General features: G+C 39.6%; 8 protein-coding genes across 19 annotated transcripts in view; 4 read left to right on the top strand and 4 right to left on the bottom strand.

The window, feature by feature from the left end:
- Positions 1–936, top strand: part of itsn2a (intersectin 2a) — a 45,324-nt gene extending 44,388 nt beyond the window's left edge. For all 3 annotated transcript variants that reach the window (XM_059355928.1, XM_059355929.1, XM_059355927.1), the window contains one exon: positions 172–936. In XM_059355928.1, the coding sequence (XP_059211911.1) occupies positions 172–323 (152 nt within the window). In that variant the 3' untranslated portion in view covers positions 324–936. The remainder of the gene's footprint in view (positions 1–171) is intronic.
- An 88-nt stretch (positions 937–1,024) lies between these two features.
- fam228a (family with sequence similarity 228 member A) lies at positions 1,025–5,667 on the bottom strand. The gene is made up of 9 exons (XM_059355930.1): positions 5,387–5,667; positions 4,871–4,953; positions 3,949–4,131; positions 3,796–3,873; positions 3,130–3,324; positions 2,588–2,656; positions 2,418–2,505; positions 1,960–2,128; positions 1,025–1,184 (listed from the first exon to the last, which is right to left on the bottom strand). The coding sequence occupies exons 2-9, from the start codon at positions 4,949–4,951 to the stop codon at positions 1,040–1,042; spliced, it is 1,008 nt and encodes a 335-aa protein (XP_059211913.1). The 5' UTR covers positions 4,952–4,953; positions 5,387–5,667; the 3' UTR covers positions 1,025–1,039.
- Positions 5,668–8,483: 2,816 nt separating this feature from the next.
- Positions 8,484–19,233, bottom strand: gnpat2 (glyceronephosphate O-acyltransferase 2). Its single transcript, XM_059356947.1, has 16 exons — positions 19,160–19,233; positions 17,986–18,186; positions 17,707–17,883; positions 16,703–16,832; positions 16,432–16,559; positions 16,247–16,322; positions 15,189–15,340; positions 14,772–14,902; positions 13,502–13,743; positions 12,751–13,008; positions 12,594–12,673; positions 12,130–12,270; positions 10,220–10,319; positions 10,045–10,138; positions 9,853–9,914; positions 8,484–9,709 (listed from the first exon to the last, which is right to left on the bottom strand). Exons 1-16 carry the CDS (start codon positions 19,169–19,171, stop codon positions 9,657–9,659), a joined length of 2,037 nt encoding a protein of 678 aa, XP_059212930.1. The 5' UTR covers positions 19,172–19,233; the 3' UTR covers positions 8,484–9,656.
- Positions 19,234–20,654: 1,421 nt separating this feature from the next.
- LOC131991466 (phosphatidate phosphatase LPIN1-like) lies at positions 20,655–35,518 on the bottom strand. The gene is made up of 20 exons (XM_059356922.1): positions 35,311–35,518; positions 31,771–31,974; positions 31,571–31,666; positions 29,419–29,705; positions 27,691–27,801; positions 27,475–27,598; positions 27,107–27,380; positions 26,412–26,505; positions 25,951–26,135; positions 25,714–25,807; positions 25,416–25,485; positions 24,458–24,550; positions 24,313–24,374; positions 24,082–24,217; positions 23,833–23,981; positions 23,125–23,211; positions 22,800–22,952; positions 22,566–22,680; positions 22,000–22,103; positions 20,655–21,904 (listed from the first exon to the last, which is right to left on the bottom strand). The coding sequence occupies exons 2-20, from the start codon at positions 31,960–31,962 to the stop codon at positions 21,730–21,732; spliced, it is 2,601 nt and encodes an 866-aa protein (XP_059212905.1). The 5' UTR covers positions 31,963–31,974; positions 35,311–35,518; the 3' UTR covers positions 20,655–21,729.
- A 7,022-nt stretch (positions 35,519–42,540) lies between these two features.
- gpatch2 (G patch domain containing 2) lies at positions 42,541–53,103 on the top strand. Of its 3 annotated transcripts, none has more exons than XR_009396135.1 (10): positions 42,541–42,734; positions 44,031–44,274; positions 45,287–45,837; positions 46,351–46,415; positions 47,129–47,332; positions 47,640–47,760; positions 49,621–49,654; positions 49,826–49,890; positions 49,982–50,205; positions 52,205–52,264. XR_009396135.1 is itself a non-coding variant. In XM_059356717.1 (10 exons), the coding sequence occupies exons 1-10, from the start codon at positions 42,685–42,687 to the stop codon at positions 52,372–52,374; spliced, it is 1,590 nt and encodes a 529-aa protein (XP_059212700.1). In that variant the 5' UTR covers positions 42,541–42,684; the 3' UTR covers positions 52,375–53,103. The 3 variants fall into 3 exon arrangements, 2 of the variants coding, with proteins under 2 accessions (XP_059212700.1, XP_059212699.1); XM_059356717.1 differs by having other exon boundaries at positions 45,287–45,834; positions 50,117–50,205; positions 52,205–53,103; XM_059356716.1 differs by having other exon boundaries at positions 50,117–50,205; positions 52,205–53,103.
- Positions 53,104–66,289: 13,186 nt separating this feature from the next.
- Positions 66,290–90,423, top strand: LOC131991427 (estrogen-related receptor gamma-like). Of its 2 annotated transcripts, none has more exons than XM_059356885.1 (8): positions 66,290–66,611; positions 73,197–73,448; positions 73,572–73,729; positions 75,403–75,519; positions 82,186–82,296; positions 82,608–82,790; positions 87,833–88,102; positions 88,570–90,423. In XM_059356885.1, exons 1-8 carry the CDS (start codon positions 66,556–66,558, stop codon positions 88,812–88,814), a joined length of 1,392 nt encoding a protein of 463 aa, XP_059212868.1. In that variant the 5' UTR covers positions 66,290–66,555; the 3' UTR covers positions 88,815–90,423. The 2 variants fall into 2 exon arrangements, with proteins under 2 accessions (XP_059212868.1, XP_059212867.1); XM_059356884.1 differs by having other exon boundaries at positions 73,197–73,454.
- Positions 90,424–102,073: 11,650 nt separating this feature from the next.
- fez2b (fasciculation and elongation protein zeta 2b) lies at positions 102,074–118,145 on the bottom strand. Of its 4 annotated transcripts, XM_059356188.1 has the most exons (11): positions 117,786–118,144; positions 112,810–112,918; positions 112,403–112,519; positions 110,764–110,905; positions 109,232–109,359; positions 108,728–108,877; positions 108,365–108,445; positions 107,296–107,371; positions 107,037–107,102; positions 105,735–105,762; positions 102,074–105,292 (listed from the first exon to the last, which is right to left on the bottom strand). In XM_059356188.1, exons 1-10 carry the CDS (start codon positions 118,091–118,093, stop codon positions 105,752–105,754), a joined length of 1,188 nt encoding a protein of 395 aa, XP_059212171.1. In that variant the 5' UTR covers positions 118,094–118,144; the 3' UTR covers positions 102,074–105,292; positions 105,735–105,751. The 4 variants fall into 4 exon arrangements, with proteins under 4 accessions (XP_059212171.1, XP_059212170.1, XP_059212172.1 ...); XM_059356187.1 differs by lacking the exon at positions 105,735–105,762 and having other exon boundaries at positions 117,786–118,145; XM_059356189.1 differs by lacking the exons at positions 105,735–105,762; positions 107,037–107,102.
- A 2,149-nt stretch (positions 118,146–120,294) lies between these two features.
- Positions 120,295–139,909, top strand: LOC131990613 (uncharacterized). Of its 4 annotated transcripts, XR_009396066.1 has the most exons (6): positions 120,295–120,538; positions 122,750–122,875; positions 123,073–123,344; positions 123,487–124,222; positions 139,113–139,374; positions 139,438–139,909. XR_009396066.1 is itself a non-coding variant. In XM_059355686.1 (4 exons), exons 1-4 carry the CDS (start codon positions 120,530–120,532, stop codon positions 123,713–123,715), a joined length of 636 nt encoding a protein of 211 aa, XP_059211669.1. In that variant the 5' UTR covers positions 120,295–120,529; the 3' UTR covers positions 123,716–124,589. The 4 variants fall into 4 exon arrangements, 1 of the variants encoding a protein (XP_059211669.1); XR_009396065.1 differs by having other exon boundaries at positions 139,165–139,909; XR_009396064.1 differs by having other exon boundaries at positions 139,113–139,909.
- The last annotated feature ends 4,270 nt before the right edge of the window (positions 139,910–144,179 follow it).

Here is a 144,179-nt window from a genome sequence, read left to right as displayed (position 1 = left end):
GCACAGAGATGCTCATACAAACAGAGTGGATTGTTAAGCTTTATGTCTAATTTGTCCTGACTGCTTTTTGGAAGTCTGACATTATTATAAGCTTTAAAAAAAATCCAGATTTTATAAGATTTTTTTAAAATCAGATTTACTGAATGACTTGAATGTTTTCTGCCTCTTCAGATTTCCTGGGTCGTACCGAGGTTCCTGTGGCAACTATAAAGAAAGAGATGGAGAGCAAAGGTGCTGCAAACCGTCGCCTACTACTGCATGAAGTCCCTACTGGAGAAGTTTGGGTCAAACTAGACCTGCAGCTTTATGAGCCGACCAAATGAGGAACATGCGCAGCTAAAAACACCCTCAGGCACACACACACACACACACTCACACACACCACTTGATTTTATATAATGAAGAGAATATGTTTTGCATAAGCAGCCACTCACACCTGGAAGTGCCTATTTGTAGTGATACAAGTTACCTTGAAAAACAGAAAACATTTTTACTGTCAGTGCCTTGTTCTGCCCTGAGCCTCTCAGACCCATTCAAGTGACCTTTAACAGAAAAGAGAACAAGACCTCAGCAAATGAGAACCGATGAAGTAGTAATAAATTTTCGGAAAAGGCGTCCTTGTTCACAACAAACCAGCTAATATATGACTATGATTGGTCACAGTTACATTTGCTTAATAGTTGAGTTTTATCATGCTCGTATTTACAAATTTGTACTATTTTACTCTTAATGGAGGAATACATCCTGTCCAACATGTCTTCTTTTGTTTATATAAAGACATGCAGCCTGTTATACACTGCCACACGTTCTTGTTATGCTATGCTTACAAATGTTGCACACTACTGTACAATGTAATATCAAAGGTTAACTCTAAGTATGCCATTAAATCCTGAAAATGGCAAGAATAAAATGTACATACAGTAATTATTTTGTTGTTGTGGGTGAATGTTTTGCTACTTACTCAACATGTATAGTATCTGGGGGAAATGTGAGGTAGCTAGAAGGGGGCAGAGACAAAGATTCATGCTGAAAATGGATTTTATTTGGATGTAAACGAGGACTGAAGTTGTTGTAAACTTGCTGGTTGTTGCCAGCGTCCACATCTGGGGAGCCAGCAGCCGGTCTGATGGCACCTTCCAAATGGTGTGGCAGTTGCACTGATGTGGTATGATGTGGTGTCGAGCCTGGATGAGACACGTGCACAATGTTACTTTTCACATTATTTTAACTTAATAACTTATGGAAGACCTGAGAGCAAGTGATCCATTTCTCTTTCTGATCTAATTCTGATCTGATCGCATTATCAATCAATCAGACTTTATTTGTATAGCACTTTTCATACAAGCGAGATGCAACACAAAGCGCTTTACATAAAAAAGAAAGGAGAAAATAATGATAATAAAAAGATAACAAAACATAGAAACAAACACCCTCCACCCCACCCACCTTCATCCCACCCATCCTATTAAAAACAAAGCACAAACTGAATAAATAAATAAATATATATATATATGTATATATGTATAAATATAAAATAAAAATAAAATAAATATAATAAAATAAAAAGTTAGATAAAAAAAGAAAACAATAAATAAATAATTAAGATAACTAGAGCATGATAATATATATATAGAGAGAGAGACTAATAAATAGTAGCAAATAAATAAATAAAAGAGAAGATGTAATAACACTAAGATGCATGAGCAGAAAAATCTCTAAAAATGGTTCAGGTAAAAGCCAAGTTAAAAGAATAAGTCTTAAGTTTGCTCTTAAAAATATGAGCATTATGTTTTTATTTTCACTGTTTATGACTAAGAATAAGTGGGGGAAAAAGTTATTGGGTTATTTTTCTAAGTTCCTTTAAACAATATGAGAAACAGGTCAGAAAAAAGTTTTGACAGGTGAACTTTTTTTATAGAAAATCTGGTTTAAAATTCTCATAATACTGTATATTTGTACCTGCTGGACTTGCTTCCTTCACTCTTATCATCTGAAGTGTTTCTGGATGCAGAGGCCCAATGAAGAGATGAGGCCTGTAGCAGCTTGTTAGCCTGAGACGTCACTGTCTCACTGAGAGGACGACTGACCTGAGGTATCTTCTCTTCTTTTCTCCTTGTGTATTTATAACCTGAAAAGAAGGAAATTTGGTTGTCTGACATTCATCACCATAAGCCACTAGCCATACCCTAACAAGTAATGCTATAGAAGCAAAACTCCTGCGTGAATTGAGCTGAGCAATGGTGCTTTTTATTGCTCATGAACACAGCTTTTCATTCTGACAGGAAGAATATGTTATTTCTTCTTTTAAGAGTTAGTCTCACTGTAATTCCCCCCAGATTAAATGAAAACACTTAACTCAAAGCATTCATATAAATTTCCTTTTGGTTAAAAAAGAAAAAAAAAAACTCATTAGATACCTGCTTCACAGGAACGGGCCGTTCCCCTTGCCTTCTCTCTTTCATGTAACTGACAGTACAATGGGTCCTTTAAGTCCGCTTTACTGAGCTACGGATAAAGCATGAATATATTGTCACATTCAGAATACTTAACTGTTTTTTTAAGTGAAATATATATCGCAAAAGATTACCTTGAAGTTGCTGGGGAGACTAAACGGATTGTATTCCCTTGGATCATAGTGGTCTAGAAACACAAAGCCCTGAAGATGAAAGACATTACAGCAGTTAGATTATTACACATCTCTTTTATGTGTATTTTGTTTGTTGTCGTAGTGATAAGAGTGTAAGACCAGTGCAAGTCCAGAACAAGGTCTTTCCATTTCAAAAGGTACAGGTGGAACAAAAGTGGAAATAAGACATTATATAGATCCATTACACACAGAATGAAACATTTCATGTCTTAATTTATTTAATTTCTTCTAAGTATTATGATTATGGCTTACATTTAAGAAGATCTAAAATCAGTCTAAAAAAATTTGAATATTACAAAAGTTATCAATTTTAAAAAGTATGTTTAATATGGAAATGTCGGCCTCTGAAAAGTATGTCCATCTATATGCACTCAATACTTGCTTGGTGCTATTTGACTTGACCTACTGGGAATTGACTTCCATGATATTCTAATGTATTGAGATGCACCTGTAAGTAATGTGAATGGTGAGCTTAGTGTCACCTTGGTTGTGCAGTGCTGGAGGTAGGCACTGTATAAGTTCTGGCGCCTTTTGACTGCCACAGGGCTGCAGCTGGACACGTGTTCCTCCACTTTCCTCTGGAGGGGAAACCATACACGCTCAGTCCAGCGCTTGTGCAGCAGCTCCTTCCTCCTCAGCTCACACACATCCCGCTCCCTCAGAAACCTATCCAACTCCTTGATGAAGACATATTTTGACCATCATGGGAGGTATAGACACAAAGTTACGGATTCAAAACCTCTTTTCGTTACACAATGACTAGTTGGGGGAAAATGCTGAGTTTTACTGCTGTAGATGTTTAAGGTTTTACTGATTTCACCTTCTTCATATACGTTTGGGTAGTTTAATTTACAGGAATGTATTATATTCTATAAAATCATCATATGTTTGTAGCGTCGCTGTGAGAACCACGTATCTCTAAAAAGTCAACTTTCCATAAGAAAAACGGACTGTTTTCAGCTTTGTGTCAATGCTTTTTCCAGCATATCCAAGAGGTTTTTAAGGAGTTTATTAATTTTAAGAAGTAGACTTTTCAACACATAAAGGAACACTTGATTTTTAATTTGTAAGTAACTAAATCTGTCAGACTTAATTAAAGAACATACAAAACTACAAATATTTTCAGTTTCAGTTTTCCAGCATCTTACCTTCATAAAGCCATTTTGTGTGTCCAGTAAAGGTTGGATTATTTCTTGCACCTGATGATTTTCAGCCTCCATCTTTGCCTAAATAGTAAAACTGTAACAGTGAGAAAATTCACCATCTTTTTGTGCAGGTTTGAGTTTAGCTGAGTGCAATACCTGCAGTTGTCTGACGGAGGTGTGAGAGAGCCAGTCCTGTTTGGCTGGAGACTGTGGCCCACAGGGTGAGGCCTCCTCTCTTTTCTCTGCTCGTACACATTCTCTGGGGCTCCTCGTCTTTGCACTCGGCTGTGACGAGTTCTTTCTGCTCTCTGTAGTGTCCTTCACATCTGATCTGCACTCCTGAAACACCAGTAGAGTAAATTCTGTGGTCACTCACTACTTTTTTTCTGCAACTATATCATTGTTAAACACAAAATGCTGCTACAGCTTGCAATGCACCATTTAATTTAATGACATTGAATCTGCAGAGCTTTATTTGGACTATAAAATCCCAGCTGCATTTCACAGACAGAGCAGACACAACCATGTAGGTTAACAAAAGGCAAGAGAGGTCAACAAAACAGCCACTGACAGATCATGTCACTACCTGGAAACCTGAGCTGCATCCAGACAAACACACATGGTGGGTCAGGTATGTCAGTGCACTATGGGGATTTTTCTTATTTTACACAATATAGCAGCTTTAACATCAGTACAAAAATGTTAGCTTGCTTTTTTTTTTTTGTCAAATGTTTGGATGCTCAACTGGTTTATTCACCTGCATGTCATGTGATCCCTCACCGGACATTTTCACCTTTTGTCCTGAGTTAAGAGAGGATAACAGTGGCTACCGTACGTGTCTGTCAATAACCTGAAACCTTTCCATTCATCTTTCCAAGGACACTGAGATTCCTGCATTGTTCGTTTAAACATGACACTGTACAGACAGGGGAGAGAGGGGCAGCAAGGCATTCAGAGGAGCATTGTACCCCCTGTCTGTTTGAGGTGGTCAGAGTACACATACTGTACACAGACAGCCTGCCTGACATTTAAACACCAGTGATAAATTATTAGTTGGCAAGTATGTTTGGTTTTGTACCTCTGATTTGAACATGCTGGCAGAAAATGGTGTGTGGAAGGTGATCACACCACTGGCAGTGTTTCTCTTCTTATGGCTCATCCCTTAAAAAATATGGAAAAAAATATTTGAGACATTAATGATTAATTTGCTTATAGGCTAGTGGCCAACTGCCCCCCAAAAACCTGAGTCTAGTATTCTTAAAGGGGAACTACAACCATTTCCAAAAGTCATACACATTATTCTTATGAAGTAGTAAAAAATAAAATTAGTAAACTCTTAAAAATCCACAAACGTGAATGCTTAAAGTCACTTTTGTACAGTCAGAAAATGCTCCATAGAAAATGACTGGAAAGATGTTCTATAGCCAATGACTTAACGTTAGGTGCATTTTATGCTAACGCTGCATGCTAAATACATCGTTTTACTCAAGGGGTATTACTTGACATATAAAACAACTGAATGTCAGATACATGACATTGTGTCTTCTAATATAAAATTGACCCGTGTCACCATAGCAGTGTGGTGGTTTCTTACCTGTGTTGACCTGAGGACGGTTGGGTCTGACGTTTGTGGTGAAAACGGCAACAAATTAACTAAAACTCCTTTGGTGGCTTGTGGTCAGCTCATCACATAAAACACACGTCGTGGCATTTTAAAGGTGCGGCCTCCTCCAGGACACCTGTCCTGCAGGCTGAGGGTGTTATGTTGCCATGACACCGGCTCACAAGAGAGCAGGGACGCACGCGGCGTTCACCGCGAGACAAGATCTAAACACCATACACTAGGCTGTTATACCACACCCACATTACCTCCATTCACTGTCATATTGTTCACAATAATTTGTACAGCAAAAAAAGCTGAACAGAATCAAATATATGGCAATAAAAACAAAGTTTATTATTATTATTAATAATAATAATAATAATAATATTTATAATAATAATTATACATTTTATTTATAGCCTATTGCGCTTTTAAAGGTGTCAAATACAGAAATTACATACATAGCTTATGTGTGAATCGGTGTGCATAAGTCTTGAAATTATAAACGTAATTACTTTGTCTAATTTTATTTATTTGTGTGTCGTTACAAGTATTATTGTTTTAGGCTACTTTTTTTCATCAGTATCTTCCTATTATTTGTGTGTGTATTGTGATAGATAGATAGATAGATAGATAGATAGATAGATAGATAGATAGATAGATAGATAGATAGATAGATAGATAGATAGATAGATAGATAGATGGATGGATAGATTTTCATAATATTAATATCATTATTGTTATAAGGCCTGTTTTTTCATCAGTATCTTCCTATAATGTATATGTGAATCACATACGATGGGTGGAAAGATGTAAAGATTTTTCATCCTCTCACTGTTATTTCTGTATTTTATAACTATATTACTATCATTATATTTACATTTCCCCTAATTATTTATTTCTCACTCCCATAATTCCCCAATTAATTTCCTACATTTTAGAATCGTTCTTTTTTTGCCACAATATCTATTTTTAGGCAAGGTGACACATCGTCTGGCACTCACGTGTGTCTAGACAAACTTGGTGGCAGACTGAGTTTATCCAGCCTTGGTAGTTAAACCCATGATGGCTTTATTTGTACTCACCAATGTTTCCTGTCTGTTCCTGGCGTGAGAAAACGAACAGTTCTATTCAAATATATATGTGTATATATGTGAGACAAAATGAGACTCTGATTGGCCTCTAATCATTTCAGTAAAAAGAGATCAGGAGTAAGCAGACATATAGCCCATGGTGTAAAACTATACAGGAGGAAAATAATCCATGCTTTTTTTTTTCTTTTTACATTTCAATTTTTGTTTGAATGAATGAGTTAAATCATTGATTGCAGCTATTCGGTTCTGAAGCAGACTCACTTTATGAGATGCAGTAGGTGAAACAGTTGGGCTGTGTTGGTCCTAATGCACCTGTTGACACCTCAGGTGCACTCTCAAGGTGTTGCGCATAGGCTGCAGCGCTCCGACACCTGCGGAGCATGAGACTACTTAATGTTCGGGAATTAACTGCGTAAAGGCAGGGCAGGGCTTGGCCACACATAACTTGGGTGTTTTCACTGCTTTCTTTCTTTTCGGTGCCGAGTCCAGGACAGGGGGGAGACCACATGGATTGGTGGACTTGGTTGGCAGCGATCATTGCCCTGCTATGGATTTTCTGTTTTATAGACGGTAAGTGAAAATGTAGTTAGTGGAGATTTGAAGGCTTTTCAAGAATGATATGGCAGAAACAGCTCTTGTAAATTCCTAGTAAAAATAAGACATTGTATGTCTCTGTATCAAACATAAAGAAGGTTATACACTGTATATTTTTCTGCGTGAAAACATGAATTATCTTACCTTTCAGTTTAGCTTACAATGAATCACCAAATGCACCAAAGAGAGTTGAGCTTGACTAGAATAAACGCTGCAGCAGGTATAGCACCCACTACAACTTTTAGGTGTTATATTGTGTAGAGTAATACATAATAAGAAGGCTTGCGTGGAGTTGTAAAATCTATTTTTTTTCTCAAAAAAGATATTTTAAGTTTTTCTTCTTTTGCGTTTTTGAGATTATGCTAATGTTCTTATTCTACCTTGTTTCAATACATTCATTTGTCAAAAGCGAAACTGTTAAAGACGCACATATGACTTCAAGATTTTATTGTAGACCATAAGATTTGTTATGGGTCCCGTGCGCGCGTAATGACGCCCCAGGCCACGCGCCTCGCGTGCTCAGGTGACACCCGCCGCCCACATGGTTGGTGAACACTTTAATCCAGTGGCAGACGCTGTTTGTAATGGTTGCTGACATTAGCCGGGGTGTTAAATTAGACTCCATCTGACCCCGTTACCCTCTTATCTCCAGGCAACGCGGTGCTTGAGCTGCGGCTGGTCTTCCATGCTCTGACCAAAGCAGCATGCCACCTGTACCTGGCGCTCCTCCCGCTGCGCCGGGCTGCCACTCACTTCGCCGACGGCGCGAGATACCTGATGAACCATTTCCAGCAGACCCCCTCTCCCCACGGCGGCTACCTGCACCACGGCCAGCAGGCGGGCAAGAAGGGCACGCTGCACTTCCTGGAGGGGATGTGTGTGGTGTGTGAGACGGTGCCCAACCTGATGGGCGCGGCGCTCAGCGTGGGCGCCGCCTTCTGCCACATGATGCAGGGAGGTTTCTACATCCTGGCGGCCACGCTGCGCACCATCCAGGTCAACCTGTTCTCACAAATGAACGGAGAAAGGGATAGATGGGACAAAGAGCGGCACAGAGCCAAAGAGGGCGAGAAAAAGCTAAACTCCAAAGTGTTGGAATACATCTCGGTGTTTTGTCAAGACCCAGTCAGCGCTTTACGCATTAAAGTTGACGTACCACCTGTGTATAGATAATGTTGGTCCATGTAAAACAATATCCTGGTTAACTGGCACATAAGAGGCCTTCTAACTGCTGAAGGGTTACAGGTTCAGGCAGTGTGCTGATTGGTTTGCAGAGATGATCAGGTTGAACTTTGACCTCTGGTTTCACTGGAAGCAATAGTACAAACAAATTCAATTTAAGTATGAAAATCAAGACTCTATGGTGCATTTTGTTACATTCGTTTTACATTTATTAAGATGTAAAAAAGTTCAAATAAATGTCTTAAACAAATCTTTGATTGGTTATGGTATTTGACATTGTTATGGTGCTTATCATTTCTACATTACATTAATGTAAATACAATCAACTGTCATAATTCAGTGTTTCCTATCTAATTGCACTTACTATGTCAGCAATCAAGTTTATTTTAAAGTGCTCTATTGCATGGACTGATTACTGAATGGGCCTACCGGGCACAGGCACTGGAGCCCTAATAGTCAGGGGGCCTCTGTGGCCTTTACCTGCAAAATGTCACTCAAAGTGACATGTACCAACCGGGAAGAGACTCAAAATGACCACAAAGAAACATAAAATGACTACAAAGTGACACAAACGGACTCCAAAGACTCCAAAACAACTACAAAAAGATGCAAAATAGCTACAAGGAGACACAACAAAGAGAATCAATTTGAGTCCAAACAGACAAAAAATAGCTGCAAAGAGACGTGACGAGGGTAAAACAACTAAAAAGGAATAAACTAAAAAAAAAACAGCAAAACAACTACAAAGAGCCACAAAAAAAAGAAAAGAAAAAAAGGCCAAAGAACTATAAAGTCTGTGTGTCTTGGTGCTATGTAGGAGGGGTGGTGGGGCATTTTGCTCGTCTGTGCCCATGGACCCATTGTCTCATAATCCGTCAATGCTCTATTGGTAATTCTCTCAATAATACATGCTAGCCCTGTCAATCAACTCTATAACTCTAATACATAATACCACAATGCAGCTGATTAAAATACAGTTATATATAAGTAAATTGATCCAGAGGCATCACTAGTGCATCAGTATATATATACAGTATATACGTCTTTCTTAATCGACTAATACTGATTATAGCCGTCAAATAGAATCAACAATACTGTCACCCTTGGGTCACCATATCAGGCCTTTGTAACTTTATCTCAGCCCTGTTAGATCTGTAAGGGAGGAGAACAAGGATTCAGAGGGGGCAGGTAGAAAAGAGTGGACAGCTGCAAGGTTAAGTCTGGCATCCAAGAGTTTTTGTCTGAATGCTCAAAGTGCAGAAATTTAGCCAGCCACTGCATAAAGGCACAGAGAGAAGAAGATGAGGAAGAAGAAGTGTAAAGGAGAAAAGGGTCAAGTAGAGGTAAACAGGGCTGAGCTGATACTGGAGATGGATCTGTTCCAATGGAGGCTAAAGTTTTGCGTCAGGTGTAGTCTGGAGCATCTGGGGAGGGATTTTCCCAGCTACAGTGAGAGAGGAACAGAAAAATCCCTCAGGTCTTAAACACCAAATCTTAAATACATGATAAGGACATTTAAGGTAGCAAGATGAACAAATTCAACATCTTTAATCACAGATGAGTTGTATTTGAAGGCAGCTGACTCACAAAGTATGTCACTGATTCTTCTGACAGCTGTTTTATTCACTCTGTATTCATTTTGCTCAGACCTGTGATGAGAAAACAGACAGAAGTGTAACAGGTATAACTTTGGGATCAGAAACGCAGACAGCTTCTCACCCACTACAGAAAATGAGCTTAAAACCAAACAGATTTGCCCGGGCTAATCTCGTTACTTACGCCCTCAACTTTGTCACAGCCTCCAGTCGCCGCAGGGCTGACAAAACGTTCTTCTGCATGTCGGATGAAAGCGCTTCAAAGGTGTGAAGCTCACCTGAAACACACAGACACATGACGGGTTAATTTGATGATGATGGGACTGATTCTCGAGGTCAGAGGTCACTTTCTATTTCACCTGAGAGGATGAGCTTTGTAGAGAGGTTTCGCACAGCAGGTAGGAACTGTTTCTCAGTGAACACGTGAACTCCGTCTTCATAGAAGTACCTGAACACCACCTGGACATAAAAACACACCCAGTGAAACACAAGGACATAAACTGCCTATTTTTCCTGTTTAAACTAAAATTTTAGTTGTAGTTTACCTAAAATAGTTTCATTTCATGCTCTACTAAAACAGAGATTGTCAAAGTTGTGTGTAAGCCTCCCATACATAATCATAGACTGACCAATCACATTCAAAACCTCAGATTTAGGCTTTAAAAAATATTATTACTTTTGACAACCTTATTGATACTTTTTTGATACCTCGTGTTAGGATGATAGGATGTCTGAATCCGATAGTATTGAAAATACCAAAGCTATAAATCCCCAATCAGATTTTCAGATGAAACACACAAATAAAAAGATGTTGGTTTGGGTTCTGTGACTTTTTTTGTTAAAAGAAAAAATGTTGTCTGTCCAGAAATAGTTTTTGTTTTGCTGTAGTTTTGAAAGAGGTATCAAGTATGATTATTTCATACTAGATTTGTATTCAAGTTTAAAATTCTGGTGTCGTGACAACCCTAATACAGACATTAACAACATTGATTCAACATTTTTTTTTCTTTTAAAGATTTTTTTGTTGTTGCATTTTTCATGCTTTTTATTGAAAGTGATAGATAGAAAGGGGGACTCAGCCTTAATGGTACGCGCTCTTCCAGTGTGAGCCACCGGGACGCATTAATTCAACATTTAATGAAGTATAAACATTACAAATGCCAGATTTAAAATGCACCAGGAAGGAGAAAAATCCATCATTTCCATCATTAGTTGGTATTCTTACATTTTACTCATCGGGTTTTAGCAGATCAATTATTCATCATCCTTAACCGATAATCAGAGCTCGGGTGGCGGGGTGCTGGAGCCGATCCCAGCTGACATTGGGCTAGTGGCGGGAACACCCTGGACCGGTTGCCAGACTATCACAGGGCTGACACATAGAGACAAACAACCATTCATGCTCTCATTCACTCCTACGGGCATTTAAAGTCACCAGTTAAAGCTAAGCTGCATGTGTTTGGACTGTGGGAGAAAGCCAGAGAATCCAGGAGAGAACCCACGCTGACACATGGAGAACATTCAAACTCCACACAGAAGAGCCGCAGGCTGATCAATTATATTTTCTGCTAACTGAATGTAAAAAGAGAAGTCAACAACTGCTAAACCAAACTGATTTTTTTTACTGGTGTTTACTAATTAATTCTTTAGATGTTTTTTAGGCCAAAACAACAACATTCCCAGAACAAACAAAGAGGTTATGACCTCAGTCAGTGCGTTTAGAAGCACAGTTTAATCGAGCTATGCTTAAAATTTGATTTTGACGTCTAATCGGACTTCTGTCTTTGTCCCAGTTTTAATGCAACTGAGAAAATCTAATAACTGACAGGAATGTGTCCTCCTCCTAAACACTGGGTGGCGATATGTGTCATTTCAGCGGTTTAATACGGCCCCCTTTCCGGTTGACCTATTACATCATAATAAACAAGTGGAGAAAGGCGTGAAACTGACATTTTCGAACAACAAGAACAACAAGATGGGTGGTGATTTTGAGGGGCAGACAAGAACGCTGGATGCTTCGGTTAAACACTTTGTGCTGTCAAACTAATGGCCATCACTACGAACCCCGACATCAGTTGGACTAACACGTTTACATGCACAGTCGTCCAGTTATAATCAGATTTAGGCAATAATTTGTTTTTTTTTCAAGTGTCATGTAAATGTACTGAATATCCTCAGTGGCAGCTACAGCCCCATCTGCAACAGAGTGAGTGTGCACAGTGCACAGTGAGTGTGTTATCTGGACCAGAGGAGGCAAAAGTCAAAGGACCTGATAAGAGTCTATGAAGGGTTGTAGAAGTGCCTGCAGGAAGGAGAACACCTCCAGCCCCGTGTCTGACACCTTCACTTCCTGTTCACTCATGTGAGCTGCTCCACATTTCTTCAGGAGGAAGCACGCCTCCTCAAAGTCCTGATTAAAGCAAAGACAGACATCAACGGGCAGGTAAACACCAAGTCTTGACTCTTTAGACTTAAAATTTTCTGGATCAGTGATTGGTTTTGTGTTGTTGTGTGATGATAAAGAGTAGTTTTAGTCATTATGTAGCCTTTGGATAGTTGAAAGGAGAACCAGATTACGCCCCGCTATGGGGGCTTGAACATGCTTAGTTTGTTAGAAGCACAGGTGTCAACATGTTTGCACTAAACATTTAATAACCAGGGTTTAACAGGACAATAATCCTCTTTGCCATCTTCGTCCTGAGATGCCCGAAAGGAAGCTGATGAGGTTGTTACCTGAGATGACTTTCCAGGGATGAAGATGAATTCGTTGGAGAAGACGTCCCGTAAGAAGCAGAAGAAGTCAAAGAGCTCATCTGTGATTGGCAAGAGGTAAATATATTAGAAAATGTCATGTTTTTAATTTGAGAAATGCATTGCGTTCAACTTTTACCTCTCTGTGCAGTCTTTGTTATAAGCATGGATGTTGCGAGCATGGCGGGACGCAAGAAAAGGTGCAGAGACTGATTCCTGTAGGACGCCAGCATCAGCACCGGCGCCGCTGTCCTGATCATGTCCTCCTCTGGGCTGATTGGACATCTCCTCTTGCGCTCTTCCTCCTGAACCAGGTAGACACGCCCTGATTTACGGTGAACTACAGAGTGATGAAGGGCCACGGTGGATGACATCACATCTAGGTCGGGGACTTTTCCTGCAGAAAACAGTGTCCACATGATCATTGCTCAAACGGTATCAGCCTCAGAATAGTCTGTAATGTATTTGTTCATATGTGTGTGTTTGTGTCTGCATGTGTGTATTTTCACACATGAGACCTGTAAGTGAGACAGTTCAGTAGGGTCTTCTTAGGATAAGTTACTTAAAGTGCATTAATCCATCCAACACCTCCTAAGTGAATCTGAACGCTTGTGCCAACTCACATTCATCTAATCTGTCTGATCTACCTCAGACCAGGTCCAAGGAGCCTTTAGTGTCTCTGTTACTTTTCAGCATTAACTTTGTCTGGTTCACTTGGAATGCAATATGCACACGCCACCTGCTGGTCATTCAAGGGAAATGAGAATAAACCTCCTCTAAAGGCTCACTGAAAGAAGAGCTCTTATCCTTATCATGCACTCATGCTTGTTGCAGCTGCATTTCAAACAAACATATAATATTATGAAAATCCATCTATCTTCTCCACCCACCAGGCCAGTTCAAGCGAGCCCCAAAGTCCAGCACCAGCTTCCTGAGCCAGAGGGTTTTTTCTGTAAGCTGATGCCACAGCAGGCCCTCTTCTGTTAAGACTGTGGTAGGAGCCTGGAGCAACAGGCTCGCCATCAGAGACCAGGGGCTGATCAGAGAGCCCTCTTCTTGGACTCGCACCATCAGATGAGCCAGCCAACTAACACAGGCCTGAGTCTCTGCACTGGGCTTCTGGGGGAGATCTCTGTGAATAGATGTAAAGGGAGAGAAAGGGAAGAGAGGGAGGGAGGGAGCAGGAAGAATGGAGGGGGCACAGCCAAACAGGGTATGTTGCAGTCAGATAGGAAAATACATGACTACAGGGCTGTAGCTGTTCTTCAATAATATTTCTGGAAATTTGGAGGGTATATAAAGACGGTTGTTTTGTATTTTAAAGGCAGATTCAAATGTTTATAAAACTAAATTTTATGGGTGAGAATAGTCGAATAGTCCAGAATAGTCGACAATGCGATCCAAGGAGCCTAATTTCACTATTCTCACAGTCGAATTGTTGCACTGGCGGGAAAATGTGTTAATTTGTGCTTTCCAGATCATACATTTCTCAAAAATCACGACATATGGTATATTTTGAAGTAGATGTCAAAGTAAGCTTCAATAGACATATCTGCAGGACTGTTGTAGGTTCAGAAAGGCTAAATAACAACAGCTAAATAATAAATGTATTAATACTTATAATAATGGTATTCTGCACTAGTGCTAAATACTTTTTACATTTATAAACGATTCTATTTTTTAACCACAAAAAGTAAGTGAGCTTCGAGCGAGGTGTGTTCTTTGTTTCAGCCGATAATATTGTTGTTTCTCTATTTTTCTTTATATATATAAAGCTTAAACAGAGGGCGATCATTGAGCAAAAAACCCCAAATAAAACTAAATAAAAAATAACACGTTTTGACGATCAGTCTACTAGACACTTGACGAATCAGATTGCACTATGCACCTCTACTAAATTTGATTGTGGGATGACCAAAAAAACATCAAAAAGACCTTTATTATCTTGACCAGGATGACATATCTGGCCCTTATGTAGGGAGATTCAGTGACATTTAACAAGTCAGTAGAATGGAGAAAAAAACTTTAGTTGGTGGCTATTAAAAAAACTAAAGTGGGTTTTCTTGGGGGGATTTGAACCCATGACCTCACTATTTCTGGAATCCAGACTACAGCCCTTCAGTGATTATAGTACTAATGTTTAAAAAAAAGTGTATCTACCTGGGAATGAGGTTGTACTGGCAGCGGTTTATCTTGCCCTGACACAAATGTCGGACTGACATGGGGCGGCCAAAGTTCACATGCATGCTGCCGTAATCTTCTTTGAGCACTTTGCTAGCCTTCAGCAGACCCTGCAGAGAAAGAGCCGGGCTGGGAGTGAATCACGAGCAAGAAATAATCAGCTTTATTCATGCGTGAACCCTTCTGACCTGCAGTAAGGAGTTAGTGAGGTTGGAGACAAAATTCTTTTTTTTTTGCCAATACTTTTTTTTCTGTATTTCAACATGTGTATCAAACAAATTGCCATGTTGGACATCTGAACCTGATTAACCTTCACCATGAACAGTTTACATGTCAGTGAATGCTGGAAGGTGGAAAGGCTTCTTGGTTGAAGTGTGTAACCTGACCAGGACGTACTATGGTGCTTTCTTTGGGTTTTGGGATACCCAGTAACTCGTGGGCGAGCAGCGACTCCTCCAGCACTCGGTCGTAGCTGATAGTGATGGGGACCAATGTGATGTCATACACCTCGCCTTTAAAATAGGGCTCCAGCACCATGTGCATCATACCTGCAGACACATGCAGATACTGTAGAATTCCTTCCAAATGACAATGCATGCACCTGTTTTTTACTGTTGTTGGTAACTACTACAGGAAGATATGGCCAACTGGATAAGACAAATACAGACTTTTTAACATTTTAAACAAACTTTAACACACAGCTGCAGTGGCAGAAAAAATCTCCTCCTGTAAGTGTTTTAAACCTTCATTTTGTCTAATGGCCAGCAGGGAGCAACTCTACTTGTAGCAAAAAGAAGCCAAACTTTTCTACAATTCTACAATGTAATTTAGCAGATGCTTTTATCCAAAGAGATGTACAACAACAGTTAATACAACACAAGCAAAGATGAAACTTCTGTATGGAAGTCTATGAAAAAACAACCTTACTTCTTCAAAACAGCATAATGCTAATGTGAGACAGATATATAGACATGAAGCTGGGTATGCTTTACGGCACAGCTACCTAGTAATTAACAAGTCACTATCATGGCAACCTGTTAGTTAGGATGTACATTAACTTAGCCATGATTTTGTATTTGGATATTGTCCATGTTTTTGCCTTAGAACTTTGACCCTTCTTTGAGTTAATTTGTAATATTTTGGCCTCCTAAAACAATTTTTTTTCAGCGTTTAGTTTTCTTTTGCTAGCCAAAATTAGCATCTTAATTAATATGTTGACGTAAATTACAGATTCGCCTTGCTAACCAGCTAGCTAGCACTAGCGCTCCTTCCCAACTCTACCCTAATATGGTCACTTCTGGCTCCAAAGAACGGAGACAGCAATGCCTAAAATGCTAAACTAAAAGCTAAAAGCCTTCAAAACAATAGTCCACATACTGGTGGTTGAAATCACTGTAGCTTCATTTATACAGTCTATACCTGGGACATACACAAAATACTAACATGATACTTACCTAACTTGGGTGGCAGTGACTTCAGTGTGCGACTCCGCAGGCCCTCCACATAAAACTCCATAGGAGCAATTCCTTTCTACAGAAAACGGTTGAAAACACTCTTTACAGAAACAGCTTGTTGAAGCCTTTTCCAAAAGGGGTATGGCAGTTTGGTACGGCTGATGTAGCAGATTATTATGTTTTACCTTGACAATGGTTCTGACATATTCTGACAGCACGGCCCAGTACAGTTTGTCAGAGCCAATGGCACGTCGGATAAAGAAAGCTCCACAGCGACGCATTATCTCTCCGACCATCTTCATCCGTGCAAGAGCTTTACAGTGGGGAGAAGAAAAAAGAGAGAGAGAAGTTAGTGTCCGCAAGTAAAGACATGAGAAATGTTCTACACACATCAGCTACAGATGTTGTAACTGTTTTATCTAACATTCTGTTGTTTTAATTCAAGTAGATACTTGCCAATTCCTGAAGCAATAACAGGTAGTGGGATGTCGTAGGTGAACAGGAGGTAGGAGATGATGATGAAGTCCACATAACTCCGGTGATTGGGCATTAGGATCACAGGACTCTCCTGAATGGCTTGTTGGAGCTACAAGGTAACAGAAAGCAGAGAAATCACAATACGGTATCAGTAGCACTTTCTTTGTATAGTCGTCTTTGAAACAACACTTGTTTTGTTGCAATAAAAGAAAAGCCACTATTTCATTAATTTCCATCCGGTGAAACACTGTATTGTTAAAATTAGCTTCACATGGAAATTTTGTAAAAACTGTGGTAAATTTGGCAGTTATTCACTTTCTTCCAGAGAGTTAAAAAAAAGACTGATAACAGTCAAATTTTTGTATGGTGAACATGAAGCTTCAGCCAGCACCTGGTTAGCTCAGCTTAAAATAATTACGCAGATAACCCCTTGTGAAAACCCTAAACTTCCACTTTCAAACTTGAGATACAACATGCTAATTAATGAGCACAAAGGTGTTCGTAGGCAGATTTTGTCACTTGTTTCCTCGTTTTCTTTGTGCCAAGCTAAGATAACATGTAAGCTACCAAAGCTGGCTAAAGCTTCATATTTAGCCTAAGAGTGGCAACAATGTTCTCATCGAACTCTCTATTAAGTCTCTAGTCGAAGTTGTCAAAAATTCACCTTTAAAATGTGATTATAAGTTGAGATAGTGGTTATATTTGAGACATTTATAAAATACAGGGGACAAGATTATTATAAAAATATTACTGAATTGAATTTATGAGTCATTAACCAATAACTCATTCAGCATATTTGATCACTTTTTTATTTGACCTTTTTTTAAAATAATTTGGATGAAGTATTTTAAGAGCCACTGTATATGTATATGGAATCGGCTAACAGTAACTCATTGCTGTACATTGTAGTGGACAAAGGACACTATCCATCACTTGCTATGTGCTGTTATTCTGACAGTATTGATTAGTAATTTGTTTCTGACCATGTTTAGTCCTTCCATGTTGACATAGATGCTGGTGAAGACTCTCTTGAACACCTTGGTCATTGTGTAGCCCACCAGCCTGACGAACCCCAGCTGCAGGTTTTGAGACATTTCCTCAATAATTTCAAGAGCCTCCTCTCTCACCTCCTCCACTGATGATCCTGTCTCCACAGAAATCTGGGGAGCAATGAAGGAAAAGGCTGACTCCATATTGATGATGCAACAGTGTAAAATGTCTTTCTTTCATCTTTTCACATCACACACATCACACCATCCCACCTCCTTGGCCATGTAGCGTAGATACTGGGACTCCAGCACGGCTTTGTCTAGGTCAGCTGTGGAGAAGGATGGGGCTCCTTTGTAAGGGTTGGGGCTAAAGGTCCTGAAGGCATGGCCAAGATCACTGCTTTGCCTCCTCTCCTCCAATATATCCACAAACTCCTCCTCATTTTGCAGTCCTGCTCTGCCTGAATCCCTATACTGGAGGACGAAGACACATCAATGTAAAAAAACATTATAGTTAAAGGTCCCATATTGTAAAAAGTGAGATCTACACGTCTTATTTTTTATAACGCAGGTCTGGGTGCTATATAAATATTGTGAAAGTATCAAAATGCTCAATCAATGGAAAAATCCACACAAACAGTACTCAGAAACTGTGTCTGTTTAAGAGCCAAGACACCTGTAAGGTTGTGACGTCACAACTTAACTATATAAAGTGCTACTACGATGCCGTTACAGTTATTCCCGGCTGCAATCACGTTAATATGTTCGTTATTCATTAGGTTCATTATTTTAGCTATTTGTTTATTTATTTAGGTTAGCTCCTGCTATACAGTATGCAGCAAATACTTGTCAAACCCTGCAACTCTTATTTTGAAGAGGAGTGGTTCCTGTTTCAGGCTCTGGACTTCCTTTTTTCATTTTTCATTATATGACTTATAATAGAAAATGAAACTGAAGCTTTGAGTGACGTGCTTTTAGTGTTTTCAAACAGACAATGAAAAAACATATATGCATATTTGTGATTACGGTCTGAAAAGACAGCACTGGCCGAGATCTTATAGGTACAAGAGTCCATTAAGATCTTTATCTAGTAATGAACATCGCACTAATTCCTTATCTGCAGACTTTCATGTTTTGTACTATGACCCGCTAATGCCGGTTAATAGCAACCTACAAAGCAATATTAGCATTAAAATATGTTTTTGAAGGGCCAAAGTTTCAGCAGTTTATATACTCAGCTCTATTGGACAGATCTATTTAGAGCAGCATTATGGCCTCAACTTGACAGCAAACACATCAAATGTTTATAACTTGCTCAGTCACAATACTTTATAACTTTTAAAGCGTGCATAAGCTCGTACTGTGTACAAAATGACAAGACAGCTGACAGGATCCAACACGTTTTCTGCATGAAAACAAAGTCTACAGGTGTTGCCGGCTGTCTTACCGTGTCCGTCATCCTGCACAGGAACAAACAGCCCTCGCAGGTGGCTGTCCTCGCCGACTTTAGTTTTCCATACTTGAAAGCTCCCTTCGATACACCCTGCGTGAAGCGCAGCACCCCGCGGGGCTCAGCCAATGGCGACGCTGGGTTTAGGAAACTCCTCCCGCCCATTGTAATGTGCAGCCCGTTGCTCTTGAATAACCCCTGCACACTGTTGTGGAGGACAGTGTGTGTGGCAAAGTAAAACTAGTGTTGCTTGCAGAAATCTGAACATGTACGTATCAGATTCCTGAGTGTGCTAAAAAATTGATCTTTCTCTCTTTTCCCCCAAGAATTCATGGAGGCTGGAAAGATGAAGCCTGCTCAGGTAAAGCTGCACCCTGTCAGCCTCCATCCCTCTCTCTGTATCTATGATCAGCCTAATGCATCACACTGATGACAGATAAGTAAAGAGGCTAAAGATGGCTGGAGTGGAAAAGACCTATACTCAGTATGTAAAGGATCTTCTCTAGGCGAATGGCCGAAGAGTGAATGAGTCAAGTCAAATAAAACAAACGTATCAGCATCAAAATGTACTTAAAGGATAAAAAATAAAAACACTAGTTATGCAGAATGGCCCCACTCAGATTTTTTTTCATATATTCCAAATACATTATTATTTTTGATGCATTTATGTCAGCAGCTTTTTATTGTTGTCCAGGTAGGGCTAATTTTAACTACTTAATATACTTAGAAACTTATGAGGTTTAAATGGTAAATGGACTGTACTTATATAGCGCTTTTATCCAAAGGTTTAGTTTATAAACATCTGTTATCATTTCAAATTGATTGTATTTTTCATGTTAGATCTTCACCTGAAAAGTAACTAAAGCTGGCAGCTAAATGTAGTGGAGTAAAAAGTACATTTGCCCCTAAAATGTACTGAAGTAGAAGTATAAAGTTACATATGTGGAAATACTCAAGTAAAGTACCTCAAATTGTACTTAAGTACATTACTTGAGTAAATGTACTTAGTTACATTCCACCACTGATGAGTTGTCATGCTGAACTTTAATACACAGGATCAGTGAATATTGACACAAACACACACACACACACACACACACACACACACACTGCTGTACCAAGGCATTTTTTTATTGAGTTTGATTACATCATTCTAACAGTGAACTGGTCAAGAGGGTGGAGGGACTAAATGAACAAATTATAAATCACATTGTTCACAGTTAAGGCAAAGATAATACGCTTTCAGGCTATTTTAGCTCTTTCATGGAAAGAATAATGAAGCATTATATACACATCCTATTTCATAAACGACACGCTTACTAAATATGACGACACCGGTTATGCAGGCACCTTGATAGCAGCTCCTGCTCATATATGACCTCACACTAACTGTTATATTGTAAGAAATGAAGATGACTTTTCAAGTGTCAGGTACTTAGAAAATAAAGGTCAAACATTCCTTTTAATACTGTGGCCTACTGTCCCCTCTAAGTTGTCTGAGTTTTTAGGATTTTTAGACGTAGGTTTTGCTTTAATATATAACAAGAGAATGGCAGTAACACTACAGTAAATTAACCAATGGATAATGTAAGCTACATTTGATATCTGTCAGTATTATAATCAGATAAATAAATAAAATACACTTAATGGCATTTATGGAAACATGCGTGGAACATATTGTATGAAGTGAATTAAAAGGCGTTTCATGAAGGCCACCACATATATGACATTTTTATCACAACACATACACACTGTGTGATTTAGTAGAAAAATAAACATTTGTAAATAATAATTCAGCAATTCATCTCACATATAGTCTTGATTTTTTGGGAGAAAACCAATAGTTATTTTTGACCATTAAAATGTTGTGCTTTCTTTTTTTTTGTCTCAACAATAAATATTCATTCTAAACCGTCTTTATAATGTACCTTCTGTCAGGATCATGTCAAACTGCATAGACGTTCAGTCACTGTGCTCTCTAATACACTATATCCATGTCACTAATTTCTTTCAAAGAGAATAATAGATTCCAAACATATATGTTACTATAAAGTAAAATGAGTCCACATGTATTCGCATTGAGGATCGTTAACAGTCTCGAAAAAGTTCAGAGTAAGAAAATAAATTCTACATTGAGTATTTGGCACAAGTTTCAGTAACTTGCTCTGTGATGTGTGCACAGTGTGATTGTGTGACGCACTTCTGAACAGATGCTATATTGTCTGTTAAACACACTTTGCAACTGTCTGCATCAATAGCAGAGAAGGTCTAGCTACAGAAATAATGTCAACACTCACTCAAAAATAATATATGTGCTAAGCTGCCTCAATAAATTACTATAGTTTCTCATATACATACATCTAGTCAGAAGGCTACACAGGCCATCTTTTCATAAAAGTGCACTTACATCCATCTTGTGCGTTATAAGAGTCCTCACAGCAGGTTAAGTAGCTCTCTGCTGTGCACTCAAAGTGCTCCATCTTCTATAAAAGTCTACAAATTCATACCACACATGTAACCACCACACCATCAGTCAGTCAGTCAGTCGCTCAGCAGGCCACGGGCAGTCAGCTGCTGGGATGGGGACTCCGTGGAGGTGTAGTGCCTGGATGATCCACCCGGGGGAGCTGCTGCCTCCAGTAGGTGAAGTGGCTGTAGGTGTCCGAGCAGGGAAAGTCTGAGGAGGAGGCTCGTATCTTCAGAGGAAACACGTGGTCTACCACCTCACCCAGTCGGACGTAACTGATGAGAGGTAAGCGATAAATTAGCCTTTTATTCTGAAGTCATAATTATGTTTCCTCCTGGAATATATCATGTAAACTGGATGCAGGACTTACGATGAAATGTTGGTCTTGGCGTGCTCCTGCACCAGCTCGCCTTTAGGGTTTACTGTAAAAATCCTGTTCAGTGGCACCCCGACTTCTTTATAGGAAAATACATCCTGCAAAAATAAATAAGAATTGAGTGTTAGAAGTGATTTACATCAAAAATAAAATTAGAAAAATAACATGCATTCATGCAAGAAACTGCAGCACAAATGGCTTTAATTTTCAAACAAAAAAATCTAGATTAATTTTATGCAAGTGATAATGTACAGAGAGCCAGTCATTATTGGTAAAATAAACCCCAACAGAATGATGACCTGCTTACTGTATATTATACAACTTATTACATGGCTACTTACTAAAAAAACATTTGACACAAAACTTTGATTTAAAAATGATGTTGTTTCCACTATAGATAGGTCTATTGTAGCAATGGCCAGTTGCTAGAGCAGCAGTCCACTACAGTGCCATAAATGACCAATTAGAATCAAGCATTCAACAAAGTTATGTAATAAACACAAGTATTAACCTTTAAATGAGCTAGTGTACCATAAATTGCTTATATAACGTGTGTGTACCGTTGGTCTGTTGCCAAATGCTGCATAGAACGGCTGAGTGTTTGGGTAGAAGAGGTTCCTGATATCATTGAGACACTCCACCTTGAATTTCTCTGGTTTCTTCTCAATCACTTCCCTGTCAAACACACATATACCACAGAGATGTAACCAACAACCACCACAGTTCATCAAGTCTTCTGCATCATCTTGCACATTATTAAATGACTAATGAGAATATTCGTGTGGGTCAGAGACCTGTGCAGAGCTGAAAACAGGCTGCTGGGGCTGAGAAGGACAGGGCCCATAGGGAGCATGGTGCCTCTCTCGTTGACCCAGTGGAGGTAACCTCTGGTCATGTCAGCCATGCCGATAGCCCGAGCTGAACAGTACAGGAACTTGTAGCCGTTTCTGATGGAGAGAGAGAAGAAAGAAAGAGCATGTGTATTAATAATCATTAATAATCCTGGTGTACAGGATTCTCAAGCACTGTGTGCCTGCCTGTGTTTGTGCTTTGCTTTAACAAAAACTATTCAAAACACTTCACATTTGACAGTATAAGTCTTATTTAATAAGTGCTTACTGGCTGACTTTGTGGTAGAGGTGTGCAATGCCCTGGTGGGTCCAGTCTTTCCCCAGTGTGGGCAGGATGTGACCCAATGTGTCCGACCTGGACACAAACACACGTAAATGACATTGTTCCTTATTACATACATACATTTTTATGACAAACATTGCCTGCATTCATCAGATTAAAAAATAAATAAATAGTGACAAGAAAAGTTAATGAGGGCACCCCACCAAGTAGGAACCACAAATCAGAAAGTCTGCCAATTTTGGAACATGACTTGCTGAGTTGATGTCATATTATACAGAAACATGGCGAACAAAAATGAATGATGGCTCAGTTGTAAAAACATATTAATTGAAATATTGCATATACATTTTCTCACATTAATTTGTAATATAGCATTAGGCTGCTATCCAAGTAGATTGACCTTGATTTTATTTAGAAAAGTAGTTATATATTAGTATTAACCCAGATAATAAGTCAGTTAAAACAATAAATTAATGGTTTTAGGGAATTGACGTGCTGGTTAATCTGCTTTTTAGCTGCCTTTTTTCCACATTAGGACCTAAAGCTTATGAACACACTGAAGAAGGACGAATGACTTCTGAAATTGGGAAATTTGACAATCCAAGGAGCGTGTAAATGCACATTTAGTTAAACTATGACTTTAAGGTAGCTGTAAAACTATGTGTATACTGTATATTCACATGTATCACACACCTGGTGATGGTTCCATCTATGTCGGAGATAATTATCTTGTCGTCCCAGTTCCAGAGGTAGATGGTGCCCTGACAGCGACAGGTTCCCTGGTACTGAGTGGTCACACTGAACACAGCATCATTAGGACCGTCCTGCAGCTGGAGAGACAGCTGCGTGTGTGTGTGAGAGAGGGAGAGAGAGAGTGTGATATAATATGACGCTAAAAATAATGACTAATTATACATAAGAAATGTCAAAATCTGCACCCACCAGCTGCTCTGATGTGAGTCGGAGTGTTTTCTTATAAGACACGCCTCCTGTTGAGAGCCCGGGCTCTGATTGGCCGCTGGCTGAGCTCTGCATGGCTGCTCTGTGGTCTTCATCACTAGAGGATGACTCTTCTTGTCTGGCATCAGACAGATTGACAGGGTAATAAAGTGTGTTCAGTTCTGTCAGTTAGAGGATATTTTCAGGCCATTAATGTTTTTTAGAGTTCCTCACCTGCTTGACATTTTCCCAGCCTGCTCAGCAAAACCACAGGCACCACACTCGGAGACAGAATCCTGCAAGAGAATAAACGCTGTTAATTTGCGTTATTCACTCATTTAGAGAGAATCAACTTTATGAAATGATGAGAGGAAATTACAGATTTGGTGCTGCTGTTTCTGCCTCTCCAGGAGAACCACCACCTCCCTCCTTTCTTGGGCATCTTCTCCTTCATGATGTTCTCCACAGCAGCCTGGAGCGGAGCACACACAACCCCAAAGAACCACAACACAACACCGTAAAAAAACACACTTAAAAAACAAAAGCCAAATTAACAAACAACTGTAAAATCAACAAACAGTAACACAGAAGCAATAATGTGTCTGTGGTTGGAATGGGGAAAATGAAGCATGTTTGGCTGGTTGATAGGGAAAAAATAGGAGGAAGAATGAGAAAGAGTAGAAAACAGGAGAAAAAGGAGCAAAAGGGTGTCTCTGACGTACAGAGCTGTAGCCCAGCACACCAGTCAGACAACAGAGAAGGAACTCTAAGGCTGAGTTAATGTAACTGAGGCAAGAGGACTAATGAATAGATGCAATGGGAGGGAAGGAAGGGGAACAGAGAGGAAGACAAGGTTTAAGGAGAACAGAATCAGTGGATGTTTGTAACACAACATAAAGTCTTTTTGAAGCTGCAATAACAGAACATTGCTGTGAGTTGTAGGTTTTATATTATGCAACATAATGACGGATAGAAGCATGCATCAAGCAGAGCAGCTTTCTTTGACATAAATAAAGACATTTCTACCATAAATTGATGCACACAGAATGCAGTTAAAAGTGTTTGACGGCAAACATTTTCTGGACTTTCAGGACCCTATGCCCCCCCTCAACATGTGTAAAAAAGACTAAATGATTATTTTACATTCATACTGCCCCTTGCCTGTCACTAATCTTGCACCTCAGCTCAAATAAGGCTCTCAAGAATATCAGTATTAAATGTATAGGGATGCAAACATACAAGTTGCAGTACCAATTTTGGTCAAAAGGGGGAGTAGTATTCATGTAACACAACCACTATTGAGCCATTAGTATCTATGCTGTGTATCAATTTCTTACCTTTGGCAGCGGTTTCTGAAAGGCTTGCATAGCCAGCATAAGTGGAGCCGCAGAGCTCCAATTATAGTATCTGAAGGAGAAAACAAATTATATTTTTATCAATTACATAACTGCAGCGTAGAAAAACACTTTGTCAGCTACATTTCTTTACTTTAAACAATCCTGCATACACTGCAGTTTGGGCTGCAATGTGTTAAATCCATACAAGATACAGTGGATTGTAAACTGCTTATAGCCTGCTGTTTTACTATACTTAGACATAAAAATGTTCTCACTCCATCAAGTGCAAGTTTCTTACTTTGAGCCAATTTTCACAACCAAGTTGGGGTCGTCAATGATGGAGGGATTTTCTGCAAACTGCTGGTAAGAGATGATCTTCTCGTGGAACTGCTCTGTAAGGACACACACACACACACACACACACACACACACACACACACACACACACACACACAAACACACTTTATGTTGTAGTTTCCCTTTTTCTACAGTGTACAACACAGTGTATGAAGCACACAGTCGTGCTGTGTCTCACCTTTAGTGATTTCCCTGTTGTCATTGAGTCCTCCACACAAAGAGATGGCGATAGCTGGCATGTCACCCATGAGGTCGCAGTAGCTGTCCACTCCGCTGTCTCCTCCAGAGCTGACTGACTGTGGGGACAGACTGCTGCTGTGGAGGCCTGGGTCTGAGATGCTCCTCACTGCTGCACCACTGTCACTAGAAACAAAAGGTATTTATAAGAATGGACCCCTCAGCTATTGTAAAGCTCAGCTATATTAGTGTGTTTCATTACATATAAATGTTCCTTAAGTTTTTTTTTTGTTTTTGTTTTAATTGTTAATACTTTTTATATTACCTCTGTTATATTTCTAGTTTATACTAATGATTGATGGGTTTTTTTGCTATCCACTTTGCTGCTGTAACTCTTGAAATGTCCCCTTAATCTTAAATCTTAATCTTAATCTTATGTTACGACCGTGTGCTTACACGTACCTTTTAGGGAAATAAAGGGCCGCCACTTCAGGCTCAAGCTCTGTGATGTCATCCAGGTAAATTCCATCAGAACCAAGATGTCGACTTCTCTTATCTGGAACAGAGATGACTCCATTGAAATATACTGCTTTAATGTTAAAAAAAACACATTATTTTTCTCATTCTGTCCGTCTGAATATACCTTTATTCACTGTCTGTCTGAAACTCTCTTTTTAGTGCCTGTCTCTTTAAGCCCCACTCTTGAAAGAAAAATATGGTGCACCTCTGCAAAGGCAAACTGCCTTCCACATCACATCATTTTCTTTTTCTTCTTAATATGTACTCCAGCTTCCCTTTCAAAGTGCATATTGTTCTTGGTAACGTATTATTTTACCCCTAAAACACAATAAAGCTTGGATTCCTTCTAGGAATCCTGAATCCTTCCTGTTTTCTTGGCTGTAACTCACCCTAATGCAATGCAAGAAATGATATTTGGTTCGTGGTAAACCAGAAAAGAATTTAATAAAAACTAAACAGCAGATTTCGGGTTGGATTATTTTGATTAACTGTCATATTTAGAGAGATTTTCCAGATGTATTTTGGGTGATTTTAGCACCACAAATGAAAGGCCATTGAGCCATTAAGCACAAAAGAGAACTAAAGCTGACAGCTTAAAACCTCAGTAAATGAAATGACTTGTGAATTGAATGAACTACCTTTCCTCTTGGAGGGAGAGTCAGTCTTTCCTGGTGGACGATGCGTTGCCTCCTCCATGTCAGACATCACACGAGTCACCACACCTCCAGCCCCAATTGTTTCCTCGCATGTCTCCTCAGACATTAACAGTCTAAGTGAGGATATTTCAGAGCAGGGTCCACATTGTTCAGAAGACGTCTCATGAGATATCACTCGGAAGTGTGTGCTTTCAGTCACAGGGATGGACACTGGGCAAACTGGTGGAGGGTCAGGTTTCACTGGGAGGAAGGATGGCTAGACAAGCAGGAAAGAGGATGAAAGAAAATGAATATATATAGAGAGAGATGTTATCTCTGTGTATGTATGCTCAGTGGGCACTTTTGTTTACCGTGGCAGCCTGTGGCAGCTCCCCCCAGGCCCAGTGCATGGCTGGATTCTGATTGTCTGCGTCTGATGGCTTCATCATTAGTTCAGAGTCGCTCTTGGGAGAAGTGGGACGAGAGTTTCCAGGGCTGAGAGAGGAATAGAGTATAAACAACAATTACAGAGCTGCTTCTTCTGAATGGAAACATGTAGATCTTCATCATATGAGTGAATGAAGCACCTCTGAATAGGACTCCACTCTCCATCTGAACGAGTGTAGATACCAGTCTGTTTGAAAGAGCCGCTGGTCGAACCGACTGTCTCATCTCTTAAGGCGTCCCGAGATGAAGTCCTAAAACACACACACATACTGTATATTTGATAACATGTCATTGAATATCATTCATCTTTAGTTTTTTTCATAATGTAGAATGTGTTTTGTTTTGTAACAGTCTGGAATTGACTTTTCACTTTTCATCCATTTGAGACAAACAGAGACCATGCCTGAACTTGTTGCACTCTGCCTGAACTCATCACATGTCCTGTAGCTACAGTACTGTATTATGGTTGAACATAATACATTGCTGTTACTAATAGTCATAGGTGGATTATGAGACAATGGGACCCTGGGCAGAGACATGCTCTTCTTTTATGTCTCTTTGTAGCTGTTATGCATCTATCTGTGGTTTTGTGCCTCGTCTTCTTATGTCTCCATATAGTTCCTTTGTGCCTCTTTATAGTTGTTGTTTTCTGTAGTTGTTTTGCCCTGTTCTGCATTTTGTCTCTCTTTGTGATTGTTTTGTGTGTCCTTGTAGTCAATTTGAGTCTCTTTCTTATCATTTTGAGTCTCCTTGAAGTTTTCATGCATCTCTTTGTTGTCATTTTGAGTCTCTTTATAGTTGTTTTGTGTCTCTTTGTTGTCAGATTGAGTCTTTTTGTTGTTTTTTTGTGTCTTTTACGGTTACTTTGGCCCTTTTCAAAGCCATTGTAAGTCTCTTTGTGTCCCTTTGCAGTTGTTTTGCTTTTCTTCGTGGTTGTTTTGGCTTCTTTGTAGTATTTTTGTTTATTTGTGGTCATTTTGAGTCTCTTCCTGGTTGGTATGTGTCTCTGAGTGACATTTAATAGTTCAAGGCCAGGGGGTCACTGACACTTTGAGTCCATGGACCTATGATTGTTAGGCCCATTCAGTAATTTATCCATGCAAATACTGGTTTTAGTTTATTATAAATTCTTCCCTTTTATAACAAACCATGATAACAATGTGTTTACACTCTATATATAAAACAATCTTTGTAATAACAATATGCACTATAAGCTTGGTGTTGTTTTATAGTCATGTACAGTAGAGATTAGACAGAGACTAGATGTAATGTATACCCTACACACGTGCAGAGATGAAAATAAATCTGTCATGTGGCAGCTATTTACAACGGCTGCTGTATTCATTCTTGATAAATGGACTTAAACACTTATAGGAAGTCAGAGCCATGGCTCCTACAGCTGCATGCCTGACCCACATGCACATGCTTTTCTCATTTAGACCTGCCAAGTCACATGTTGGTAGTTGCATGCACTTCATGCATGTATGGAACATGCAACAAACACGCAGATAGTGAAGATAGTTCCTCTTGTCACATGTAAAGCTTCTTCTTTTCTAGCCAGTAAAACCCACACAGCTGAAGTTATGGTTTCCATATGGTCTTGAGAGTTATCAGTGTGTTTGCCAATACCACAGCCGGAGTCCTCTCCACTACAGACACTGGTCTGTTTATTCTCTGGTTCTATTACAGCTGCTGTCAAAGCTCATTTCAGTGATGTATTATACTTTTTATCACACTGCCTCACTGTCCCCCCTTTCTCCCCTCCCTTCTTCTGTCACGTGTACTGCTTTTTCTCTTTGCTTCCTTCTTTTTGCTTTCTTTTTCCTCTTCTCTTCCATCTCAGCTTCACTCTTTCCACATTTTCTCACCTGTTGCTCTCCATCTCCGTCATGTCATCCGAGCTGATGTCTATGGTGAACATGTCTTCGTCCTCCGTGTACTCCCCGCTCTCCTCCCTCCTCACGCTGTCCGCCCGAGCCTTCCTCCTCCTCTTCCTCCTCTTCTTCATCATCACACCGCCACTCTCTCCCATGCTTCCAGCAGAGCCCAGGGTCTGTATGGGCGGCCCAGAGTTCTTCCCCAGCAGGGAGGAGCTCATCAGAATGGCCCCATCCGACAAGATTGGAGACGTGGCCAGGTAAGACGGAACCACTTCCTGTTTAGATAAGAGACACAAGTGAGATGTGGGCTGATGGTTTCTCAACAACACATTTGTAAGGAAGTAAAACATTTTTTTAAAACGTTTTAAAGGTCCCATATTGTAAGAGTCAGCTTTTTAGGAGGGGGCTCTTAAAGAGACAGGCACTAAAACTGAGCATTTCAGACAGAGGGTGAACACGGGTATATTCAAAAAGACGGTATGAGAAAAATAGTGCAATTTTTTAACATTAAAGCATGTAAATATGTTCTAATACAAAGGGAAAATACAAGTATGAATCTGAAAAAGAGGACAACATGTCCTCTTTTAAACCAGCATTAAATAAAAACAAATCTGAGCATGAATGCATTAATAAAGTGCCTTTGGGAAATATAAGACATATCTCACTCAACATCAACAAGATCTTCAGTCTTGCCATTAAAATTGCATCTGTTTTGCATCCATTTTGCTGTTTTTGCATAGTTTATGGTGTGAAACAGGTCAGGACAAAAAAAATGTGATTGCGCAAAGTACACTGTTACCTCTAGAATTGACATTATACACTGCAAAACAAATACTCCATCCAAAATATTCTCTCTGGCATCCACCCTGACAAGCAGGTTAAAACTAGATTTTGAAATTTGGAATAACTCCAAGTAGGACATGACTTCTGGCACTGTTTTGCACATTTTTTGCTCTGAGGCATATGTGTGCAATCATTGCCAAACAGTTTGTAGCCAGTTCTGCAGTGAGGAGACCCTCCAATCCAAAACAGGTTTTTTTCCTCATTTCTGTGAAAAGAGGGTTTTTTTTCTCCTTCTAGGAAACGAAAAGGCTTTCCTGGAGGTCTTCTGTTGTCGGCGTGGGGGAGCGAAAATGTGTATTTGTGTGTGCAGACATATGGAGAGAGAGAGGGAGAGAAGAGGAGGAGGAGGAGGAGGAGAGGAAAAAGTGAGGTATAACTGTATAATTTGTGGTCTGACAATCCTCGCTCACGTTTTTCCTCTCTGTGCCAAGAGCTCCCTGTCTCACTGCTCCCCCTCTTTCTCTTCGAGGCCTGGGAATCTGACACCACTCTGGGGAAAATAAATCACCCACTTCCCTTGTTGGTGCCGGCTTCTCCGTCCTCAGTCATTTACCGCTTGTTTGTGTCTTTTAGCTGCACTCATTCTCATGTGCATACAATAGTGAAGAAACATTTTACAATGACAGAACATGTGACTTGGCAGTTTAAACTGCAGTTTCAAAATCTTGGAAAACCAAATGAAAACACTTGGTGTTGCAAAAGTCAGCTTTCCAAGAATGGTGGAAAAACAGCTGCTTTTTTATCGTTTTGCATGGATTTTGAAGTTTGAATGGCTCTCATGGGCTTCATAAACATAAAAACAACAAAAGAGGAGGGTATTTCTTACTACATCTATTCAACGAGTCAAACTTGAACTACTTTTCTAAAATCACATTTCTTTGCTTGGAAACTCAAGTCTAGGTTTATCCTCAGTCATTAAGCCACAGTATTAAATATAGGTCAGGAAGCTTGAGCTAGCAAATGTTGCATTGAGGACTTATTCACTCACTGATGAACAGAGGAATGCTGTTCAGCCAAAAAGAAAAAAGGAAAGGAAAAAATTCCTGACAGCCGCGCCAACTCTGCACACAGCGTGACCTTGTTGAAGCTACTACAGTATGACTGCATATAAGGAGGAAGATAGTTTGGATAGCACTTCTCGCTTGTAAACATGGGTGTGTCTGTATTTCAGGGACGTCAGCGGGGCGGAGACTGGTGTTTGAAAATGAGTGTTTTTATTTGAATCAATGTCTCCCCTTTAATGGTTGTCAGAGCTAGAGCATTGTACAAAGCCAGTTACAGTTAAAGTCATGCATACCTGATCATTTTCTGTTTCTTGCACAAAGAAAGCTTCTCCATTGTCCCCAAGCTTCATATGTAGATCCACTGGTTCTCCATTGATCTCAATGTCCACCTGGAGGAGAAAGGGGCAAAACAGAGGGGAAACAAAACCTCAATCATCAAGCATCTGAAAGGTTACAGCTCTCTCAACGTGACAACAAAGGCGGTTGCCCTCACCACTTTCTCTCGGGACCGGAGGACTCCCATCTTGCCGAAGCGTACGTGGAAAGGTGAGCACTGCAGGGATCCATCGGGCTGCCTCACTACGATGACGTCAATGCAGCCGGAAAGTGTGGCGGGATTGAGGCCTCGGTACAGCTCTTTGACCTGGACGAACACCTGGCCTGCCAACTGGCCCACGTAGTTCATGGTCTGACGGGTCTAGTTGTGGGAACAGTGAAAGAGGGACAAGACAAAGACGGGACAGAAGAAATCATTAGTATTAGTATTAAAAACTATTAACTACATCCATACCATACAATAAGTCTTCTAGTTTATATTAGGGTGGTAAGAAACTATTATCTCCAGTGTTGTTCATGTTCCATTGGAAGTCTATTCCGTTTGGAACCTTAACCAAGTAGTTTTGGTGTCTAACCCAACCAGATAATTCCATTACACAGCTTTAACAACATCTAGTATTATTTCTAGATTCTTGCTAATACACAGCCCTACTTCATAGACATGATCACTAGGCCCCACACAACTCGAACTGTCTCTGACTCAGTCATCCTCCAGAAAAGGAGGTGTTTATGAACCAGCATCTACTGTGCCATTCTTCAGTCAGTCAATCAAACCGGCGATGACGTATAACTCTCCCTCAGGGGCATGAGGTGAAGCTATTCTAATACTCTGATCTGAAGTCAGTTTTTGAGCTGCACTATGACTGGTATGGCTAGTGAAAGAGGCCTTGGTGGCTGGTTCCTGTTCAGCACTCTTGCAGGTTCTCCCAGAACAGTCTGTGACTGAGAGAGAACCTGTTGCCACTTTGACTTTCCCATCCTCTCGTCCCCTACCCGATAAGTCTGGAAATCCGATCCAACTGTTTTCCATTCAGCAGCACCAGACAACTGAGGTCAAAGGACAACGCATCTGTACTGCGGTAGGCGATGTCTTAACCTTCCGTGGGGTTTACTGGTTGAGCTGGGGCGTCATGGGAACTACAGCACAACACCTTCAGAGACATGTGAGACGGACTGTGACAATGTCTTTTGAAGGTAAAGTACAAGGTGACAAAAGAACTAGACTGAACGCACGAGTCTGAGAATGCTGATCATGTTCTTCAACAGCTACAGCCCTCTTAGTCACACACTGTACACTCTAAATATGGTCCTGGTTTAAAGACAATAACATAAGTAAAATCCGAAAATATATCAAAAATATATTCTTTATTTCTGTAAATTATCCAAGTGTTTCTCACTATTTCCAAACATATATAAATCTGTTATTTCAATCAAGGTACTGGTTGGTTTCATTTGGTCAATGGCTTCATATTCCCTTTGCATGCATCAGCATTATGGCTTTCTGAGAGAAGATTCACATAATTTACTTTTTATCCAGTTTCAAGCCACATTTTTATGATACACTTATTAGATCTCTGTAATTTTAACTATATCTTTTATAGGATTTTAGTCACTGGCTGTCTGGATCTTAAGTTATCATAGAAAAAAGCTGAGCAAATGTCCTTTGTCCACCAAACAGCATTGGAAAAACACAGATTTTTACAGGTCGAAATCACATGGTCCTTGTTTTGAAGAGGAAGATACCTCTGTTATTAAAAAATGAACGAGGAACACTCTAGGAATCCTAACCAGGAGATGCCGAATGCAATAACATCAATGTTTGTTATTGTTTTTATTGGCAGATTCATAGTGACAGAGAACATCATAATATGTTTAAAGTCCCTGAAAAGTTATTTCCTCAGTCAGCTTCTAAGTGAAGGTATTCCACAGATACATGCACTTTTCTGCCAAACATCTAGGACTAACAGTTTTATTTGTTTCAAATTACAGATCTCTGTAATTGTTTAATGTGATCAAATTAAACCCTCACAGTCCCGATGAAGCAGATTATCTTAGTTTTGAGAGCAGCCATTGAGAAATACTCAAGTTTGAAGCCAGATTTTCAGGGGGTTTGAACCTCACATACACACTTCCCCTAAGTGGTAACATTTAGTCCTGTCACTTGTTGCATAATTATTCCTCATACGACAAATTTCTGTTAAATCATTTGTGAAAAAATGTTGAATGGCCAAATGCTTTCAAATTTAACATTCAAAAAGACCTTTAAAGGAATATGACATTTTGTTTTATCTTTGACAACATCATTATCCTCTGTGTCCGCACAAAAATTCTTAACATCTCTATTGTAGTATTGATCATCTGTTCGGTAACTCTGTTTCTGTCTGTGTCCTCTCAATTAATCATATTTTTCATACTAATTTTGACAGCTCAACTCTACAAAAAACAATTAGGTCATAAGGTGAGTTAAAGAAGGTAAGAAAAAAACATTTCAAGAATATGTAATCAACCTTATCCATGCTGGCGCCATCGAATTACTAAATTATTAACTATGATGCAAACCCAAATGGCCACACGTGATGAATCCCATTTGTATAGTTCAAGACTCCTCAGGGTTTTGCAGCTGTCAAATAACAGGGATGTGGGTCTGACCTTGTCTCAGTTGGCAGTGGGCCCCCTAAAATGATTGCAGCAACAGTGAAGATTTGGAACAATGCCAACATATCCCCCTTTTTGAGCATGTGACCATGCGAACAGGCCCCTTACATATGAACAGGAATCCTAATTTTAGAGCAGCAGACAAATCCATAACGAGCCATAACAATGTCTGAGTCTGAAAAACCTCTTATAGATAACCTCAACCATCTTTAATTATTAATTTCACCTTTCACTGAGGCATTGAGTTACAGAGCTGCTAGAAAGCCAAGCTGATTTTCAAAGCAAAGGAATTTTTATGTGAACACTGCTACATGCAGCAGAGCAGCTTCATCCAAAAATAGATTGTGCTACAGATGAGACAGAAAGAGGAACAAATGTCTCAAAGAACCGACAGAACTGCTGTCTACTACTACTGTTTTCAAATATGAGTGGTAGTGGATAAAAAACATAAAGGAGCCTTTGAGAAATGCTATTTTTAAAAGCCACAGACTTGTATGTTCATTAGTTTAATGGGTTTACAAGCTGCAGTTATGCAGATTTCCTTGTCCTTCTGGCTGTACCACTCAGCAAATAATGTGTTTTATAGTATACTTACTAATACTTATAGTAAACTTTCACTTTCATCAAGTCTCATAACATATTACTACACAGACATATTCCATAAGCATAACAAAATGTCACGTCTCCTGGTCATTTAAGAAAATAAAAGCCTCAGATGTAAAGTATAAGTGATTAATTATTAGTTGAATTAAAAAGACACATATATACAATATATAGGCCTATGCTTCACCAAAACAGCTAGTGTTCCCTACTACACATTTAAACAGACAGAAATGTAAAAATCTGGGTAAATAAGCTGACTCATAACATCCAGCTATGAGTGTATGACAGTGCAGGTGGAAATGTTGGTAGTAATAAATTATCGATACAGCATATAATGAGTATAAGGACACAGTAATGGTGATCATCTGTCATTAGACTGGCATCATCTATGATGAGACAGGCAGGTGCAGTCAAATACATGATAAAAACAGGCTCCTACCTTCTGTATCTGAATATGCTGACAGTCTTTACCAACACGCAGACTGGCGTTTCCTCGGCGGTGAATGACAACTCAACAACACCTTATGGAAGCAGCATTTCCCGGTAGAGGTGATGTCTGAGTGTTTGATAGAGCCTTCACTTGCTGTCACCGACTTGTAGCAACAAAAACGGACTATTTAAGTCAACGCGATACTCATTTCTCCCTCTGACCGCTTGTGTTTCTCTCCCTCTGCCTCGCTCTCTCTCTCCGCGAGCTTCGTCAAGCGGGTGACATCATGTGCAGCAAACCCGCCCGCTGACCAATCAGCTTCGAGCTGTTGAGTTGCAAAAGTAATCGTTTTTAGCTGCCACTGTGGCAACGAAATTACAGCTGCTTGCTTACATTGTTGACTGCTTGCGTAAAAAAACGTGTTTCGTGCCACATATTTGTTTTTATTTTACGTGACAAGAGCCACCAACTCTACACTGCTTATAGGTCACATTCAACATGTCACTGGATATATAAAAGTGAATCAATTAGGGTAATACATTTTCTTAAAACGATACAATATTGATGTGTAATTCGCTTTTTCGTGTGAGTACTGTATGTGACATTTTAAATGATACATTATAGCGTAACTTCAGCTCAGTTTAAGCAATGGAGGAAACTGTATCTGCTGTGACGGCGGGAAGTGTCGGTGATACGTCAGCGTTTGAAGTCACCCAGTCAGTCTGATGCAGTGAGGTGATCTTTCCGGCCAATCACAGCCCAGCATGAGAGCACATGCGATGTTGGCAGTCTAGCCTGAGACCCTGGAGTGTAACTGTGTGTCAGGAGGATGTGGTTGGCTGGGGTAGTCATTACTGTAGTAAAATGTATGGAGAGCAAGACATTTCTTAAGCACAATTACAAATTAACATAGACTTAGATAGGGGTAATAACACTTTGGCCGAGAGCTAGTCTTCCCCTACTTATACATTCAAATTAATAACTTCAACTAAGCTTTACTTTTACTTAAGTAAGGGATCTGGAAACATTTTCCACTGCTATTATTGCAAAATTTACTGTGTGTGTGTGTGTGTTTGTGTATGTGTGTGTGTGTGTGTGTGTGTTTGTTTGTTTATCTAAGTGGGAAGTGGGAACACTGAAAAAGTACTGACATATCTTTCTTTATGGAAAACCTCCCTGCGGCAGCCCAAATATTTGATAGGCTACATGCTCCAACAGCCTCACGTGCTGCTCTTCTACAACAAGAGCCAGTTTGGGGTGTGTGTGTGTGTAGTTCGGAGTGTGTGTGTGTGCATGGGACCTAATTGTTTTTCCAGACCGTGAAGTACCAGACTTTCTGGGCTAAACCAGAAAAGGAAGAATGCATGTCTTTGTGAGCATTTTTTCCACCACAGCAGACTAACTCTGAGCCCTGCGTGTTGTTATTTTGTGGGGCTGTTGTGTACTTTTGAAATGTTCATATTGTCAAGATGACACCGTTGTGAAACTAAGTAAACAAAATTAGAGATCCACTCATAATACTGAACTAGCAGTGCATGTCACACTGTACTGTACAATGTCAGACGTGCAGTCTCATCCTGCATGGCTCTGGCTCAGTGTGTGTGTGTGTGTGTGTGTGTGTGTGTGCGTGCATGTGGTTTACAACCTTGCAGGTTCAGCATGTCTTTCAGAACCAGTTAGTTGTCTGACAACTTTGTCTTAAACTGCTGATGTTGCACCAACCTGCAGCCTCAGGTTACATTATAAGCAGTTTTATGAATGAATAGATTGGTGGTTCCTTTTATTGCACAATGATGTAAAATGTACAATCATGTGGTTTACACTGTTGTCCATCAACCTTGTTTAAATTGAGGCATTTCTCCTCCAATCTGAGGTTTGGTCTTGAAATGTGTCCCTATTACTGAACTTTTTTCAAATTTGTGAAGAAGCTCTTCTTCCTGTACAGCTACAGCTCTTTCGTCACAGTACAAGTCACTGCTCGTATAATTGATACTTTGGTCAGACACTGCATGTACCATCACATTGTAGCGAGTACTCAGTGCTCAGACTTAAGTAAAAGTAGCAATACTACAGTGGAAAAGTAAAAGTCCTGCATTCATATAATCATTCTCAGTAGAGCTCATACTATTAAGGATAAGTCCTTGCAAAGTAGCCGGCCCGGGTTCGAATCTGGCTCAGAGCCCTTTTCCTGCATGTCTTCCCCTCTGTCGCCCTCTTTCACTCTGTGTACCACTATCAAATAAAACAGAAAAAGTCCAAGAAAGATAAATCAACTTTAAGCACCAAAGGTAAAAGTACTCATTCAGAATGGGCTATTTCCCAGTATACATTAGGGATGCAATCATATGATTCTTTTATTGGACATTGAGCCGATACTGATTTAAATAGCTGGAACAGATATCAGTGACAATGGGGCCAATCTATTAATTTAATGTCAATATATTGTACACATTATATACTGAAATTTTAATTCTTGGTTAAGTTTTTTTCATTGTTTGCTATAGCAAAAACATTAATAAATGTATACATTTAAAAGGTTCACATGACCAAGTTGCATTGCACAATTTATTGTTTTAGTCATATAAAAAATCAGTAAATTTATGTATAGTTAAGAAAGCAGTGTTTTAATCCTGTTGCCTTAAACTTCAAAGAATGATGCCAGCCACTTCCACACAGTAATACATAGTTTAGTTTAGTTGTTTATTCACTACGCTACGTATTGGCTGAAAGCCCAGGTATTGGTATCAGTATCAGTATCAGTATCAGGATTAAAAAAGGTGGCTCCATGTTTCCCCAGTGTGTATGCTGGGTAGTTTAACTAATAATAATCCATCATAATTCATTAGTTGATTTATATTTTGTTTTAATAATCTCAATCTGAACAGTAATTTGTAATTTATCTTATCAAATAAATGTAGTGCATTAAAAGGTACGATATTTGCCTCCAAATCAAAGTGGAGTAGAAGTATAAAGTAGCATAAAATGGTATTTCTTACAGTTCAGTACATTTTATGTCAAAATCATACTTAAAAATGTATTTTTCAACACTAGCAATCCTACAAGATTCACTGACATAACATATTAACACGTTGTACTTTCTTGCACATTTACTTGTAAAAAAAGAGTACATTAAATGTCTCCATCCTGATTAAAAAGTACAGTAATAATCCTGCAATATGACTAGGTGACACATTCTGTCATAACTCAACACCAGCAGTGGTCAGCCTGTACTGGCACGGCAACATATACAGACATCCATCTTTATGTCAATGTGGCTGAAGTTCTCCGAGGATATATGAGCCCCACAGCTGCCCTCAGACATGCTTCTAAGAACGAGCTGCTTTGCCAGGAAGAGCTGAACTCAGCCGATGTACTCTGGACACCAAAACAGAACATGATAGCAATTTCATTTTTAACATGTATGGTCAGTGCTGTGACTGGTATCAGGCTACGACAAACAAGTTGACATATGACTCTGTCACTAAACCACTCAGCGACATATATCAGCAGAGTGAAAACATCCAGGGTTTTATTTGCCTTCAGACACTTTAAATTTGACCTATTTACACACATTCACACAGACTTACAGTCCTAGTTTAGTACCTGTAGGCTGACCTTATTTAGCTTTGGCACCAAGAAACTCACCCCCTCTGTGCTCAGAGGAGTGTCTTGGCTGGTGTGGTCTCACACAGCCAATCACAACGTTGGATATACACATTTGTAGCTATGAGCTGACTGCTTCCTTTGCACCAATCCCACTTTTGATATCTTTTGTTTACTCTACATTCATTTACCTGCCAATAATAGTTTAGTAGTGATTTTTTTAGGATGTTTTTTTTAATCTGTGAGAGAAAAAACATCAGCTTTTGTGCGCAACCACACTGTCAAACCAGCCAACAACTCCCACATTTTTTATTTATAACCGCCACTTCTGTGCAGGTTAAATGTCTTCACTCCAAACCAAACTTATAACACATATTTATGCATTTAACAACGGCATGACTCATTTAAAATAACTGATTCCACCCCAAACAAACTTCAGATTTTTTCCTTAGCAACACGTACACATAGTCATTCTGTTTGGATGTCGTTTCAGTTGACTCAGCGAGGGCACAGGGCTTTAACAAATGTATTGCATAATCTTACTCACTTGTTTGATATTAAGGCCTGTGATTGGCTCAGGCTGTTCTGGCCTGAGAGTCATGAGACTCTTTGACAGACACATTAACTGGAAATGACAAACTCTGATATGGTGATTACCAGAGAAAAACTCTTTCTTCATAACTAGTGTGATTATGAGTGTTGAGTCACCTCTGTAGACTGTGAAAAGGAGGAGAAAATGAGATGGACGTTTGTTTTTAAAAAAAATAATAAATTCACTGTTTTGCTCACAACAAAAAGACCAAATGATTAAGAACTTTCTTAATCAATACCCCTTGAAATCAAGATTGTGTGATAGGTCACACAATTTTACAAAAAGAAAGTAAATATTAGGCCTATATTTATGAATGAATATCCCAAATCTGTGTGTGTGCCACACACACACAAATACAACACTTTCCATAAATATCGAAATAACTTTTATCCAGGGTGCCGACACATTCTAACTCCAATTCAAGCACTTTTCAAGCATTTTCAAGGTACATTTTCAAGCTATTCCAGCAGCTTACAGCTGTAGTAAATATACAGTACATACATACTTATAGTACACTGATTATCTCAATTCTTCAACAAATTAAAAAAGATGTTATTGTGCTATAAACAACCAAGAAGTATGTTTCAGGACAGCATTCTACAGAAGCGTCATGTTTCAAAATGTGTCACCTGTTTGTTAGTAGACTTGGCATCCCATATAAGCTTAAAATTTAAGCATTTTATTCAAAATCAAACTTTTTAAACCTTGAAAACACCAGAAATTAAAGTCTTTTCCAGGGTCTGTAGCAACCCTAGAAACACTGTTTACCTCACCACATAAGTCTGAGTTGCAAGCTATCATTTTTTATGTCACATGTTGTTTTTGTTCAAAGGTAGAACCCCTTCTTACCAAAGTCAGAAGACCTGAGAATGGAGTGATAAGTTCACATGATACATCAGGCTATCCCCCCACCCCAGTTCCCCCATGTCCCCTCACGTCCCCTGTTTCACACCCGTCTTCTCCCTCCCAAATTTCAGTCAGAACAGATCGCCTTACAGGGGGATTACTGAAACACACGTCACTGGTTTCACTGTCTGTGCTGTCCTAAGAACCAGCAACAGGAGTCATTCCTTTAAAATGCTGTTGATGATTTCAGTCTGATATTTAATTCATGTTCAGATTGGATAAAAACAGAACATGATTTTTAGTAGGGCTGCAAATTTATTGAAATTTTATCTTAATCGCAATATTCAAATCGCAGGAGGTGCAATCTGAATTCAGTATTGTGGTGTAGCAAGATTCCCAGACATACAAATTGCAATAAACAGATTTAAGAAAAGAAAAAAACCTTTGTTGGTACAGATCCTGCAAAAAAATCATACCATTATTATTGTAATATATTTTCAATGAAATTAAGAATAATGACCCTTCAATATCGTGAATCATATATAATATATATTTTTTAACTGTGCAGCCCTAATTGTAAATGAAGTAATTATATGTCTTTAGTCCTGCTCTGTTGTGATACAAAAACACATATATCTGGACACTATTTTTCCTCTGTGCATTTCTCTTCATTCGTGCTGTTAACTAGATGCAAAAAAAAGCACAATCCATCATCCATTGAATGTGTTCGTCATGATCTCTGATCTCTTTTACCCATAATTAATGTATTTTTCCTCCCAGACATGCATATGATTTACAAACTACTTTACCCAGCTCCAAGTGGTGTAAGTCCCATACTGCTCAACAGCCTCATCAAACTCTTCTTCATCCTCTGCTGATATCATGATTCCATAATGTGCTTTAGTCCAGCTGCAGGTCTCTGATCTTTGCTGCCTCTTAACAGATGTGTAAGTACGAAACTCCACCAGTCTGGTACAGTCTTGTGTCTTCACTCTGTGAGCAAGTCAAGTGTCTGACTGCCGTGTGCAAGTGGACAGCTTCTTACTAATTTTACCTGGGCCCCATGGTCAGAAACCTGACACGGTCCTGGAGTGGTCATCGTCCACCGGACCCTCTGACTTCTTAGGCATTTGAGGAAGGGGGGTCACCTGTTAGGATTGTTTGTCAGAATGTTAGTCTGAGGACTGCACAAACACACATTATCACACAACAAGCAGACCCTAAATGACTTTGGCACAGAGCCCCCCCTCCTAATGCATGCTTCACAGTTTTTCAATGTGTAAATTTCTCATTAGTTAACACATGGACTGCGGCACCTGTTGTTGCTGTTGACCCGTACTGACCATAGCAGAGCCGTCACTGACATTTCAGACAAGATCACAACACCTGTCACATGGGGTGAAGTCCAAGTCTCCCTGGTACCCAGTGACTCTTCCAGTGACCACTGTAATTAATCTGGCACTGATGTGTTTGAACCAACAACCTTTGATATATATTTGATAGGACAGCTGACTGCTTGCAACCATGGCACCCACCTCTGAGGTGAAGCTTTTTCAATAAAGGCCTACAGTGCCCCGCAGTGGTCAAAAAATGTGAATACATGCGGATTTAGAAATAAGGGCCAAGAGTTGCATTCACTTGCTACACATAGACTTGGATTTATAAAGACATAATCATGTTGTTTGACCCTACGTGTCTATGGAAGTAAATAACAACTAAATATATACAGAAACAAAATTAATAATTGTATTCATGAAAAACAACGGTCTACGTAGTACAAATTACAGGTAGAGGAGTTTTATAGTTTTGTACTTTTAATGTATTTGTAGGCCTATTTTGTTAGTTTTAGTTTTTTCCAAAGGTTATTTTTTTATTTTAATTTCTTTGAGCTATAATGTTTGTTACACCAAGTACACTAAGTTCCATATAGTTTTAGTTAGCTATAATAACCTTGATACGGACTAAATCATGTTGATGTTTTATTTTGTTGCCACTGTTTGTTTTTGTTTTTGTTTTGTTTTTAATTTATGTTTTGTTGTTTGTATAGTGTCCTTGGGTGTTTTGAAAGGCGCTTATAAATATAATGCATTATTATTATTATTATTATTAACTTTTTGCCTATGCTGCTGTGCTGTTGTGTCACAATTCCTGGCAGCACCTGAATGCACCATAATACCTCTGGTTGCTCTCACCGTGTCCTCCTCATAGACATCTATGGTCCTCCTCTTGTCGCATATTGATCCAGCTAGCCGATCGTTAGCTTTGTGTCAGGATGGTGTCTGTGGCGTGTCACTGTTTGTCCGTAGTTTCTGGCTAAAGGTATCTGGCATTTGGTGGCTTTAATGTTCCGTGCAGCTAATTTAAAAACCATCGGCAAAGCGGGAACCGGCTGGTAGGTGGTCTTTGAAATCACTGAGACGTAACATATTGTTCACGTCCTCTCAACTCTCGTGAATCAGCCAGCTAGACAGCTAAAGCTAGCTATGCTAACTGGCTAGCAGCACAGCTCGTCTGACCAGCTAAGGGTTTCTTTGTTGTTTATTTTCAGGCGACAGTCGTTAAAATAACCACAATGCAAGGCTGTGACTCTTCACTTGTTCCTTGTAGTAGTTAGTTGATTATCTTCAGTGTTAGTTGGACGTTTGTTGTAATTCATTTCGCTAGCTAGCGAGATAACGTTAGCTCATGAAGCTAACAACATCCAAAACAAGCTAAATAAAGAAGAGTAATGTCAGTGCCAATACCAGGGGAGTTTGCAATCGACATCGCAGGCTCTTTAATCAGACCTCAGAATATTTGTTAACGTAAGTATGACGCAGGGAACTCATCGAGTGTTGTATTGAAGTTTACTCGACGATAAGATATGAAAAATATGTCATATCGCTACATTGTTAAAGTAATCGCCTAAGTCATTTTTTTGTTTAAATTGTTTGTTTTTTTTGCCTAAATCATCTCCTCATGACGCCGGACACCTATGGTAAAATCGCCTACATCCTCAGTTGATCAGATCATGTGATTTTACCCCTTTAAGATAATGGCCTATGTCAAAAGTGTGACTTAAGTGGATTTATTATGCCTAAGTCAAAAATAAAATGTGACTTAGGCAATTTTTTGAACATGCCTTTGTGACTTAAGCAAGATATGGTAACACTTAATTTTGAAGGTGTTAACGTATGTTGCTTAAGTCACAAAGGAAAATTGCCTAAGTCATTTATTTCTCTTAAGTTACATCATTTACACACTGTTATTACTATGCCAATAGCTATCCTTTGTTACATCCTTTTTAGGTGAAATGATCAATAAATGTCATATGTTACACTTTTGGTGAAGTTTTTTGTGTTTCCTGCAAATCATGAAAAAATTAGTTAGGCGATTATTTTAACAGGGTGACGATATACGACTAACTACAGCTAGCTATCTGTCTGCTTTTCGGTTAATGTGAGTTATATGGCTGCCTGTAAACTAACGTTGCTAATGTCAGTGAGAATCTGCAAATCATTCCTACATACACACACGCACTTCGACTTTTTTTATGGCTTGTTGTGCCAGTGAGTAACAGCACCCGTGGGTGTCTTGCACATACAGCTGATAGCTGCAATAAAACATAAGTTGCCTTCTTAAATGCTTTTAGATGTCCAGGCTTGCATCGAAATGTGCTAAATAGTATCTTTTTTTCCCTCCACCTCAGGCACTTTCGCCGGACGATGGACGAGCTGGTCCATGACCTGGTGTCAGCATTGGAGGAGAGCTCCGAGCAGGCTGCCCGTGGTGGCTTTGGTGATGGAGGGGACCATGCACTCGCTGTGGGCTGTTTGCTGAAGAGGCAGGCTCGGAAGCGGAGGGGCAGAAAACGACGCTCAGATAACCCACACCCGCCTTGGGAGACGGGCCACCTCAGTGAGGGATCAGAGTCCAGTGTGGAAGAACACAAGGTACAATCTGATGGTTTCTTCACTCAGGAACCTCCCAAAATAAACCCATGTAAACAAATCAACTGAAAGGGCATTGAGAAAAGTTAAGACATCCAATAATGTTGTCTTTCTCATCCTCTTCTTTTGGAAAGTGCAAAAATTGGTAAACATGCTAAAAAGTATGTATATTGAGGATATGGAAAAAATTGTTTTAAGCCTCTGGTGCTTTTTACATCACATTTATTAAGCTGATGCCAAAGCCACTTACAATGAGTGCATTCAGCCATGTGGGTTCAACCCCAAAAATGCAAGAATCATGCAAATACGCAGTGCTGTAGTACGCGAGTCTGATCTTTTTCAAAGTCTTGTACTTGTCTCTTCTGGTACTGGTCTCGGGCTCTGCTATTGAGAACAAATCAAGTTGTTCCTGGCTGCTGATTGGGAATCAGTTGTACTGTTACAGTTGTGTGTTTCTTGATGGATAATTCTACCAACATGATGTGTTAGATTAGTTTGATGTTAGAAGATCAGTCATGTTCAGAGATTATTTCTGTCCATCCTAACTCCTTTGTCACTATAGTAGCATTTTGAAAGACACTATTGCCTATAATAGTCTGGAGTCTGTTTGCTCTGGATTAGGTCTTGGCTTGGTTTTGACTGCCTTTGGGCTTTAGGAAACTGATATCTATAACCACACTAATCTGTCGATACTCTCTTCATGTTCCTGATATCCAAGAGCAGAGAACCATTAATCCTTTTGCAACTTGAGTATGCTGGTCTCCACATGAAGTTGGAATTGCCCATTTAGTCCAGATTGCCTGCAGTTTAAGTGCCAGTTGTCTGATATTATGAGTTTCGGATCTTAACTTCCTCAAGTTTCCTCAATAACAACCTGTTTTAAATGGCTCAGTTTTACATTTCGCCTCACTCAAATATCGCTTTGGCCCCGTTAAGATCCTCAGGTTTTTTTTGTCTTTCTTAATTTAGCATCAGAATCAGCGTTTGGTATTTACCACATTGATGTTTGTTGCAGGACTACCGTGCCAGTACCGGGGGTGTCTCTGCTGCCAACAGCCATGCACGTGACAACAGCGACTCGGATGAACAACTTGGCCCCAAACGGCGCACCCTCCTAACAGCTGACACAGGCCGAAGCAAGCGGCCGCTTTGGCCAGACGACTTGGGTGTCCTGGGGTCCGCAGAGGGGACTCGCAGCCTTCGACGGAGACGTAAGGTCAAACGGATGGCTGTGGACCCACCTGCGGAACCAGAACCCCCCTCCTGCACCATGTTGGGGCCCCCACCTGTCCCCAAAGCCCGGGTTGGCGCCAGGCCGCATAGACTGGGTGTTAGCGAGGGCAGGGGTGCCATGGAGCTCTGCGGAGGTGGACTGATGGGGCCAGGGGGAGGGAAGAACAGGGTGAAGAAGAGGAAACTGGCTCCCAACAGGCTTGGGATGGAGGCTACAGATGAAGGGGTGGTGGTGGAGAGTGAGGACCCCATTTCTTCTCCAACTGAGGGGTCCAAGGACAAGATGGAGTTGGAGGAGCAGAAGGGCTCAGATGAGGACATGAGTGACAGGTGGTTAGTGTTTTGACTTTTCCTTTATTTCATTCCACGTGTTCCCAGGAGTTGCATCTTGCCTCTGTATGTATGAGTGTGTGATACTGTAGGCCAACAGGTAAGGACACTGTGTTCTGAGTAGGGCATGGTCAGTTTTATCATCTTATTTCCTTACTGGTCAGTAAGTTCCTGATTTTAAATTAAAATTTTCCAGATGTACTTTTACTGCTGCTTTTGTTTATACAACATATAACATTTAAAAACATTGGCTTCTTTTATTAAATTAAGTTAAAGGGGGTGTGTAGGAAAACGTATTTAGGAGGTATCAAAAAATATCTTTCTGATATAAGATACCTGAGCTTGTATTTGAAGCTCATTGGTGCGAATATAAAAGAAAACTTCAGTAAACCCCGCAGTGTGTTTGAGCAAGCCAGATTTCCTTTCAGTATTAGACAGCAATTGATTTCTTTTTGACAATCTTTTCGCAGGAAAACTATGTTAATCTTTTTCTATTTTCAAATATTTCTTTTTCAGTGAAACCAGCAGTGTCAGTAACAGCAGTGATGGAGGGCTCTACACCAATGATGAGGGGAGGCAAGGTAGGTTTTTATTGGTCAACCCTACAGGACGTATACAAATTATGAATCTCAGCCAATGTGGTCGTCAATATGGTTCTTGCAAACCTAAAAATTTTTGCAACATTTTTTGATGAATTATGACTATTTTTTAAATCTTTTAGATTTAAACATTTTTTTTTACAGAAGCATTTGTCACATGTGATACATTCGAGGGCTGTCGGAAATGTAAAAATCAGACTATGGTTTCTGTTTTTACAGACTCTGGCTATGATAAATGGTGTAATTTCGATTATTTTTTAAAAAGAAAACATGGCTTTCAACTCTATAGTGGGTCATAAGCTTAAGATGTTCAAGTATTTTATACATTTGGTGGAAAATCCACACATGTCACAGAAACAGTGGCTGCTATCAAACTCTGAGACCTAATTCCAGAGCTTGATTGCTCATGGCGTCTCTGTGTTTGGCCTGATAATGGCTGTTATGGCTGTGGTTTGAATTTTTTGTCTGCTGTCTCAAAAGCCTGCAGATGTCACTGTAAATCTGCATGAGCACATTTTCAGAAGTTAAACAGAGTTTTAGAGCCACAGAAGAGCTCCCTTTATCAGCCCTGACCACCGCAGTTTTCAAAAAAAATTCAACAGTGTTGCAAGCATAGAAAAATGTGGATTTGCACAATTAATGCAATGCTCATTATCCCGAGGTCACATTTCCTGCCTCTGTCATTTCTCTCCCAGCTGATGACGAGCAGAGCGACTGGTTCTATGAGGGCGACCCGGGCTCCAGCTCAGCGCCAGGTGGTGCATGTGCGATAGCAGGAGTGGTTCCTTGGTGGGAGAGGGAGACCGGGTCAGAGGAGCTGGACCTGGCTGTAGCTGACCCCGTCTTCAACAGCATCCTCACTGGATCCTTCCCCCTCATGACTCCTGGAGGACAGAGAGGTAGGCTGCAAACATTAACACCGTAAACTTAAAAACAACAGCCCAACTGTTAGGAACTCGGACACCACAGTAAATGTATTTCAAAGTTGTTGTTGCAGTCTCACTCATGACCAGCAGGAGGCAAAGGCATATAAAGGCATTGTCCAACAGCATGAAGTTAAATAAAAGTAAATAGAGGGAATCAAATCTACCGACAGTGCAGTACCTCACAGAATGCAGTTAAATGCTAAAATGATCAAACTGATCTTACAATTTAAAAATTAATTCCTTGAGTTTTATGCTGACGAACCCGTTATGTGTTTGTCAGGGTTCCAGGCCCGGCTGAGTCGTCTCCATGGAAACCAGCAGGCGTCTCAGGCGGGGCTGCAGGGCAGCTCCAGCCAAGGCTTCAATGACAGATTGGGCAGACAAGCCCAGGACTCCCATGAGTGAGTCCCCATCTTTTTTTACATTGCAATTAATACTTTTTATTTGCTTTTCACTTTCTTTTTATTTGTGGTTTTCATGCTAAAACAAAAAAGGAACGGTAATAGTACAGAGATACTATTAACATAGGCCATATATAAGTGTGCAGAAAAAAAAAAATCCAGTTACAGCAGGTTACATTCCATGCATTATATAGTCCGTTTCCTCCAGACTTTTATATATTGATCAGAATGTAACCTTAAGGAAAAGGTTAGTCTCTCCATGCAGTTTATTTTGTCAACTACTGCAAACCAATCGTCACTTAAAGGCGGGTTTACCTGCAGCCACTTCCATGTAATGAATTTCTTACTTTCAGCCAGAACAACTTTGTAAAGATACTTATCTTGGGCCATGAGAATCTTGCCCAGTTATAATAAGACAAAGACTTTGCTTTTAATTGTTTCCTAATTATATAGTCTTGTATGTATTTTTTCCAGTAATTATTGTTCATGTTAATCATATATTTGACTTCCAATCTGTTCTTATAATTGAGAAACATTTTAAGTTATTGTTTATTTTATGGGAGGTGCCACACATAAAGACTGCAGCCACCTGCGAGACAGTTTTCATCTAAAATCAATTAAGTTTAATTTGTCTTAAAATGTGTTTGCATAGTTGGCAGACAGCAGGCTGAGGTAAAATAAGACAAACAATAACAATGTCTCAAATTAGTATTAATACAATATAAAAGCAAAGTGAACTGGAACATATTTCATACTGATTTCATCATTTCATATCATATTCCATATTTGTCCCTACTCAATTAAAAGTATTAAATTGTAAAGTTTCTGCACTACAAATGCAATTTGGTTCCAAAGTTAAAGCCTAAAAAGGTCCTTGGATTTCAGTAAAAGTGTCTGTGATGGACAAGGGCCAACAGTTCACTTACAGCCAGACATGATGATAAATAGCAGTTTGGTTTCCATCTCTGGAACGCTGCCCTGATGGGAATTTGAGAGCCCTAATCACAGCTCCCGACTAAGTATTTTTGACCACCTTCCCCAAAAACAATTTTAACCGTCCTGAAATGAATATGATCAAAATGTTATTTACTTAAGTAATTATCAGCATTAATTAATGACCTATAGACAAAAGGTCACACTGAAATATACAGGATATTTTTTGTTAATCCAGATTATAATTGAGTTAACTATTTATTGTTTTATATTTAGAATCACAATTGTTTTTAATGCCAAGTAGGTTTTTGCATACAAGGACTTTGCTTTGGTGTATCAGTGCATAAGAACAAAGTGCTAAAATATACATATAGATTAAGGCAAGTAGGCAAGTAAGGCAAGTCAAAAAAGCTTGAAGAATAGAAAAACTCAACATAAAAAATAGTTAAAAATATAAACTGTAGAAACAACATGTTAGTTAAATGAGGGAAGGAGCTGTGCAGATTTGCACAAAAACTTCAGTTCATAATAGTTACATACACTTAAAAATCATAGCAGAAGTACGTCAGTAGTGTACAGGTACTGAAGTACTTTTACTCATTTGAAGTACTTTAATATTTACTGTGAACTTGTTGTGTTGTCACATTAAACTGCAGTTCACTGTTTAGCGCTTCATGTTCCTCTGAACCTGCGGTTTGTTTAGGCCTGTTAGCTGTAAGCTCCGCTATCTCCGTTAGCTTGTTAACCTTACACTGCAGGACTGTGCTGCACACTGCCTGGTAACGGCTAAATAGCTCTCCCTCTGATAGTAACTATTGTAACCGCATGAGAAGACACACTCTGTTGTTGTCAGCGCTCAGCCCAGTTTGTCATTTGAAACTAGATGGTTTAACATACATGCATAAAAATCTCCTCCCCTCTCCACAGGCCTTGGTTCGGCTCGAGGAGAGAACACGGACAGGTGAATCATGCTTCTTTACTGTTTATTATTCCCTTTTTAAATGCAACATTTTGATTCTCATCCATTTCAAGCACCTCTGTGTCAGTTTTGAACATACCAGTGTTTAGTTTTGTTTTTTACTTGTCAACTGCTTGAACATTAACTTTAGTTTTTCCTTCACTGCCACTTCAGTTGCATTGGGACCCGCGGTCAGACAGAGGGCACCGGAGAAGCTGCTCAGTGAAAACAGCCAGCAGGTGAGAACAACACTTTAAGTTAAAACACCAGTGATTTATGACCAGAACCCGGACTCATTTCCTTTGATACCTGTTTTTGTCTCTGCTGCAGTCTCATCGACACAACTCCCCATTGGTTTCACAGTATTAAATGGTATTTTTAAAATGAAAACGAAAACTTTCCACAGCGTTATTTGAGCTAAAACTAATGCTCCCATATTTTTGTCTCGCTTGGCTGGTTTTGCAGACAGACCAGCGGGCACCTCGGCTCTCTGTGTACAGGGGATGTCAAGCGGAGGCGAAAAGCAGCCCCCCTCGGTTCCACCGCCCCCTCAGGTATTGGATGCAAACCTAGCTACTACCTAACACACCATCTGGCACTTTTTACCAACTGCCCCTTTTATTGTATTTTTGGCTTGCACTTTCTCGCCTGCTTTCCTCCCCCTCTTGGTTGAGCTCAGTATGTTCACCAGCCGGCTTTCCTTATTACCTTCTGTCTCGCACATACACTGATGTAAACACAAGGGACTGCGATGAAAAATGAGGGTTTCACTAGGCATTTTAAAAAGAATTAATTGAGAGAAGGGAGTCCCTCATCCTTCATATTGCTCCCTCTCTCCTCCTTTCGCATTATTAAAGCGCGCTTTAGCTCTTAACCCCCTTTCCTCCTAAGCTTTGTTGGACAAGAGTCAGCTGGCTGGTCATGCTGTCAGAGCAGAGAAACTGGATTAGCTCTTAGCAAGTAACACTTGTATCACCCCCCCTCCCCCAAACCAGTCTTTTACCTCTGGGCCAGTTGATGCTTTTGGAGGAGGAAGGACAAGGTAGCAAAGCCTAATACCCCCATTATCATACACGTATTCTGAAGCCATGTCCCAACATACAACTTAGGATCACTAGATGATAGACGTAAGTCTTTGGTAGCAGGAATATGTAAATTTCATGTATTATAGATGCATTTCTATTGTCCAAAGTAAAGGAAAATCAGTGATGTGTTGCAAATATCAAAGCCATTCGATAGCCACTACAGACACTATGCGGTGCTAAGGAACAGCAGGTGCCGAGTCAACCTCGCAGCAGGGTGGCAGCGAGAGCCTGCCAAATTCACATCCTGACAATTTGGCTCGAACCCACCTGGAACTCTGAACCACCATGCGTGCGAGTGTGCGGCTTTGCCCTGTGCAGATACAAAATCAAGGCGGGATTACAGAGGGTAATAGGTCGGCATCTGTGACTGGACCGTCAGCCTTCTGGAAGGGCAAGAACAAAATGACTAGATAGACGCGGCCGGAAAGGAAATGTGGCTAAGTCGATTACCATGTAACTAAGTACTTTTTCTCAAGAACTGTACTCCAGTACAGTTTTGAGGTACTTGTACTTTATTTGAGGGTTTCCACATATGTAATTCCATCATTGTACTTCACTGCATTTAGCTGACAGCTTTAGTTACTTTTCAGGTGAAGATTTAACATGATAAACATTGATTTTAAATGATTACACGTGTTTATAAATTAAACCACATAACAGTATATTTAGTAGTTAAAGTTAGTCCTACCTGGACATCTGTAAAATACAGCTTGCATAATGCATCAATGATTATAGTCCAATTATATATTTGATGGGGGGGTCATTCTGGCTAATAGTAGTACTTATGACTACTACATTTTGATACTTTTAGTACATTTGATGCTGATATTTTTGTACTTTTACTTCAGTAATTTCTGAATGCAGGATTTTTACTTGTAGTGGAGTAATTTCACAGTGTGGTATAAGTACTTTTACTTAAGTAAGAGATCTGAATACTTTTCTATTATTAAGTTTTACAGAGCTTTGTTAAGCTTTTTTGGACATTTTTATAGGCACCATTGGCAAAGGACATGGCTATTGCTACATAAATTCTGTACTACCAATTAGTTTAAAGTAAAAACGACCGTCACTGTGACCTCATGTAACAGGTTTTTGTTCATAACTCAAAAATGAATAGTGTAGTAATGTAGAGTAATGTGGAGTAATGTAGGTACACAACTCAAAATATGTAACATAGGTCTAGTCATTTTTAGATATTTTAATATTGAAATTTTACATATTGTACCTTTTTCAAGTAAAATCTTTCTTTTTATTTTCATGGTCAGTTAATCTATTAACATTAAAAACATACTCTTTACATGTTCTTTTGTTGATGTCTTCAAAACCCAAATATATCCCATTTATGATGATGCAAAAAAGACCAAATCCTCGTGATTGTGCAGCTGGAACTGTATTATAGATATATCTACACTTCACACCCAAGCTGTTGAAATGTCCCTCCTGTCTAACCTGTGACCTCGCTTTTCAGGAGTGGTGGGGGAGAGCGCGCCTCCCATCCCTGACACGAACATGGGGAGCCGCATGTTGCAGAGCATGGGCTGGAACCCGGGGATGGGCCTGGGTCCAGACGGCCGGGGCATAACCGAGCCCGTCCGGGCGATTCAGAGACCCAAAGGCACAGGTCTAGGTTTCAACTGAACACCACCTGGTTTCTGGATCCTGAACCTGCAGCAGACTGGGACACGATGCCCCGAGAGCTACGAGGAGAGAGGGAGATGAAATGCTCCTCGGGGCGATGAACGATTAAAAGACGGTCCAGAATAATCCAGGCATGTGGGTCATAAGAAGGGAAGGAATGAGGTTGTCCTAGCAACAGTCAGTGATAAAAGAGAAACTTTCCCATATTGGGGAAACTGCGAGAAGCCTGGGCTGTCCACACAGAGAGAGAATGATGTGTGAAAGTGAACCAAGCAGGAGAAAAGGGCATGCTAACGTCCTCTCAAGAAACTCCATGTTGGAGAAAATAAATGACACTGAAGCCTCATTGTTAGTGTGTTAAGCTGGCATGCTCCCTCAGCCTTGTTACCTCAGACTCCATTGTTACTGGCTGCAAGACTGGGGTAATGATGACCATATCCTGAGCCAATGATGACAGTGTGGTTTGTTTTCAGTCAGCGGTATTGGTTAGTGAATTAGCGATAAATGGTTTTGTCCGATATTGCACAAGAAGACTATTCGAGTAGGCCATACCTCAAGATTTATTTTAGGTTTCTTTTAAGGTAATGATGGAAGGGTACACTGTACGAATTTGTGTTGGAATATCTAGATCTTATTCCCACCTATTTTTATTGTTCATTTAATGGGAAAAGTCATGTCATCAGAATGTTTCTATCTGTCCAAAAAAAGATAAAAAAATCAAACTAACAATTTTCCCTTTATTTAGCACCACTGTGTATGCATGTGCAGCTATGGCTGCTGCAGGTTCTGCTCATGTTTACTAAGAAAACACACGTGAGGTTAAGTCTTGTGGACCTGCTAGAATGCCCTATTTAACCAAGTTTATTTAGGTTTTATCCTAAAAAAATGTTTGTTCTGCAGACTGCAGGATTTAGCCTACTGTAACAATGCTGAAGTATGAAGAAAATCCAGTTATAAAAACTAATACATTTAGCTCATTTTTACAACAGAGTATAAGGCTGTTTGGGTTCAAATCCTTTTTTTAAAAAGGAGCAGGCTAATATTCTGTAGAAAAAAATCCAAGATTAAAGACGCAAATTTACAAGAAAGAATCTTGAATATTCCTTGAGCTAATAAAGTGCATGGCAAATTTCTTCAGAGTTCTGTGACTTTAGTCTCAGAGAAGAGAGTTTTTTATGTCACAAATGAATGACTTTATAATATCAGGAATATTCAAAATATTTGTTTTTGGAAATTTGTGAGAATATTGTGAAATTTACCACTTTAATCTCTTTGAATATTGCCCCCTATCACATCTTTGTAATGTTTCATTTTTATTTACCTACAATGGTCCTTATATGCTGTTGTACATTTCAGTGTCTTCTGAAGTTGGAAAAAAATAAGCACTATTGGTATCATAATACACATATAAAGGTCCTAATTGCTTTTCATTTACTGTTCCTGATCAGAGCTTCTCTCACCACTGAGGGAGAGTATTACACTGTGCTTGAGGTCTATTGAGATAGAAGTGAAAATACCCGTGTGACTGTGCAGGTCCTTTAACTAAAAGCAACAGAAGAAAGCACCACTTTAAATTCTTTAATTAGTTTTAGACCCATTATTGTTTACTTAACTGTGGTATTGTTACTTGTGTTTATTTAGGCTATTATTGGGTTAATACCACATATCTGACCTGCAGCCATAGATTGTCCTGAATACAGATGATTGAAATTATTTTAAGTGCAGGTAGAGTGCTAAAGGTCTAGACAAACAAATGAAATTATGAAAATAAAATGGTGCAGGAAGTTGTACTGTAACAATATTTGTTTCCTCGACTTTGTTGTTGTCACCATGGACTGATGGTCTTTTACCTCACTAGGCCTGTTGAGAGACGTGACAGAAACAAGTATTAAACTCAGAGACTGCCTAACTAACTGTGGTACTTTTTGTCCTATTGGGCCAATCCCAACCCCGTATTTCATCAGTTGGAAAGAAAAGAGATGTCTGTAAATCAGTGGATACATTTATGTGAGAGTCAAAACCACACAACTGTCGCAAAATGACTTGTTTCACCATCAGAATTGAATCTGATAACAGTTGGAAAGTTTTAAGGAGCCACACAACTGAATTATGACTGCATTCGAGTTAGCTAAAGGAGGGCTAAATTGGAGCTGGCGGAAGTCTTGCGCTTTTTTCCCTATGAGCCCCACACTGCTGATCCACAGAATATCAGGGCATTTCACACACAGAAGTCAAAAGTTTTGGAGTTGGAGGCCACTATAGGGGCAGACTATAACCCCCTGGTTTTTGATATGCACTTCTTAAAGAAATAGTTAGAAATTTTGCCAGAGTAGTGGATGAAAAAGACAAATATGAAGCTAAAGCCAGCAGCCACTCAGCCTTTTTAAAAAAATGAATTCCTCTTTTCAAACCGAAAAATAAACGACATAAACAACAACAACGTAGGCTAGATGCATATACATATACACACATTGTATACAGATGTACATATAAACATAGACATTTACACACACACAGTTTATATAACCCTATACATATACATGCATCTGCCCCGTCTAAGTATTGAGATAAATATAAGTCGACTTAATATTCAATATGCATTTCCTTATATAGTTTTGGTCCGAAAAAGCTTAGTATAGCTAAGCTTAGCTTGGCAATTAGCATAAGCACTGGGAATGGGGAAATGGCTGGCCTGGTTCTGTAAAAATATAACAAAGTTTAACTACCATGACATTTTACAGTTTACTATTGAGCCTGTTACAACTTTGTTTAATCAGTATGAAAACTGAAGTATGCGTATAAATATGTGGTTTTATGGGGAGTCACATAATTGAACCAGACGCGTCCTGATTAACGTACGTGATGCCACAACTCCATCAAAGAAATATGGCAAAAAACAACAATTTCCTCTTATTTTTTATTAGCCACCATGACTTATATACCTTTAATAACCCAAATCAGCATTATTATATTGGCCATGAGAATAATTGGGCAGGCAAAAAATGTTGACCCACGTCAAAGACATTCTTTTAAAAGCAACTCTGCTTCTACAGCTGCAAACCGAGATCTTTGTTATTGTTTGAAGTTAGTTTTACACAGTTGGTTACAACTGTAAAATCAAACCTGTTGAAACATATTTTAAATCAGGTGGTGGTAGGCTGATTCATGCCAGTAAACTAACATTTGAGCCTCTCATGACATCAGATGATTAAACACAATTAAACTTTCTAGTTTTGACGGTTCTTTGGTGCACAAACACACTTTTTTAAAATCCATAACAGCCAATAAGAACATGCCCTCTAAATATTTCCAACTCTATCAACACATGCATCACATTCACATGCTGACTCAACATCGCTGAAATATGATGCTCTCCCTGTCTCCCTCCCTCCCTCTCCTCTCTCCCTCTCCTCTCTCCCATCTTTGCAAGGCTGCAATAGAAATCCCTCCTCTGTATCTATGGGAATACAGGAGCGCTGTGTGTCCTCTACCCTCCCCTCTACTCACCACCTCCCTCTGCATATAAGGGAGCGCCCCCCACCCCCCACCCCTCTCCCTCTTAGACACACTTTCTGTCTGACACACTCTCAGGACTCCCCTGCGAGCAAGCGAGGCAGGTAGGTAGGTAAACTCAGCACTGGATCAGAGTGAGACGCTGAGCGGAGAGAAAGAGGGAGAGGGGAACGTGTGTTTATGTCTTTGTGTGTGTTGGGAGTGTGTGTGTGTGCTGCTGCATCGCTGAGCTACAGAGACCGGAGGCGAGGAGAGCTGGAGCGTTTGTCCTTGAGACTGACTGACTGACTGACTGCAGCTGTAGAGCGGAGGACCAGCCATCCAGCCAGTGGATGAAACTGACAGTAAGTGCTGAGCAAAAGCAATAAGATGAGCAAATGGGAAGAAGTAGACGCAGGCTTCTTTTAATTGCAGCAATGTGTTTTTGTTCCTGTCTGCTTAGAAACAGTCCAGTGTGGTGTTTGAATGGAAACAGAGGTGCGCACAATGTGTGTGTGTGTGTGTGTGTGTGTGTGTGTGTGTGACCAGGTGAAGGTCTACTCTGCTCCCAGGTGAACTCATTTCTCAGGCTTTTTATTGGCTCCCATCAATACTTGCTTTTCAGCCTGTGTGGGACTTTTTGTCAGCAGTTCAGTTGCAATAATTCAGCGATTAAATTTGTCTGCAGCAGTGTCCACTTTGTCTTTGTGTGTGTGTTGTCTAGAAAGATGTCAGTAAACATAACATGACATCTCCACAGCTCCTTTCCTCCATCCCCACCGCTTCTGTTGACAGATCGATAGTTATGCATCTATAATTGGAAATCATCATTTATGGCGAGCCTCCAAAGCGTGTCATTATCATGTGTAATCTTGCAGAAAATTACATTTTGACTGGTGTACCTTGGTGTGGCCAGGAACCAGTGGACTGTGCTGAGTGGGCTGAAGGATGACCGGAAGGTCTGGTTACTTACAGGACGACCCCAAAGCCTGGTGAAGGGTGATGTAGGGTGAGGAAGGGTAGGAGGAGGAGGAGGAGGAGGAAATGGTTCTGGTGGTGTCACATTTTGCCTAAAAAAGGAAACCTCAGCGGTTCCCCCGTGGGTGCATCTGTATGGTCAGATAAAGGAATGGATGGTGACGATTTAATCATGGGTTGCAATAAAGACACAATAAGTTGACTGTGGTGAATAATCATCAACGAGCTTAACTAAAGCCAGAAAAAAAACACATTCCTGTCCAAACTCTTCAGCTACAGATGCTTCGGCACCCTTTTGCGTCAGTTTTGAACACATCAGGAACGTGTTGAGTCCAAATAAACTTCTGTCTTCACAGGAAATTGGTAACTTCAAAAGATCAGTGTTAGGCTTAAAAACAGCTACTTCCCCATTTTACCACTGGGCGAAGCATCATAGACTGTATATGATGATGGACGAACCTGGTGGCTGGCTGCAGTATAGGTCATAAACCCTGCCACCTAAAACTCCATGTTAGCAGATGGGACATGAGCCAGGATAAAAACTCACAAAGTACACATCAAGTACATTTTCACCAAGGTGATTTCTGTCATTTTAGGAAGTTGTTATGTAATGTCATAATTGACAACTTGAATTCTGTGCAATTTTGGGTATAGGCACTTGATTCTGCAGCTCACCACTGCACAGACTCTGGCTTCAAATGACATCACCAGCCCAACATGACAGCAGCCGTATCTGGGATATTTTGGCTTAACTTTTGTACAGTGGGAGGAAGTGGGGACACACCAACCATTCTTTATAATCTTTGGCCGCAGTTACACATGTTGATGACTTATATCAACACTGACTCTTGGTTTCATACAGGGACACAAACAAAGGTTGCTGATTTGCATCTTCAAAGTCAAACAGACAGCTCACATTTTCAAAATGTCCTATAAATAAACAGTCTGAATAGTTCAGTCCCAACAAACTTTTGTATGCCGTCTAGTGTTCAGCAAATTAATTACACTGCCAATTATAGCTGGAGATCGGTAGCTCCCTCAGAGGTACGTAGCTTGAGGCTAAATGTTTGAAATGTGGGAAACAATGCTCTAGACTACAACGCTAAAAAAAAGTCGAAAAAAATCGTAATAATAGGTTGCCACAATGCCAAAAAAAATCAATAATTCCTGTATTTCCCCAGTCAATGATAAATTACAAACACTGATGTGACTGATTAAATTGTTTTCTGCATAATTTGACATCATTGTAGAGAAATAAAACATAGAGCCTGATTTGAAAAATACAAGAATAAAGAAAGAAAGAACAGACTTAATGTAACCTGTATTGATGCAGGAGGACCTTATCATTTATGATGATCTTATTCAAGGTTGTTTGTTTTTTCACATAAAAATATGTAATCCATAAAAACATTTTTTTTATCTAACAAAAGGTAAGGTGATGTGATTCCAATATCTTTTAGTGCCATTTTAAAAGCATATTTTGATGATTATCAGAATTGTGAATCACAATTATTTTGGCCACTACTCTAGTGACGTGAAATGTTCATATGGTCACATCCCTAATGGCGACTCGGTGTGAAGGATTATGAAGAAGAAAGGAAGGGGGTGATGGAATCAGAGAGAGATAGACGAGCTCTCTGCGGTGCGAGACGTGTCGTGAGCTCAGACTGGCTCACCTGTGGAGCTGCTGACAGAATGTGTTAGACCACGTTAGAGGGGTGGCTAGATGGATGGGGAGATAGAAAGAAAGCCGGAAGGTGAATACATAAAGCTGTGGTCGACTTTTTTTTATAACCAACATGACAGGATAGCTCTTTTAGTCTCTGTGTACGTCTGTGTTGATTTGTTTATTGTAGACATGCTGACAGTCAGCCAGAGGGCTAAATTTGCCACCTGTAGAGATAAAAGTGATATGATGAGATAGACTGCATGCTGTGTGTGTGTGTGTGTGTGTGTGTGTGTGTGTGTGTGTGTGTGTGTGTGTGTGTTTATGTGAAAGTGTGTATAATGTCCCTGACATCAGCAGTAGGTGTGTGTTGCTGACTCCCAGGATTTTATGTGTGTTGGGCCCGCACCGGCAGCTCCCCACCTGAGACGTGTCTGGGAACCAGGTGTGTGTTTATGTGTTTATTTGTGTGTGTCTGTGTGTGTGTGTGTGTGTGTGTGTGTGTGTGTGTGTGTGTGTGTATAAAATGGGGGAACTTGTGAAAATGAATGTATATAAACCATATCTGTTCAAATTAAGTAAAGTCCATTATCCTTTTCGTCCTTTGCTAAAATAAAAGTACCAACACCAAAACATAAAAATACTCCAAAGTAAAAGACTGGCATTTATAATCCAAAAGTAAATGTAGTTGTTTTTCAGAAAAAATGGTTCTGACGTTCTGATATACTATACTATACTGACGTGTCTTTTTTATTGTGCATTTTTTTCTTTTTTTGGCAAAAAATGTTCACACACGATACAAAAACAAACACACACATATTTACATGATATTATCAAATGTGTTTTATTACCATAACAATATAACATTTTAGAATATCACGGTTATCGACAATATACTGGTCACAATATAACAATATACCGATTAAGTACCATTCATATGAGTTCATGTAAGTATTTAACTTATGTGACCTACCTTACTTGTGCAAGTTATGTAACAAACATACTTGACCCAAACCGTGACTTTGTAGTTTTATTTCAAATCCCAATGTTCACAAAGTAATCCGGGAGACAATAGACTATGTTTCTATTGAGAATTCAGTTTCATTGTATAGCAATGTAATTTTTAGGGGACAGTGGTGGAATTAGAAGTAAAATACACTGAGTAGACAGAAAAAATCATAATAATATATTATTAAAATACAGAATGACAATATTAAGTGAATAAAGTACAAACATTAATGAAAGATATGGATCATAGAAGACCTCCTCTACATCTCAAAGACCTGGGGAGAAAAAACTATCCATGTGGAGTTAACTCAAGGACACAATTACTCCAGAGGCAGAAGATGCTCCACCTTTTTTTCCCCCCATCTTTGATTCAAACACTCAGAGAAACTGAACTAAGTCTAATGAGCTTGCGACCAGAGTCTGACCCGTTAATCCAATACAGGTTGTTGAGAATATGAAGGGGCCATGCTGCAGTAATCCATATTATGTTGTTAGGATAGGCTTGGTTACATAATCACTCTAAGAACCTCCAGATGGGCACCTGCCACAAGACAACATGGTATAATGGCCGCATGGGGGAAACAATGAAATGCACTCCACTCCATAATCAGAGTAAACTTCAGCCACATTACAGCTCCATTAGAGCCCTTAACAGTGCTTTTAAATAATCAGCCCTTATCAAACTTGAGCTGAGGCCAAGCCAGGATGCAGCACTGTAAAAAGCTGCTGTGAATGTAGAAGAAATATGTCCACTAGGGGGCAGTCCAGCCAAGAAATTAGGGCATGTAAACCAGCTGTGAGAGCCTGCAATTCTACAGGGTTTCTCTGTGCATTTAATCTCAGATATTCATAAAATGATCTCAAATTAGCCCTAATGAAATCCTGCCCGAGTGCCTTCCTGTGCATATGTGTTTCCCAGCACTGACTCACTTCCTCCCCACTGGGACCGTAAGATGTCCAGATAAGTGAAAACCATTTAAAGAGCATTGACCCTCTGAGGATAGCGGCAGCAGGTCGCAGTAGCTCTAAGTGACATTTCTATGGTTACGTTGCTTTAAGCTTCTCCCAGAGGCTTTCTAAGGTTTCTGCGATGGACGTGTGTGTGTGTGTGTGTGTGTGTGTGTGACCTCTGATCCCTGTACAGTGTGCAACGGATCAATACAGTGAAACTGATCCTTTTCCAATCTGTCACTCAATCCATCATTTCATGTATCATTTCCCTCCCATTCATCTATTTAAAGGCACAAAACTGTACAGCATGCAAACAGAACAAAGCTCCATTTCTATCATATTTCACTTCATCTTATTTGTCATCTTCACTTTCTTCCCTTTTGCTTTCTCTACTTTTACTTCCCTCTGCGCGCCCCCAACACCACACTCCTTTTGTAAACCATTTAAGTGTCTGAGAGGTACTGCAGCGAGACAATGGTGTTTGCACACAGTGTCAATAGTCTTTCCCTCTGTCTCAGTAATTGATGGATGACTGTGAGTCAGGCATAAACTAAGCAGATTACACTCACTAGATCTGAGGGCTGATGCTCATGTGTGTGTTTCTGTGTGTGTGTGTGTGTGTGTGGTGGGGGTTGGAGTTGCAGAGTGACTGTCCAGTTTTGGAAGTCAATCCGACAGCTGTCCCCGGAGGCTGAGATTTGGTGGCTGTGAGTTTAGGGGATGAGGAAAAAAGGGGTGAACACACATACACATACACGTTGAAGGGGTGTCTGCTTCACTTGTACTTTTGCTTTTCTTCAGAGAAAGCAGGATGCATCTGGTGTGTGGGGGTCAATAGCTGGCAGCTGGGCGATCTGTTACAGGCAGCGTCCCTCCGGAGCAGCTATTGAACTCCTGTCTTTGGCTCAGCCTCAGTGGTGTAAAAATATTTTTGATGTTTAACTGCAGCCATGCGTGTTCAGTTTCATTTGCTGCATTGAGCTCCTTTACATTTCTTGTTATTTCTGGACTTTGCTTTTGTTCACGTCATTGTCCTTGTTGCTTGTTTTTCTTCTTCTCCTGTGGTTTTGCATTTTTGTTGACATGTATACATACAGTCAAGGAAAAAATTATTAGACCATTTTCTTCAATTTCTTGTTAATTTTAATGCCTGGTACAATTAAAGGTACATTTGTTTGGACAAATATAATGATAGCAACAAAAATTTAAGAGCTGATATCTAGACATTTTCCATGGTTTTCTTGATAATGATTTTGGTTATTATCAAGAAAACCATGAAAAATGGCTAGATATCAGCTCTTAAATGGTGGTATAATAATTTATTCCATGACTGTATATACAGGCTGCCTTTTTGTCCCTTTTATTTTTTATTTTTGACATCCAGCAGGAGATTTCAAATGGTTCAGTAACACAAATTGAATGCTTAATAATGTTAATTTGATATCGACCTATACCTATATTATATTTGAATGTATATATAAAAAAGACCTATTTGGGCCTGAAATACACAAATTATATATTTTAAAAATGTTTGAAAACTATCCATCCAATATTTATAGATTAAAAATAAAGGTCAGTGATCTCTGGTAGACAGTAGGGAATGGGAATTGTGGTGTATTTTGGTGTGGGGCTGCCATTTTTGGAGGCTAGTGTATGTACAGGTAGCTCTCAGTATCTGCTACCTCTCTAATCAGCTGTCATCTTTCAATCTTTCATCATCAGAACTTTAAACATGCAAGTGACCATATAAAAAGAAGATGTTGACAGAGGCAGTACTTACAAAATTTAAGTTTGAATGGTCAAAGGACCTTGACAGCTTGTCACCCATTACAGCCACTGATGTTGGCGCCTAGCTGGTGTTTGGCATTTGTGCTACACCTGTCAGCAATTTAAAAATATTAAGTCCTGGGAGGCCCATGCCCAGTTTGCAAACAGGTGGTCACAGGACCTTCACATATAGGCTACAAGCAAAATGATAACTATCCAATCATCCTGAAAATTATTGTAGGAAATTGCAGGACATTTAGTTTTTTTATCTATTTCAGAATCGCAAACTTTAAAATCAATTTAATTATGACTGACATAACCTAATCCAGTGTACAGTTTATATAAGCTAACACTAGCTGGTGGCTGCATTATTTATCTGTTTATAAAACTGCATTTCCCAAGTAAAAATGTCTGAATTTGCTATTTTGTGTGCTTCATATAATTTAAAATTAAACACAATTGAGTTTTGAATTGTTATTTGGGCAAAACAGGCAGAAACTGTTACAACAGTCAAGCTAACAGCTCTAATCGGTGCTTTCAGCTCAGTGCTAATATCAGCATGCTAACATGCTCACAATGACATTGCTAACATGCTGGTGTTAAGACTATATATGCCATTATATAAGAAAGGTGTAATATTAACCATGTTCACCATTTAGCTTCGTAGAAGTTTAGCGTTTCAGTATGTGAATATTTGTAGCACTAAACCCAAAGTATAGCTGAGGCTAAACAGTCATAAACCAAAGTACTGGACGAATTAAAGATCTTGACATGGTGAAGATGAAAAGTTAAGGGATCACAAAAATTATTACAATTCATCCTGGACCAAAATGTTGTCACAAACCACCTCACAGACTGACATTACCATGGCTAAAAAAGCGATAGATTATTTGATAATAATTTCTTGCAGCACTAATCCGAACTAATTCTGTACCTCTTTGATGAAAACTGTTGAAAATAACTGGTTAAGTTCAGTGAGTGCAACTTGTTTAAAGGCTGTAATCTTTTTTATTTGCATTACCTTAAACAACATCAACCTTTGACATAGAGCCACTGGGAAGTGAAACAAAATGCTTTTGTACCATGGTACACAGTAATGAGTAAATTATCAGAAAAAATAAACTACTCAGGAGCGCTCGGCCCTTCAAGTGGTCCGCTCGACGCCACTCTGGCTTGACTCAAGTGTTCCTTACTATTGTTGTGGTGCGTCTCAAGGAGCCAAGGAAAATATCAACCATTGATAAAAAATTAATAATCTCTGGTTTTGATTCCAGCCTGAATATGTGAAAAACTCCCCTCTGCTTGAGCAAATAAAGAATCTATTGATGGCAGCTGCCAAGCTAAAAAGCCACTGAGCGATAAGAGCCACTTTCCTTTAGCGTCAACATTCAGTTTCCTAAATGGTTTATAAAAGATAATTTCTCAGTGTAGATAATGTTTTATGTGATACATTAACTTCAGGAGATTTGATACGATAGCAACACTCAGTGTCTGGCTTTTTGTATTTTATGGTTGAGATAAAATTATGTGCCATTAGAAATCACACTCCCTTTATCTTTTATGGGTTTTTATACGTGCTCTCTCCTTTGTGTTTGCTTGTGCTTGCGTTCGTATGTTTGCTTACACGTGTTGCATGTCTGTGTGTATGCGGCTGCAGTTTTTCTGTTGGCGAACTGTTTCATGGGGTGCGTAATGAGATAAGGCCCACTCTATGCAGTCTGCTGTCTGGCCTTTATCTAAACAACAGATTAGTGCAGGTGATTTCATTCCTGCAGAGGTTGGTAAGGCGAGGGTCAGCTCAGAGCACGAGCACAACGTCATGTCGATGAGAGGGGAAGAGACAGGCCGAGACTGATGTGAAAAGAGCAGAATTTCTGAGGCTTACATGCACCAAACTCCCTTTGACATGTATGCATTGTTGATGCTATAATATCATTTCAAACTGTAATCATTTAAGGAATCATTCTACTATCAATGTCTGTTAAAAGACACATTTCAGCAAGTTTAGTCAGGAAGTTAATACGGAAAATTAGACTCTCTATCAGACTCTGTTATGTTCTCTTATTCTGAAATCTCAGGTGGGAGTTGCTGGTTTTGAATAATGAAACATTCCTATTTTTTTTTCAAGAGAAATTCATGATAGTTGTTGCATGAGGCCTGTTGTGTCATATATTAATTCATAAACAACTGTAACAATGTGAAAAGAAAATATTTTATGCTCTCTACTCTGTAATGCAATATCACTATCATTTATTCAGTGCTCCATGGCAAGCATCCACACTGAGGCCTGTGAGGGACCTCAGGGTGAACCATCATGATTTTATTTTTGACCCATGACATCAAAAAAGGCTGAGCAGCGTATCTGTGTGTATCTCCACATAGCCACATGCACTGTAAATCTTGTTTTCTCTGTGTATTCTGCATAAAATTATGTTTTTGGTGACATGGACATGAACAGATCACCTGTACATCTGTCTGTCGAGTGGATTAGGACGTAGTGACAACAGGTTGCATAAGACTCATACCAGGCTGCTTAATGCAACTTCACTCTCATTGGAGAAATGACAGCATTAATTAGTCGGCTGATTAGCTGTATCAGTGAATTGTAGAACTTAAATATGCACTTCATGTGATCAAAGTAGATCTTTATTGTATTCAAAGTCACTGATGCAAAACTGAACATAAGAAACGCTACACAAAGGCAAGGACAAAATGAATTTGAGCATATAAAACTGAGAAAAGTTTTTAGACAAATTTGTACATTTATTTCTGTTATCCCATGCTGTGTTGGTTCTGTCGATCAAGCTACACCTTGTTGCACCTCTTGACCCCTTTTCCAGGCCAAGCACTACTTACTGTGCTCCTCATTTTGCGTGCACGTGTGTGATGTCAGCGAAAGGCCAAAAGCATCACATTAGGCACATAGCCATAGCTGATTAGATCAGCTAAAAGTACTGAACCAGCAGTAAGTCAGTTAAGCTTTGGATACAAACTGTGTGTATGGATGCTCATTTGTTCATTCATATCTGTGTGGATGGAAAGACTCAGATTTTCTGTACACTTTGTTTTTAGATTGACTTTAAAAGTGTCTTTATATCCAGCATTTTGACATTATTTGGCCTGACTCTAGTATCAAAGCTCTTTTTATGGATTTCAGTAATGCTAAGGATTCACCAGATTTTGTGTGTCTGTGCCTACATGGACTTTGACTCTGGGTGCCAGACTTTATTTCTCAGCTAATGTTAGCTAGTGTTGCACACTGTTGGCGCAGTAGGGGAGCGGAAGAGCGGCAAGGCACCCTGGAGTGTGTATAAACGGCCAATCCTTTGGATTTTTCTGGCAAAACCGTGTCCTTTATATAGAATTCAGTCCACAGGCTGTAAAGGCAACTGAGATAACAATGCAAATTGCTTCACATATTTCCTTTGAACTAAAGTTGGAATAAAATATATTTATATTTTTTTCTACCTCTTTCTGTGAAATAATTGTGACAATGTGATTTATTCTTGACAGTTTTTATCTTCTCAAAACTTTATCAAGCTCTTCCAAACATATCACAATGAAAATGAAACCACAATTAACAACAAAAATGATTCCAAATTTATGGGCAACCGTGTACAAATGAGACCATATTAATGATTCTTGACTGCTATGTTTTGCTGTATAATGACTAAAAATGAGCTTTTTCCACAAAAACACTGCATTGATTAAACACTCACACAACTGTATAAAATTAATATTGGTTTAATTCAGACACACATTATTGTTCACCTTCAATTCCTCATAATAAAAAGAAAATCTGGTGCTATCAATATGAACATTTTTCTTCCATATCCCTATCTAAAAGCACTTTCTAAGAACTAAAACCTTAAACACCCTCTGTTGTCATTTCCACCTGCCCCAGTGAGAGGCTGGCTCTCATTGGCTCAGACGACAGCCAATCAGCTGCCAGGTCAGTGTTCTGGGGGAAGGCCATTCAAATGTGTGCAGCTGAGTATTCATGAGGGCCAGCTTTGCTTGGAGACCCTTGTCACACACAGCCAGCTAGTCACAACAGACAGGACTTCAAAGGCGGCCAGGGGGGCTGTTGGTGAGAAGTGTGAGTGACAGGAAGACAGACGCAGGGACAATGAGACGAGCTGAGAGTGTGATACCACAGAGGAGAGGGCAGTAGATGGAGACAAAGTTTTTTAAAGGCACAGTAAAGAGAAAGTGACAAACGGTGCAGTGAGAGATATAGTTTATAAAGTCTGCAGAGGAAAGGGGGGAAAAAAAGACGTCAATTTTTCTTCTCTTCAGAGCATGGTGGCAGAGTGCACATGGATTTAGTCGACCTCTACCTCCCAGAGTGTTTCACCTACCACTCTGACACAGAGTAAGTACTTACACCCTGCAGAATGACTGCACCGAGCATAGAGTTGATCTCAAAATTAGTCACACAGGTGCACTAACCAACTGAACTGGAATTGTGTTATATTAGAAATTCTCTTAGATGTCTTATTTGTGTGTTTATAACTCAAAAGTTTCCTCTTGTGCTGATTGATTTGAATACATTGGACAGTCAGTTTTATTCATCTGTGTGTTTTAAATAATACAAATATTGCACATATTACATTTGCAAGACACCTGTCTATTATCATCATTATGCCCTCTATCTTTATGGAAAAGTTGTTGCAATATTTGCTCATCAGCTCATTACAATTTATAGTGTCATTGTGTTTAAAGTCATGTTTTCCATATGTCTTCCTTGCCTTCCTTCATTGAGCCGGTTTAAATATCATATTTGCCATTAATTACCAGTAATAAGCTTGCAGTCTTTTTGTAGTTCCTGCAGCGTTTAATCTGATGATTATTTTCTTGATTAATTAATTCATTAATCATGTAGTCTATCGCGCTCTCCTAAAGCCCAGGATGACGACTTAGAAATGCTTGTCAAAACCTCAAATATTTCAGTTTCCAATAGTATAAAAGCAGAATTTTCTCACAATTCTGTATATGGATGTAGAGAATGCTTAAAAATGTCTCAATCTATTAATTGATCAAAATTGTTGCTGAATAATTATCTGATAATTGGTTAATCAGTTATTTTACCGATCCTTTCAGCTCTGTTGAAGTGGACTGGGAGAAGGTTTATGTAAATAAGTGTTAAAATATAAAGTGTTTTTCTCTGTGTTTTGGGGAGCTTTAGATAATCATTTCTCAGGTTGGTGGAGGTTTGTTTGCATCGCTTACAGTTGGCATTGTTCAGCCTGTTTGTTGATAGTGAGTCAGTTCAGCCTGGGTCATCCAAATCTCCCCGTTGTGCTCAAAGCAGCTGAAAGCCTGTGAAAAGATGTGCGAAGCAGCTGTTTGATTACTCCCGGACAGCTTTTTGATTGCCTTTCTTTTCTGTAATCATAAAAAATCATGTTCATTATCATCACCGCTGCGCTTTTTATCAGCTGTGGCATAATCACTCTGCTCTGAGAAAACATCTCATCGAGCATTCTGGGATTGAAAGTCCCTACAGCAGAGACAGATGAGAAGAGAATGGAAGACAGACAGATTTTAAAAAAAAGAAAAAGAAAAAGACAGCGAGGCAGAAGACATGTGGACGTACAGGTCGGCTGATTGCTGGTGACAGAAAGAACCAGATAGAGAACTGGGGAGATGATCCCCTGTATGGCACGCTTTCCATGTTTCCAGAGCCTGCGGGTCCAAAGCTCCAGCCACAGGCACCTCATCTCCCTGCTAACAGCTTCGTCCAAAGCCTGACTAAGGCTCTTACGCCTGGCTTGGGGTGCCACTGATCCCTGCTCATCTCCTACTGGCTCGTTAGTAAAAACACACTACTGAGACCCCACTGACCTAAATAACTGCTCCTCAGGGTTGGGGTTAGGGCTAAAAGGTTAGTCAGTATTTATGTTTTTTGTGATATTTCAGGGACAATCCCTGTTGCCTTGGTTTTTATTTTTGCTCCCCAAGGCCTGATTTTCCTCCATTTTCTTTATATCTCTTGGTCACTTATCTGCAATTCCTTTCCTCTCTGTTTTCTTCTCACTCTTCCTCCCTCCCTCCTTCATCCGCTGGGTCATTGTCTGCATTATGACTCTGCTCATTTGAAAGTGAGTGTTGCCTTCTCTCTTTTCTTTCAACACCCCCAGGTTAATGAGCCACAGGACTGCCCCTTTCTTTCTGTCCCTTCCCGGCTTTTTCACACTCCGTCTATCTGTCTGCCTCTGTCTTGTAATTTCCTCCCGCCTCTCTTCTTCTTCTCTCCGTCTGTCTCCTTGTCGTTTCACGCTGAATTCTGCCCCTTTGTTGCCAAGGTGCAATTAGAGTTGTTTTGGATACTGGGACACAAAGGGGCAAGGTACGATAACTTTGAATACCCATTGACACACACACACACACCCTGTCTGATTTATCCCCACTGCATGCCGCTATAGAAGCCGCACCAACCGTCTTTTGATGGGCTTTTATGTGGAGTTGTAGATTAGTAATCTGTCAGAGTGAATATTACATCACATCTGATCACCCCACTCTAATGCCATTTCATTATGAAAGCAAAACACCAACCCCTCCCTCCTCCTCCTCCCACCTCCTCTTCTTCCTCCCTGTGATGCATTATAATGGCAGAGCACAAAGTATATCTCACTCTGTACCTGTCACAGGCTTGACACAGCAATATGGACGCCTGTGATGGATAGCCAATAAGCAAACCAGTGAGTCACTTTAAAAGCACACTGAAATCTCCTCACTGTACTGTTTTTACGGTCTTTAAAGTGGATTAGAGAGGTGAAAGATGGTGACGGGGGAGGAGGCCAGTTAAAATGTCACCAATGAGTCTTGTTCATGGGTTATTAAGGTAAAATTTGGGGGCTTAAGACAAGAGTCAGAATGTTTTAATGCTAGTGCTGTAACGTATCCTTATACAATGGTTAAAATTACTTTAGATATGACTGTTCTATTAAACGGTCGCTGTTTTACACACATGGTTAAAATTGTTAAACACAACTAGTTGGTTAATTTTAGACAAAAGAATAAAGTTTCAGTTAAAATAAGTACTAGTATAAGACTCATACAGTTTTCTGATCCAACCATCAACCCCAAATTCCTCCATACGCAGACTTTGTCACTCTTTATACTACGTCACTTGACTTCCTCCTTTGCTCCTGTCATAGATACAACTAGACAACTAGAGGTTTTCGCCAAACAACAAATGTATTTAGAGTTCATAAAAAAGCTGTGCCTCCTTGGGTGCATGACTTTTGTAGGTATAAGAATGAACAATAAATGAGAACAGACTTACCGATATGATAACTGAATTTCATGACTGATGACAAAATCTTGTTTTTTTAGGCTATCTTATCTTAAGGAATGTTTTTCTACTATCAAAAATGGATCAAATGACTCATAGTAATGTGAAAAAAGTGAATTTTCAATGGAATCCCGCACCAAACTCCAAATAACTTATATCGCCCTTATTTTTTCCGTTTTGCGGTCCACAACTTTACTGTTTTGAGTCACTTTCACTGAGGTCATCGAGTCAAAGAGGTTAATTGTTTCATTGAAGAAAAGCTCTGAGAGCCACCGTCACTAACAAGCACCAAAAAGGAAACAGAAAAAATTGCATACAGTATATATATTCGAGCATTTAGCAGCTACTGTGCCAGATATTTATTGAGGAGGGAGTTGGTGGAGACCAAAAAAAGAGCTAAATTTGACTTACAATTGTCAGATGATCACCAGACTCATGATTAAATGCTAATGTTAATACTCTCTGCTGTATGTGTAATAAGACAAATGTTTGCTTTGAATGTTGCCATAACACATTTATAAGGCAAAAATATATCTATGTTGTGTTAACAGCTTTTTGTGCTGCCAATAAGTGACTAAAATATGTTGAAACTGGTAAAATGGCTAACAACAAGCATTTTTTCAAGAACTTACAAATTAAAAAAGTAGTAAGAAATTACAGTCTAAAATAGGCTACAGTTGCTTGGTCTTTGTATAGAAATAGTCAATTGTTGTCTTTTACTGTGTGTCTGTCTCTGTGGGTTAGTAGAGGGGTCAGTAGCGCGTGCCCATGGTTTACTCTGGAGGTGGTTAAAGGCAGCCAGTCTTTTTGCCAACCAAATGACATGTGGCCGAGCGAACACTGATTTACATGGCAGGAAACAGACCGACATGGACATCCACCTCACCAGGCCAAGATTAGAGTGAGAGAGAAGTACGACGTGTGTGTGTGTGTGTGTGTGCGTGCAACAGAGAGTGAGACAGCAGGGGTCTTTTTTAAAGTTGGCCTGGCGACATACAGTTGCATGCCAGTATGTGTCGGGGTGTTTATGAAGACACTTGCTTTAAAATGTGTCTGTAAGTGTGTGAGTGTGTGTGTGTGTGTGTGTGTGTGCAGGGATGTTGAACATGTTCTTGATCATGTGAATCTGAAGTGTGTGTAGAGAAGTGTGAGCCTGTCTATGCTTTTTATTTTTACATCCACACATGAACGCCTGACGCCATGATGTGTGTCTGTGTTTTCAGGATATGTGTGTGTGTTTGTGTGTGTTTGTGTGTGTGTGTGAGTGTAGATCACATGCCTGTGAGCCTAGTGTACACCTCAGCTGGTTTCATATGCTTTTTTCTCCTCATCGTGGTGACAGAAAGTCTGTTGTGGTCACATCTCGATCCAATAATAAAGTAATGATGCACACTTTAACATGCAGGCAGAGGAAGATTTATTTCAAGCACTTATAATGGGAGTATTTATGGAAAGTACTTCTTAAAATGTGTTACGACCAAGAAATAGTCCATATTTTGCCATTCTATATATATATAGATGATCATCAGAAGTAGGAAAAATAAAGTATTTTGCTCTTGACATTTTTTTCTTCCTTTTTACATTATAGGGAATTATATTACATGTTAATGCTAGGTTAAATAGCATATTAAAAATAAAATAAAATAAAATGACAAAGAAGAAGAAAAAGATTTTAAAATAGCACTTTTATCATTTTATCTCAGTTATTATTTTACACTGTAAAACCCAATGTTGCTTGTTTGTTATCATGACTAATTTTTCCTTTTCAATACAACAAAGATTGGTGCAAAAAGTCATTTTAACTTAAAATATTGAGTCAAATAGCAAGGTTAATTTGAGTTAATTCCATTGTCTTCGTTGTCTTGACATAAAATTCTTCTTCTTGGCAGCATGGACACTAAAATATTTAAGTTGAAACAATAAGTTGGGTTTTACCATGTACAAAGAGTTTTGTGTTCAGCTCATGTCTCAATGTCTTCAATGGATTATTATAATGTCTCCACATTTTCTAACATTTCCTGGCAGTTAATAAAAGCTGTTAACTGTTGTAACAACCTGCTCCTTTGTATAGGCTGCAGAGTGTTTGACAGGTTGAGTATGATGAGTAACTGAGAGACACAGAGAGACAATTGAGAATTGAAAAAAAAAAGTTTACGGATTGAACATAATGGCACTGATAAAGCGGATGATTTCTGGTTTGGTTATTTCCCTACGTTTGCTTAAGCAAGCTCCCTCTTTAAAAACAAAGCAGTGTAATGGACAGCAGCTTTGCATACGTGGGAAATCACAAACGGCTGGTTTAGATGGGACAGGCATGGTTGGATGCATGAATGAAGGGAGGAGATGGAAAGTTGGAGCTTGTCAAAGCAAGAGATGAGAAAAAGGGTGTAGTAAAAGAAATATAATGAGCTTCCAGTAACATACAATTAGCATTAAGCTCTGTATGTAGTTTGGAAGATATAAAAGGCTTATTATCATTTAAACTCCTGTGATACCAAATGAATTATAAAAAAAATCTTTGTCATTATCTCAAAGAAACAGATGATTGCCTGAGATAATGTAACTTCTTGAGATTTTGAAATCACAAAACTTTGTTTGAGATAACAACATAACTTGAGATCACAAGAAAACAAAGTTTTGTGCATTAAACGTAATAGGCCCAGGACATAGAGTCTCCAGTTTCTACTTGAAATGTCATGTTTACCACTGATGGATGGCTTGAATGTTTATGTAGTGGGTAAGCCTATTTCTGCATTTGTTTTGTGCTTTTATGCTTTACTCTGGAGGTGATTAAAATAAGGCTATTATATCTCAGGAAAACATAATTTCTTATTTCAAGATAATGACATAAATAACTTGTTATCTCAAAATAAAAATAAAAATATCACAGGAAAACAGCAATTAAAATGCTTGAACCTGTAGCAGTTCAGGGCTTACGTAAAAATATGTATGGGTGATAAATTGTTTTCTTCATTATGATTTTGGCTTCCAATGATTATGAAAACAAAATAATCAAGTTTAAATTATTTTTGTATTGTAATGTTATATATTTTTATATTGTTTTATTTAGATATTTTTTCAACATTTATATTTTATTTGTTTGAATTATATTTAATTTTCAAGAAAATTCCCCCCAAAAATATTGTATTGTAATATTTTTATATCTTGTTTTATTTAGATATCTTTTTTTTACATTTACATTTTATTTGTTTTGAATTACATTTAAATTTCAAGAAAATACATTATTTTTTAAAAGTCACTGTGGAATTTAATACCTGTAATCTCCATATATATATTATATATATATATTTTTATATATATATATATATATATATATATATATATATATATATATATATATAACCACCATCAAGAAGTCCTAGTTTGAAAATACATATCTAAATCCATAGATTCATGGTAATCATTTTTCCAAGCTGCTTATTACATTATTACTATCTGTGTAAATGATGCCTGACTTAATAAAACTAGCCAGTCATTAATATTTATAACAATATCAAGGTGACTCATTATATAAAACTGACCTGAGTGTCAAATCTTTTACCATCATGAATATGTATTACAATAAGGTGCATATACGATCATATATAAATCTGTAATAAAATTTCTCTTTTTCCCCTCTCCCCTCTCTCTTCTTTCTAGGCATCTGGGCAGGATGTCAGTGAGGGGCTTGGACCCCACCTGTCCCTCCACGATAAAGCGTGAGCCCTCCAGCCCCAGCCCCAGCTCTCAGGGCGACGTCAGCCCGGCCCAGCCCAGCCCTGGAAGCTCTTCCTCAGACACGAACTCCAGCTACAGCGCCCTGCTCAAAGGTCACAACCACAGCAATGGGCTGGACTCGCCAGGCCTCTACGGCCACACAGCGGGGTTGGCCAACAATGGAGGAGCAAACAGGTTGGTGTATGTACCAAACTATCCCTTATTTTTAGTGTTTAAATGGACAAACTATAAATATCTGAGCACATTCCTTGAAATTCGTCCCCTTCACTTCCTCCCTTTCTCTCCACCTCTATCCAGGAGGTTTGCGGAGGAAGAAAGCCAAGTGAAGTGTGAATTCATGCTGGGCTCGGTGGCCAAGCGTGTGTGTCTGGTGTGCGGTGACGTTGCCTCGGGCTACCACTATGGTGTGGCCTCCTGTGAAGCCTGCAAGGCCTTTTTCAAGAGGACCATCCAGGGTAAGAGAGAGACAACACACACACACACACACACACACACACACACACACACACAAAAACACACAGGTTTCCTTCCCAGTTTTATACTTAGTAACAGAGTTTATTGTGCATGGCTGATAATGCCTTCCTGCATCATATAAACCTGTTTTACTAGCAACATGGTGCAGATGCAGTCATTTGTTTTGGTATAAACAAACCCCGATCAGTTAGCTCGCAGCTTCCGCCTCCTGCCTCGAACTGCAGAAAGGCTTTAAATAAAGACCTGTTTGCAAACAGCTGATATGGGGTTAAACTTGGTGTGTATAGTCAACATGTTTGAGTTTGGGCTTTAAAGCTTCAGATAACATGTGGTGCTGAATGTGAGAGCATTTGCTGCACCCCTGAAAGCCGTTCGTGGCGAGAGGCAGCAGCACGCAGTGTGGGTGTTTTAAAGGGATTGTCCTGTGCTCTGTGGGCTCGCAGCCCGGGTTGAGTACTTAGCAGGCTGCGATGTGTTTAGGCCTCCAGAAGTTGGCTACTGTAGATGAGTTCAAAGGGCAAACAGGATCAACGGCTGTCAGATCAACCGGGGAGATCTGATGTCTGGCTCATCAGATACTTCCTGTTTCTGATCAAGGGTGGCAGCTGAGAGCGCCTTCAACTGGCCTAACGCCATCAGGCTTAACTTTTGGCTGCCGTGGCTATTTACTCCCAATTAGGTGTTGCGAACATGTGTTCTTGTGTGTGATTGCACTGATTGTGAGTGAAAGTCAAAATGTCATGGGAAAAATGACTCCATTTTTTAAATGTTTTTTTTGTTTTACAAATCTTAATAATGTTTATTCAAAATTATCAACAACTTAAAAGTGCACTCTACTGATTTCCCATCATGATGAGTTCTTTATAACCTGAGTGCTGCAGGGACATATTTTTGTAGGCCAGCACTGGTTCCCTTAACTAAAAGCCAATGGGATTTTTCCATTGGTTTTCACAGTGGCAAACCAAAGAGTATGATACCAACACATTTTGTTCATTTCTTCAATGTCACTTTTATGATTTTTTTAGGCATAAATACAATAACCAGAAGTAAAAATCTAACATTAGGGTATAAACAAGCCACATCAACTTCACTGTCCTCGCCACTGTTGTTAAATGTCCCTGACAACCTTGGTGGTGTCATTTCTGGCATATAAACAAAAACCCATTCAAAAACTGGAGAAATGCTAACTGATCTCAGTCTCTACTTAAGATTACATATTTATAACAGAAACCTGAGGCACAAATACTGGGGGTGTGGAGTTTACAACGTGTGAGTATTTACCAGGCAGAGACAGTCTAATGAAAGACCCTTTCCAGTTGCATTATGGGAAGTGTAGGATCCTGTGTTCAGGGACGTGACCCACACCTGGAACTTAATTCAGGATATCTCGGCAACTGCTACTTCACTAATGACTATACTTTTTTCAGTCTGTGTCTTGTGAGTCCCCCAACTTTATAAAAGTACAGCATTAAATTGCTGGAATACCCCTTTAAGATATATTCCTTTGATGCATTTTATTGAAAATGTACTTTTGACTAAACTCTGATTGTCAGTATGAGTATGTGAGTGAAATGAAGAGATGTTGAACGATATTGTTGAGTTATTGCTTCACTGCAGCTTTAAAACGTTTTTACTGTCCTCTTTTCTCCTGCAGGTAACATTGAATACAGCTGCCCAGCGTCCAATGAATGTGAAATCACCAAGAGAAGAAGGAAATCCTGCCAGGCCTGTCGATTCGTGAAATGTCTGTCTGTGGGCATGTTGAGAGAAGGTCAGCTATACACAAAAAATCACTTTCAGACTTGGGTCAAAACAATGTTTGAGCTGCTTTTTCTGGGATTGATCGGTTGGTGGACTTGGCAGAAGTTCAAACCTCATCCTTTAAACAGCGGAGACAAAGAAAAAGCACCCAGAGAGCAAAGGCTAAACACTTGTCTGACTGCAATTTCTATGTTGTGCATTCCTGGAAACAATACCCTGATTACCAGCTGAAATTCTCTGAATGTCTCACCTGATAAACTGGCGACAGCATGTACTGTAGTTCTCCAGTGAAACCTAAAACCTTTGACAGTTAAACTCCAGCCCATTTGTGCCGGCTGTGATGTGTGTGTAGGTCTGTGTGTGTGTGTAGTAAACACAGGGCCGAACAATGCATAGCCATCTCTTTGAGAGGGAGGAGAGGGCGACTAACCTTTCAATTGTGTCAGTCTTTGCTTCACCAGTGTTCCTCCTAAACAGCTTCTGGAAATCTGCCAGTGTGTGTGTAGGTGTGTGTGTGTGTGTGTAACACTGCAGCAGCTAGTGAGATAATGGAGTGAGTTGTTGCTTGGGGCTACCAGGATGAGACTTTAGAAAATGTAAATGTATAAAGTCACATTTTTACAAATGGGTCATTTTGTGAGAAAGGGATCCAACTAACCCAAGTTTTTTGTCTTTAATTTATGTATCAAAGGTGGTGCTTATAGTCTATTTATACCGAAGCACAGACTATATTAAAGTTGAATAAATAATAATTGTAGCGGGCTTTTCCATTCCAACAACTTTTGTACGGTTTATTTCTAAAATATGGGCTGAGAGTGGTGATGTATACATACCACACAGAGAGTCTGTGACAGCGGTCAGGTGCTCCTTTAGTCTGACTGTGTGCCTGTCTGGTGACATATTGTTGTCCAGATTTAGAAGTGACTCAAAAAGGAAACCATTAGCGACCTCCTACTGTACTGGCCACTTGCTGCATGTTGTGTAGGGCCAAGAGATGATAATAAAGCGGGGAGAGGAGATAAAGCGTGTGTGTTTGTATGTGTGGGTACAATTTTAGAACGGAGAGATAGTAAACATAAAGAATTAAGTATATAAGGGCGTCCCGGTGGCTCACACTGGTAAAGCGCTTACCATTGAGACCCGGGTTCGAATCCGGCCTGAGGCCTGAGGTCCCTTTGCCGCGTGTCCTCCCCTCTGTCTCCCCCTTTCTATCTATCACTTTCAAAAAAGCAAAAATGCCAAAAAATATTCTTTAAAAAAAAAAAAGAATTAAGTATATAAGAGAACTCCTTGCTCGGGTAGAAGGGGATAAGTTTGCTAATTCCCCGTTAGCATCTTGTTAGCTCTGTTTCTAATAAGACAATGTGTTTATTTAAATTAAAAAAACAAACATATTTTCTACCCTTGACTTCTGCTTCCTAACTGTAAACTGTGCATCTTTTTTTAAGCAGTTTGTACTCCGGTAGAAAAGGTTAAATTAAAGTGAATGGCATTACACGACAAGCTACGTTAGCGTCTTCCATTTTGAGCTGTCCAGCTTGCTAACGGTTACTGCAAGAATTTGTTTTCAGGGATAGTTCGGATTTTTAAAAATGTGTTTGTCTGAGGTAGTTGGCCATAAGAGTGCATTACTACAGTAGATGTGATGTTCGGCATGTTTTGCCATTTTAAATTCTGGTTTGACCAGGCCATGATTAAAAGCTCTGTGTTTGTGGCAAATAATTTTGAAAAAATAAAATGAGAGTCCACCACAGAATTATAACCCAAACTGTCTGTTGTAGACATTATGTATGAATCAATCTACAACACGTATAGTAGTTGTGTGCACACTGTTTTATTACCATCATATTGGATGCACTCACCTTTGGTTTTACCTCCAAATAAAGTGATAAATTCTTGAATTGTTTACAGTCTTTGTGATCGTCTGACTGCTCTTGTCAGACTTTGTTGTAGCGATGTCGCCATCTTCTCTGATCTCCGCAATTACTATCATAAGTATAATATTATTTTAGCCAATAGAAACAGTAGCCAAAACCATGAAAATAAGATCCCAGTCCTAATAAACTGGAATGATCCTTTAATCCCACCTACTCATCTCCAAACACACAGGAGCATCTGTTTATTGCTGCTGTGTGTTCCTAAATGTGTGTGTGTGAGTTATGGATACACCGAATTATAGCATCTTTACACGCGTATCAGTTTGTGTATATGAGTTTGTTTAAACACGTCAACCTGCACTCACATTTATGAACACACCTCTGTGTGTTTTTGTGAGTGTGTGTCTGCCATTTTTCTAAATTAGCTGCATTTAATAGGGTAGGGGCATCAACAGCATCCCAGTCCGCCCCTCAACCCCCCTCTCCTCTCGCCAACCCCCTTTTTTTTGCTTTCCCTCCCCCCTCGTAAATTCCTCCAGATGCCTTGTGGGATTCCTGGACCTCCGTGAAATGCGAACTGCCCCTCGTAACTCCCGTCGTAAGCGCCCTCGTAACGCGCTTCATCGTGTCTCGTAATGCCCCTCTTCCCTGGAGAGGCCGCAGTAAAGGCTGAGACAGAGGAGCTGTGAGGTTTAATGGGGAGAGTCAGAGCCGTATTAAATACATGGCTAAAAGACATATAGACCCCGGGCAGGATTTGATTAAGCCCTGTTTAGTGCTCAATACTACAGTTGCTGTCAATTCTAATGGCAGTAAAAAATGTATGTAGGCAAAATGTGCATGATATTTAAAAAATACAGTTTATCATACAGATGTAATTTTGTGATTCTGTATTTTAATGGTTTATTCTCCTCGGAAATATGGTCAGTAGTGCAGCACCTCCCCTTCTTTGTCTCTTTTTTCATCCTCTCATCTCCACTTCCTGCTGCCTGAACTTATTTAGTCCCAGGTTTGTTAATCATGCTGTGTTAATCTGTATTCTGAGAAACACATCAGAACAGAACAGACAGACTATGTGTGCTTTGCACTGCCAACTTTCCAAATCCTTCTCATTTAAAAAGCTGCATGCAGGAAATGTGACGCCACAGCGGCGTTGTGTACATTTGTCACAATATCCGAGAAGCGCGGGATTGTTTATACTGAACACATGCTGGTGGTGGCCGCGCCGATGGAGGCGGATTGGTAGCGCTTCCACAGAACACGGTCAACCAGGATCAGTCCGGATCAGCGGCTGGATGTCCGTACTTCTGATCCTGCTGCACTGTGTGTGTTTTGGGAACCTGTAAAGCCTCCCATGTGAAGATCCAGACACCCTCAAAAGAAGCCTGAGTGATGAAAGAAGCAAAAAATAGATCAATGCCTGAGTAGTCTGTGTTTATCGAACCCTGATGAACAGGGAGGAGGTGTGTGTGTCTGTTATCCACCAAAGCTATTCTTGGCCTTCAGGTTGTCAGCACATTCCACCATGAAGAGTTACACTTAGCTCTGATGTGTGTGTTTGAATAACTGTCAGATCTGAGCACAAACACACGCACAAATATGTTGTACCCGTATAAAACACACGTTTCCCACATATCAAGTGACCAAAGTCATTTAGTCAAAGTTAAATCCAGTGTTTGCCAGCAGTTTGTGTTAAATCTGATGCACAAGTAAGCGCCCTCATCCCTTATAGGAGTGGCACCTGCCAAGTGCCCAGGATAATCCACACTTACTATTTGCCCCTCATGACATCACCACAGGTCAGGGAGCATCAAGTTCATCTGATCAATCTCTTCTTTAAATCCCCACTCATCGTCTTGAGTACGAGCTCGTCACTGCTTCCTCTCGCCAAAAAGTACAAAGTAGGGCTCGACATTATGACTATGTCATGATATTTGATATGATATTTAACAGGACTCAAACTATTTATTTATTTGATGAAACAATGCAAACGTTAGGTCCACTCACTAGCTTTTTCTGGGACTTTCAACCCTATCACGGGGGTTCATCAACAGATGGAAGTAGTTGCGTAGTTGTCATGAGATCAATCTTTTGACATGTGAGCTTACTAGTTGTTATATTGTAATTCATAACTCTTTTAGGGCTTTCATTGAAGTACAGACTTGACCTGTAAAATCAGGGTATCCGTGGGGTCTTAACATTTTTTAAATCCAATAATTTGAATTTAAATGTCTTAAAAATGTCTAACATTCTCATAAAATTTCATAAAATGTCTTAAATACAATTTTGAAAGGTCTTAAAAAATATTAACATTAACCAGCTGTGAATAAATTCATAGACTTTGCAAGTAATTCGGGGCCTCCGATTTTCCTTCATGTCTTTTGTACTTTTTTGCCAGTATGTATGTGAAATGGGTCTTAAATTGTATTCATTATGGTCTTAAAAAAACTCTTAAAAAGTCTTAAATTTGACTTGTTGAAACCTGAAGAAACCCTGGAAATACTTTGATAAAAAAATCCCAATTCAGGATCAACTTTCAACCTTTTCCAGTAAATGCAGTTCGTCCAGCTCGAGGTGAAACAATACACTTAAAGCCCCAGAACACTAGGTTTCACATGCTCACAGTAAGATTTCTTAAGTATTTCGCAGAGGGGGGACCAAGTCATTGTTTTGCAAGTCACAAGTTTGCACACTTTGCACTGAAAGTCGTAATAAAATATTCTTTACCTCTTTCCATGAAATTATTGTGACAATGTGATTTATTCTTGACAGATTGAAGTGTATATCTTCTCAAAACTTTATTATCAATTTCTTCCAAACATCAAAATGAAAATGAAACAACAAATAACAGAGGATTCTGTATGAAAACAAAATTATTAACTTTTAATTATTAAATTATTATTTTTTTTTATTTCGTCAAATCTGAAGCCATATTTATGACTTGAGTCTGACTCAAGTTTCGACCCCTGTTATTTATTATTTATTAATTATTTAGGTTTGATTGATAAAATAGATACAGTGGTGTAATTGGGCCTAGAAGGAGGTGGGTCTAATCTGTCAAAAATGATCCACCTTTAAATATGCTTTAAATATGAAACATCTAAGCATGATATTTCATAGTAGTCTTGTGGAAGACTGTTGGGTTACAGCAAAGGTCACGGACCACATTCTCACTCCATTGCTTTGTTATGAGTGGCCCCTTCATTCCAACTTACCTACCTCTATTCATGGTACATTAACTAATAAAGCAGAAATTCTATAAAATTGTTGTTATGGTAATGGCTTACCTATATAATGACACAAAATAGTCTTACGAACCAATGGTGCAAAAAACTAAGAATCTTTCAGCCCTCCAACACATTTTATAAGCCTGATTAAATGGACATCATGTTATTTAATGTGGATGTTCATGCATGCTCTCCATAAATACCTGCATTAGTAAGAATGAGTACAGGAGGCAGCCGGCTCAAAGGGATGAAGTGTCACTTTGAGGTGTCAAGTGGGCAAATAATACCCTCAGAGTGCCATTATAGATCTATTCAGGGTCACTATGACCGTTTACAGCGTGCAGATCAGGTAACCTGACACCACTACTGAAGGCTCCCTGAGTCACGTTCACACCCGCTGGACACATTTTCTTTACACCAGGTGACTGTACTTACTGTCCCCCCCTGTGTACACATACATACAGACACACTTAAATCCCCATCACCTTGGTGACGAGAGAACCACAATGCTCGTTAAGATGAGCAGTTGTCATCGGCTGCTCTGAAGTTCTTGAGTGTCGCCTTACAGGATGCATGCTGCCGTGCCAGCATAAGACATGTCATGTTCATGTCTCCTTGGGATCGTTAAGACATGGGAGCAGAGGATTGGGTCACATCCTGATGATTAGTATGAAGCCTCTTTTAGATTCAGTGTCAAAAATAGTCCGATGTGAAAATGTAACGTCTTCTGCACCATCGACTAAAAGAGGTGGCTGTAGCCTCTTAGTCTGAAAAGCTAATGCCTTAATTCTGCATTCTTTCTAATGGCCAGTAGGGGGCGACTCCACTGATTGAAAAAATAAGTCAGATAGTATAAAAATCTATGAGAAAATCGCCCTACTTCATACTTGCTTTATTTCGTCAGTAAACATTTTTCTCATGAGTTCATGGTCTCAATCTCTAGTTTCAAGCCTTCTTCAATACAGCCTGATGTTCATTTTGTAAATTATGATCCCATTTAGAGTAAAATAGAGGATAAGGTAGAGTAGGACAGGACAGAGTAAAATATCGGCAAGATAGGCAGAGGCCAGGGGCTTACTTCAGTAATGTGCCGGCCACTGAATATGTGCAGAATTGCTTCTATCTCTCTCTCGCCCCATCTGCAAGTTTCCTCTTGGCTCATAGACCGAACATTGTGATGATGTCACAGATTTTTGAATCACCTTTTTGGCTTCAGAAAAGTTTTACGAAAATATATATGGTGCAGACATCAGCTCATAAAATGTGAATTATGGTCCTTGCATTATAAATACTCATTTAACTTACTTGATTCTCCGAACAAATTTACATTATTATTTAACTTTTATTTCAGCAAATATGCAATGCTTTTATTTAAAAATCAAACAAGAAATCTTTTTTTTCCTCATAGTTATTGAAATACTAATTACTGAGTCAAAAAGACATTATTAAAGAAATTTTGTGTACAGTATCTATGCTTGCACGTGAGTGACTGTAATCTAAAGACACCTAGATGTCTAAATTTACTGTTATGCCAAATACATCATTAATATCCTGGTGTTTGTGTTTCCATAGGTGTGCGTCTGGACCGGGTTCGAGGTGGGAGACAGAAGTACAAGCGGAGAATAGACGCTGAAAACAGCCCGTATCTGCACCCACAGAATGCCTTGCCTCAGAAAAAAACATGTAAGTGACTGAATATACATAACTGTTGAGTAGTGAGTCTGTGTTAATTGATTCTTTATTGTAGATATTTATTTTTTCTCTATGCATACATTAAAAAAATATTTGATTCCATATAAATTACTCTATTTTTCTGTATATTTTAAAAATATTTAATGCCATTTATTTTTATCCCTTTAGTTTCACTTATTCTTTTTTTTATTTAGCCATTTCCTCTTTACTTTCCACATTTATTTCCTCATTTTCCACAGATTTATTCTCCCATGACTCCATATTTATGAGTATAAAAATCTAATATTCTCTCGCTCTCTCAGTCATTGTAGGTGGTGTGGTAGAAAACAAGGTGGTGTCTCTGCTGCTGGTGGCCGAGCCAGAGGGCATTTTCGCCATGCCGGACCCCACCGTACCCGAGAGCGACATCAAGGCTCTGACCACGCTGTGTGACCTCGCTGACAGAGAGCTGGTGGTCAACATCGGCTGGGCCAAACACATCCCAGGTACGGCCAGTCAGTCAGTTTGTCAGTCAGGCAGTGCTCACACTCTCCACACACATTAGCTCACAGTGAGTTTATAATCAGATCAGGGAAGGAGAATGTTGTGACTTGTGGTTGCCAAGATGCCCTGAAGAGAGAGGCCATGTTGGCGCGGCTGTGTGTTTTCTGTCAGTCATCCTCTGTGTGTGTGTGTGTGTGTCAGCATGCCCTTGCTGACCAATGTGTGTTCCTAATATATCAACCAGATGACCAGTGGCCACCTGGAAGTTTTAATTCATTTCCTGGGCCACAGCCGTCTCTGAATTACGGAAATCCTCCTGACACTTGGAACACACTTAGCTTCTCCTCTGACACAGGAACAGCAGAAAGGATGTCCAGAGTTTTTTTTTCCTCTCCTTCCTTTGGATGAGATGCTGGAAAGGAGAGGGGAAGTGCATTCTGACAGCTTAGTGGGATTAAAACGCTGGTATGCAGCTATGTTGGTGGTTGTAATCGTATGCGGTGGCAACAGAAGTTTACAGGTCTGCTTTTGATACTTGGCTTAGAAGACCTTTTAGCACTCACAACTGAAAAAGCGACATTTCACACTCGACAACGTGTGTTTGGGCCACCCATGGCTCTCAACTGACAAACTTACATCTCCTTTCCTATAAATAAATCAAAAAATCAATTTCATGTTTAACTTTGAGTAAAAAGAAAACAGATAAAGACCCAAAGATATTCAGTTTGCAACAGTGTAAAACGTGTAAAGAAATTGGGCACTAGCTGGTGGCTCACTGGTTGAGCACATATCCTTAAGGCTTAGTCCCTGTGAGCAGGTGGCCTGGGTTTGAATCCGCCTCTGAGCCCTTTCCTGCATGTCTTCCCACTCTGTGGCTCTGCCTCTATCAAATAAAGATGCCAAAAAAAAACTAGCTTTAAAAACTGTTGGAAATGGGGCGTTCAAAATGGTCGAAAACCTGAGGGTTGTTGCTCAGAAGGATTACTTTTACTTATGTTTACTAAGCTATTTGAAACTTCATTTAATATGAAAATCTGACACTGTAACATAAAAAAACCAAAACAAAGACAACTAGAAAAAGGAAACAAAAGTGCCGAATATCGACTGACATCACCTCAAGCTTCAGTTAGCTGTGATATTTTTTTATTTTTTGATATTTCATAAATTAAAAGTGGTGTTCTACCAGTAGATCAGTCCTTACAAAATCCTCAGAAATGTCTAGAATGGATCAAAAAGTTTCCAAGTTTCTAATAACCAGTATACAAGATGCATTATCATCTCTTAGTTTGTCTTCTGTGCTGTTTTCTTATCGTCTTTTTCCTCTAACTGAAGCCCTGACTGCCTTATCAGCCGTGGTTATCCACACCCAAAACATCACCAGGAAAACACCTGGGCTTTTTGTTGATGTCCTATCTCTGAAATGCTTACAAAACAAACAAAGCAGGTGTGTGTGTGTGTGTGTGTGTGTGTGCTTGTATCTCTACTATATTTGTCCCTGTATTTCTTCCTACAAAGTGAACATGAAACAGCCATTCGAGTGTGTGTGTTAGTGTTTGCTGTCCCTCATCAGCATTTCCATTGTTCTGTTAAAAAAGAAAGAAGAGCATCACCACCTCCTCCCCTTCCTCACCCCTCTCCTCAGCCCCCAGGCTGTTGCTGTCTGCCTCTTTTCTCCCGTTGACGGCTCTTTACTGTCAGCGCACGAGACAGACGGAGTCCGACTGATGGGTGTATTTGTAGCCCTTTGCCAGTGGAGGCTTTGGCTGGGAGAATGCCCGTACACACAGCAGATACCCACCTGAGGGGAGAGAGAGACAGGGAGCCATGTATTCCTCCAGCTGTCAAGCTCAGTTTTATTTTAAGTTATGAAATGTCACGAGAAATAGAACAAAATCCAACAAAAGGTGCATTTTTATCAGATGAGCTTCTTAAATCCAACAACTCATCTATTTAGGAGTTTGTTGGTGTTCATTAGTGTCAGTTAACTGCTGGGAGTTAGGATGCGTTCAGAACAAATCTACTTGCAAAAACGCAAGTAATTCTTTTAAGTGGGGGTAGTGAAAAAAATCAACAACGTAGCAGCCTGCAGCAGAAAAGTTGAAACAGATCCTGTCATCTTTTCTTTTTTAGCTGCTCTAAAAAAATGAAGTTGCCTTCAAGTGGGGTAAGAAATGTCGGGATTATAGAAATACCCTGACAGAAACAGATAATTATGTAATGTAAAGATAGAAAGTTGACTTCTGCTAAATTTAGTGGTTAAAGTTAACAAGTCTAATCAATTGTATCAGCGGTGAAAAAAATACAAAAAAGTGGTACAAAAAACAAACAAGAAACAACGGACAGTATCTGGATCTGTGCTGAGAATACATGAGCAGTATTCATTTGAATAAATTAATTGGATGTTTTTGTTCTGGCTGACAAAATTACACAGTTGCCCTGAAAACATTGTCCTTCCAGTGACTGAGAATGTTTGCTTTTAAAAAAAAATTAAATAGAAAAAGACAGAGAGAAAAACAGAACGACAAACAGAGTGAGAAAGAAAATGGCAGATAAAGAGAGAAAAGGGATGGAGAAAAGGATAGAAATGTCTTGATTGGAGATGAGATGACAGAGATCACGAGGCAGAAGATAAAATGAAAGGAAGAGACAATGGCATCATTCACGGAACAGGTTGAGGAGGTAAGAGAGAGAGCTCAACTAATGACAGACAAAGGAAGAAAGGTAAATAAAAAAGAAAGAAAAATAGATATTAAAAAGAAGACTGCCCCCTCCTAGCAGCGTAATGGCCATGTCACATCAGCTCTGGATGAGTGGCAGGCGGCACGGCCCCCATCGCTGGGAGAACCAGGGTCCTGGGCAAAGTGGCCTGGGCCATCTGAGTTCTCTGCCCAGGGGGAGGTGAGTGTGATGGGGCTACTGTCCTGGCTGCTCCCCCTCTTCCGTGTCCACCCTTATCAGGCAGATTGATGGTGATGTGGTCTGAAGTCTCAGGGCCAGACTGGCAGATGAGCTGGCTAAAGACCAACTGCCCTCTTTGCTTTTGGCCTTTTTGAGTCTGCGCTGCAAGTTGGCTGTCAAATGTGTGCGTTGAAGACGACTTTGGTGTGACTCGCTGTGTGTCGCTGTTGATATGATACAGCTAACGCCGGCAAGAGAATTATCCCCAAATGTCAGCACTCCTTACTGCCCTCAATGCCCTTTGCTTCGTCCCTTTAAAACATGCTCTATTCTCTTTATTGAGGGTTTAACTTGTATTTGTCCTTAAAAATCTATCAATGTATTGCCTGGGGTTTCATCACACAGGCCCAGACACTCGCACTCGCACAGGTCTCTGTCCCTGATCGATGGTCCGGTGCCAGAATACTGATCCCTATCGACCAATGAAATTGTGCACAGACAGCGTTTCCAATCAATCAGGGAGCGATAGTGGGGAAACAGGCGCCACTGACGTCCCCGTGGTGATTGTAAAGAGCAGTGGATCCTGATAACAATCACCGATGGTGTCAAAAACACAAACGCCTCCCCCTCCTCCCCTCGCTCTGTAAAATCATCTGTTTAATTACAGTAAACGTGTGTGTGAGTGTGTGTATGCGGGTTTATGCAGGGGACGTGAGCAGGTTTAATCATGTTCCTGTGGGGTGTAATTGTCAATCAAAGTGGGTGTGACCCACAGAGTGTAATTAAATTTACCCCCTATTCACTCCCTCTGTCCTTTGTTATGCCCTTTGCAATGTGGTCCTCTTCTGAGGGAAACTTGGATATTATTATACTAAACAAAAATTATTATTATTAATGCTGGAAACTGTAACAGTAGCAGATTATTAGAATATGGACACAATACAAGAAATAATTTAAGGGGTACTTGTGATTAAGTAATGCCATTTCATAAAGCTGTGAAGCGGAGGCTGAAATATTTTGACTTGTGGTTCATTAGACCTCCACTTACCCCGCCCTTTCCAAGCATGGAGGAGAGCCTATAGTGGCCTTCAGATAATGTAAAAAGGCTCTCTCTAGAGACAGTGTTTGGTTTGTCTGATCTTTGTTACTGTAGAAACATGGCGGTGCAACATGGGGGACTCTATGGAAGAGGTCCTGCTCCCTATATAGATGTGAAAGTATAAGCTAACAAAAACCCAAACATTCTTAGCTTCAGGTAATTATACACTCCTGAAAACATAATTATAAATACGATATTCAATTTCTACCAATTGATCCCCCTTATTCCCACACACTGGTCCTGTAAATGCCAATGTCTTTCAAACTCCATACCTCTGTTCTTTTGAATATTTCTATTCTCTCATACAAGATGACCCTGAAGTCAGTTGGGCTAAGTAAACTGACATTTATGTGCAAAATGTGTCCCAAAGTGGACTGTCTCTTACCCCTTTTCCACTAAGGCAGTTGGGCTGGTTCAGAGCCAGTGCCTCATCTTGAACCAGTTCTTCACATTTCGACAGCCAAAGAATCGGCTCTCAGCCAGGAAAACTGGTTCCAGAGTGGCATCAATTCTTTGCTGGTCTAGAACCACAAACCGCTTTTGTCAGGTACTGGAGGCGACCAATAGGACCAATAGGACCAAAAAAACGTGTCTCATTCATTTTATTGTATTTGTTTAACTGCAATGTGATTGATACAGGCTAGCGTGAGGTTACAACAAAGGCTAACATTAACAGCTTACATTTAGTGTTAATAAGAACGTAATCGCCAACCATAGCGATCAAGACGAGCAGCACAGGTATGTTCTACCAGTCGTGTTTGAACGCCAATGTTGACTCGCAAAGCCATGAGCAACATTTGTAGAGAGATAATGTAGCCATTGTTGTTATAATGGTTGCGGAGAGTGGAGACATATACAGTGACGTAATGACTTGGCTCCCTAGCCTGTGGAAAAGCAGACAGGTTCTGAGAAAGTTTGCAAGTTGAACCAACTGGAAACCAGCACCAGCACTACAGAACTAGGGTCGCATTGGTCAAAAAGGGGTATCTGTAAAATGATTCTTTTCTGCATCCCAGGTAACTGGTCCATTTTGATTCTCTCCTACAGGCTTCCCCTCCCTCTCTCTGGCTGACCAGATGAGTCTACTGCAGAGCGGCTGGATGGAGATTTTGATCCTTCGAGTAGTGTTCCGCTCGCTGTCCTTGGAGGACAAGTTGGTGTACGCTGAGGACTACATCATGGACGAGGAGCAGTCGAAGCTGGCGGGACTGCTCGACCTCAACAACGCCATCCTGCAGCTGGTGAAGAAGTATAAAACCATGGGGCTGGAGAAGGAGGAGTTTGTGGTGCTGAAGGCTATCGCGCTCGCTAACTCAGGTATGAAGTTAATTATTGTTAGATTCTTTGGCTTTGTGTCCACTCAAAAAGAAACAAAAGTTTACACCTGTGGTAAATAAAAGAGGCTTATAAAGGATAAATTGTTTGGCATCATATGACGGACCCGGAAGTTGCTGGAAGTCAGTTTTTAGCTATGATAGCATGTAGCTGTATGGATGGCAATAGATCCCCTATCAGAACACGTCACTCTAGCGTCACATATGAGTGCGCACGATTGTCGTTTGCAGAAAGAACCTGTACAGACATGGTCCCTAGAGGATGAATCTGAATATCTGTGATAATTCCCTGACTTACTATAGTGGCACCAGTGGATCAAATATTTTCACTTGACCCATATGTCCAAATAACTGGAAAAAAAATCAGTGCAATTCAATTAAAATCTAGTGTAATTTTGTAAAACAGAAAGGATATGATATTGAATTCCTTGATTTGACCTCTCCTCATAGACTCCATGCAAATTGAGGACTCAGAGGCAGTTCAGAGACTCCAGGACGTCCTCCACGGGGCCCTACAGGACTACGAGGCCACCCATCACCCAGAGGACCCTCGGCGGGCCGGCAAACTGATCATGACCCTCCCTCTGCTCCGTCAGACGGCTGCTCGTGCTGTCCAGCACTTCTGCAGCATCAAACAGGACGGCCGAGTGCCCATGCACAAACTGTTCCTTGAACTGCTGGAGGCCAAAGCCTGACCCCGACACAGACAGCCATTAGCTCCGTCCTGACCCCTCGACACAGGGGGTTAGGTTGACAGGAAGTGAAGGATAACGGGTAATGGTGGGGTTTGACACCATGTATTTGTCCATTTCAGCTTTGACAATACAGTTTTAAATCTGCATTCACCAGGAAGTAAGTTCTGGGTGAGCAGATGGAACATTTTTAGAGCAACACTCTTCCGACTCCCAACGAACATTTTAGTGGAGCAGTTTAATTCTCATTTAGTGTCCGGACGACGAGGACACTGTCATCTTTGTGGTTTGAGACACTCATTTAAGTGCTGCAAAAGGTCGAAGGCGGATGGACCGGCAGCATCGAAGCAGAAGAAATCGCCTTCTAGAGATATTTACAGTAACATGCCAAAAGTAGAGCTTCTTTTGTCAAAAGACCACCTGATACTTGAAGATCCACATGGATTATTTCGTCCATCTTGAAGCCTGTTAATCTGCATTCTAGTGCATTTAGAGAGCCTTTTAATGATTTGATTTGATTTGTCCTTTTTGTATAGAAAAGGTAAATGTGTCCTAAGAGGTAAGTCTTGCCAAAGAGTAAAGACTCATACTATTAATACCAGCATATGTCCACAATAATATAATGTGGCCTGTAAGTCATTCACATAAACCTGCATCCCTGCTGTGTCGTGTATCGCAAAAGTATCTATCTATCCACTACATTCATATATAAACGATTAAAGGGAAGCTATAAGTGGTCAGCATCTCATAAAACAATAACTGGCCTCCTGATTTTAGTAGAAAATTTCAGGGAACGAGTACTTAATGACAAATAATACAATTGTACGACAGCAAAGTGATATTTATTTAAAAGTGGCTCTGTTCATTTGCTGTTTTTTATTTACTAATGTGATATTAATGAAGAGTAGGTTAAAGCAATTACAGTGGATGATAATTTTTTAAAAGATTTTTAAATGATATCATTGTAAGATAATTTTTTACTAGCTTCTCTGCTGCAGCACTGATAACGATGTATACCATATCATGAAATTTGAGGCAACATGATTATAATTGGAGTTCGTACTTGAAGATCATAATGTCGTAGAGTTGTTGTAGACCCGTAGATATAACTTTAACAATGTAAAAATGGCTGCCATACTGTATAATCTGGATTAGGGAGGCATTTGATGTCCTTTCTAAGGTAGAACTCTATGTGTAGGATGAAATTTGTGCACTACTTTTTCCTTTTAGCCATAACGTTTGGGGGAACTGGTGATGGCGTTCTGTTAGTCTGTTAGTGTGTTTTGTGTGAAGAGTAGTTATATCTGAAATTTGTCTTTTTTCTGCACACATGAAGGGATTAAACTCTGAAGGGAATCTCAGTACAATGAATAAAAGTCTTGCTCCTTGTTTTACTCAAGGTACTGTGATACTATAATGTGCATATTTTTGTGACAAAATGACGGCAGCAATATGCCGGTTTAAATGTATGTTCTGTACGTTTTGCTGTATATACGTCATGTCTTATGCCAACAGAGATGTTTAAAGATGCAAATAAGCTTTGTTTGGACGAGCTGTGCCGTGCTATTTCATTCTCAGGTGGATTCTTGGGCAATAAAGATAATCCCCTTAATGCAAAGCTCATACTTTGAGTGTCTTTTTTCTCAATAGAGACAGTGGAATAAATTTATTAAGATCTGGTGAGTGTGTGCAGTCTATTCTGCACAGTCTGACAATGGACTGTCATTTCCAAGTAAGGCCCATTATGGCACATTTAGGCCATCAGAGCCCAGTTGGATGGAGATTTATAATTAACAGCTATAATGTAATGAAGTCTAACAGTGTCTCCAGGGAGTGCTGGTCATCAGATGCCTGTGGAGGCTGATGGAGGCAGAGGCAGTCGACTCATCGCTTCATCATACACTCATATTTAGTATATAGTTTTATCCAAAACGTCATAATATTTACGTAATGCTGTGCTTTATCCAATTTTAGCGTTTATATTTTTATATATATTTCTATTTATAGCCTTTAGCCTTTTTAGGCATATAAAAAATACATATAAAGTAGTTGTAAGCAGATAAAATGCTATCTTTCATAATATATTTTAAAGTCCTCATTAATATATTTGTAAATATGCATAATTTATGAAAAAATTCTGTAACTGTGTACCTTTATTGATATATGAACAAAATCATTATTTTGTGCTACAGCACGTTTATTAACTATGTTTACAAAACGACAAGACATTCACATGTAGCTCTTTTAAAATATTTGTTAAAATGAAAAAAGAAATACATGTTGAGTTTAAAAGTTATTCTTGACTGTAAAACATTCAGTCATAGTGCCAAAAAAGATGTTGTAGTAAACAATGTCATTAAAATGTCATTTAAAAAAGTCAGTGTAGTATGATGTCAACATGTCATAAAAAATGGCTTAGTATTGTATGTCATAAAAAAATCATACAAATGTCATAGTATACTGTGCCACAAATATATCAATAAAAATGTCATAGTATAGTATGACCCTCAGATTTCATTAAAAAATGGTCATAGTAAGACCACAAATTCCATTAAAAAATGTCATAGTATGACCTCATAGTATGAGTATGTATGAGTATGACCTCAAATTTCATTAAAAAATGTTATGACCTAAAAAAAATATGAAATTTTTTTATGAAATTAATTATTAAATAAATTAAATAAAAAAATGTTACGACCTAAAATTTCATTAAAAAATGTCATCGTATAGTTTGACCTCAAATTTAATTAAAAAATGTCATGCTATAGTTTGACCTCAAATTTCTTAAAAAAATGTCATAACATAGTCATAAAAAGTGTATAAAAATGATCAAAGTACAGAATGGCATAAGTAATGTCATAGTATCGTATGATGTTAAAGTTTCATAAAGAAAATACAAAGTGTGACCTCCAAATTTCCAAATAAAAAATGTTTAAAAAAATGTAAAAGCATTGTAGATTATAAAATTGTAAAAATAATATTTAAGTATTGTATACCATTAAAAAAAAATACAAATGTCAGTATATTGTGCCACAAAAATATCCCTTAACTGGCACATGGCCATCAAGACTTTTAGCATTTTTGTTTTGAAATGGTCATTGGTGAATAAGGCTCTAGTTTACTGTTAACAGTATAAATGGTTACGCTTGTTACAATAGTTCTTACAACCATGTTTTATGCTACTCATTTTGAAAATGTAATTGAAAATTATATCGATGATGAACCACGCTCTGACATGGTCGGACTGGTGATAGAACGAGCTGATGTTTTGCAGGATTACATGCTTTTTGATTGACTTTTCAGTCGATAAAGGAAGTATCAACTGGAGAGACGTGCGGCTTTCAGTGGCAATCAGTCACGATTAGTTCTGTAACATGAAGCATGTGATCTTATTTGTACATACAAGGAGAGGAGACGAGATGAGAGGAGACAACGCCAGCTAAACCTGAACAATAAAGATGGATGAACAGGTAGAAAGACAAATCAAAAATCCAAGGGAACCCATTTGTCCTTTATTCCCCTTCATCTGTCAGCAGAAGCTAAATAATCTCCTGATTTTCCCCTGGTTAAAACTCATGGAGGGCACCGAGGGATCTGAAACAGGCTGGACATGTTTCACCACATCAGCTGTCAGTAAGTGAGTTAGTGATCTTGAGTGATATATCCCCGTATGTCCCTCTCCTTAAATGAGTTAGTATGTGTCTAGCGGCCGTGTCGCACAGACACCTTGGTGATGGATGAGGCCCTGAGGAGATGGGCTGTAAAAAAAAAGGCTGATTCTGGCACTCAAGGGTGAGATCACTTCCTCAATAAAAAAGCATTGTCCCGAATCATCACGGCAAGGTATGAATGCTGATTAGGGTATTAGACTGAGGAGAGCTCTTCTGTAAAAATAAATCAAATGAGCAGTTAGTTAATGTGGGGCCCTCCTCTTATACAGAGTGCTGGTGTCTGGGGCCGGGCACGGCCAAACAAAAAGAGTTGAATAATTTGTTTTGGTAAAATTATTATGTAGCAGCATTGCTTTAAACATGAGGTTGTTCTTTTTGTGTTGCAGACATTGGGCCCTTGGGCACTGACATGCAACAAGCCCCACCATCTCTCCCAGACAGAGACTTTATAGATGTTTAGCCTCTTTTTGCTGTTGTTTTGTGCATCTTTAAAGTAATTTTGTGTCTCTTTGTAGTTGTTTTGCTCCTTTTCATAGTCCTTATCCAGTCTCTTTGTTTCTTTGCAGCTCTTTGTAGTCTTTTTGTGTCTTCTTTTATTCTTTTTATGTTTTGTTTTGTTCTTCTCATTTTGACTTTTTTCCTGGATGGTACATGTTTTGCAGGTGATAGCCATGGGAGACCCCTGACACTTTGGGCCCCGGGGTCCAGTGGTGGAATGTAACTAAGTACATTTATATAAGTAATGTACTTAAGTTCATTTTGGGGTATGTGTGGCAAAGTTTTTGTACTTTTTACTCCACTACATTTAGCTGCCGGCTTTAGTTACTTTTCAGGCAAAGATTCAACATGAAAACCACGATCAATTCAAAGGTATTAGACTTTTTTTATACTACCTCCACCACTGCTTGGGTCTGCACCTGGAAGGCCCGTTCAGAAACTCATCTGTGGTTGCAGGAAAAACATGTACGGCCTAACCCTGCTGAGTTTCACCACAAAGTGACCACAGTGAGCCTTCATTCTTTAGGCCATGTCGTCCTTGGAAAAAAAATGCAAATAATATAATTATCATGATATCCTTATTCACTAAAGTAATTTTGTTCTGATTAACCGCATTTTTTTTGTCATACTGAATTAATATAACTATCCCCAAGTTATTAAAACTTCTTTATTTCTAATGGACTTTGGAACTGATCATAAAAGACATTATTGCTACTCGAGTGAATATCCCCTCACTGGATCAGGAGTCTGAGAAAGTTGTCATAAAACTGGAATAAAATATGAATTGGAATATGACTCCTGGTGATTTAGAACCATTTTACATTTTCCACTAGTTTTTGTCTCATTCAGGATCTTTTCTACAAAGTATGACATATAAAACATATCCATCGTTAACATCAAACGACTACAAGGAGAAGCAATATGACTAAAAATAGACGCAAAACCACCATAAAATGATGCAAAATGACTTAAAAAACATGTGAAATGATCACAGAGATAAAAAATGACTATGAAGATACATACACGAACACAAAATGACCACTAAGAGATGTAAGATGACCCCAACTAGATGTAAAACAATCAAAGAAATTGAAAAAAATGATGCAAAATGACCTCAAACAACATATTAAACATATTCATCATTAAAATCTCAACCAAACATGTTTGAAGACATACAAAATAATTTGTATCTGATATGGTTTACCCACAAAAAAATCTACTAATTAGTCGAAAATTATTTTCAAACACTCATCCCCTTTTCCCTCAGCTCCAACAGCTCTATGAATCTGCAGATATTTCATGACAACATTTTCTCCGTCTTTGCTTTTTGAACCATGATTGGCTGAAATCCTACTCATACAAACAGGTTATAAGCTCCATTTTAAGGTGAACACAGACAACGTGATGAATGTGAAACAGCCTTCTGCACATACATCACTCTGCACTGTGAAGGTCAAACAATTCACATGAAGTGACAAAAAGAAAAAAAGTCATTTCTGAGCAGAGTTTGAAAATCCATCATATTAAACTATAATATGTCTGGGAGGTTCCATTGTCCAGTACACCATGGACTATTATGTTTAATTCAGAAATGTTCAGGTAAAAGAAGAAAACAAGACCACAAATCATCCCAGGATTCCACCGCTGAGTTGTTCACATGTTTAAAAGTTTCATGGCGTCCTGCGGCACTACCACGGACACCCGACAAACTGTTACTAAATCTGCTGCTGTTACCTCTTGCCTGTCATTCTCAATCATTCCCCCACAGCAGATGGACAACAGTACATGTTCGGTTGGAGGTCACTGGAGGACGACGCAGAGGAAAGTGACTGTTGTTTGCTGTGCTGCTTTGTCCTCATACCCGAGACAAAAGACGTGTTTAGTTGATTTCTGTATGCACGTGTTCAGCTGCAATAACAGCTGGGAGAGAGGATAAGAGGCTCTGCAGCTGGACTTGCATATTGAGTTTCTGCTCTGCTGCTATTGACTCATTACAGTGGACACACAGCAGCTGCTGCTTAGCGCCATCATGTGGTCAAACTGCTCATTACAAGGAATTACTGATTACTTAATTAGTCATTGTTAAAAACATTCAAATATACAAACATTGTTTGTATTAATGGTACAGAGAAACAAAAGATAAAAATCATATCTATACTTTTGAAAATAGAATTGGGATTATTATGTAATTATATTATGACCCCCTTAAAAAAAAGTCATACTATAGTATGACGATTTTTGTTGAAAATGGTCAAATTTTAAAATGACTTAAAATGCTTAAAATTGGTTAATTATAATCTGTTGATACATATTAGAGCATAATATAAACAGAAATTACAGAAAAACACCATATGAGGTGTCCAAAGATGACTCCCTAAAAAAAGTCATACTATAGTATGTCGATTTTTGTCAAATTGTTTACATTTTTTTTAAATGCCTAAAATGAATCAATTATTATTATTATCATTATTATTATCATTATTATTATTTATTATTATTACCAGGTGGTAAATGCAGATGTGAGGATGGACTATTATCTCTATGATGTTTGAGAGTTGTATTACTTTTTTATGGTTAAAAGTTTGAAAGTCTTAATAAATCTTTAAAATTTAAATTTAAATTTGTGGTAATTTTTGTTTTTTACATTTAGAATTTTCCTATATACAATAAATAAGCTTACAATGAATTAAATGTTAAATTACTAAGCTCAAAATGTATGTATATAAATGTAATGTATGATATTTATTTTTTACACTCAAACAATGAATCCACATAGAGTGGTAAAAGATGGATTAGCTTCTTATTATAACAACATTAAATCCCACTTTTGTGTGTTTTATCCTTTAATATTCACAGTGTATTATCCCACAAGACTAAGAACTGCTTTACACTAATAGCTATTAATGTGTTACTTACTGTTATAAACTCTTTTCATGATATTACATTATATAATAAGTAAACAGAACACATATACTCTGTTGGAAAAGACGTACTGACTGCACCTGAGGATCAGAGTAGTGATATGGTTACTAGCATGCCTCTTCAGGTAAACTGAAACTAGACACCTGGTTGTTACCATGGCACTGCTGAAAAAAAGCAAGGCCCTATGGGAGTTTTGGAGCGTCAGAGGAACTCACATGCAGTTTTTGCAAGGCTCTTTTTTTTTTATAGCTCTGATACTATGTTTCTACTCCCTAGGAAGCATTAACCTTGGGACAAAGAACAGGAAATGGGGACATTTTTCTTTCGTCATCTGTGTTCTTATGAGCAAGAAGTAAAAGTATCAGGTGTAAAATATTGATGGGGCGACAGGTGTGATCCTAAACGCCCGGCAGGTTTCTAACCCTTCTGATCGATGTATCACACAGCGAGGGGTTGCCAGCACCCCCGCCACAGGCCCAACCACGGACCTCAGGACTGGTGAGTCTCTGCGTGGACACACTGTTTTCATCCAGGGTCCACTTATTTCTGTTTTACTGCCAGTTTAAAAACAAGACGTTCTGCTGTGCTTTGGACACAACAGCTTTTCCTGGAAAGGAAATAGCAGCATTCTTTTAAACATTTTGACTTCATTGTGTGGCCTTCAGGGCCTACTAACATACTGTATAATGTACCAGGATATGACTTGGCATATTAGAGACTGCAGAAGACTGAAGGAATTGATTAAAAGTCATGGATTAAGAAGTGCGCTGCTATCTACACACAAAAAACTAGGCCAGGAGAACAAGTCTCCAGTTACACTGTTATCTCTTCTGCAGCACGTGTGTCGTCTTTCTATCTCACAGAGCTTGACTTGTGATGTGTTCCTATCAAATGCAACAGGTTGAATAAATACATGAAAAAACAGGTTTTGACAGACCAAGTTTTTAGATAAACAGGGTATATGTTTTAAGGCGCATATTGAAGCCACCTTAATGCATATGTTGTCTGGCAAATAAACATTTAATGATCATTCTGTAGGGTTTTATATGAGTGTAACATACAGAAAATGGATGTTACACAAGCTCTATTACATAACAACACAAAAACATCTTCATAATTGGAAGATTTATACTTTATTGGAGGCATGAATGAATTACTGAATGGGCAAATACATGAAAAACTATTCAGAGGCTACAGAGAAGAAATTACAAGATGATGCAAATGAACTACAAAATTACCATGAAGAGATGTGGAATGACTTAAAATAGATGCAAAACAATCACAAAGAAACACACAATTTAAATTACATAAATTGACCACAGATATGGTAAATTACTAAAGATGGACACAACATTAAAAAAACAACATACAAAATGACCACAAAGTGAATCAACTGTAAATAGATGCAAACAACTACCAGGAGAAGTAAAATGCTAAAATAGATGCAAAACCACCATAAAATTATGCAAAATGACTTAAAATACATGTGAAATGATCACAGAGAAGAAAAAGTCTAAGTATATGTCTATGAAAATGCGTACCCAACCAAAAAATGACCACAAAGAGATGCAAGATGATAATTCTAAAAATATAATTCTAAAAATTGATTGATGTAAAAACAATGACAAAATGAACCAAACTGACTAATAATGGACACAAAACGACCAAAAAACATTCATATACCAACTACAAATGACCCAAAACGACTACCCAGAAAACTAACTAACAGAAATGAAAAATGAAAAAAAGATACAAAATGACTAGAAATAGATGCAAAAACAATCACAAACAGAAGTAAAATGTGACTAAACGTGGGCCTCTTCTTCCCAGGAGCTTCGTCTCATAATTTATCATGCGTTTCAAAATTGTTAATACAAAATGCTGTTTTTCCTCCAGATTCCCCGGGCCTCACTCCTCCTGCAGGAGCTGGAGGAGGTGGAGGAGGAGGGGGTGGTGAGCGTGCAGAGGGAGGTCAGGGAGAGCAGCCGCTTGTCCGGGAGCTGTGGTTCATCGTGGTGATGACAGCCATCGCCCTGCTGCTGCTGGCCATCGTGTTAGGTGTCATGCTCCATAAGGTAAGAGACAGTTATGTTGTTTTGTGATGACCCCAACAGCACAGGTCACTATCTATCTGTGTTCCCTCCATGATCCCACACCAGGCCCTGAACAAGCTGCCCTTCACCAGAGAGAGACCCCCGCTGGTGGCCTTGCCGCTGCAGAAGAGGAGCCCCATGGCCGTTTATCCACCCAACTCTGTTTTGGTGAGGGGACTAAGAAATTTGAGCAAACAAAAATGTCATTAAAACATAATTTAATTTATGTCAAATACAATGCTATAACAACAGTGAGACAGAATTTAATTATAGTATACAATATTGTACATCCTTCTTGTAAAAGTCTCGCCTTCTTCTTTTCAGTTTGACACTGTGCCCGACACAACAGGCTTCTCCAACTGTGTAACACTCAAGGGCTTCACCATGAAGATAGAGGTGCCTCACAAATACACCCACACAACTGAAATTTTTTTAGCTGCACATGGTCATGTTATTAATATGAGGTCAGCCTAGGATGTTTTTATTCCATCCAACTAGACTTCATATTCCCTCAGCATCAGTGTCAAACCATCCATTATTCTCATGATGTGCTATGGAGTTAGAGGTTACGGTTGGCATGGCGGAGATAATAATCTGAGGGAACATAGCGCTGAAGGACATGGGGCTGAGGAAACATAGAGCTGAATGACAAGGGGCTGAGGAAACATAGAGCTGAGGGAACATAGAGCTGAAGGACAAGGGGCTGAGGGAACATAGAGCTGAGGGAACATAGAGCTGAAGGACAAGGAGCTGAGGTAACATAGAGCTGAGGGAACATAGAGCAGAGGGACATGGAGCTGAGGGAACATAGAGCAGAGGGACATGGAGCTGAGGGAACATAGAGCAGAGGGAACATAGAGCGGAGGGATCTTAGAGCTGAGGGAACATAGACCTGAAAGACATGGGGCTGAGGGAACATAGAGCTGATGACAAGGGGCTGAGGGAACATAGAGCTGTAGGACATGGAGCTGAGGGACATGGGCCTGAGGGAACATAGAACTAGGGAAATATAGAATTGAGGGAACATAGAACTGAATGACATGGGGCTGAGGGAACATAGAGCAGAGGGAACATAGAACTGAAAGACATGGGACTGAGGGAACATTGAGCTGAGGGAACATAGAATTGAAGGAACATAGAGCTGAGGGAACACAGAACTAGTGAAATACAGGATTGAGGTAACATAGAGCTGAAGGAGAAAAAAATAGGTTAAGGGAACACAGGGCCAAGGGAACATAGACATGAACTAAATATCAATTTCTCTCCACTCCCACCAGGAGGTGCTGGAAGCTAAATGTGAGCCCATTGATGAGGTCCGACCAGAGGGTGAGCTGGGGATCCTCAGCGTGAACTCCCTGAGGCGCAGCGTCAGCCAGGTGATGGATGGGAAGTCCCTCACTGGAGACGACGAAGCATGGGACCCAAACATTTCAGGCCATGACAGTGGGATGGTGAGGGACCCAAAAAACGTATGCTGAACCTGTTCAGACCACTTTGCTACCACAGCCACAATACACAGATCATCTGTGTGCTGTTGTTTTATAGCATTTTATTATATTGCTGGTCTTGCACACATTTTCACAGGTGTGCATCAATAAACACACATAGGGAAACAACTACACATTAACATGCTCTGACATTCACACACACATGCAGACAGCTGCTTAAACACTTCAAAGTGACAAAATCAGGCCCTGACTTCAATTTAACAAGCACTTTCCTCTACATTACAGTTTATGGACGATGAGGAATTTGTTGACACCGTCAAAGGTTTCAGCACAGTGAGGAAGGAGCACACCATGTTCACTGACACCAACCTGTGACCCGAGGATGACCTTTGAACCCTGACAGGAACCAGGCCATGGATGTTTAACATTTTGACAAGCAAAGCCACTCCCTCATGTAAAACCCTGACAAGTTAAAGTGTCACTGTAGCTGGTTAAGAGTTGTAAAGAGGTCAGACACAGCAGAAGTGAAGTTTCTTCCCTCTTGCAATGAAAAGAAGAAGACATGACTCATGACAACGGCAACTGGGAGGAGAAAGGACGAGAGAATGCAACGGTCCTGACATACAAACACAACTGGTCAAGAAACATTTTCAGGAAGTCTGACAGGATATGGATATTGTTAAAACAGAGTCAAGAGGCACAATGAGAAAAAGACAAACCAAAGACACTGTATGGGGACAGAGCAGAACATAGTTATCCATTTGAGCTTTTCTTCCCCTTAGAGTACTTTTATCTGGTCATTTTGTAAGAGGCACGCTCATAACTTTTTTATTTTAAAGACATTAACTTTGAATCAGCTCTCCATGAATGGAACTTTTTTTAGTCATCTTCACAAGTCTTTGGATATAACAAAACCTGTTGTGAACTTGCAGTCTGTCAAGTGAGCCCAAGGACACTTTAAACAAGCTGGTGGATGCAGCTTGCAAGTGCCATTAAGTTAGTCAGCAGTAACTGCGAGCATCACACACAAAACAGAGTCCTTTCTTCCTTCAGTAACTCAGGTTTGGAGATTTTGTTTAAAAAAACCCTGTGACTAAAGTGATCATTCTGATTTATTAAAGTGGGCACTATTTAGAATATGTTCTCATCAAAGCCATCAGACTCCTTTGACAGCAATTTAATCTTGCAAAACACAGCAGTTGCTGGCCTGGATTCACACAAGTCAAACAATTAGGTACTTTTCCCTCTAGTGAGCCGTTATCGGTGTGGCTTGGGATCTGCACAAGATCCACCTAACTTCACCGGTTAGCGGCTCAGGTAGCAGCTCAGAAAGTACCTGCCTTGGGTAGGTACTTGTCTGAGCCACCACTGACTGATTGGATACAGTTGAGGCAGGATATTATACGAGTAGAACTCAACACAACCACAACATAACAGCGCTATTTATTTAATTTATTTTTAGGATTATTTTTTGGGCATTTTTTTATGCTTTATTGGATAGTGAAAGATAGAATGGAAGGGGGAGACAGACGGGAAGACATGCGGCAAATGGACCTTGGGCCAGATTCAAACCCAGGTCTGCCGCAGCAAGGACTCAGCCTTAGTGGTACGCGCTCTACCAGTGTGAGCCCCATTTTTAAAAGAAATAAGCAGAGCAGACAGAGACGAGAGAATTCAAGAACAATAAACTAAAGAAGAGAAGACAGATGAGGGAAAAAGAAAGACTGCCGACCACGTCGGTCTGATGTCAGCGTAGCGTCACAATTGACGATGAATAATCACGAAAGTGTCGCAGAACTATTTACATCACATTCGAGCTCGGTTGGTTAGCCGCTACAAAAGTACCTGTATGGGAACAGAGGCCGAGGGGAACTAACCAGTGGGCGTAGCCAAAACACTCTTTCCAAACAGTACTTAAAAGTACTCAGTGGAAACACACCTAATAACACAAACAAATGAAACGACAGTGGCAGTGGTGAACCAGCAACTCCCATGTTCGGCGATTTAAAATGATAATTTTTGTTAATGGAGTCTGGCTTCAGTTCCCACTGTATGAACGTATATAAACAAGGCCGTCTGACAGCAAATATGTGCTTACCTTGCATGTTGGTATTCCTTCCTGTTTCTCCAAACTGTGGGCCTGCCGACAAATCTACTATGACTATGGATAGATACCTCAGACAACACCACTTTAAAACAATCTTTACTATCCCTTTAAGAGTTTTTTAATAGATTGAGAAAATTCCACCCTGAGATAAACCTTAATAAAACCAAATATGTTAAATGGTATTGCCACAAAGCTAAAAAGATTCTGTTTCACAATATACACACACATCTCACCACGTAAAAGTCATCACATATTAATTTATTTGAAATGAGTTGCAATGCAATGTGGGCACAAAACACTTGTACCATTACAGTCAATAATATGGTTACAAAACTGAACATTTACATAATAAATTAATATACTGCAGTACCACATGAGACAGTAAACATAAAATCCCAAACTGGGGAATTATATTGCATTAAAAACAAAAAGGAGTTGGTTTAATGTACAAAAATTTTTAGGCATTTACAAAGGCAGCCTCTTTTTTTCCTGTTGCTTGTTTTGTTTTACATATATAAATATAAATCTCTAAATTGTAGTTACACTGATATGTCTGCTAACAAGAGACCGGATGAGGGTTTCTGGCCTGAGACGAGATCCAGATCCTCCAGTGACTTCCACACCGGCTGCCATTTGATTATAAAACTAACAAGATTATTTAAGCTTAAAATCAAGATCAAGATTAAGATCAATTTTCTCTCTAAGTGGCTCATGTGTTTCACTGTCACAAGCCTTCTGATGTTTAACTTTGCCCTTTTTGATATCTTAAGAATTTAATGCTTATTTATTTTCTGCATTCCACTGCGACATGCACTTGTCCCTTTAGTGTGATATTAACATGTCTGTAAACAAACACATTGATCTTCATTAGAAATGTTTTCACTGCGGTAAAGTGCACATAGCACATGCTAGGTTGCGAATGTTTGCAAAAGCTGGCAACAGTAGAAACAACAGTTACATATAAATAGTTAAATATAGCACTACACGCTTTTGTCTTCACAAAAGAAGAAAAATGGACCCCTCAGATTTAAGCAACCCTTTGTGCAATCTTCCCCAACATCCGTTAACTTTATCACACCCCTTTTGTCATCTTACTGTGCCCTTTTCTTCTGGCCACATGCATGAGACACATGCGTAAATATGTTCAACCAGTAAAAGTAAATTCCTTTTCCAAGAGAGTTTCTCCTTTTCGCAGCAAGTTGTTACAACTGCATCTATGGTATTGCCACTAGACTGCTACACTGAGCAGATGCTATTACGCTACGCCTACTACCATAACTACGAAGCAGAGTCTAGGACTTTAAGCATTGTTTCAACAAATCACAACACAATGGATTCTTGTAATGCTACCCTAGTTTAGTCAAGAGGCTGCCATGATTACCTCCACTGGCTCGTCCAGAGAAATTTGTGAAAAGTTAAAAGTGCAGCAACGTTGTCTAGCTAATAGAAAAATGTCGTCAGAAACATACAAAGACTCAGGAATGTCAGTACCTTTCAGAACAAGATTTTAAACGATGATGATCGTACCTGAGAGCTAGACTAGACCTGATCTGACAGTGTGTGGTGCACCTGTAGTAGCTGGTGATCTGAACGTTAGTTAGTGTACCAACAGACATGCAGTGCTGGATTGGTGCTAGGAAGTTTTAAACGGGCGCTCCAGTGATTAAGTATTGCACTAACATGTTTATAGGAGATTTGGAAGGGAAATGTTACAAAAAAGGAGTGGTCAAAATTGACTGCACACAGCTCAGTACATTTTGGAATTGTATTTTGATGAATGCCGCTGTTACAGCAGTGATAATCCAAAATAAACAGATGCTGTGATTTAAATGCAATAAACGGATCAGAAAGATACAGAAATAACTACATCATGATGCCGGTTAGTGAAAAGGATGAAAACGTGCTGTCGGGTCAATCTTAACAATGATATGCTTTTGCGACACAGCACTGCACCAATTTCTCACTAAAGCTGAAAATTTTCCGCTAATGCAGATACAGAAATTCCGCCTCATTCACGTTGCCCAGCATGAATTTGCATATTTGCATTGCTTGCTTTGTAAGTAATCCAATGCACAAACAGTTTGCTTCGCATTTGGTGTGAATATACCAAGAAAGTCCAAGATTTGGGCTTTTCCTCTCTAGTATGTGTGGCAAGATCCAGAAACACTGGATCCTACACTTCCCATAATGCAAATCATTAATGTATTTTTGTAGACCCACATCTTCAAAGCTTCATGCAATAAATTTGTAGTCAAGAGATTGACATGCGTGGCATCATGTTGACATAATCAGGGTCATTTTCTCAAGCTCAGGCAGAGTATTGCTCAGTATGATGTGTACAATGATTATCATGTGTAAAATCAGTGGAGCGCCCCTTTAAGGTGGTTAAATCCTATGATGACTAATAAGGTAAATAGATGGATGTGTGAAAACAATTCCTCATGTTGGCGTGTTTTGGCACCACTAGCTAAAGCTTCTAAGCCTCATCTAACACTACTGTAGTGAGACGTACTCTGACGTCAACCATATTTTCTACTACATGACCAGATCACTGACGGACTTAAGTGCTACCACAACATTTCCACAACAGTTAAAGGGTTAAACCCACAACTTACGACAGAAGCTTAACTACACATTTATTAAAGCTAACTACACTATTTATCTTAATGATACAACCAGTTTGGTCATTTTCTACTAATGCAAAAATGTTATACGAGGTATTTTCAGACTCATATAATGACGACTCCTGGGGGAAGTGATAAAGCTGTTGGGGGTGGTGGTCACTACTTGAGGGCTCAGAAGTCAATGGACAGCATTTACAAAATGATGTAGCAGTGTGGTCACAAAAGGTGGCTACTGGCAAGTCTCTAATTTCACTAAAAACAATTCCTTCTCCAAAAATATGCTTTCCATGTTTGTTCATCCAGCTGCTACTTTCTCAAGTCATTTCACTTTTTTTTTTCCCTTTTTCAATAAGTAAAAAGTTCCCAAAACTGTGCAATTGCTCTTCATCGTATACAAAATAGTTCATTGTTAGTTCATGTTCAACAGCCAAAAATTTAGCGTGAACCCAAAATCAACATGCAAAGACCTATGAGTTTGGGTTTTAAAATTAAAGGGTTTGCTCTTTGATCCTTAGCAAGCCGACTTTTCAACCCAGAGACATTATATGCAATCAATCAGCGCCATTAAAGCAAACGTTTCCATACAGGAAAAACAGGATTTATGCTTGACACCATGACTGGGCCAGGATTTGTTTTCCCTGTCACGCCGGAACTACACTAATGCAAATGCACTCAATTTACAAAACAGAGAAATTGGACTGCATTGCCCTCGCACAGGCCTGCTGATGAAGAATTAAAATACACCAAACCCTTCTCGATTCAAGAGCCACTAGCTAATCAGGAAGTGAGGTGATCAGACTAATACTGATTACTGGCATTCATAGACAAGTCATCATGCAGTCAGGATATACAGGGTTGTAGCACTCAGGCATTAAAAAGTTTAAACATTACATATTAAAAGGAACTATAAAGACAAAGTATCTAGAGTTAAAATCTTAGGAACGACAAATGGCAGAGTAAAAAAATGTCACAAGAAAAGAAAGTCTATGTGTTGAAAAAATAGGGAGGAAGGAAGATTTTTCGGGGGTTTTTCCAGATTACCAGAACCCTCTTCTGATGGTCCGATGAATGGTTCTGAAAACAGGAGGCTCGCCTTTGGCTTTACGTGGGACAAAGCACTGTAGAGACAAGAAAAGATATGATTAATGCTGCTTTGATACCCGCTGTGGCACATGAAGGAGAGCTGGAAATGATGGAAGAGCAACTACCACTGGGGAAGAATGTGGGGTGAGAAAAGAGAAGAAAAAACAAAAAAACAAAAAACAGGTGAGAAGCAGACACAAGAACAGCTGCTACTACAAGCTAGCGGTAAAGGGGAATTATGTGCATGAGTGTATTTGTGAGTTTCGGGGAAAGTGTAGTGCAGCCACAAGCACCGCACAGCACGAGAGGCACTACAGCGAAGAGCGAGTGAGGGAAGGCTGCTGCTTTGAGGAGGGAAGATAGTGAAACTACGAAGACGTACTGAGAGAGAGAAAGAGAAAAGGGGGCGTTTGACAAGGCTCTGAATAGAAGGCTGAAGGTGAAGAATCTGTGTTAATGTGTCAGTGCCTCACAAACCTCAGTTTCCACTGCTCTCATACCAGAGCTACCCAGAGGACAATGCAGCACAGACGAAAGACAAGGAAGGTACACGTCAACAGAGAAGGGTGGCAAGAGAAGCATTTCCCCCCTCCCTTTAATTATTGTTTGTGCTACTTCTCTCTGTGCCACCTTTTTTTAAAAATTTGTCTACCTTAAGCTTCCCTGACAATTGTGAAACTTCTTCTTTCCAGCAGTAGGGGGCAGAATGTCTGAACATCAGGTGCGACTGACACAAACAAAAGTCACCTGGCTGTGACACACACCTCTCTATATAAAATCGCTTTTGAGACACTTTTCATCGCATTAAAGTTTTTACATCACTGCAATGAAGTTGATTTGAGTTGCTCAGACCCCAAACTATGGAAGCCCATTTCCACCGATGAGATGGGAAAAAAAAAAAACTGTAAGTCATTATCATAAGAACATTTTCTCGAAAGTAATGACTTATCTCAAAACACTGACTTAGAATCCCAAAAATAATGTCCTAATATCTCAAAAAGAAATATGATTCAGTATCTAAATATTATGACTAGGTATCACAACATAGTGACCAACTTCTCAAAAAAAGCTTCTTTTTTGGCTAAACCGTGTTATTATTGCCAGATAAGTGTGTCATTATTTAGAAAAGCAGTCTTTATTATTTTGAAATACCAAGCAATTATTTTGAAAGGGTTTCCATTATCATGAGGTACTAAGAAATTATTTTGAAAGGGTTTCCATTATCACAAGGTACTAAAGTACAATTTTGAAAAGGTTTCCATTATAGTGAGGTACTAAGTTATTATTTTGAAAGGGTTTCCATTATTGTGAGGTACTAAGTTTTTATTTTGAAAGGGTTTCCATTGTTTTGAGGTACTAAGTTTTTATTTTGAAAGGGTTTCCATTGTTTTGAGGTACTAAATTATTATTTTGAAAGGGTTTCCATTATTGTGAGGTACTAAGTTATTATTTTGAAAGGGTTTCCATTATTGTGAGGTACTAAATTTTTATTTTGAAATGGTTTCCATTATTGTGAGGTACTAAATTATTATTTTGAAAGGGTTTCCATAATTGTGAGGTACCATGTTATTATTTTTGAAAGGGTTTCCACATTATTTAGGGATTTTAAACCACTGTTTTGAAAAGTTTTTCATTATTTTGAGATATTAAGTGATTTATTTCGAGATTCATTCGTTTTTCATTATTTTATACAATTTTTTTATTTTACTGACAGAAATGAGGTTTCATATATATCAAAACATACGGGGAATCAGTGATCGAGGACATCTGTGTGTTTACCTTTGAGAATGTAGTCTGTTAGCAGCGCAGGTACCTTCTCACTGTCATCCCTCATGGCGTGGAGAACTAGCAAAGAGCAGCAAATTACATTTTGAAAACAAAACATGCATTATGGAAAAACAAAAACAAAATGCTTAAAAAATAAAATAAACAAGCTGCGGAGACTACCCCATCCAATTTTGTCAAATGGTCCAGTTGATGTGTGTGTGTGTGTGTGTGTGTGTGTGTGTGTGAGTTTTTAGACGAGGGAAACACTCACTCTTTGTGAGGATCTGGAGGTCTTCTACTGCTGGAGAGCCAGATTTCTTCTCATATGGGATTACTGTGGTTAGGTACTGAAAAAGGGAAGATCATGGAAGACACAATGAACAAATACTCTTTTACATGCAAGTAACTTATTGTTGTCACATATATTTTCATATGAAAGCAAACCAAAAAACAGAAAGGCAAATGTTGTAAGAAGAGTGATAAAATACGATGTCAGTGTCATTAGGGTCAACATATGAACATAAATAATGATATGCAAGCGCAGGCTTGTATGTATGTAACTGGTAGTTGGTTTCAACATTTCAGAGAGTTAATTGAGTGAATGTATACAATAAATAAATATATGCAAAAAAAAATATGCCTACATTGTTTTTTATAAATACATTTAAAAATGTATACTGGCATTAAAATGTATTTATAAAGTTATTTATTTATGTTTTATTTCAGGCAGCTTAATTCCTCCATATGAAACAAAGGACCAACAAGCGTGAAAAAAAACAATAAATAGATAAAAGGGAAAATTAGTAAGTAAATAGGGGAGCTAATACACAGGTAAAAGAAAAATAAAGAAGCAAATTAAAACAAAATTTATTCATGTCACTTTTTATCAATTCATTTATGTCTATATTTATTTTTAATAAATGTATTTATATTTAAGGTATATAAAAATATATATAGGCATACAATTTATTTTTCAAGTGATTTATTCATTTTTTATTTCAGGCAGCTTAAATCCTCTATATAAAACAAATGAACAATAAGATCACAACACAGTAAACACGACAACATGAGATCATGAAGTGATGAAGTGAACAAAATAAATAAAATGGAAACTGAAGGACAGAAATCTAGTTATTAAAAAAGAAAGGATAAAGCATAATTTAAGTAAATCAAAAGAGACGATTAAAACAGGATAAACGGATGAAATAAATAACCAAACATAAGACACCAAATGCCAGCAGCAGCTGTAGAGGAGGAAACATGCCAGTGGAAAAAAAAAGAAGAAGACAGAAAAATATCTGCAAAGAAAAAACGTAAGTTGAAAGAAAGAGCGGGGGCACCTGTTTGTCCCCTCCTGTGTTGCCAAAAGTTTGACGGATGCCATTTTGAATGACATTGGAGAGTCCCTCCAGAGTGAGAAGCTACAAGAAGCGAGAGGAAGGAGGGAAGAAGAGAGTAAAGAGAGATAAGGAGGTTTCTATATTAAAAGGGAAAGGAGGGAAAGGCTTCGGCACAAACTCTGCTGGTGTAAAAGCAGCCCTCCCACACAAACGTCAGGTCATGCATTTCTGTTTATACTTTGAAGAAGTGTGCTGCTGTGTATACGTATGTCTATTTCACTGATCGTCATTATAATCATGCACTCGGGGCATACGTATTAGTCTTTGTCTATGCCTCCCACGCCGTGTCACAAGATGACTCACCGTGCCTGGTATGTGCGTGCTGGCGTTCCTCTGGCCGTTGGGCCCGGTTGTAGTCGTACTTCGGATTTTCTTCTTCTTCCGCAGCAGCTCGCGGTGTTCCTTCTGTCTGTTCTGCACGTCGATCAGCAGCGAGATGAAACTGTTCTTCACCTGTTTTGTTAGACAAATAATTTATGCTTTTTTTTTAGGATCAAGCTGTGATTCACTTTCAAATTCCTTCGTTTTTACAAGTAATGCTGTCAGAGAAACCTATTTTTATCTCCCGTTAAAAATACACAGTGAGAGTCATGACATTGACGCAATAAAAAAAAACTGCTAGCAATTCACTGACCTCTCACCAGTCTGCAGAGCGCTGTGAGCACTTGCGGTTTTCTCTCCGACAAAACAGATGTTCATATCTAACGTTTTAAAGCTTCCTTACACCCAAGCCTTGCTGTGGAATGGTCTCTGCCTCGTTGTGGTAATGTTGAGGCCATGTACTTAAGACGATAAAAATTTCAGTACCTCCTTTTCATAGTCTAGTTCGTCTCGCAGGGCCAGAGCCTGGATCAGCTCCTCGCTGTAGCGGCGAATGGCTGTCTCCACTTCTTCCAGAGTCTCAGTCAGCTCAGACACCGACAGCTGACGCAGCCCTGAGGACGGAGCGGACAGATTAGAAAGGAGTAGGATATTTATATAGCTGTTTTGTGCATGGGTTTGTTTGAAGGTACTCTGCCTGAGAGGGTGGTGTTTTTACAGTTAATTACTCTAAATGGAAGACAAAGAAATGATAATTTGGAATAGTTGTGATCACCTTTATATACTAGCTTCAAGAACTACTATTGAAATGTAATATGGTCAACAAACAACCATGTCATAACTGAGATGAAGAGCATGTGTGAAAATCTTAAGAAAGAAATAGATCAAGGTTGGAGTGTTGTGAATTATATAATAACATTATTTTCCATTTTCACATAGTTAAATATTTTAACCAACACCAGTTCTTATCACAATAACAAAATATTCATTCATTTTCACAATTTTAATCCTTCAAATACTAGGAGGATTTTTTTACAGTCTGAATCATGTCAGTGATTAGCAACAAAATTGATTTTAATGCAGTTCATCTAACACTGCAGTGCTCCATAATACAGCAGCAATAACCCAGTTGGAATTAACCAGAAAAACAGGATGTATTTGCCCCATAAGCAAACATGATAAAAAATCTGGTGAAAAATAGGAAAAGCTGCATTTGAAGCCAAGGCTCTGATTGAAATCCTGATATAACAGAATGCATGATTGTATGCTCTAATGGCCTTTGGATCAAAACATTTAGTTTCAATAGGGACATTTTTGTCCTTACGTGTGTCTGTATTTTGGCTACGCAGTTTATTATTATAGACTTATAATAGGAGCTGATGTTGAACTTCCAAAAAAAACTCACACCCTTGCCAAATTTGATACCACATGCAAAACACAGCCAAAAGTATAGAACATTTAAAAAGTCCCTAGTGATGAAAAAATATGTTTTGACACTCTTACAAGTCTTGTGGCCATCTGGTGTCTCTTGCTGCACTTTAATCACTCTGTGTGTAAAAACCAGCTCAGTGTAAATATTGTGCAAACACTTAATGAAACTAATTACACCCTGTTTGATTTGTTAACCACACTACATGCTGTAGTTCGTAAATACATACTTCTTTAAACAATATCTATAGCCTCGAGGCACACTGGGTGCGACTGCTATTTCTACACACTGTCTGGCATTAGAAATTGTGTTGAATCCAAATATATGCTGTTGATTATATAACACGTGGGAACAGCGTAATCGCTGTCTGTTTGTATTTGTTACACATTATGTAAGGATGTTAGTGCATGTGCGTGGAGCTGTTCCTCCGTGTAGGAGACAGTGCGACCCATTACACTTCATTGAGTGATTTAGAGAACTGTCAAATGGCTGCAAGGTGTAAAAAAAAAAAAGCAGTGCTGTCTCAGAAGACAGCATTAAAAGCTTTATTCTCTTCCTGTAAAATGAACAAAAGGGCGGCGGTACTCACGGTCCTCGTAGCTGGTGTTGGAGCCGGAGCGTTTCAGTGTGTGGAAGTCCTGAGACAGCATGGACAAGTCGGACTGCGAGGGACTCTCATCGTCCTCTGGGTCTGGAGACTCCTGCATCATCTCCTCGATCTCCTCTATCACCTAAACAATGATCGGACATGGATGGAGATTTTTACATGATGTGAATGTGTGTGTGGCATGTGACAGTGTATTGGACATAGAGGTTTGTTATTTTCCAGTTGTAGTTCACAGTTCCGTCAATCCAGTCCAGGCAAAACAACAAATGTTGTCATTTTAGTCAAGCTTGTTTTACAGATTTTATTTGATCATTCTCTGATGAAAAACAGGGTTGAATGATTAAGAATGCAGCTTTGGATCAAGTGCCTGTTCTCAAGGTCTAATGACTAAACACTGCATTGAAAAAAACATCAGTCTATAATGTTTTGTCTCTTTTTTTGTCAATGAAAACAAAAACATTCTGTGATTTTTAAACTTCATTTAAGACTACATTTATTGCAGGTTGATTTTGTCACAGTTAATGGCATCAGTGCAGTCTTATCATCGTCTCGTCTCAGCATATTTAGTCACAGTTTTAGTTACCACGCATGCTTCACCACAGCTGATGTTTGTGTCAGACACAGATGCAGTCAAACCAAAAGTAAGTGAGACTTCAGTCTGTTGTGAGTAGAAGCATTATTAGATGTTAAGAGATAAACAGTTTCAAGTACCTCAGTTGAAATGTAACCAGCAATTTCATTTTTACAGGTTGCTATTTTGGTTCTGCTTAGTTCAGTCTGTTTGTAGTTTGCCCCTCTAAAAACTATTTTAAATCATCATAAGTTTTATAAATAGTTTATTAAAAAAAACTTCCCAGAATGAAATATACAAACCAGAACCTGACATTTGTGTGTGTATGCCAGGGATGGGCCGGTTCAAGGTGGTTTGATATTAAGTCAAACACTAGACAGGACCAGTATACTGACTTTCACCACTAGGACTTAGCAGAAGCTCCCCAGTCAAACATACTGAGACTAAGAGAGCCAATAAATGAGTGTAGCACCTCCAGTCCACTTGGTGACGGTAATGCACCTGAAAGCCATGACTGACTCGCCTCTTTCCTCAGGTTAAAATCCAAGATGTTGCCACATTGACGCAGTTTTATTTTTATTTGGGACTAACTCTGCCACGTTTCACCTCGTCACCCCCAAAAGTATGTGAACTTTCTCACAAGCAAACACTTATTGGTAATACAATACAAACTGGATTTAGTGCCATGACAAGTTCAACCAGTTTGCTTTTAAAATCAAACCGGTTTAGGCCTGGTCAACTGATCTAGCTCCAGTATGTGGATATATTTCAAAAGAATACATAACAAAACAACTAAAAACTTTACTGAACAAACAAGATGGATTTTAGAGTAATGACTTGGCTGAGCAACCTTTGAACCAAGAATTTGCATTTTATGTCAGTATGTTGCAGATATGAAAGGCCCCAAATACAGGGAATGAAGTATCTGCCTGTGAAATATGGAATTTGCAGTGCAAATTAATTTACACTTCTTTAATTGCCAACTCCTTTAGAAGCTCAAAAAGCTCCCAGCCCTCAAGAGTTTTCCGAATTACAGTTACAGTGTGTTACCTGTTCGGCTGTGAAGATCGGCTCATCGTTGATGCAGGAGACGATAATAGAGTGCATATCCATCTGTTCCCTGAGCTCCTCATCGTCAGACAGATCCAGAGACTGGTTATCCAACTTCTGTCGATCAGGGAAGGAGGGGAGAGATTTGGGAGGGTGAGAAAGAAAGAGACAGAGAGACATCTTGGATCAGACAACAAGCAGGTGGTTAAGCAGATTGAAGGCACAGGAGCAAACTGCTTACGTTTGTGTCTTGGCTTTTCTTCAGCAAGGTTCAAAATCAGTTCAGGATTTTAGATATGTAGCCTTTGCACTCAATGCTTGCCTGAAATATTACACTAAAGGACTGTGTGTGTGCATGTGGTTTGTGTGTGTGTGTGTGTGTGTGTGTGTGTGTGTGTGTGTGGTACCTCATGTTCAGTGATGTTGAGGGTGGGCAGGTGTAGGGAGCGAGTGTGCGATGTTTTCCAGTCCACAGCCATCACGTTGCCATAATTATCTGTCAGTGCGTTCCACACCCTGGAGGAAAGCAAGTGGAGCCATGATATGATTAGACAAAATGTTGTAATATAATACTATGATAAAATCTCACAGTTCATAAGACAAACACTATTTCCTTCTCTTTTTTCTGTGACACAGCATTACTTGGCAGGCCTCCCCTCACCACTTCACTCAGTTCCTGCTGCTGCTTCTCACAGCAGATGCCTAAAAAACCCTGACAAATGTAACAACTCCTTAATCACATGTCATTTTCCCCCAGTAAACATTCCCTGGTGAGAAACATTGACGCACATACGGTAGTTCAACCTGAAAGCAAAGGTCTGTGGCGTTTTTGGTTGTCCATATGGTATTCATTTCTGTAAGAAATGTGTATTCAGATCATCTGAGTATCTTCAAGTTTGCTGAATTTATTTGCCGATTTGGAAACAGAGTCATCGTCAAACCAACAGACTGCTGAATGTTTACAATACTGTGCAGCATACATGTTGGCAGAGAAGCTATCTCAGCCGAGCAGATGGAGGCGCGGGGTCTGTTAAACAAACAAGTTTACTGTTCAGCTGTGAAATCCATCATCGTTTTGGAAAACTCATTGGTTACTGGATTTGAGGGATTGTCTCAAAATTTGTGAAAGAATGCAGACATCCCATTTTTAAAAAATCTGATTTTTTTTTGCCAAATGTTGGTATAAGCTCAAAACATACAATACACTTGTAGTGTAATTTAATAAATCTTAATATATTTTTACTTTATTCAGGATTTCTTGGAGACTTCATTTAAAAGGTTAAATGCAATTTCATAAATATCAAAGAAAATGTTTCCTTCATGTGTACCCCTTTGGACACAAAACAAAAATTGTAGGCACTGCGTATATATTCAAACACAATCTGCGTTTTTGGACCAAACAGTTAGGGGGACTGCAAAATGCTCCCTCGAAAACTACATACATTCAAGGGCTTTTTTGGATTGTATTTGCACTGCCAATTGGAAAGTTGAAGTAACGTAAGCCACATGAAGGGGTCTAAATGCAGTCTTGCAGAGTACAGGACACACCAATTTAACCATAAATCATGGTCAGCAGTTGGTACAGCAATGTCACAACATACAACAATCATTTACTGCTCCTCACTATTGATGAGTCAAAACCGCCTTGCCTTTCCCACGTTGAATATATGCTCAGTAAATCCTGGACATCAGGATTCTAACTTCTTCTTCTAGCTTTCATTTCCCTTTTTGAGCTGTTCTTTGTGTTTTTTAAGTTACATGGCTTACACATTTTAAAAATTGGTTGTTGCAGGTGCTGCATTGGATCATATGTCCAACCAATCACTTGACTGTACATCTGGATCAATAAATTCACACTTCCATCGCTCTAGTGCCGGCAGAGTACCTACTCTGAAATAGAAGATTCCCTCAAAATGATGTTCTACTACAATAGCTCCTAGTTCTTAAGGTGTGCACATAATAAAAAGACAGGTTCTTTAAACCATGTTGTTAGAACAATGACCAAGTTCCTACTTGCTTAAAATGCCTCATGACAGAAATCGAGTCTGTGCATAATATTAAATTCAAGCACACGTGCAAGTCACTGTGCTTTTATTCCTGGTGACTGCTTCGAGCAGAGCGAGGATGGATGCTGTGAACCCATGTGTCAGAGTGGCTCTGCATCGTCATACCCTCTCTCACACACATACACACAAACAGACAAGTGTTTACATAACTCGCATGTTTCCCCCTCAAGTGCTCATGCACAGCTTGGGGACTGGGGGGCTGAAGGGTTGTTCTAAATAGGGCAAAGGCTGGCAGGAAGCATTTTAGTGCCTCAAGCAATGACACTGTGCTGGGCACGTGTGTCAATGCCAAAATACACGATTAGCTTCACTGAGAGCATTTACATTTCAAAACGAGGCCAGTCTAGATTTCAAGGGACCAATTTTCTTGCTTCTACTTCAACACTGCCAATTTGTCTGAATTACTTGCTGGAATATATTTATTTTATGGATGTTTTTTTTTCACACTAATAATCCACATGCACGACTTGGCTTTAACACAAACACGTTTCCTTTTCTGCATTCACACCCACACACATTTCCTCCTTGTCATCCCCGTTGTTCGTCTCAGCTGTGGGCTTTCTGGAGAACTTGTTAAGCGGCTCGGCACGTCCTGCAAAAGTGCAGTCATGCAGAAAAGACTCTCACTGAGCTTGGCGCTGCTCTTTGGGCTTCGCCGGGCTTCTGTCCAATTATTCCATTCCCTCCTTCCTGTGTTTCTTTACCTATAACAACAAATAGACGCTCCTCTCCCCGTCTGACCAACCTTCCTTCATTCCCCTTAACATTTAGAGCAATATTAACTGCAAGACTGTTACTGTTTTTTGCTGTGACAAAGAACACTATTGTATTTATGGCTGTTAGTGTGTACGTGTGTGGCAAAGTTGTTGTAAAGTTTATGTCCTTATTTGAGTTCCGTCACAAGTCTTCATGTCCATGTGACCGGCTCATATCTGTGATGTAACCTGCTAGATATTTCTCTTATATTAGCCTCAACACTGGTTAGCTAACATCATACAGTACTAGTACGTTGTAGTCCAAACCATCAAACAGCTTACAGAAAACTAACTAGTAACGATTTTGTTAAAGGGAAAGCTGTAAAACTCATATTTCAAGCAAAAATACCAGACATCTAATAGTTCCAGTTCCAAAAACTTGCATATTTCCTTGCCAAATTTGATAGTAGACTGGTTGGTTAGAAAAAAAAGAAGCAGCAATTTTAAGATGTTACCTTGGACAATAGGAAATTATGATTTCTACTTTCCACAGATGAGCACAGATATGGAATTTGAAAGTACATGATGTCAAATATTTGAAAATGGATTGTAATCACATTTAATTCATTATATGTAATGGTTTTTGTATACAGGATTCATACCGCCTTTTAAGGGTAAAATTCAAGCACTTTCAAGGTACCTAAACTAAATATTTCCAGATATCCTCTCAGGGCCTTTATTATCACAAAAGTGTTACTTTAAATGCAGTTGCAAAAGTTAAAGTTTACAGAATTCCTTTATGCCTACAGCAAACAATGTACATATTCATATTGATTATTTTTAAAGCTTCTTCATGTGAAGTTTTATTGTATGTTTTGGGCCTGATAATTTAATATTTGCTTATTTCCAGTGTAAGGTAACAACAGAGGACCATGAATGAGCTAGCTATGAATAAGGGGTAAACACAATAAGTCAGTGGTTTCTTGACTTCTCCTGATTGTACATTATCTGGGATTTTCTCCAGTCTTATTTGTGGGAGCAAATTAAAATAAAATACTTTCTTGCTATTCTAAAGACCCATTAAAACTTAATCAGGTCAGCCGGTTCTGCTTATTTTTGTCTCAGATCTAATTTAACTTGTTAATCATTCTATCTATAATTGGTGCAATAAATTAAATAAAATTTCAGTTTCCCAGACTGCAAGATGACATCTTCCAATGTCTTTTTTATCCTACCAACATTCCACAACACAAACATAATCAGTTTATGATGATATAAAGCTAGAAAAAGGCAAAAAACAAAGAAAAGCAGCAAATCCTCACATTTGAGAAACCAAACGCACACAATGTTGGACATTTTAGCAAAATAAATAACTGAAATAACTGATCAGTTATCAAATAGACACATTTTTCTGGTATCAGGTAAACTAAATGCTCTGTAGCTGATAATAAAAAAAGATACTTCATTGAGTAGCTAAACCACTGCTTTTTAAAATGTGTAACATTTTAGGTGGCTACTGCCATCATTATGGTTTAAAAATGTGCACTACTCTATCCCAGTTAATGTAAAGGTTACATAAGCAAAGCTCTAAATCCGTGATGGCAGTCTTAATACGTCTCTGATATTGGAGTCTTATACTTAATAGTCAAGTCCTCGATCAATCAGGTTAAATATTCAAGTGGAACACTTTTGAACGGACATGTCCAACTTCCCTATTGGCAGAGAATGAGATGCTTACATGCATGATGTGATTAAATCTAAAAATGTAATGTTAGATGCAGAAGAAAGCAGAAGGAGAGTGGCGGGTGATTTATGAAGCCCACACAGCTCTGTAGTTACAGTGACGTCCATACTTTGTGTGGGATTAATGTGACTTACTGCTGGGAAGTAATAACACGCTGTCATGTGAATGTGTAGTTGTGACATTTGAGTGTGTATGAGATACAACGAACTGCTGAGGACCCCCGACTGAGATAACAAGGGATGGTAAGGTGGTAAGAACAGTTGCTGACAGTGCAACCTTTCAGAAAACAACCATTTCATACATGAAACGTGACATATTGTGTCTGTTTGCTGTAAGAGGAAACAGTAGGGTTCCTAAAAGTCAAGTCAGTAACGTTTCATCCCACATAAAGTTGATTTAAAAACAGAATAAACAGCGTGTGCAACAGCCCATCACTTCCTCTCAACATGCACTTAATGGAGCAGTGGTTTAATGGCTTTTAGCATGAAATTAAGTAATGTTAACGTGGCATGACCCCTCCCCTCTCCTATCCTCAACACACCACACACACACACACACACACACACACACACACACACACATTAATACAAACTCTCTGTAAACTCTTAACTCATGCCTTCAATGGATACTACTTTGTTTTCGTCATTTTGACCGTTTTACGATAATTTATTAATACTAAATTATAAGCATGAGTATAATACGACTGAAAGTATACTCTAGTTTCGCAAGCAGGCAGCAGCTAGCTGGTTAAACTTTGGACGACACAGATTTCAGCTAAGCTAAGAGACTCTGGTTAGCCTGGTGAGGCTAACGTGGCTAGCTAGCGAAGAGATTAAAAGTTAGCGTAAATAAAAACCCCGCATGAAATTCACACTCACTCGTCGTCTTTCAAGTAATTATCCTCTGTGATAGGTTTAATGGGGGCTATGTTTTCCGTCGCGGTGTTGTAGTTTCGGAAACACACTGTCAGCTTCTCGTCGAAGTCGTGGACGAGGTCCTCCATCGACTTGAAGCTGCAGATCTCCCCGGAGAAGCTGTTGTCCAGGTCGGAGAAATCGTCTAGGCCCGACGACGGATCGCCCACATTGGAGTTGAGCTGGTCGAGCTGGTCGGCCGACGCGGAGGACGGCTTGAACTCGTTAAAATCCTGCCAGTCCTCATCGAAGTGGGCTAACGGCGCCGCCATGACTGCCGTAGGAGCTCAGTTGACAGCCAGTTGGACCCCTCGATGGTGCTCTGTCCTCGGCTTCGAGACACTGGACCAGACGGGGAGAGAGAGAGGGAGAGGAGGGGGCGGGCCGGGTGACGTCAGCACAGACGCCCCTCCCCTTTAAATGGAGCAAAACAAACCCACGTCAGCTGCTCATCAGCTGGGTTTCTACAATAGACATCACCATCCTGTGAAATATAACCACCTAACCACCTAATTTTTTCAAGTTTTGCAGGAAACACAAAAAACTTCACCAAAAGTGTAACATGTGACATTTATTGATCATTTCACTCAAAAAGGATGTAACAAAGGACGGCTATTGGCATAGTAATAACACTGTCTGTAAATTATGTAACTTAAGAGAAATAAATGACTTGGGCAATTTTTTGAACATGCCTTTGTGACTGAAGCAAGATATGGTAACACTTTTTTTTGAAGGTGTCTACATAAGAGTCACTCAAGCCTGTCAGAAACATGACATGACAAGTATCATGAGCATCAATGTTACTTCAAAGTGTCATTAATGTTCATGACATATCCCATGTCATGTTTATGACACGCACATGTCACTCTTCACTTCCAGTTCTCAAGGTCTCATCCATCGTTTAAGCCATTCAGGACTGAATTAAAAAGTATTGTATTGAAATGTGTTCATATATTCAGAATGCTACTGTGTTTCTTTTCATCATTTAGGTTTTATTCCTATGTTTTCTATGAAGTTACAATGTTACATTTAACCTATGTTCTGATGTCATGTTGAATGTAGTTCAGTTTTAAGAGTGGGTTAGCCTATCATCCTATTTAACCTCAGTAACAACAATTTTTCATTAACAATTATTTTTCTTTTTGTCCAAATTTTCACGACGCTGATTGCTTCTACAAAATAAAGTAATGTCAATAAAAATAGATAAATAATTTTTTTTAAAAATATGAGTCCTCTGCAATGCCGTTCTGATGTTTTGATGATGGCTGTGGTCTACCAACTGACACAAAAAAAACACAGAAAGCTCAGGCGTTGATTCAATAATGATTTGTTTATCTCATAAAAACACTTCAGGATCTGGGAGATACAAGCCTGAAATTATTTAGCATGACATTAAATTACACAAAGATACCAGGCCTATTGATGCAAACAGATTATTTAACAGTGTGTGAGTCTGTGAGATCCAGGCCCTGGTCTGCAATGTTCCCTTGATGGGCTTTAGCATTGGAGCTAAGCCTACTGTGTACCATAATATATATAAGAAATATAAAACAACAGCATAAAGACAACACAAATATGTTTACATTACAACTATGAGATGAAGGTAAAATTACTGACATTAAATTCTATATCACAATGTTTGCTAGAGCAGCCCTTTAATGCTTATATTATGTATCAAATGTGACATGCAAGAAGCGCTACACTCCACTCAAATGGAGTAAACTACAGCAAAAAATACAAAAATTATCAACAATATCACTATCACCATATTTATAGTTTATAGATTAAACTGCCTAGGAATATAAAATGGGAATTGAATTAGCCCCATCTTACCAAATATAACAATACAGTGATATGTACATGATACTATCAATGGTTATGATCCACTATGAAAGCCCACCTTGTTCTATTCTACTATAGGATCCTTTCTTTTTCATAGGATCTGTATAAAGCACATACAGTCAAGGGCAGATTAAGTTGTTAAGGACCCCTGGGGAAGGGCCAGACTGATCATCCCTCATCCTGCCCTCTGTGCTGCTTTATTTACCTTCTGCCTCCAAGTTCAACAATAATAAAAATTACTGTGTGTATATCTTCATGAAAACATCACCCCTAGCTCAATTCATAGATCGCTATAGGATAATAAAAAGTGATGGCTGAACAATGAGAAAAAATATATCAGCACTATTAATGGTTTTATTAGAATGACAAATTAGCCAATATATTATCGTGACAAATTATTTATAAGATTATAAATCTGAAACAAAGTAAAGTAAAAATAAATTCAGATTGAAAGTAATTGCAGACAATATATAGAAACACTATTAATAGGTCTATATATCATATTACTAATAAAATGACGAAAACCAAACGTATAACGCAGGTAGATCTGATTCATGTTTATATGCACTTAATCTCAGGATAATAATAATTAAATATAATAATGAAACATCAGTTTACAGAGGTGAATGTGTCTGTAAAACAGTTGTATAAAACGGCCGTTTAGATTCCATGGTTGCTACGTTTGTCTCCACCATAACAGATCAGAATTTAAACAAAAACAATTTCTCAGAAGGTCAAAAAGTTAATTTTCGAACTTTCACTCGACGATTTATCTGAAATTATCGCCTCAACTCTGCACTTCTTACATCCTGTCCAGAGTTAAAGACCCAAAGTAAAAAGTCGCAGCAAGAAAACTGACTTCCATCATGGAAAATGTGAGATTTGAACTCTGTTTAAAAATCTGCATTGTTTTCTATGTACTTTACCTTTGAGACTACAGATCCTCAAAGATCATTGATGTTTAATCTGCTCTGTTAAAACTGTGCATTTATTCATTAAATCAATATAAAAAATATAAGATATATGTATATAGGTAAATGATTTTAAAAATATGAATAAAACAAATTTATCTCCTAACTGTCAGCCTGCATATACTGATATTGTCAATGAAAATGTAGCCCTAAGCTAGCAGTACTAGAAGTAATTGAACTTATCATTATTTGCAATTTCATAGATTTTCTTGCAGTATATGTAGTATAGTGGAGGAGGATGTACTCGGACGCTTTACTGAAATAAAAGAAGAAATAACACAAAGTACAAGTGCTCCATTATACTGTAAAAGTCCTGAATACAAAATATAATTCAAGTAATAGTAGCTACATGGTACATTGTCAATTATAATGTAGCCATAAGCTAGCAGCACTAGAAGTAGGCCTACATATCATTATTTGCAATTTCATATTTGACATATAGATATACAAACATATATAGCATATATGCATATATATGATTAAGTAATAAAATAAACATAGTAGTCACTATCTCAATCTATAGATTGCCATTGGATTCCAGGTAAGCTGCAAACATACATTTCTTTAGTTATATATGTATGTATTTATTGGTTGATTTATTTAATTAATTATGTTTTATTTATATCATGTTATTCAATGCAGTGATGTAGAGTAGCAATAAAAAATAGCACTATGAACCAGCAGCTTGCATATCATGCTCATTCAATTCATATGAAGGAGGATTCTGACTGGTTTGACTAGAAAAATGACAAATTAGGCAAAATATTATAATGACAAATGATTGTATAAGATAACCATTCAGCAACACAAAAACAAATTAAAGTTTCGAGTTATTGCTCACAAATGAAATCAGAACACCACCAGTATATTTAAATATGAATAATATAACAGCTAAAACCAAACTTATACAAGACAGCTGAGGAATGAGACGGATACATTTTTATATGGACTTAATGTCAGGATAATAATGATTAAATAACAAAACATCAGTTTACAGAGGTGAAATGTGTCTGTAAAAACAGTTGTATAAAACGGCCTTTGAGATTCCATGGTTGCTACGTTTGTCTCCACCATAACAGATCAGAATTTAAACAAAAACAATTTCTCAGACTGTCAAAAAGATAATTTTCGAACTTTCACTCGACGATTTATCTGAAATTTACGCTTCAACTCTGCACTTCCTACATCCTGTCCAGAGTTAAAGACCCAAAGTAAAAAGTTACAGCAAGAAAACTAACTTCCATCATGGCAAATGTGAGATTTGAACTCTGTGTAAAATCTGCATTGTTTTCTGTGTATTTTACCTTTGAGACTACAGATCCTCAAAGATCATTGATGTTTAATCTGCTCTGTTTAAAGCCTCCTCCAGCCCGGGGTCTCATACAGGAAATATATTAACGTGGAAATTAAAAAATAATAAAAGAGACGCTCGTTTTACCGTAATTATGCACAAAACTGCGCATTTATTCATTAATTCAATATAACATAATATATATTTATATAGGCATATTATTAAAAACATATGAATAAAATTAAATACCAGCCTGCACATACTGATAGTGTCAATAAAATATAGCCATAAGCTAGCAGTACTAGAAGTACTTGAACTTATCATTATTTGCATTTTCATAGAGTTTCTAGCAACATGTGCAATATAATATACACAGTATAGTGGTGGAGGAAGTACTCAGACATTTTACTTCAGTAAAAGAAGAAATTACACAGAGTAGAAGTGCTCCATTATACAGTAAAAATCAAAAAGTCAAATCAAGTACATTATAACCAAAATGTGGACTACTTAATGTATCAATACTAAAAGTACTCATTAAACAGAACAGCTCCTAAACACAGAAAAAACTACACACAGTGTGTGAGGAACACAGGTTAAAGGGGCCCAGCAGCTTATTTTTAGTCTTGGAGGCCCCTGAAAATGAATCTGGCCTCCATAAACTTCAGGAGTAGAAACTGGTCATTAATGCTTGTGAAGAAAAATTTCTTTTTTTTAAAAGGAAACTTACATTTTTTGTTGAAAGTAGGGAAATTAAATACTTTTTATTCTGTGCCTCATGTTGCTTCTTGTACATGTGATTCAAACATGAGTGTGTATTATTGCAGAGTAATGTTCCGAGCCACCTGTTGGACCACACCTACTACAAAGTTATTAGAGTTTCAGCACGCCTGACACAGGCTGCCAAGAGACCAGCAGCCTGCAGAGACTGCTCCTGCTGCAGTGACAACCAGGTGAGACATTAGAGTCTCTTATTAAGGACAGGAAAAAACTGTTTATGTCCCAAATTATTCACAATGCAATTCTCAAGAAGAATTTGTATCTTCCTTGAATTTAAATTCTTCTCATAACTACAATACAATGAAGATTTTGACTGTAAAATCTTATCAAACGACCAGAATATGTGAAGGTTTCTTTCTTTGGCTTACAGCACTCTGAAGCTCCTGCAAACCCACCCCAAAAAAGGAGGCGCACCTCTGTTGCTCAGCCTTCAACACCTCCTGCTGATACTCCAGCTTCATCTAATCTGGTCCTGAAGCCTCGCGCTCCAATTTCACCTGCTGACTTACCTTTGGTCTCTCCTGTGCCCTCCAGCCCCCAGCCCACTGCTCCACCTCTCCCAGACGAGCCCCTGATGATATGCGGCCTCCCCGTGGAAGAGTACCAGCAGCTCTACCATGAAGTTGTCGACGACATGCTGAGGTATGTTGGTGTCTAAAATCAAGCAGTTATCATATTTTCCAATCATTTAAAAACTATCATGCAGTTTTTTTCTTACATATTTAGTTTCTGAGTCACATGCTTTTTATAAATATTAATTTTCTGTTTCTTCTGCTCATCAAAGGTTCAAGAATGGCCGGCAGCGTCCATATACTTTGGCCCTGGGTCGCCGCATCAAGCAGAAGCTGTGGGAGAGGCTGGACCGTCCGACCTTCACCGAGACAGTCGACGCAGACGGCCGGGTGCATGTGGACACATCATACGGGGTTGGTGTCCACCCTCCCCAGTATGATGTGGACACATCAGAAGAACCAGGGCCCAGTAAACGTCCCATCAAAAGAGCTAAGCATTAAAAATGATTTATTATCATTCTAATAGCTCTCTTAAGGTTTAGTTTAGTTGTGTTTAGTTTTAGTTTAGTTTAGTTTAGTATTGTTAAGGTTTAGTTGAATATTGTTTAGATTTAGTTTAGTAGTGTTTAGGTTTAGTTTAGTTGTGTTTAGTTTTAGTTTCGTATTGTTAAGGTTTAGTTTAGTTGTGTTTAGTTTTAGTTTAGTATTGTTAAGGTTTAGTTTAGTATTGTTAAGGTTTAGTCTAGTTGTGTTTAGTTTTAATTTAGTATTGTTAAGGTTTAGTTTAGTTGTGTTTAGTTTTAGTTTAGTATTGTTAAGGTTTAGTTTAGTATTGTTAAGGTTTAGTTGAATATTGTTTAGATTTAGTTTAGTAGTGTTTAGGTTAAGTTTAGTGTTGTTAAGGTTTAGTCTAGTTGTGTTTAGTTTTAGTTTAGTATTGTTAAGGTTTAGTTTAGTTGTGTTTAGTTTTAGTTTAGTATTGTTAAGGTTTAGTTTAGTATTGTTAAGGTTTAATTTAATATTGTTTAGGTTTAGTTAAGTATTGTTAAGGTTTAGTCTAGTTGTGTTAAGGTTTAATGAAATATTGTTTAGGTTTAGTTAAATATTGTCAAGTTTAAGTTTAGATAGTGTTGAGTTTAGTGGTGAGTTTAGGATTTGTAGTTATAACTTTAATATTTGTAGTTTTAAGTGTCACACTAAAGAGTTGTCCAGTTTTTGAGTTTCAGGAAATGCAGCCTCCACCTTCAATTTGAACAGACACCTGGCAGAACAGCCTTTGAAAACCAGCTCCACCCTCCGTCCTCCAATTCACACTAAAACTCAGCCCTTCACCACCTACCTCTGAAGTACTCTGCTCCATCTTCCACCCGCAGCCTCTGCCAGATCCTGCAGGTGGAGGCCCCGGCTGCAGGATCTGGCAGACTGCTGCCTTATGACCTCCACCCGCAGCCTCTGTCAGATCCTGCAGCCTGCGCCTCCACCTGCAGCTAGACACCTGCAGCCGGCGACTCCACCTGCAGGATCTGACAGATTGCTACCTCATGACCTCCCCCCGCAGCCTCTGCCAGATACCTGCAGCTGGCGCCTCCACCTGCAGCCAGACACCTGCAGCCGGGGCCTCCACCTGCAGGATCTGGCAGACTGCTGCCTTATGACCTCCCCCCGCAGCCTCTGCCAGATCCTGCAGCCGGGGCCTCCACCTGCAGGATCTGGCAGACTGCTGCCTTATGACCCCCCCCCCGCAGCCTCTGCCAGATCCTGCAGCCGGCGCCTCCACCTGCAGGATCTGGCAGACGGCTGCCTTATGACCTCCACCCGCAGCCTCTGCCAGATCCTGCAGCAGGCACCTCCACCTGCAGGATCTGGCAGACTGCTGCCTTATGACCTCCACCCGCAGCCTCTGCCAGATCCTGCAGCCGGTGCCTCCACCTGCAGCCAGACACCTGCAGCCGGCGACTCCACCTGCAGGATCTGACAGACTGCTACCTTATGACCCCCCCCCCCCCGCAGCCTCTGCCAGATACCTGCAGCTGGCGCCTCCACCTGCAGCCAGACACCTGCAGCCGGGGCCTCCACCTGCAGGATCTGGCAGACTGCTGCCTTATGACCTCCACCCGCAGCCTCTGTCAGATCCTGCAGCCTGCGCCTCCACCTGCAGCTAGACACCTGCAGCCGGCGACTCCACCTGCAGGATCTGACAGATTGCTACCTCATGACCTCCCCCCGCAGCCTCTGCCAGATACCTGCAGCTGGCGCCTCCACCTGCAGCCAGACACCTGCAGCCGGGGCCTCCACCTGCAGGATCTGGCAGACTGCTGCCTTATGACCTCCCCCCGCAGCCTCTGCCAGATCCTGCAGCCGGGGCCTCCACCTGCAGGATCTGGCAGACTGCTGCCTTATGACCCCCCCCCGCAGCCTCTGCCAGATCCTGCAGCCGGCGCCTCCACCTGCAGGATCTGGCAGACGGCTGCCTTATGACCTCCACCCGCAGCCTCTGCCAGATCCTGCAGCAGGCACCTCCACCTGCAGGATCTGGCAGACTGCTGCCTTATGACCTCCACCCGCAGCCTCTGCCAGATCCTGCAGCCGGTGCCTCCACCTGCAGCCAGACACCTGCAGCCGGCGACTCCACCTGCAGGATCTGACAGACTGCTACCTTATGACCCCCCCCCCCCCGCAGCCTCTGCCAGATACCTGCAGCTGGCGCCTCCACCTGCAGCCAGACACCTGCAGCCGGGGCCTCCACCTGCAGGATCTGGCAGACTGCTGCCTTATGACCTCCACCCGCAGCCTCTGCCAGATCCTGCAGCAGGCACCTCCACCTGCAGGATCTGGCAGACTGCTGCCTTATGACCTCCACCCGCAGCCTCTGCCAGATACCTGCAGCTGGCTCCTCCACCTGCAGGATCTGGCAGACTGCTGCCTTATGACCTCCCCCCGCAGCCTCTGCCAGATCCTGCAGCCGGTGCCTCCACCTGCAGCCAGACACCTGCAGCCGGCGACTCCACCTGCAGGATCTGACAGACTGCTACCTTATGACCCCCCCCCGCAGCCTCTGCCAGATACCTGCAGCTGGCGCCTCCACCTGCAGCCAGACACCTGCAGCCGGGGCCTCCACCTGCAGGATCTGGCAGACTGCTACCTTATGACCTCCCCCCGCAGCCTCTGCCAGATCCTGCAGCCGGCGCCTCCACCTGCAGGATCTGGCAGACTGCTGCCTTATGACCTCCCCCCGCAGCCTCTGCCAGATCCTGCAGCCTGCGCCTCCACCTGCAGCTAGACACCTGCAGCCGGCGACTCCACCTGCAGGATCTGACAGACTGCTACCTTATGACCTCCCCCCACAGCCTCTGCCAGATACCTGCAGCTGGCGCCTCCACCTGCAGCCAGACACCTGCAGCCGGGGCCTCCACCTGCAGGATCTGGCAGACTGCTGCCTTATGACCTCCCCCCGCAGCCTCTGCCAGATACCTGCAGCCGGCTCCTCCACCTGCAGGATCTGGCAGACTGCTGCCTTATGACCTCCCCCCGCAGCCTCTGCCAGATCCTGCAGCCGGCGCCTCCACCTGCAGCCGGCGACCCCACCTGCAGGATCTGACAGACTGCTGCCTTATGACCTCCCCCCGCAGCCTCTGCCAGATCCTGCAGCCGGCGCCTCCACCTGCAGCCAGACACCTGAAGCCGGCGCCTCCACCTGCAGGATCTGGCAGACTGCTGCCTTATGACCTCCACCCGCAGCCTCTGCCAGATACTTGCAGCCGCCTCCACCTGCAGTATCTGGCAGACAGCTGCCATTTGAACCTCTTCCCACAGCCACCAGCACCGCTGCCTCCACCTGATGATTCTGCCCTGCCAATGCAGCTCCACCTCCCAACCTCTTCTAGCAACCTGCACTTCCTCCTGCCGTCCTTTTTCTATGTGAGGACTTAGTGAAACAGCAGGATCCAGAGATACACTCGTAAATAAAACCTTTCAAATAGAAAACAAGAAATAATAGCTGCCATTCTGTTTATATTGCGTATATCATCTTCTTCTCACGAGTTCTGGTTCTGTTGTGAATGTTCTTGAAATATAGGTCAATGGGATTTTTAAAACAGATTTGATGATGCATGGATATTTAAAACAACACTTTTATTTGTGTTTCCTCCAGGCCCTATTGGACTTCCCAGACTTCCACACCAGGAGCTTTTCTCCTCCTCTCTCTGCATTCACCACCAAGACGCTCCACCTGATATTTTAGTGCCTTACACTTCCAAACATGCTCCCTGAACAAGACGACCAGCCAGCTCCCTCTTTTACTTTGTTTTGCTCAATAAAGTCCAAAAAAAAAGAGAAAAGAAACAACAGCAGCATTGTCTAAACAAACATTTTAAGGGTTACATTTTTGAAAATGAATAAACATTTGGGAGTTATGATCAAGACTGAAGTTTTTCAAAAACTTCCTGATAAATAGGGAGCAAGCTCAAAATACAAACAATCTTTTATTTTGGAGGATTTTCCACAACTTAAAGATGGCTTATTAATAATCTTTAACACACAAGTAAAGTATTTACAAATGATCAACCATTAGGAATAAAAAATCCTGAATTCAAGTGTTGCAGAAAAGCCCAAGCCATCAGTAGAATTTAAAGATACAACACAATATTAATAATTGAAAATGAAACAGTTAGGGTCTGAACTGATTCATCAATAAGTCTGATGTTAAATCTCATGTTTCTGGAGTTAACATTATAAATGGCCACACAGTGGTGCTATTCACATCAAAAACTAGTCACTTTACAATGAGCCACAAGGTGTACAGATATAAAACTCATGAAATTAAAGGGTTCTACCACTAAAATAATTAATCAACTCAGGCATGCATCCGCTCTCATTGGGGTCCATGACTATATCAGGGTTTTACTCTGCTTTTCCGTATTCAACTCCCAACACATGATTCTCTCTGCCATATTTGCTCTGCTGCACCCTCAGGTGGTGGATGTTGTTTTTATTTAGACTGAGACACAAACCACCAGGTGGCACAATGAGACTAAACCCCAGAGTGGTTTCTATTAAATAAATACAACATTATAAAATATATGAATACACACAAAATATTTAATACAACCACAAATAGTGAAATAATCCAGTACATTTTAAAATCTCATCTCAGTATTATTGAATGTTATTACAGCTTCTTTTTTATTTTCACAGTAACATTCTTTTATTTCAGTCCAGCAGTTTTTAATGTAAAAAAACAAGTGTTTTTTTAAATTATTATTTCATGATGACATTTTTTCATGGACTCTCTTATTGCAGAATACCACTATTCATCACAAAGCCATTACCTGTTAATCAATAATGTTTTCTGTGTAGCGGGGCGCAGAATGACGTCACACAGGCTCAATCTAGTGCTACACATTTATTTTAGGTTTCTCTGCAAATTGCAAGAATAATACTTTAGGTTTATAATCGCTACACAGCGTATTGTGCTTCCATCTAGTACACAGGGATTCTCATTATCTCACGTGCTCTATTTACCACAACTGACATTCACAACCAAAGAACATAAAACATTTATTATAAACAGTATGTCTAATTCTGTCATGTAGTTACTTAGTATAACACCATTTTGTTCTTAACAATACTTTACATTCTACGATATTAATGCGATTACCCTGGGCTCCCTCGGACGAGGGCTCATTGTCATGGTTCTAACAATGGCGGTCTGAGGCCTCTCGGTAGCCGCTAATGGGCTAGCATTACAAACTTATCTTTACAGTCTAATAAAACTACCAGAACTAACAATATTTAAAGTGGGTTACAGTGTCAACATTGCTCACACACAGGGTATCTCTATTACATCACCAGCTTACCTGCAAATTGCAAGAATAATGCTTTAGGTTTATAATCGCTACGCAGTGTATAGTGCTTCCATCTAGTACACAGGGATTCTCATTATCTGACGTGTTCACGCGGGACTTCATCGTACGCGAGACTTCATCGTAACCACGCGAGACTTCCTTGTGGCTCTCCCTGCCCATACACCGCTCATGTAGCAACACTGACACCTGCTGGAGATACCCTGGCGCCGCTTGTACAATAACACTGCCAAGAAATTACACTGTACCCATAATTTTGAACAACATGAACACTTAAAAGCTCTAAGTACATTCAAACATATAACACAGATGAACACTCTTCCTCACTCCATGGAATTACTCAGTTTCACAACCTTTGTATGACTTATTGTGCCACACTCTCCCCCTCAGTTTTTTAAAATGTCTCTGAACATTTAGTTACCAAACATCTGTCTTCAACAAGTTGACTTGCTCACTGAATTCACATGGTGATACTTTTAAGTACACTTAGTGTTCCAAAGTACATTAATTACTTCTGTTATTCACATTGTAATTACCCTTGTAGAGTCGATTAATTGTAATGCACATTTCAGTTAGTATTTACCACACATTTTCAGTTACTGGGGCAGCTGTTTTGGACGCTATCTGATAAGCTTGTTGCATTCTGGTTTGCCAGTTCCGGACATACTCTGCATAACTTTCCTGTTTCTCACTAGGCTGCAGGTTGAACAACAGGTCTATGGGCAAATGAGGGGATCGGCCATAAAGCAGGTAATATGGAGAGAACCCCGTTGTTCCGCTGCGGGTGCAGTTATAAGCGTGCACCATCTTAGCAAGTGAGCTCTTCCGGTCTGCCTTTTGTGTATTTGTCAGTGTACGAAGCATGGACAAAAGAGTTCTATTAAATCGCTCTACCTGCCCATTTCCTTGCGGGTGGTAGCAGGTCGTGTGGGAACCTCGTGCATCACAACACTTTTGCAACTGGGCCATCAGCTGGTTCTCGAACTCTCTGCCCATGTCATGGTGAATCTTCTCTGGGAACCCAAAGCGGAACAGCTTCTCAACCACAGTCTTTGCAGATTTGTTTTTTGTAGCATAAGCCTGGGAAAAGCCAGTATAGTGATCCACTACTACTAGGATGTACTCAAATCCTTGCTTACAGGCGTCTAAATGCAAAAAGTCTATTGAGACTAGCTCAAAGGGGCGTGTCGTAACAATGGATATCAAAGGAGCTCTAGTGGCTTTGTGTGGTCGTTTTGCTTTTAGACACTCACACACTTGGGTCACAAAATGTTCAGTGTCACGATGCATGCGGGCCCAATAAAATCTGTCCTGAATCAGGTTTAGAGTTCTCTCAACCCCCAAGTGTCCCATTTCTTTATGCAACTCTTGGAACACTGTCTGATGATGTTCTTTTGGTAGGACCAGCTGACATTTATCTCCTGATTTCCTGTAGAGGATCCCATTGTCATTCATAAACAGTTTTTGCCACTGTCTTAAAAAGACTCTTACATCTGCAGGGTCTGTTCTAAGAGACTTTCTGGGAGGATACTGGTTGTTCTCTTTGTACTGCAGAACTCGACCAATGATAGGGTCTCTCTTTTGGCTTTGTCGAAGCTGCTATGGTGTTAATAGTTCAGCCAGGGTAGGTAAACATGCATCACTCACTAAGTTCAATGTATTTATGTGAGCTGTTGTTTCCCAGGATAGTGGATAGTCTCTCTGCATCTTAACTCCCTGAACAGATGCACTGATCACCTCCTGACTCACTTCTTCTGTGCACTGCTCCATGAGTTCATTTATATCCAGTGGCATACGAGAGAGGCCATCTGCATCCGCATTGTGTTTACCAGGTCGGTACTTGATAGAAAAGTTAAAGTTGGCCAGCTGGGCAACCCACCTATGGCCTGTGGCATTTAGCTTAGCTGTTGAAAGGACGTAGGTCAGGGGATTATTGTCTGTATATACCAAGAAATGAGGAGCACGATACAGGTAGTCCCGAAAACGCTCACATATGGCCCATTTTAATGCTAGGAACTCTAGCTTCCCTGAGTGCAGATAATAGTTTTTCTCAGGTGGGGTGAGTGTTCTGGAGCCATATCCAATTACTGCCATCTTGCCATTTTGCCTCTGATAAAGGACTGCTCCCAATCCCTCCTGAGAGGCATCACAATGTAGAATAAAAGGTTGTGTGAGATCCGGGTACCCCAGGATGGGAGGCTTAGTTAGTTTGTCAATGAGGGAGTCTAGTGTCTGCTGGTGGCTAGGTGTCCAGTTAATGGGAGTATTAGGTGGAAGATTACCTTTGTTTCTGGTGACAGTCTTTTTCTTGTTTTTGGAATCATTAAGTGGTATTTTCTCAGGGGGCAATGAGAACAGCTGGTAGAGTGGCTTTACTATTCTGGAGAAGTCTGGTATGTATGCTCTATATTAAGAGAGGAATCCAAGCATCCTTCTCAAATCTCCAAAAGTTGCGGGCACTCTGTTCTTTACTGCTTGTACTGGGGCCACTTCTGCTGGGTCCATAGTATACCCTCCACCAGACACCACACGTCCCAGAAACCTCACCTAGGCTTAAGCTGGAACTTAACTGCATCACTCAACAATCCTTCAGTTCAATTGCCCTAAACAGGAAATTCTGGGCAGATTCTTTTGGATCTTGTGAGATGTTCATCAGCCGATGCAGCAGATTTGAGGAGGAGTCTACTTTAAAGTGTCCTCTAAGGATAGTCTTAAGTGTGGAAAGTGTCAGTCCTCTCTTTATTTCAAGCATCTCCCTCAGATGAAGACCTGGACTTACTGCATGTATGACTGCCTGAATAATCTCAGTTTCCGAGTGTCCTTTACGCTGCCCAGACTCCATCTGGTTGACGAGACTCGTGTAGGACAGTTTTTCCTTTTGACCTGCTTCTCCAATCTGCCCACAGATCCGGAACTCTCTCCTCAGTGTCACCTCTGGCAATGTGGCTGGCAGTGAGGTGGTAGTTTTGACATCCTCTACCTCCTCTTTCCATTAGCCTCTCCTCCAAAACCCCAATTTCCTCCTCTAGCAGCCGCCGAGCTTCATTCTGTTCCTGTTGCAACTTCTTATATTTGTCTCTAAGAGTGTCCATTTCACTTGGCTCATTTTGCACAGTTTCTGATACGTTTGAGTTTGGTTGTTTTAGGGAACCCATAGAGGACATCAGATGCTGTAGAAACTGCTGGAACGACTCGGCGTCCTCTTCATCTGCTATGTCGTCTAAAGTTGTTTCAGCCAATCTTATGAGGGTGCGTCGAGCTTGACTTGTAAACCCTCCCAATGGCTGACTGCACTTTAGGTGTTCACACACAGGGATGAGCTCTGACTTCTCCAACATCAGCAGTGTTCTGCTTACTTCGTCCTGTAATTGCTCCATTGTGCCTTCTTTCCGACTGCAGATCCAGGTTCGTCTCCTCCGGATGGACCACTGGCTGGATCACCCTCCTGGCTAGCTCGCCAAAATATGTAGTGGGGCGCAGAATGACGTCACACAGGCTCAATATGGTGCTACACATTTATTTTAGGTTTCTCTGCAAATTGCAAGAATAATACTTTAGGTTTATAATCGCTACACAGCGTATTGTGCTTCCATCTAGTAAGCAGGGATTCTCATTATCTCACATGCTCTCTTTACCACAACTGACACTCACAACCAAAGAACATAAAAGATTTTCTATTTACAGTATGTCTAATTCTGTCATGTAGTTACTTAGAATAACACCATTTTGTTCTTAACAATACTTTACATTCTACTATATTAATGCGATTACCCTGGGCTCCCTCGGACGAGGGCTCATTGTCATGGTTCTAACAATGGCGGTCTGAGGCCTCTCGGTAGCCGCTAATGGACTAGCATTACAAACTTATCTTTACAGTCTAATAAAACTACCAGAACTAACAATATTTAAAGTGGGTTACAGTGTCAACATTGCTCACACACAGGGTATCTCTATTACATGACCAGCTTACCTGCAAATTGCAAGAATAATGCTTTAGGTTTATAATCGCTACGCAGCGTATAGTGCTTCCATCTAGTACACAGGGATTCTCATTATCTGACGTGTTCACGCGGGACTTCATCGTACGCGAGACTTCATCGTAACCACGCGAGACTTCCTTGTGGCTCTCCCTGCCCATACACCGCTCATGTAGCAACACTGACACCTGCTGGAGATACCCTGGCGCCGCTTGTACAATAACACTGCCAAGAAATTACACTGTACCCATAATTTTGAACAACATGAACACTTAAAAGCTCTAAGTACATTCAAACATATAACACAGATGAACACTCTTCCTCACTCCCTGGAATTATTCAGTTTCACAACCTTTGTATGACTTGTTGTGCCATATCTGCAAAGCATCAGCATTAAAAATTGATTGGATTTTTTCACAATTCCATGGTTTTATTCTGTTTTTACTTCATAACTTCAATATATTTCTAATATTGAACACCCCAAAGAAGATATTCTCACATTCTACCAGCACCCATGCCTTGTGCACCCAATCCTGGGCGAGTTTCATATAGAAACCATAGACTGTATAAATAAACGTACCTTCTACAACTGGACTTACTCAAAATAACATCACTTTATTGGCAATTGTTCTTGTTCCTAATCGAAGATTCCTAATCGAAGATCGCCTCTTAACAGATGTTCTGGCTCCGGAAAAACAATTTGAATTAAATGACAGAAATTCCAAATGACTTAGGCGATTATTTTAACAGTGTGACGACATGAGAACAACTGCACATCTAGTTTTATTAAGATTCTGGAAAAAACACTGAAATGATATTGCTATACGATACGATACGATACGATACGATACGATACGATACGATATGATACGATACTATACTATATATCTAGTTAAGCTGGAAGACAAGGATGTAATAAAACAAAAACAGAAAGTTAATTGGACTGTCAACTGGGGAAATTTCACTTCCAGTTCTCAAGGTCTCATCCATCGTTTGAGCCATTCAGGACTGAATTAAAAAGTATTTTGAGTCCATCCAAAATGTGAAAAATTGAGAATTGTGTTCATATAGTCAGAATGCTACTGTGTTTCTTTTCATCATTTAGGTTTTATTCCTATGTTCTGATGTCATGTTGAATGTAGTTCAGTTTTAAGAGTGGGTTAGCCTATCATCCTATTTAACCTCAGTAACAACAATTTTTTATTAACAATTATTTTTTCTTTTTGTCCAAATTTTCACAATGCTGATTGCTTCTACAAAATAACGTCATGTCAATAAAAATAGATAAATATTTTTAAAAAATGTATATGAGTGCTCTGCAATGCCGTTCTGATGTTTTGATGATGGCTGTGGTCTACCAGCTGACACAAAAAAACACAGAAAGCTCAGGCGTTGATTCAATAATGATTTGTTTATCTCATAAAAACACTTCAGGATCTGGGAGATACAAGCCTGAAATTATTTAGCATGACATTAAATTACACAAAAATACCAGGCCTATTGATGCAAACAGATTATTTAACAGTGTGTGAGTCTGTGAGATCCAGGCCCTGGTCTACAATGTTCCCTTGATGGGCTTTAGCATTGGAGCTGAGCCTACTGTGTACCATAATATATATAAGAAATATAAAACAACAGCATAAAGACAACACAAATATGTTTACATTCCAACTATGAGATGAAGGTAAAATTACTGACATTAAATTCTATATCACAATGTTTGCTATAGCAGCCCTTTAATGCTTATATTATGTATCAAATGTGACATGCAAGAAGCGCTACACTCCACTCAGATGGAGTAAACTGCAGCAAAAAATACAAAAATTATCAACAAATAAATATCACTATCACCATATTTATAGTTTATAGATTAAGCTGCCTAGGAATATAAAATGGGAATTGAATTAGCCCCCATCTTGCCAGATATAACAATACAGTGATATGTACATTATACTATCAATGGTTATGATCCACTATGAAAGCCCACCTTGTTCTATTCTACTATAGGATAATTTCTTTTTCATAGGATCTGTATAAAGCACATAGAGTCGAGGGCAGATTAAGTTGTTAAGGACCCCTGGGGAAGGGCCAGACTGATCATCCCTCATCCTGCCCTCTGTGCTGCTTTATTTACCTTCTGCCTCCAAGTTCAACAATAATAAAAATTACTGTGTGTATATCTTCATGAAAACATCACCCCTAGCTCAATTCATAGATCGCTATAGGATAATAAAAAGTGATGGCTGAACAATGAGAAAAAATATATCAGCACTATTAACCAGCAGCTTACACACCATGCAATTCATATGATGGAGGATTGTCACTGGTTTTATTAAAATGACAAATTAGCCTATATATATATATATATATATATATATATATATATATATATATATATATATATATATATATATATATAATATATATATATATACATATATATATATATATTTAGAAGATATACTGAAACGCCATTAATAGGTCTGTATATCATATTACTAATAAAATGACGAAAACCAAACGTATAACGCAGGTAGATCTGATTCATGTTTATATGGACTTACTCTCAGGATAATAATAATTAAATCTCATAATAAAACATCAGTTTACAGAGGTGAATATGTCTGTAAAACAGTTGTATAAAACGGCCGTTGAGATTCCATGGTTGCTACGTTTGTCTCCACCATAACAGATCAGAATTTAAACAAAAACAATTTCTCAGAAGGTCAAAAAGTTAATTTTAGAACTTTCACTCGACGATTTATCTGAAATTATCGCCTCAACTCTGCACTTCTTACATCCTGTCCAGAGTTAAAGACCCAAAGTAAAAAGTCGCAGCAAGAAAACTGACTTCCATCATGGAAAATGTGAGATTTGAACTCTGTTTAAAAATCTGCATTGTTTTCTATGTATTTTACCTTTGAGACTACAGATCCTCAAAGATCATTGATGTTTAATCTGCTCTGTTAAAACTGCGCATTTATTCATTAAATCAATATAAAAAATATAAGATATATGTATATAGGTAAATGATTTTAAAAATATGAATAAAACAAATTTATCTCATAACTGTCAGCCTGCATATACTGATATTGTCAATTAAAATGTAGCCCTAAGCTAGCAGTACTAAAGTAATTGAACTTATCATTATTTGCAATTTCATAGATTTTCTTGCAGTATATTTGGTATAGTGGAGGAGGAAGTACTCGGACGCTTTACTGAAATAAAAGAAGAAATAACACAAAGTACAAGTGCTCCATTATACTGTAAAAGTCCTGAATTCAAATTATAATTCAAGTAAAAGTAGCTACATGGTACATTGTCAATTATAATGTAGCCATAAGCTAGCAGCACTAGAAGTAGGCCTACATATCATTATTTGCAATTTCATATTTGACATATAGATATACAAACATATATAGCATATATGCATATATATGATTAAGTAATAAAATGAACATAGTAGTCACTATCTCAATCTATAGATTGCCATTGGATTCCAGGTAAGCTGCAAACATACATTTCTTTAGTTATATATGTATGTATTTATTGGTTGATTTATTTAATTATGTTTTATTTATATCATGTTATTCAATGCAGTGATGTAGAGTAGTAATAAAAAATAGCACTATGAACCAGCAGCTTGCATATCATGCTCATTCAATTCATATGAAGGAGGGTTCTGACTGGTTTGACTAGAAAAATGACAAATTAGGCAAAATATTTTAATGACAAATGATTATATTAGATAACCATTCAGCAACACAAAAACAAATTAAAGTTTCGAGTTATTGCTCACAAATGAAATCAGAACACCACTAGTATATTTAAATATGAATAATATAACAGCTAAAACCAAACTTATACAAGACAGCTGAGGAATGGGACGGATACATTTTTATATGGACTTAATCTCAGGATAATAAGAATTAAATATAATAACAAAACATCAGTTTACAGAGGTGAAATGTGTCTGTAAAAACAGTTGTATAAAACGGCCTTTGAGATTCCATGGTTGCTACGTTTGTCTCCACCATAACAGATCAGAATTTAAACAAAAACAATTTCTCAGACTGTCAAAAAGTTAATTTTCGAACTTTCACTCGACGATTTCTCTGAAATTTTCGCTTCAACTCTGCAAAGTAAAAAGTTACAGCGAGAAAACTGACTTCCATCATGGAAAATGTGAGATATGAACTCTGTGTAAAATCTGCATTGTTTTCTGTGTATTTTACCTTTGAGACTACAGATCCTCAAAGATCATTGATGTTTAATCTGCTCTGTTTAAAGCCTCCTCCAGCCCGGGGTCTCATACAGGAAATATATTAACGTGGAAATTAAAAAATAATAAAAGAGACGCTCGTTTTACCGTAATTATGCACAAAACTGCGCATTTATTCATTAATTCAATATAATATAATATAATATATATTTATATAGGCATATTATTAAAAGCATATGAATAAAATTAAATACCAGCCTGCACATACTGATAGTGTCAATAAAATATAGCCATAAGCTAGCAGTACTAGAAGTACTTGAACTTATCATTATTTGCATTTTCATAGAGTTTCTAGCAACATGTGCAATATAATATACACAGTATAGTGGTGGAGGAAGTACTCAGACATTTTACTTCAGTAAAAGAAGAAATTACACAGAGTAGAAGTGCTCCATTATACAGTAAAAATCAAAAAGTCAAATCAAGTACATTATAACCAAAATGTGGACTACTTAATGTATCAAAACTAAAAGTACTCATTAAACAGAACAGCTCCTAAACACAGAAAAAACTTTCCACACTACACACAGTGTGTGAGGAACACAGGTTAAAGGGGCCCAGCAGCTTATTTTTAGTCTTGGAGGCCCCTGAAAATGAATCTGGCCTCCATAAACTTCAGGAGTAGAAACTGGTCATTAATGCTTGTGAAGAAAAATGTCATTTTTTTTAAAGGAAACTTACATTTTTTGTTGAAAGTAGGGAAATTAAATACTTTTTATTCTGTGCCTCATGTTGCTTCTTGTACATGTGATTCAAACATGAGTGTGTATTATTGCAGAGTAATGTTCCGAGCCACCTGTTGGACCACACCTACTACAAAGTTATTAGAGTTTCAGCACGCCTGACACAGGCTGCCAAGAGACCAGCAGCCTGCAGAGACTGCTCCTGCTGCAGTGACAACCAGGTGAGACATTAGAGTCTCTTATTAAGGACAGGAAAAACTGTTTATGTCCCAAATTATTCACAATGCAATTCTCAAGAAGAATTTGTATCTTCCTTGAATTTAAATTCTTCTCATAACTACAATACAATGAAGATTTTGACTGTAAAATCTTATCAAACGACCAGAATATGTGAAGGTTTCTTTCTTTGGCTTACAGCACTCTGAAGCTCCTGCAAACCCACCCCAAAAAAGGAGGCGCACCTCTGTTGCTCAGCCTTCAACACCTCCTGCTGATACTCCAGCTTCATCTAATCTGGTCCTGAAGCCTCGCGCTCCAATTTCACCTGCTGACTTACCTTTGGTCTCTCCTGTGCCCTCCAGCCCCCAGCCCACTGCTCCACCTCTCCCAGACGAGCCCCTGATGATATGCGGCCTCCCCGTGGAAGAGTACCAGCAGCTCTACCATGAAGTTGTCGACGACATGCTGAGGTATGTTGGTGTCTAAAATCAAGCAGTTATCACATTTTCCAATCATTTAAAAACTATCATGCAGTTTTTTTCTTACATATTTAGTTTCTGAGTCACATGCTTTTTATAAATATTAATTTTCTGTTTCTTCTGCTCATCAAAGGTTCAAGAATGGCCGGCAGCGTCCATATACTTTGGCCCTGGGTCGCCGCATCAAGCAGAAGCTGTGGGAGAGGCTGGACCGTCCGACCTTCACCGAGACAGTCGACGCAGACGGCCGGGTGCATGTGGACACATCATACGGGGTTGGTGTCCACCCTCCCCAGTATGTTGTGGACACATCAGAAGAACCAGGGCCCAGTAAACGTCCCATCAAAAGAGCTAAGCATTAAAAATGATTTATTATCATTCTAATAGCTCTCTTAAGGTTTAGTTTAGTTGTGTTTAGTTTTAGTTTAGTTTAGTTTAGTATTGTTAAGGTTTAGTTGAATATTGTTTAGATTTAGTTTAGTAGTGTTTAGGTTTAGTTTAGTTGTGTTTAGTTTTAGTTTCGTATTGTTAAGGTTTAGTTTAGTATTGTTAAGGTTTAGTCTAGTTGTGTTTAGTTTTAATTTAGTATTGTTAAGGTTTAGTTTAGTTGTGTTTAGTTTTAGTTTAGTATTGTTAAGGTTTAGTTTAGTATTGTTAAGGTTTAGTTGAATATTGTTTAGATTTAGTTTAGTAGTGTTTAGGTTAAGTTTAGTGTTGTTAAGGTTTAGTCTAGTTGTGTTTAGTTTTAGTTTAGTATTGTTAAGGTTTAGTTTAGTTGTGTTTAGTTTTAGTTTAGTATTGTTAAGGTTTAGTTTAGTATTGTTAAGGTTTAATTTAATATTGTTTAGGTTTAGTTAAGTATTGTTAAGGTTTAGTCTAGTTGTGTTAAGGTTTAATGAAATATTGTTTAGGTTTAGTTAAATATTGTCAAGTTTAAGTTTAGATAGTGTTGAGTTTAGTGGTGAGTTTAGGATTTGTAGTTATAACTTTAATATTTGTAGTTTTAAGTGTCACACTAAAGAGTTGTCCAGTTTTTGAGTTTCAGGAAATGCAGCCTCCACCTTCAATTTGAACAGACACCTGGCAGAACAGCCTTTGAAAACCAGCTCCACCCTCCGTCCTCCAATTCACACTAAAACTCAGCCCTTCACCACCTACCTCTGAAGTACTCTGCTCCATCTTCCACCCGCAGCCTCTGCCAGATCCTGCAGCCGGGGCCTCCACCTGCAGGATCTGGCAGACTGCTGCCTTATGACCTCCACCCGCAGCCTCTGTCAGATCCTGCAGCCTGCGCCTCCACCTGCAGCTAGACACCTGCAGCCGGCGACTCCACCTGCAGGATCTGACAGATTGCTACCTTATGACCTCCCCCCGCAGCCTCTGCCAGATACCTGCAGCTGGCGCCTCCACCTGCAGCCAGACACCTGCAGCCGGGGCCTCCACCTGCAGGATCTGGCAGACTGCTGCCTTATGACCTCCCCCCGCAGCCTCTGCCAGATCCTGCAGCCGGCGCCTCCACCTGCAGGATCTGGCAGACGGCTGCCTTATGACCTCCACCCGCAGCCTCTGCCAGATACCTGCAGCCGGCTCCTCCACCTGCAGGATCTGGCAGACTGCTGCCTTATGACCTCCACCCGCAGCCTCTGCCAGATCCTGCAGCAGGCACCTCCACCTGCAGGATCTGGCAGACTGCTGCCTTATGACCTCCACCCGCAGCCTCTGCCAGATACCTGCAGCTGGCTCCTCCACCTGCAGGATCTGGCAGACGGCTGCCTTATGACCTCCCCCCGCAGCCTCTGCCAGATCCTGCAGCCGGTGCCTCCACCTGCAGCCAGACACCTGCAGCCGGCGACTCCACCTGCAGGATCTGGCAGACTGCTGCCTTATGACCTCCCCCCGCAGCCTCTGCCAGATCCTGCAGCCTGCGCCTCCACCTGCAGCTAGACACCTGCAGCCGGCGACTCCACCTGCAGGATCTGGCAGACTGCTGCCTTATGACCTCCCCCCGCAGCCTCTGCCAGATACCTGCAGCTGGCGCCTCCACCTGCAGCCAGACACCTGCAGCCGGGGCCTCCACCTGCAGGATCTGGCAGACTGCTGCCTTATGACCTCCCCCCGCAGCCTCTGCCAGATCCTGCAGCCGGCGCCTCCACCTGCAGCCGGCGACCCCACCTGCAGGATCTGACAGACTGCTGCCTTATGACCTCCCCCCGCAGCCTCTGCCAGATCCTGCAGCCGGCGCCTCCACCTGCAGCCAGACACCTGAAGCCGGCGCCTCCACCTGCAGGATCTGGCAGACTGCTGCCTTATGACCTCCCCCTGCAGCCTCTGCCAGATACTTGCAGCCGCCTCCACCTGCAGTATCTGGCAGACAGCTGCCATTTGAACCTCTTCCCACAGCCACCAGCACCGCTGCCTCCACCTGATGATTCTGCCCTGCCAATGCAGCTCCACCTCCCAACCTCTTCTAGCAACCTGCACTTCCTCCTGCCGTCCTTTTTCTATGTGAGGACTTAGTGAAACAGCAGGATCCAGAGATACACTCGTAAATAAAACCTTTCAAATAGAAAACAAGAAATAATAGCTGCCATTCTGTTTATATTGCTTATATCATCTTCTTCTTCTCACGAGTTCTGGTTCTGTTCTGAATGTTCTTGAAATATAGGTCAATGGGATTTTTAAAACAGATTTGATGATGCATGGATATTTAAAACAACACTTTTATTTGTGCTTCCTCCAGGCCCTATTGGACTTCCCAGACTTCCACACCAGGAGCTTTTCTCCTCCTCTCTCTGCATTCACCACCAAGACGCTCCACCTGATATTTTAGTGCCTTACACTTCCAAACATGCTCCCTGAACAAGACGACCAGCCAGCTCTCTCTTTTACTTTGTTTTGCTCAATAAAGTCCAAAAAAGAAAGAAAAGAAACAACAGCAGCATTGTCTAAACAAACATTTTAAGGGTTACATTTTTGAAAATGAATAAACATTTGGGAGTTATGATCAAGACTGAAGTTTTTCAAAAACTTCCTGATAAATAGGGAGCAAGCTCAAAATACAAACAATCTTTGATTTTGGAGGATTTTCCACAACTTAAAGATGGCTTATTAATAATCTTTAACACACAAGTAAAGTATTTACAAATGATCAACCATTAGGAATAAAAAATCCTGAATTCAAGTGTTGCAGAAAAGCCCAAGCCATCAGTAGAATTTAAAGATACAACACAATATTAATAATTGAAAATGAAACAGTTAGGGTCTGAACTGATTCATCAATAAGTCTGATGTTAAATCTCATGTTTCTGGAGTTAACATTATAAATGGCCACACAGTGGTGCTATTCACATCAAAAACTAGTCACTTTACAATGAGCCACCAGGTGTACAGATATAAAACTCATGAAATTAAAGGGTTCTACCACTAAAATAATTAATCAACTCAGGTATGCATCCGCTCTCATTGGGGTCCATGACTATATCAGGGTTTTACTCTGCTTTTCCGTATTCAACACATGATTCTCTCTGCCATATTTGTTCTGCTCCACCCTCAGGTGGTGGATGTTGTTTTTATTTAGACTGAGACACAAACCACCAGGTGGCACAATGAGACTAAACCCCACAGTGGTTTCTATTAAATAAATACAACATTATAAAATATATGAATACACATAAAATATTTAATACAACCACAAATAGTGAAATAATCCAGTACATTTTAAAATCTCATCTCAGTATTATTGAATGTTATTACAGCTTCTTTTTTATTTTCACAGTAACATTTTTTTTATTTCAGTCCAGCAGTTTTTAATGTAAAAAAACAAGTGGGTTTTTTAAAAATTATCATTTCATGATGACATTTTTTCATGGACTCTTTTATTGCACAATACCACTTTTCATCACAAAGCCATTATCTGTTAATCAATAATGTTGTCTGCAAAGCATCAGCATAAAAATGGATTGGATTATTTCACAATTCCATGGTTTTATTCTGCTTTTACTTCATAACTTCAATATATTTCTAATATTGAACACCCCAAAAAAGATATTCTCACATTCTACCAGCACCCATGCCTTGTGCACCCAATCCTGGGCGAGTTTCATATAGAAACATACCGTCAACAACTGGACTTACTCAAAATAACATCACTTTATTGGCAATTGTTCTTGTTATTCCTAATCTAAGATCGCCTCTTACCATATGTTTTGGCTCCGGAAAAACAATTTGAAATAAATGACAGAAATTCAACCCAGTTTTGACACAACCTGGACCCCATTTTTGTGTCGAAGTGGTGGGAGAGATTTGTTCTCGGGGCCTTCACTATTTGCTGCCCCATCAAACTTCCACGGGCCTTTTTTTTTTCAAAACCCTGAATGCTTTATTGAAAATATGCATACATAACACTTTTCCTACACAACAATACAAAACAGTACAATCACTTTTGTAAATAACACATTGAACGCAAAGCCACACATCACCCCTTCCCGCCAATAAGCCCAAGGAACTTAGAGATGCTACAGTAAGCCCTTAGTAATCCCCACCCAGCCCCTTCCCACCACCACCACCACCAATACCACCTCAGAGAGAGAAATAAGACATATTTAAATCAGAAACAACTCCCTTGGTAAACTCAGACAAAAGAAGAGTAGACACCAGGTTGCATACAGACAAAGCATTTTGCCACCAGCAGGTGAATGATGGGCTTTATACTGAAACTCTTGTTCGGGTTTAGTGTGTGCGGTTTGCCTCAAGTCTTCTGAAATAATGTCGGTGTGGAAGAGGAGTCCATTCTGCCGTCCAGGAGTTGAGATAGAGGTTTCCAAAGTGTGAATATCAGACCACGACACACTACAGAAAAAGTGTGCCCCAAGTGATTTGGCTTCAATTAGGGTCAGATCAATCGACAATGGCACACCAAGAGAGATATCGGTCGATTACATAGACATGCAATAAAGTAGATTTTCACGTGAAGGAAACTTTTTAAAGGCGAGGGGTTGGTAAGTTCAAACCTGATTTGATTGTAGGTAACACACTTCCTCATAAAAACTCTTCCTACTCCGATTCACATGGGTGTTACTGTGCATATTCATTTGTAATAGTAGTGGTAGAGGAAAACTCAATGCAACAAAAGAAAATATATATATGTAAAAGAAACATAACAGGGGGTTATAAGGAGTAAAAAAAGAACTGAGGACTCCAAATGTCTGGTTATATTTTAATATGATCATACAGGGATAGAGGTCAACCAAAAATGATATAATGTGAACAAAAAATTTAAGTAACAAAAAAGTTCAATAAAAACAGACAGAAAAGCACTGATTTTAAACATGTTTTTACTGTATATCAGTCTGTAGCAAATAGTCATTACATACCCTGAAAAAGGGAGGAAGAAAGCTTTGAATGGTGCACTGACCACTGGGTAACTTGGCTGGAGAGCAAAAGGGGGACTTTTTTTAATGCTGAA

This window comes from Centropristis striata, chromosome 18 (genome assembly GCF_030273125.1).
Source record: "Centropristis striata isolate RG_2023a ecotype Rhode Island chromosome 18, C.striata_1.0, whole genome shotgun sequence".
Taxonomy (NCBI): domain Eukaryota; kingdom Metazoa; phylum Chordata; class Actinopteri; order Perciformes; family Serranidae; genus Centropristis; species Centropristis striata.
This window is presented reverse-complemented; position numbering and strand designations above follow the sequence as displayed.

Coding starts and splice junctions, on each gene's coding strand:
- gnpat2 (XM_059356947.1), bottom strand. Junction 13,009..13,501: donor GGCTCGCTTGAACTGGCCTG/GTGGGTGGAGAA, acceptor TGTTTTCTGCAG/GAAAAGTCCCCGACCTAGAT. Junction 12,674..12,750: donor AACAAAGACTGCACAGAGAG/GTAAAAGTTGAA, acceptor TGCCAATCACAG/ATGAGCTCTTTGACTTCTTC.
- LOC131991466 (XM_059356922.1), bottom strand. CDS start 31,962: ATGAACTACGTGGGCCAGTTGGCAGGCCAGGTGTTCGTCCAGGTCAAA. Junction 31,667..31,770: donor TCCGGTCCCGAGAGAAAGTG/GTGAGGGCAACC, acceptor TTTCTCCTCCAG/GTGGACATTGAGATCAATGG. Junction 22,953..23,124: donor CTCTACCACAAAGTCAGCCA/GTAAGCACTTAT, acceptor TCTCTCCATCAG/AAACGGCTACAAGTTCCTGT.
- gpatch2 (XM_059356716.1), top strand. CDS start 42,685: ATGTTCCGTGCAGCTAATTTAAAAACCATCGGCAAAGCGGGAACCGGC. Junction 42,735..44,030: donor GGCAAAGCGGGAACCGGCTG/GTAGGTGGTCTT, acceptor CCTCCACCTCAG/GCACTTTCGCCGGACGATGG. Junction 47,333..47,639: donor GACTCCTGGAGGACAGAGAG/GTAGGCTGCAAA, acceptor TGTGTTTGTCAG/GGTTCCAGGCCCGGCTGAGT.
- LOC131990613 (XM_059355686.1), top strand. Junction 122,876..123,072: donor CCTGCTGCAGTGACAACCAG/GTGAGACATTAG, acceptor TTTGGCTTACAG/CACTCTGAAGCTCCTGCAAA. Junction 123,345..123,486: donor GTTGTCGACGACATGCTGAG/GTATGTTGGTGT, acceptor TGCTCATCAAAG/GTTCAAGAATGGCCGGCAGC.
- LOC131991427 (XM_059356884.1), top strand. CDS start 66,556: ATGGATTTAGTCGACCTCTACCTCCCAGAGTGTTTCACCTACCACTCT. Junction 73,730..75,402: donor TTTCAAGAGGACCATCCAGG/GTAAGAGAGAGA, acceptor TTTCTCCTGCAG/GTAACATTGAATACAGCTGC. Junction 88,103..88,569: donor TATCGCGCTCGCTAACTCAG/GTATGAAGTTAA, acceptor CTCTCCTCATAG/ACTCCATGCAAATTGAGGAC.
- fam228a (XM_059355930.1), bottom strand. CDS start 4,951: ATGAGCCATAAGAAGAGAAACACTGCCAGTGGTGTGATCACCTTCCAC. Junction 4,132..4,870: donor CCAGCATGTTCAAATCAGAG/GTACAAAACCAA, acceptor CTGGTGTTTCAG/GAGTGCAGATCAGATGTGAA. Junction 3,325..3,795: donor CACAAAATGGCTTTATGAAG/GTAAGATGCTGG, acceptor GTCTTCATCAAG/GAGTTGGATAGGTTTCTGAG.
- fez2b (XM_059356187.1), bottom strand. CDS start 118,093: ATGGCGGCGCCGTTAGCCCACTTCGATGAGGACTGGCAGGATTTTAAC. Junction 112,919..117,785: donor AATTACTTGAAAGACGACGA/GTGAGTGTGAAT, acceptor GCTTTCCTCCAG/GGTGTGGAACGCACTGACAG. Junction 107,372..108,364: donor ACACAGGAGGGGACAAACAG/GTGCCCCCGCTC, acceptor TCCCTTTTTCAG/TACCTAACCACAGTAATCCC.